Source organism: Panicum virgatum, chromosome 5N (assembly GCF_016808335.1).
Source record: "Panicum virgatum strain AP13 chromosome 5N, P.virgatum_v5, whole genome shotgun sequence".
In the NCBI taxonomy this organism is placed as follows: Eukaryota; Viridiplantae; Streptophyta; class Magnoliopsida; order Poales; family Poaceae; genus Panicum; species Panicum virgatum.
Window position 1 is genome coordinate 45,878,859 of NC_053149.1, and position 142,088 is coordinate 46,020,946.

At 47.5% G+C, this 142,088-nt stretch overlaps 8 protein-coding genes and 2 long non-coding RNA genes across 32 annotated transcripts in view; 6 read left to right on the forward strand and 4 right to left on the reverse strand.

The window, feature by feature from the left end:
* Window positions 1-7,570: 7,570 nt before the first annotated feature.
* On the reverse strand, window positions 7,571-15,737 carry LOC120673033. 20 transcript variants are annotated; one of them, XM_039953712.1, is made up of 13 exons: window positions 15,418-15,733; window positions 15,193-15,321; window positions 14,872-15,067; window positions 14,559-14,686; window positions 13,296-13,665; window positions 12,863-13,162; window positions 12,655-12,773; window positions 12,439-12,569; window positions 11,457-11,765; window positions 9,066-11,351; window positions 8,915-8,987; window positions 8,183-8,556; window positions 7,644-8,094 (listed from the first exon to the last, which is right to left on the reverse strand). In XM_039953712.1, the coding sequence occupies exon 10, from the start codon at window positions 10,188-10,190 to the stop codon at window positions 9,168-9,170; it is 1,023 nt and encodes a 340-aa protein (XP_039809646.1). In that variant the 5' UTR covers window positions 10,191-11,351; window positions 11,457-11,765; window positions 12,439-12,569; window positions 12,655-12,773; window positions 12,863-13,162; window positions 13,296-13,665; window positions 14,559-14,686; window positions 14,872-15,067; window positions 15,193-15,321; window positions 15,418-15,733; the 3' UTR covers window positions 7,644-8,094; window positions 8,183-8,556; window positions 8,915-8,987; window positions 9,066-9,167. The 20 variants fall into 20 exon arrangements, 11 of the variants coding, with proteins under 11 accessions (XP_039809647.1, XP_039809646.1, XP_039809650.1 ...); XM_039953716.1 differs by having other exon boundaries at window positions 14,872-15,064; window positions 15,193-15,735; XM_039953711.1 differs by having other exon boundaries at window positions 13,296-14,686; window positions 14,872-15,064.
* Window positions 15,738-19,529: 3,792 nt separating this feature from the next.
* LOC120673048 lies at window positions 19,530-21,234 on the forward strand. Of its 3 annotated transcripts, none has more exons than XM_039953735.1 (2): window positions 19,530-20,376; window positions 21,043-21,234. In XM_039953735.1, exons 1-2 carry the CDS (start codon window positions 19,840-19,842, stop codon window positions 21,061-21,063), a joined length of 558 nt encoding a protein of 185 aa, XP_039809669.1. In that variant the 5' UTR covers window positions 19,530-19,839; the 3' UTR covers window positions 21,064-21,234. The 3 variants fall into 3 exon arrangements, 2 of the variants coding, with proteins under 2 accessions (XP_039809669.1, XP_039809670.1); XM_039953736.1 differs by lacking the exon at window positions 21,043-21,234 and adding an exon at window positions 20,759-21,025; XR_005674477.1 differs by lacking the exon at window positions 19,530-20,376 and adding an exon at window positions 20,788-20,964.
* A 2,360-nt stretch (window positions 21,235-23,594) lies between these two features.
* Window positions 23,595-24,441, reverse strand: LOC120673063. The gene is made up of 2 exons (XR_005674492.1): window positions 24,251-24,441; window positions 23,595-23,929 (listed from the first exon to the last, which is right to left on the reverse strand). It is a non-coding gene; the product is annotated as an uncharacterized LOC120673063 (long non-coding RNA).
* Window positions 24,442-27,961: 3,520 nt separating this feature from the next.
* On the reverse strand, window positions 27,962-30,038 carry LOC120673047. 2 transcript variants are annotated; one of them, XR_005674476.1, is made up of 2 exons: window positions 28,252-28,578; window positions 27,962-28,173 (listed from the first exon to the last, which is right to left on the reverse strand). XR_005674476.1 is itself a non-coding variant. In XM_039953734.1 (2 exons), the coding sequence occupies exons 1-2, from the start codon at window positions 29,375-29,377 to the stop codon at window positions 28,153-28,155; spliced, it is 558 nt and encodes a 185-aa protein (XP_039809668.1). In that variant the 5' UTR covers window positions 29,378-30,038; the 3' UTR covers window positions 27,962-28,152. The 2 variants fall into 2 exon arrangements, 1 of the variants encoding a protein (XP_039809668.1); XM_039953734.1 differs by lacking the exon at window positions 28,252-28,578 and adding an exon at window positions 28,841-30,038.
* A 3,677-nt stretch (window positions 30,039-33,715) lies between these two features.
* LOC120673019 (ABC transporter G family member 10-like) lies at window positions 33,716-36,007 on the reverse strand. Its single transcript, XM_039953695.1, has one exon. It carries the CDS (start codon window positions 35,884-35,886, stop codon window positions 34,066-34,068), a length of 1,821 nt encoding a protein of 606 aa, XP_039809629.1. The 5' UTR covers window positions 35,887-36,007; the 3' UTR covers window positions 33,716-34,065.
* A 13,200-nt stretch (window positions 36,008-49,207) lies between these two features.
* LOC120673013 (SCY1-like protein 2) lies at window positions 49,208-58,495 on the forward strand. The gene is made up of 14 exons (XM_039953689.1): window positions 49,208-49,858; window positions 50,631-50,735; window positions 51,297-51,407; window positions 53,177-53,359; window positions 53,534-53,660; window positions 53,756-53,817; window positions 54,050-54,136; window positions 54,631-54,717; window positions 55,069-55,182; window positions 55,360-55,488; window positions 55,643-55,705; window positions 56,390-56,551; window positions 56,658-56,776; window positions 56,849-58,495. Exons 1-14 carry the CDS (start codon window positions 49,367-49,369, stop codon window positions 57,906-57,908), a joined length of 2,901 nt encoding a protein of 966 aa, XP_039809623.1. The 5' UTR covers window positions 49,208-49,366; the 3' UTR covers window positions 57,909-58,495.
* A 2,677-nt stretch (window positions 58,496-61,172) lies between these two features.
* LOC120673017 lies at window positions 61,173-64,469 on the forward strand (the record flags this gene model as incomplete). Its single annotated transcript, XM_039953693.1, has 3 exons — window positions 61,173-62,837; window positions 62,991-63,229; window positions 63,494-64,469. Coding segments are annotated over exons 1-3 (2,880 nt in total), but the record flags the coding sequence as incomplete, so codon positions are not given.
* Window positions 64,470-88,873: 24,404 nt separating this feature from the next.
* Window positions 88,874-89,878, forward strand: LOC120673062. The gene is made up of 2 exons (XR_005674491.1): window positions 88,874-89,406; window positions 89,515-89,878. It is a non-coding gene; the product is annotated as an uncharacterized LOC120673062 (long non-coding RNA).
* Window positions 89,879-117,396: 27,518 nt separating this feature from the next.
* LOC120673018 (TPR repeat-containing thioredoxin TTL1-like) lies at window positions 117,397-121,914 on the forward strand. The gene is made up of 7 exons (XM_039953694.1): window positions 117,397-118,550; window positions 119,321-119,522; window positions 119,633-119,820; window positions 119,915-120,248; window positions 120,331-120,535; window positions 120,719-120,825; window positions 120,941-121,914. The coding sequence occupies exons 1-7, from the start codon at window positions 117,700-117,702 to the stop codon at window positions 121,100-121,102; spliced, it is 2,049 nt and encodes a 682-aa protein (XP_039809628.1). The 5' UTR covers window positions 117,397-117,699; the 3' UTR covers window positions 121,103-121,914.
* A 17,529-nt stretch (window positions 121,915-139,443) lies between these two features.
* LOC120673043 (vacuolar protein sorting-associated protein 32 homolog 2-like) overlaps window positions 139,444-142,088 on the forward strand; it is a 3,976-nt gene continuing 1,331 nt past the window's right edge. Inside the window, exons 1-7 of the mRNA XM_039953728.1 lie at window positions 139,444-139,680; window positions 140,053-140,166; window positions 140,696-140,795; window positions 141,327-141,412; window positions 141,492-141,583; window positions 141,663-141,777; window positions 141,878-142,073. Coding sequence (XP_039809662.1) covers window positions 140,083-140,166; window positions 140,696-140,795; window positions 141,327-141,412; window positions 141,492-141,583; window positions 141,663-141,777; window positions 141,878-142,069 — 669 coding nt within the window. The 5' untranslated portion in view covers window positions 139,444-139,680; window positions 140,053-140,082 and the 3' untranslated portion in view covers window positions 142,070-142,073. The remainder of the gene's footprint in view (window positions 139,681-140,052; window positions 140,167-140,695; window positions 140,796-141,326; window positions 141,413-141,491; window positions 141,584-141,662; window positions 141,778-141,877; window positions 142,074-142,088) is intronic.

The following is a 142,088-nucleotide window of genomic DNA, read 5'->3' on the forward strand; positions in this document are numbered from 1 at the left end:
GCCAAGCCTCCCTCGGGGGCGCTACTACGGGGGGAACCCCCGAACGTCCCCGAAAATCGCCAATGTTTTTTCGAAAAATTTCTGTATCTTTCCGCATCTAAGTTTCTCGTATACTTAGAAAAGGTCGACGCAAGGTTTAACAACTAGGAAACGGGATCGGCCAAGCCGCGGAACCGCCTACGCCTCCGAGATATGGCATCCCCACTCACCTCCCTATGTCCAGGTCGCTTGTGAACGCAATCATCCTCGTCGAGGCCTATCTAAAGCGCATACGAGAACATGGAAACAAAGTAGAGAAACAAGGGCTCGAACGCACAAGGCCTCGATGGGCCACACTGTCGATTTACAATAACAAATTTCTCAATTCAAAAATATGATTACGATAAAGTACTAACTTATTTACATGGGCTCTGAGGCCCAGATCCTCTACAAGTCATTGTCCCCCCCTTGTGGGTCATCCACAGCGTCAAATTCGGCTATGGGGGGATGTCAGCTTCGAGCTTCCCGGCCAGGACGGTGGCGAACTCCTCGACGGCGGCGTCGGCATCGTCCATGATGGCCGACGCCACGTCCGCGCTAGCGTCGTCCGGGATGACGTACCCCTTCGACACCTTCCCGAGGTCCATGAGGTAGTGCGTCGAGGCCACTCCGAGGGCTCGCAGGACACCGAGGCGGAAGGTGCTCTTGGCGTGCTCAGCGATCCGGCCACCTAGCGCTCGCAGGCGGCTGACCACCGAGCTACCAGATTGAGCGTCGGCCTCCTCGAGCTCCTGGCACACGGTCACGGAGGTCCGCTCCAGCTCGGCGTATTCTTCTCGCGCCGCCGTGAATGTCGTATGGGTAGCCTCCTTCGTCGCGGACTCGTCCGCCACCTTCTGCCTCAGCTCTGGACAGGAGAATCAAGATAAGTTGCGATAAACTCAAATCAAACGACAATGAAATTTTCAACACTTACCCGCGATATTTTTCTGCGCCTCTTCCCGCTGGATCCGGGCGGCTTCCTCGAGCGAGGACAAGGAGTACTCCTTCTCCTTGAGGGCGGCCTCTGCGTTCCGGACGGCCACCTCCTTTTCTTCAAGGGCTCTGCCCTTTTCCTCGAGGGTCCCGGTCAGCGTAGCGACGGTTGCCTTCTCGCGTTGGAGCTCGGCCTCCTTGCCTTGGAGCTAGGCCTCCTTGCGTAGGAGTTCGGCTTCCTTCTGCTCGAGTGCTGTCCTGACGCGCTGCAGCTCGGCAGCCTGCGCCTCGGCTTCCTGAGCCTTCTGCTCCGCCACAGCCCTCTAGGTGTCGCGCTCGTCGGCGGTCCGCGCGAGCTCCTCCTCTAGCGCCCGCTGGCGCCCCCCAAGTCAGCCATCTTGGTGTTGGCATCAATGTTCCAGAGCACCAACTCGGCGTTGTGCTGCCCGAGCCAGCGCATCTAAGAGTACAGCCGGGTCAGCTCGGCGCTCTTTCTGCGCGAGATGTCCCTCAGCCGCTGCGAATAGAAGAGCATGAGTGAAACGCACAAAATCAAGACCAAATGCGAACGATTCCCAGGAGAGAGGAACCTACTTGACTGACCTGGAGGTCCGTCGTCCGGGGAAGGTCCAGGGCGCGTTCGAGGTGGCCTTGAATCTGATAGCCGACGTCGAACTGCGCCTTCTAGGCCGCCTCCTCCCCCTGCTCGCTGCGGAGAAATTCCAAGGGGACCCCGGACTAGATAATCGCCCCATGACGGGGGCCCTCGGACATCCCCACGCTGAGTACCTCCTCGGAGCCGACGCGAACTCGGCAATCTTGTCGGCGGCACTGGCCACAGCAACGGGGTTGATATTTCCCGAGTCCTCGTACTCCTTGATGCTCTGCGGCAGCTCCACAAACGGCACCACGTTTTTCGGCGCCGTTGGCGCCGTCGCCGCTGCAACAACACCCTCGTCTCCGGCCCTCGCAGGCTCCGGGACATGGGTCTTCTCCACCGCCGGCGCCCTTAGCGCCGACTCCTCCTCCGTGACACCCTCTACCCCAGCCCTCAGGGGCTCGAGGACGAGGGTCTCCGCCTCTCTTAGGCTGGCGGGGCTCTCCTGTGTGGCCCCACCAGCTCCTCCTCCTGCGACCGGCTGGGTGGCGCTATCCGCGTCGCCCCGACCGGCCGCGATTTCGACGTCCGGCCGGGCGGCGACATCCGCATTGCCCCGGCTGGCCTCCTCTTCGGCGTCAGCCCGAGCGGCCGTTACAACGCCGCTCTGGCCGGCGTCGCCTCCACCCTCCCGTTCTCAGGCTAGTTGGGCCTCCAAGGCCCCCCGAGCCATTGCTTCTCCGATCCTCATAGCCCCCGCCGCCAAGACCGGGTCCGCTCCGATCGGGGGCTGTGGCGCCGAATGCGGCATCGCATGCGCCCGATTCTTGAGGGCCTTGGACTCATACAGCGCAATCAGGGAATTAGAGAAGAGACGAGAAGTCAGCAGGATTCGAGGGTTGAATAAAACGAATGCAAGTGGTAAGGTCAGGATCACTTACCCCACCCGAGCGCTCATGTTGCGCTTGCCCGTGCTACTCCTCCGAAAACGCGGCACGATGACACCTCCTGATGACTGACCCGATGGCGCCGCCCTCGGGTCGGCCTGGCGCCTCGAGGTTGTCTGCGCGGGCGTTCCCGCGCTCACCGCGGATCCCCCACCACTCGTCGTGGGCACGGGTGTCCTCTCGCTCGTCGCCGGCGCCGGTGACCTCCGTTCCGTCCTCGTGGGGGGCGGGTTCACCAGTGACCCTGGCGTGAGCCTCGCCTCGCCCAGCGCCGCCGACGAGCCTTCGCCGACAGCCCTCATGTAGGCCGGCGGGGAGTCCGCACGTGTCGCCGCCTCGTCGTCGTCCAAGAAGTTAAGCTCCATGTCCGAGGAGTCCTCCTCCTCGGTGGATTCTGGCATGACGGGCCGCGGCCTCCCCTCCGCGAGTGCAATCCTGCACTCCCTTTCATGCTCCTCCTTCCTCTCCCTCTTCCTAGCGACGGCCTGCTTCGCCGTGTCTTTCTTCTTCTTCACCGCCTCTCCATGCAGGCGATTGGCTTCACGCTCCTCTGGGACCAGGGGCTTCGAGACGAAGCCCTTGTGGCTCACGCCCTGCGAACACGGACAAGTCAGGAGTAAGGGGTGGGGAAGAAGCAGAACAAAATCGACAACAAACTAAAATTCAAACTTACCACAGAAACATACCCCTTCTCGGGGCGCATCTTGATAACCCGGAGATCCTCTGGGTTGTTGGGGAACTCCGCCACCACGTTCTTCGCCCTCGGGGCAGTGATGTGGCGGGGGAGAAGCTCATCCAACGTCCTCGAGCCCTCGTACGGGACCTCGAGGGTGAGGTTGAAGATCGGCACCTCCCTCTCCATGAGAGGGATCACCCTCTGCCGGTGGAAGTTCGCGATGACGTCGGCCACCGTCAACCCCTTCTTCACCAAGTGCTGCAGCTCCTCGAGAAGCGGCTCGAGCTTGGTCTGCTTGTTCTGGGGCGATAGCCCCCAACGCCACTTCTCCGGCCTCTCCCGGAGCACCCTATTGGTGAACGCTGGGACCGCCCGCCGACGTTGCGCAGGTAAAACCACCCTCTGGTCCACCCGGCGTTGTTCGTGGTCATGCTACAGGGAATGTACAGGCTCGCCCTCTCCCCGCGCACATGGAGCATCAGGCCCCCGGCGCGGGCGAATCTCTTCGGCTGGCCCCGTGGGTTCTCGGTGAAGAGCTCACCGCAGAAGAGGTGGATCCACATATCCCAGTGCGCCTCAATCCCCAAATAGCCCTCGCAGACGACGACGAAGACTGCCGCCTGCGAGATCGAGTTGGGGCCGAAGTTGTGCAACTCTACTCCGTAGTAGTCGCACAACGCCCGCATGAATCTTCCGACGGGGAGGCCGAATCCCCTCTCGTGGATCCTCATGAGGCTCACGACGTAGCCGGGAGGAGGATTCGGCTCAATCTCCTCCGGCCGCGGGGGGATCCACACTGGCCGATCCTCGTTGTTGTTCAGTGGCAACAGCCTCTCGACGACCAGCTGCTGCAACGCCGACTCGGTGGCAGTGGACTTTCCCCCACGGCAACGGTTCCTGGGGCACCGACGCCATTCCGAATCGCCGGGGAATGCGAGGAGTGAGCTCGAGCGAAGGCTAAGGTACGCTCCTTCTCCTTCTTCTTCTTCTTCTTCTTCTTCTTCTCCTTCTTCTTCTCCTTCTTCTTCTCCTTCTTCTTCTCCTCCTCCTCCTCCTCCTCCTCCTCTGCTTCTCCTTCTTCTTCTTCTTCTCCTTCTCCTTCTCCTCCTTCTGCTTCTCCTCCTTCTCCTTCTCCTCCTTCTCCTCCTCCTCCTCCTCCTCTCGCTCTCGGCTCGCGGCGCTGGACGCAGGGGAGGCGGAAAAGGCACGGGAGGCGAAGAAGGCAAGGGAGGCGGAAGCGAGATGGCCAGGTGAGCCCAAACACCCCTCCATCCCTGCTTTTATCTCTCAAGATGGGCGGATTCGCCGCCGCAGCCCGAATCCACCGCATTGAATGCGGTAGATTTTGCTGTCGCTGACAGCCGGGCCCCACGACCGCAGAGCTCCCCATGCGCGCACGCCGCAATAATTACGGCGCGGTAATTGGCGGGCGCGGAGCGACTGTAGCACTGTCCCAACTGTCAGCCACCGCCCACGCCTCTCCGCCTACCCGAGGCAGCCGCCTGAAAAGGCGCGCCCGCACCGCCCGCGCGTACTGGGCCACGTCGCCCACGTCTAGCGACTCTGCTCCGTTTAACAAACTGTTACGGAATATTCCCCCCGGGGATTTCTTACCATCGAAGGAAATCAATCTCGAGGCCTTACTGATCAGGGGTTCGAAGCCTGGCCCATCGAGGGTTCGACAGGCGCCCCTGATCGCCAGAGTCAGGGACTGCATGGGCGTGCTATACAAGCGACCCTCGAATACGGAGTTCGAGACACCCTACACAGTGTTCGAGGCCAGTCGAGGGTGCCTAGCAGGGGGATCCCATCAAGGGAGAGCACCGAGCCCTCGGACCCTATCGAATGGGTCCAAGCCCCGCCTAGCGAACCTTTGCGAGCACTTTATGTGACGTGTCCACGGACCGCAAGCCGACCCTTATCGAACGGGGCACGGACGTCCACTCGAACCACCCGATAACAGCTCACCGAAGCAGCCATGGATCGCAGCCCAGGCATGGGTAGCATGGCGCGCTTCACCCCTCCTCCCTGCGAAAGGGCGACGAGGGTCGTAACAGAAAATCGAGGGTTCCCTGAACGCCTTCACGCAGGCCAGGGCTCGGGGGCTCCTCGCACGCCGCGGCTCAGGCCGCACCCTCGAATGAATCGGCTACCGTCGATTGGGAAGTTCCACGTGTTCAATAAACCTCCCGCGCTTAATTCACGGGTCACTGCGCCAGCACAAAAAACACCGAGGCCGGCTAAAAAGGAAGCTGGGCAGTCATCCCCGATCAATCAACCATGCAAGGCAGTGTTTTTAGCCCTTGGACGAGTGCAAGCGCTCCTCCAAGGCCTCGGACGCTACACCCGCGGGTGCGCTGACGCGCCCCCACGGAGGAAACTTCACACATTCGAGGAATCGAAACCCTCCACAGACCAGCTCAAATGCCCTCATCAGCATGACGGTGACGTCCCTGGTGGCAACACCATGCTGCTCGAGGCGACTATGATCTGCATAGACAACTCGGAGTGGCCTCCTCATTGTTTCTCCAATGAGAAACCCCTATCTTGGATCAATCTCCTCCAACAACGCTCTCAGGGGCACTGTCGCGCCCCCGCGGGGCAAACCAAGATCTCTACGGTTAGCACCCGAGTCGCACCCTCGAGGGGTCAAGCCTCTGCTGGGGTGATCCTCATCCCAACAATGGCTCGGGGGATACTGTCGGGTACCATGATTAGGGGCACCCTAACCATGGGACCAAATCACTCTTAAAACGCAATCACATGTTAGGCAACCAGGCCCACGAAAGCCTACAACCTCCTTCTCATTCGGAGGAAAGGAAAGGACTCAAAGAGGCCAAATACGCGGCCCACGTACACAGTGCGGCCCATCTGATTCCCCTCGAACCCGCGGGCGAACTCCGCCTCGCTCGAGGGCTCCCCGCCGAGACCCTCGAGGGCGCCCTGCATCTCCGCCTCGCTCGAGGGTAGCGAGCCTACCCTCGAGAGAGCGGATCGACTCTGCCTCGCTCGAGGCCACCCCTCGACAGAAAGGACAAACGGCTATTTGCTCGCCCGTTCGCCGTACGGAGGCATTAAATGCCAACCACTCTGCATAGTGACTGCAGCTTGGGTCTTATCCGCCAACTCCGGTCACTGCTCCGCCATTCCGGACGCTGCAGCAATACTGTGGGAACCTGCGGCGCTGTGCGTGACGTGCTCGGCACTGCACACTCCACTGTGCTGCCAACTCTTAGTACTTCCTTCGTACTTTCCCAGCCACACAACCCTCGAACGGCATGGGCACGGCCCTCGGAAGCGGCCACGACCTTGACCAGGACAAGACCCCGGCCTGCATGACCCTCGGAGCGCCGCCAAGACAAACACAGGGGACGGTACCCTCTACAGCAACCACCGCACCGCCCGCCGGGGCTGTCAGGACGCCGGCGCGATCTCCGCAAGGCCAAGGACGACGCCCAGGACGACTGCCACGCCAGACGCCATACCCCACAGTGTACTTTCTACAGTAGCTGACAACTGTACCCCCGCGATTCGGGGAGAAGACGACGACTTCCGCGATCTTTCCGTACATGTACACCGCACCTCCTTGTGTCTATAAAAGGAGGCGGCGGACTCTGTCTTATCGAGGGGCACAGAACACTACTCGCATAACTCACAGAACACACGCGCTCTTGAGCCTGATATTGTCACTCGCCTCAATCAACTCCTCCTCTAACAGAGACTTGGGAGCTTCCCTCCCTCTCGCCTTCGCTTGTACCCCCTACTACATGCACCCCCGATGCAAGATTATACAGTGCACTCGCACACCCTTGCTGGACGTACGGCCCCGCGGCCGGAAGCAGGATAACCCGTGCGTTTCTGTGTTGCCTCTTGCATCAACCATCTGGGATTAGGAACACGCAGCATCATCACTAGTTGGAGCCGGGCCGCCGGGTCTAGGCACCGACAATGGTAGCCTATTTGCTCTCTCCACTGGAGTTGCTCTAAGGAAACAAAAGCTTGGAAGTTGGAAAAGGATTCCATGAAATTGCTCAGATGAAAATGATTGCGTTCAAGAAACATAGTTTTTTCTCTCTCTCCTTTTGAGAGTTCTCTATGAAAAGGGCAGCGGACATTGGGGGGGGGGGGGGGGGGGGGGGGGGTTATACGAGGTATAGAGTAGTTCATCAATTTACCACTTCTTTTTGTTTCGTTAGTAAAACTAGCAGATGCCCATGTGCGACACGCACATGTTTTAAAAAACCAAAAAACAGAACTTTATATTATAGTTAACGTTTACATGTGGTAATGATATATTTTTAAAAAAAAACCGAATGAATATTTACTGAAGAAAGAGTCCATCTTGGGGCACTTCTATTGGAAATGTTCGGTCCGCTCAAAAAAGTTCGGTAGTAATTGCTCGCCATTAGCTTATGAACCCTTGTGCATTCCACGCCCTTAAACTGAATTCATACGAGTCTTGAATGCCTTGCCTAAAACATTTCTCTAGTGACATCAAATCAATATACCCATAAATGTTTTGCTAGCGACGATTTCCACTTTGTTATGACGTGTAAATTTGTTACGACGTGTACACGAGCAGAAACAACCTCTCGCCTCACACATCGCACCATCCTGTGCATACACTGGAGACCATGATGACCATCCTATCATCTCCGACTTGCATACACTGGAGACCATGATGACCATCCTATCATCTCCGACTATTGACAAAATCGTGCAGCTCAATGGGGAGGTCTTTCCAATCTGTCAAGCTGGTTTCAGTACCACCATTCTGAGCCAGCCTAATCTCGACGCCACCAAAAACCATAAGGTATCGAACGAATTGCTCAATTCTCTGCTCAGTGGCTTCACACTATCCATACTTTGGCCTACCAACGATAATTTGCAGAGCTAATCCTTCTCTAGGCAACCTACACCTGCAATCTTAAAAACACTATTAAGAGATCTGGTGATCTACCCAGAACTTGTCAGAGAACATTTACAAGCTACGAAGAGTGCATGTACCTGAACATTTACACTATTAAGAAGACTATTAATAGATGCTTGCACAAAATAAATATATATAATTCATATTTCATGGTTTAATAGTGAGAATCCTGGTCATTTGCTTGCACAAAGTTGAATTCATTATCCAAATCATTGACCCCATTAACCTCGTCTCCTGAACTCGAGGATTCATACATTCTTATAGCATGTCCAACACTGGGAAGGCATATTCATTGCATGCGAATTCAAAACATAGTACACCTGCAATATTTGCGGGGTGCCAACATACCACAACCATATCGATAAACTGAATATATATGCCAGGTTCTATCTGTACTGCACATCCAGTCCTTAGAGATTGGTCTGCAATATGCATGGTTCATGAAATTTAACTGCAATTAAAAGAGCCCACATGAGTCAAAGATACTGAAGACTTGTCACAAATTAGTAGGAATGGCATCTCTCGGCATGCACGTGCTCAGAAGACTACATGTAGACAAATCATTCAAACTGCAACTACATGTTGGACGCTGTTGGACTGAACAGTTTTGAGAACATATCTCCACAGTGGCGGATCCAGAAAAAATTTTAGGAGGGGCTGAAAAACACGCTACAACAACTTGCAGCTCCATTAAGACACCCCACAAAAGAGAAATATAATAGTTTGAAGCAATATGATATTGAAACATCAATGACGGATGAAAATTTAAAAATACATCATGAAAAAATAAAAATGCAGTTTATCCATACCGAAAAGCCAAAGTACGAGACTAATAGACGACGGGCGTGACGGTGACACCCATTATTCATCCGAAGAAGCAATCTACAGAAATAGATACAATTGATTAGTCAAACATATATGAACCTTCAAATTATGAATTTAGAATAGAACAGAGCGTACCATCAAATTTTTAGGCATTAACATACGACGGTTTTTCATCTCTTCAAACCTCTTTTTGATCTTTTCATTTTCAATCTTTCTAAATATCTCCTTCTCATTATATCATATCATCAAGTCATTGAACCATTCATCACCCATTTTACTACGCAAATCTGTCTTTATAAGGGACATGGCTGAAAATATCCTCTCTACTGAAGCAGTTGCCACTGGTAGTATCAAGGTTAGCTCAATGAGACGATAAACCAATTGATAAGATGTGTTCATCGTAGTCTTTACCATAATTTCAGCAACTTTTCCAAGTTCAGAACATCCAAGGAACTCTTGAGTTCTTCTAGCACGGTTGACGAAGGATTTAAGTTGATTTGGCAAAAGAGCAAGCTCACCAATATCAAAATCGTCAGCATAAATTTCAGCAAGTCTCATAAGTTTATCCACATTGAAATTAGAGAAGGAGTTTCTTGGGTTAAAACAAGCCATACATACTAATAACTCTGAACTGATTTCACTAAATCGATGGTTCAACTCAGTCAAGATGGCATCAATGGCGACAAGAAAAATCTCAACATGATAGTAATGCATGTTTGTTACCTTTTGCTTCCTACGTCTAGATGTCCCTCTGATATTTATTTCCTCATCCATATCCGGCACTTCAATCTCATTCTTCTCACAGAAAGTTTTCACTTTTTTGAGTAAGGGCTCCCATCCATTTTCTCTTATATCCTGCAAGCTATCTTTCACATCCGTTATCAAATGTATAGCTTCAACTATGTCTTGGTCTTTCCTTTGCAAAGCACGTGACAAAATATCTGTCATGCCCAACAATTCTATCATCAAATGCATGATGAACACAAAATCAAAGCTCTCCATTTTTCCAATTAAACCTAAAGCTCCTCCAGTACATGCTGGTTTAACAGAATCTTTCTTGACTATCTCAAGGACATCTATGATAGTCTCCCACATCACCAAAATGCGAAGCAAAGTTTTAAGATGTGAACCCCATCTGGTGTCTCCAGGTCTAGCTAGACCACTTTCCTGGTTTAAACATCTTCCGGTCATAATCACACCATTCTCAATCTTTTCTAGCAACACATCATGATGCTTTGCAAGCAAAACATCCTTTTTCATACAAGATGCACCCACAGTGTTGACTATTGAAGGAACATAGTTAAAGAAATATGTAATATCTGCACTAGAAGTTGAGACAGAAACAACCACTAGTTGCAATTGATGGGCAAAACAATGCACATAGAAAGCATAAGGATTCTCATCACGAATCAATTTCCATTAAATTCACCTCTCATATTAGAAGCTCCATCATACCCTTGCCCACGAAGCATAGAGATTGATAACTTACGACTTTGAAAGCATACGGACCAAAGCTTCTTTCAATGCAATAGTTGTACAACTCTCAACATGCTGAAGTCCAAGAAATCTCTCCATCACTTTCCCTTCATCATTCACAAACCTGCATGCTGTACAACTCTCAACATGCTGAAGATCTTTCTGCACATAAGGAGATAACATTTGGCAATTTTTGTAACCTTTTTCATATGTCGCCTTCACTATCTCAACCTTATCTTTGTACCAATCAACCATTTCTCTAAATGTACCCTTGTTAAGCGAAGTAGAAGACTCATCATGTCCACGGAAAGCATCCCCTTGCATTATGAGAAATCTTGCAACATCTAAAGAAGTTGTCAAACGAATCTCAGCGTTTTTCTTCCTCCTTACCCACTTGAACTAATTTTCTACCCACATTTGTCCTTTGGTTCATAAAGTCTTCACACTTTTGCCTAGCTTCTACATGAGTCTTGCAAACATTGTGCTTATTAAAAGTATCCTTAGCTTTCTTCCAATTCACATAACCTTGATGTGCAAAGACCGAACTACCAAATTTTTCAGGCTTTGACGAATTAAAGAAGAGATAGCAATACAAGCAATAAGCTGCACCTTTGTACTCACTATACTCTAGCCAATCAAATTCATCAAACCAAGTCTTCTGAAAAGATCTAAATTCACCACTCATCCATTTACGAGGAAATATGATATCACGAGGTTGAGTTGGTCCATTCAAAGCATATGCCCTCTTTCCTTGATCTGTAATTTCAAGCTGATAATCATCAATTGGTTTGCGCTTTCCAGGGTCCCCAATTAAATCTGAATGACTAAACTCCACTCTAGATTTCTTAGATTTCTTTGGTTCAGATGTGCTCTCATTAGTGTGTGGAGTTGAAGCACTTGAACTTGAAAAGTATGATTGTATAGTTCTTTTTGACATTCTGAAATCTGTCATACCAATCAAATATTGAATCATTGAAAATAGAAATTGAATCACAAATTCACGGACAATGAGACAAAAAACTAAACAAGGATTTAACTGAAGTTGTTCACCTAGTTTCAGCAGTGCCTAATTTCTTGCCTCTGCCTCTCCAAACTCCAGCTCTCCTGCTATGCAAGCGCACTGCTCGGTGCCTCGGTGCAGCTGTAGGCCCTGCAGCACCGCTGCCGTGCCGCGCGCCGCGCCTGACCGCGGGGTGCGGGCCGCGGGCCGCCTGCCGCTCGCCGAGGCCTGCCGCTCGCCGCGCCTGGCCACGGGGCGCGGGGCGCTCGCCGCGCCTAGCCCTGGCCAGCTGACCGCCTGCCCCTGTCGTCGCCCGCAGTGCGCCGCCCCTGCCTGGCCGCCGCCTCCGCTCGATGGCCCTGGCCGGATGGATGCAGTTGGATGGATAAGGTTTGCTTGCTCTAACCCATGCCTTGTGTTTGTGTGTTTGGGCCTTGGGCCTTGGGCAGTTCAGCAACTAGGCACTCCACACTTGGGCTTAAGTGGCTGGAATTTTTAGTGGGCCGGGGCTAACTCGTGAGCTGTGAGCACTAAGCAGCCCGACGCCCCGCCTAGTCGTCTTCTACCTCCAGACAGACCTCCAGCCTCCCCTACTGCTTGCACCTTGGACTAAAAATCCATGGAGGGGCTCCAGGGGGGCTCCATGGCTCCGGTGGCCGTAGGGGGGGGGGCTTGAGCCCCCCCTGACCCACCGCTGGATCCGCCCCTGTATCTCCATATATACATCATGGCTTAAAATATCTCAAAAAAAGAGATGAAGACAAGGTGAATCTATTGCCTATTCAGAAAATTAGATACTTCCACGGAACATAACTCTTAGAACATATAGACTTTCCTAAAACATTCAAAACTCACTTGAGATTGCTAATTGCCAATGCAACTCTTGGCTCTGTGTTTACAATATAGTGGGGTGGAAACCAGAGTCCAGTAGTCCTAAGTTTTGAAGTCAATGGCAGTGAGGTAAGACTTAATGCTACCTTATTCTAATGTGTTGGGGAAATCTATTATATATCTCATGATGAAAAGATTTACCTTTCCGAGAAGTGCTTCTTGACGTTCAGGAAGTCGATCATGAGAACCATATCTACTGATTACTGGTTCCATGATGATTTTTAAAAAAAAATCTTATTCATAGCTGACTCAGGAGGTTTCCAGTAAACTCTCTGCATCAAAATTTACAAAAGTTGAAAATAGAAATTAATTTCTAGGACATACCCTATGGTGAGCTCATGCTGAAGGCACACTTACAGATTACAAACACTCGGCCAAGGAAAAATGAATTCCATACTCATCAATTCATCCCTCGTACAATGTAGATGGAGATGGAGATGCAATACAAAAGTGACAGCCTCCATGGTGTTCTTGCACTGATAAATAACAAGGTATATAATATGATGGGCGGTACAGTTGCATCTCTTCTGTAAAATAAATAAAAGAACTGTACGTGGAGCCTTACCATGGAGGCTAGAGCAGCTGAGATTAAAATCTGGATGGCCAAGCCATTGACACAGGCATATATGACTGGGCGACCACATCTACCGTGCAGGAAGCTGCAGAAGCACCAGGCAACTTGATTAGCAGCACAACATTTCCTTTTGTTCATGGATTATCAGTCTGGTTCTGTAATTCCTGCAATTTCTCGAAATGCCATGTATGCAGTAGATTTAATTCAAAGATTTATGGTGGAGCCATTGATCAGGTGCAGCCCCTTGCAACCAAAAAATTAAATCCTCCACTTCGTCTTGTCTAAGGTGTGCTGCAAAGCACGTTCAAAGAAACAAGAAACAGGGGTGTATATTTCAGTTTATTTCATACAAGCATCCATGGAAGCAGAGATGACAGACTTAGTAGCTCCAAAAGCCAAATGAAAGACAATGAAAATTACCCACATGAAGGAATGTTGTCCAAGCAGCTCCGCGCTTCTCAAATGTACATGTAGTTTCTTCCTTGAAAGGGTCAAAGAAAGAAGTACACCAGCACTCTCATCAGGTGCTATATAGGTCTCACAAGGTATACAAAATGACTGCCAATGGAAACCTGACACAGTTTAGTATATGGAAAGGAAATACAGAAAGATCATAGGAAGGAAAAGAACAGCCCTGCTTCTGTAATCTGATCAAGCTGATGACATGGCAGACTATTAGAGGTCATCACAATTAGCAAATGATCATCACAATTAGGAGGAAACAAAAATAATATCTGGTACTCCCAACTTTTTAGCTTGCTCCCTCTACTTATCACTCGATTCCTCAAAAGAACCTGAAGAAAACAAATGCACAGAAGGGCATTGTTAAATATGGATAGTCCAGGCTCATACAACAAAGAAGAGTCTACCAAGAAAAATAGTTAGAATGTCCTTTATAGTCAGTGTGAGATCATGTGAACAGCTGATTTAGAATGTAATGTTCAATTAAAATTATCATGATTCAAGACTGAGTATGGATACAAAGACTAACACAATAGCGATGCACACCAGAAACAATAATCTTTAGAACTGATGGTCAATCGTTCAGTTCCAAATAGAGGTCACATGACTGATGATGCTTAATCCTCATATCACTCGGCTCTTAACAACATTACTTTAATGGTTGTGTCTGTACCTTGCTAGCCATAATTCTTTTGACCACCTTAGAGAGAAGGTTATTAGCAGCAAAAAATGTTTCATAGAAAGAAAATTGCAAAACCTTACTGCAGGCTTACTGTCCTTAAAGGAGAGGTTTTGTCAGAAAAAAAAGGAAAGACAACAGCCTTGTATATAGGAGCAGGAAATGAGCCACTACAAATATTAGGATTTTGCAATTTATATCAAGTAGTAGACTTCATAAAAATGGTCATGTGATCCTGATTGGTTTAGGAGGATACATGTACCAGAAATCTCATGACGATTGACATGTCATTTTTACATATGAATTGTTTGCTTTCAGTACATGTCATTCTTGCCCAACCAATTAGTGCTTCATCAGGATTTATTATTTCCTTGTTGCATGTGGTTTCTCCCTCTATAAGTGACAAGATAAATACATTCAAACGGATACACATGAGGCCAACTCACTTAATTTGATTCCGTTAAAAAATATGAACACCTGATTGATTCAGTTAATAGATTTCAGGGACAAGATAGCAAGCTGAGTGAGAATAAGTTGGATGCATACCTCTTCCTCAGGGACAAGATAGTAAGAGGCAAACATTATTACCATGCCTTGAGATTCATCAGTGAGCAGAAAGCACCCTCTTCCTCAGCCTCAGGGCCTTTTAATAGAGTGGAATGCAGTTTGGCCACCTGGATGAAGGTAATGTACATTAGCAGCTGCTCAGTTCCAAATGTGTGAACCATTATGCATGCATATGAATATGTGATGCAATATATCTGCATTTTTACAACTACAATCAGTATATAGATGAATTATGAGTACAATTTAGATCTCTCTCGCTAGCATGACCATGGGCAGGCGGCCGGCCGTGTACCTTGATTTCGCTCGCCGTACATGTATATCGCTAGCAAGACCCTTCCTCCTGTCCACGGAGCGATTTGATCCCAACTATCTCCTCTGTGCCTCCACAGTCCCATACAGACTCGGCTCCGGCACAGAGGGCTGTTATTCTTGGCCATTGCCATGGTACGGCTCCAGCTCCAGCAAATGAATCTGTTTAGTGCATCCTGCTAATATACATATTGATATTCTTTCAGGAAGGGCCACACGATTTTTGGGCAACTGAAGAGAGGGGATCTCCATAGACTTTGGGAAACAAATCAAACAAAATTGGAGGAGATCAAGAGAAAGGTACCAGTTGGTTTGCGGACGTCACCCACCGCCGACCACCACAACGCCGCTCTCCTCCAGCGACGCCCAGAAAAATGAAATCACAATGGAATCACAAGCTACTCCTCCCCGTGTAGCAGATGTGCCAATGCATCTTCTCCGCGCATTATTTTGTCAGACGTCACAACAATTGGATACGGGAGGATTAGGTACCAAGGGTAGTCGATTGGAAGGGGGGGAGAAGAAGAACCTGTTCGGATCTGGGGCCGTTTCCTCCGCTTGAAGAACGCGCTCTGACGAGCTCTTCTCCTCCCCTCGCCTTGCCTTCTCACGAGCTCTCTCCATCTGCCCTCACCCTTTGCTGCCGACGCATGGGGGATGCAGGAGTCGCGCGCGGGCCGTCGGGAACGACGGTAGTCACGGCGGCGCGGCCAAAGTCGTGCGCGCCGTGCGTGGGGGATCCACGGCGGGGAGGACGGCCGCCGCGGCGTCGGGCATCGCGCCCGTGGGGAATCCGTGACGGGGACGGCGTCACGGTGGCACTGCCTGCGGGCGGCGGCGTGGTCCACGGCCAAGCGGACGGCATGGCGTCGCGGCGGACGGCACGGCGGCGGGCGACGGCGGACAACGGCGTGATCCGGTGCGGCAGGCTGGCGGTGTGCGGCGGACGGAGACCGTCCCGATCCTAGAGTCCACTGCGTGCGGCGTGCCGGCGTCGCGAGGGAGAAGGGGGTGTCGGGGGGAGGCAGCATCGTGGGGAGGCGGCGTCGCGAGGGAGGAGACAGCGTCGGGGGAGGCGGCGTCGCGAGGGAGGAGGCGCGTCGCGAGGGGGAGGCGGCGTTGACGGCGGCAACGAGCTGGGCCATCTCGTCCCGGTCCAGCCCGCCGTCACCGCGCGGCGGCGCGTGGGTGTAGTGCGATTTTTTCCACCGTGATTTGCGAGGGCGGATTAATTAGGCCTGCGGTATGCGTAAATTTGGGGGTGGGTACATCGGGCGGGTAGATTACCCATGGTGTAAAAAAACAAGGCAAAACATGGGAAACATTTTAGAAAGGGTAGTTTTTTCCCTCACTACGAGATTTTCATTGTCCACCTTCCTGACACGTGGGGTCACCGTGAATGGTGGGTGTGAATTTTCTAGATACATACTAATTTCAATTGTTTTGGTTCCTTATAGTATAGATAAAATAATTTGATTTATCAACACCTCATCTCTAACAAGATAATAATTATTATAAAATTAAGGGCTTCAGTGAGTTCACAGAAAAACACGGATAGCCTATAGACTCGTCAAACCAGATACCCCGTATTTTTCCGGCAAGATGCATCTATACTATTCAAAGTCTAAGAGCATTTTTAAGGGAATAACTATTTTTGGCTCTCAATTGGACTCTCTAAAAAAAATTTCTCCATAATGCATTGGTTACTCCAACAGACTCTCTATTCTCCCTCTCCAAATCACCAACAACTCCTTCAACTTTCCCATCCACACACCCTGACATGTGGGTTCCACACATCATCCCCTACCTTTTACCTCCATTATCCTTCCCGACCTCTATCGCAACTATGGGTGAGGTGTGGTGGAACGGCGGGCTGAGGCGCGGCACCGAGCAAGGCGAGGCGAGGCGCGGCTGCGGGACAACAGGCTGCGGGATCTGCGTGCAGGAGGTGAGGATAGGAGATGGAGAGCGGGATGGGTCGGCTATTTTTCCTAGCTAGGAAAGATAGCAAGCCGAGCAAGATAGCTCGTCTATTGGATCCGTATTTTAGTGACGTTTCTCTTTTTTAGCTAACTCGTTAGGAATACAGTCTGTTGGAGTTGCTATAATGAAGAAGTTATGCTTGGGACCGTCGTAACAGGAAACAAAATCACTATTAAATTTAATAGACTTCGGGGATATTTATGAAAAATCCAAGCATATCAAAATCTAAATTAAACTCGAGCAGAAAATGGCGGCTAATGGCTTATTTCAGTTGGATGTAGGCTCATTGTGGGCCTGAATATAGCCGTGTAGGTCACCCTTCCCACAGAGAGAGAGTGAAAGCTGAAAGCAGTCTAGGAACAGTCTAGGAACAACAATGTCATTTTCTTTTGTAGAGCAAGATGACCCATTTAAGCTATCATGGAAAACCAGACAGCTTATTTGGGTACTAGAACACCCATTGAACCAAACCTGTATACCATAAGACTGCTATAGGTAGAACTACTCTGTTGGCCTTTTGGTTCTTGCTTGGACTGAGCGAGTTCAAATAATGTTCTATGTACTAATACTGTGTGATTTGATTATCTCTGTTTGACTTTGCTTCTGTAAAATCAGATATGGGGAATGTGGCTATCTTACCTTTGATAATTTGTTGTCCATTGTTGTATGCTAAATCTTTTCTTTATAGAGACCATCTACCTTTTCTTCATAAATTAGATTGTGTTCATATGATTTAGAAGAAAACTAATGTACGTGTATTTGCATGTGCTGCAAGTCTGCAACTGAACGCTTGTGTGAATGATCGTCTAATTTAGAATGTTATGGCAAAGGTATATGTTATTTATCCAAGTCTGCAACTGAACGCTAGTGTGAATGATCGTCTGATTTAGAATGTTATGGCAAAGGTATATGTTATTTATCTGGCTGCTGCCTTGGTGCTAGACAGAGAGTCTCTGTTGTCTTCGTGATCTGCTTTGGCAAGTGAACGGACAAGGCAAAGGTGCCAACGTGCAGGGCTGCAAGCCGGTGCATGCAGGGGCGGATCCAGTGGTGGGTCGGGGGGGGGGGGGGGGGGGGCTCAAGCCCCCCTACGGCCACCGGAGCCATGGAGCCCCTGGAGCCCCTCCATGGATTTTTAGTCCAAGGTGCAAGCAGTAGGGGAGGCTGGAGGTCTGTCTGGAGGTAGAAGACGACTAGGCGGGGCGTCGGGCTGCTTAGTGCTCACAGCTCACGAGTTAGCCCCGGCCCACTAAAAATTCCAGCCACTTAAGCCCAAGTGTGGAGTGCCTAGTTGCTGAACTGCCCAAGGCCCAAGGCCCAAACGCACAAACACAAGGCATGGGTTAGAGCAAGCAAACCTTATCCATCCAACTGCATCCATCCGGCCAAGGCCATCGAGCGGAGGCGGCGGGCGGCGGCCAGGCAGGGGCGGCGCACTGCGGGCGACGGCAGGGGCAGGCGGTCAGCCGGCCAGGGCCAGGCGCGGCGAGCGGCCCGCGCCCCGCGGCCAGGCGCGGCGAGCGGCAGGCCTCGGCGAGCGGCAGGCGGCCCGCACCCCGCGGCCAGGCGCGGCGCGGCGCGCGGCACGGCAGCGGTGCTGCAGGGCCTACAGCTGCACCGAGGCACCGAGCAGTGCGCTAGCATAGCAGGAGAGCTGGAGTTTGGAGAGGCAGAGGCAAGAAATTAGGCACTGCTGAAACTAGGTGAACAACTTCAGTTAAATCCTTGTTTAGTTTTTTTTGTCTCATTGTCCGTGAATTTGTGATTCGATTTCTATTTTCAATGATTCAATATTTGATTGGTATGACAGATTTCAGAATGTCAAAAAGAACTATACAATCATACTTTTCAAATTCAAGTGCTTCAACTCCACACACTAATGAGAGCACATATGAACCAAAGAAATCTAGAGTGGAGTTTAGTCATTCAGATTTAATTGGGGACCCTGGAAAGCGCAAACCAATTGATGATTATCAGCCTGAAATTAGAGATCAAATAAAGAGAGCATATGCTTTGAATGGACCAACTCAACCTCGTGATATCATATTTCCTCGTAAATGGATGAGTGGTGAATTTAGATCTTTTCAGAAGACTTGGTTTGATGAATTTGATTGGCTAGAGTATAGTGAGTACAAAGGTGCAGCTTATTGCTTGTATTGCTATCTCTTCTTTAATTCGTCCATGCCTAAAAAATTTGGTAGTTCGGTCTTTGCACATCAAGGTTATGTGAATTGGAAGAAAGCTAAGGATACTTTTAATAAGCACAATGTTTGCAAGACTCATGTAGAAGCTAGGCAAAAGTGTGAAGACTTTATGAACCAAAGGACAAATGTGGGTAGAAAATTAGTTCAAGTGGGTAAGGAGGAAGAAAACACTGAGATTCGTTTGACAACTTCTTTAGATGTTGCAAGATTTCTCATAATGCAAGGGGATGCTTTCCGTGGACATGATGAGTCTTCTACTTCGCTTAACAAGGGTACATTTAGAGAAATGGTTGATTGGTACAAAGATAAGGTTGAGATAGTGAAGGCGACATATGAAAAAGGTTACAAAAATTGCCAAATGTTATCTCCTTATGTGCAGAAAGATCTTCAACATGTTGAGAGTTGTACAGCATGCAGGTTTGTGAATGATGAAGGGAAAGTGATCGAGAGATTTCTTAGACTTCAGCATGTTGAGAGTTGTACAGCTATTGTATTGAAAGAAGCTTTGGTCCGTATGCTTTCAAAGTCGTAAGTTATCAATCTCTATGCTTCGTGGGCAAGGGTATGATGGAGCTTCTAATATGAGAGGTGAATTTAATGGGGTGTAGAAATTAATTCGTGATGAGAATCCTTATGCTTTCTATGTGTATTGTTTTGCCCATCAATTGCAACTAGTGGTTGTTTCTGTCTCAACTTCTAGTGCAGATATTGCAGATTTCTTTAACTATGTTCCTTTAATAGTCAACACTGTGGGTGCATCTTGTATGAGAAAGGATGTTTTGCTTGCAAAGCATCATGATGTGTTGCTAGAAAAGATTGAGAATGGTGAAATTATGACCGGAAGAGGTTTAAACCAGGAAAGTGGTCTAGCTAGACCTGGAGACACCAGATGGGGTTCACATCTTAAAACTTTGCTTCGCATTTTGGTGATGTGGGAGGCTATCATAGATGTCCTTGAGATAGTCAAGAAAGATTCTGTTAAACCAGCATGTACTGGAGGAGCTTTAGGTTTAATTGGAAAAATGGAGAGCTTTGATTTTGTGTTCATCATGCATTTGATGATAGAATTGTTGGGCATGACAGATATTTTGTCACGTGCTTTGCAAAGGAAAGACCAAGACATAGTGGAAGCTATGCATTTGATAACGGATGTGAAAGATAGCTTGCAGGATATAAGAGAAAATGGATGGGAGCCCTTACTCAAAAAAGTGAAAACTTTCTGTGAGAAGAATGAGATTGAAGTGCCGGATATGGATGAGGAAATAAATATCAGAGGGACATCTAGACGTAGGAAGCAAAAGGTAACAAACATGCATTACTATCATGTTGAGATTTTTCTTGTCGCCATTGATGCCATCTTGTCTGAGTTGAACATTCGATTTAGTGAAATCAGTTCAGAGTTATTAGTATGTATGGCTTGTTTTAACCCAAGAAACTCCTTCTCTAATTTCAATGTGGATAAACTTATGAGACTTGCTGAAATTTATGCTGAGGATTTTGATATTGGTGAGCTTGCTCTTTTGCCAAATCAACTTAAATCCTTCGTCAACCGTGCTAGAAGAACTCAAGAGTTCCTTGGATGTTCTGAACTTGGAAAAGTTGCTGAAATTATGGTAAAGACTACGATGAACACATCTTATCAATTGGTTTATCGTCTCATTGAGCTAACCTTGATACTACCAGTGGCAACTGCTTCAGTAGAGAGGATATTTTCAGCCATGTCCCTTATAAAGACAGATTTACGTAGTAAAATGGGTGATGAATGGTTCAATGACTTGATGATATGCTATAATGAGAAGGAGATATTTAGAAAGATTGAAAATGAAAAGATCAAAAAGAGGTTTGAAGAGATGAAAAACCGTCGTATGTTAATGCCTAAAAATTTGATGGTACGCTCTGTTCTATTCTAAATTCATAATTTGAAGGTTCATATATGTTTGACTAATCAATTGTATCTATTTCTGTAGATTGCTTCTTCGGATGAATAATGGGTGTCACCGTCACGCCCGTCATCTATTAGTCTCGTACTTTGGCTTTTCGGTATGGATAAACTGCATTTTTATTTTTTCATGATGTATTTTTAAATTTTCATCCGTCATTGATGTTTCAATATCATATTGCTTCAAACTATTATATTTCTCTTTTGTGGGGTGTCTTAATGGAGCTACAAGTTGTTGTAACGTGTTTTTCAGCCCCTCCTAAAATTTTTTCTGGATCCGCCACTGGGTGCATGATAGGTGTGGTTTGGAGACATGGAGGTGACTTTGCAACCAAGTGATGACTTCACCGCGCGACGGAACATATAGAGTGTTACGCTTGCTTTGTACTTTTTGTAAGGTAGACATATTGGCCACAATGGAACACACTCAGATGCAAGCTTTGCAATAGGGATATTGGCCCCGGCATGTGGCGTGCGCAGGCTCAGCTTATGTTTTTTTCTTTTCACAATATAAACCCACTCCTCCAACTCTCTTCCTCCACCCCCCGTTCCCTCCTCGCCACCACCGCCTGCTGTCTCGCCGGGTCGCCCTCCCCCGTGCGCCGGAACCCGCCATTGCCCAGTCGATCGAACGTACCAGCAGCAACAGAAACCCCAGCCAGCAACATGACGAATTTCCCTGGGAATCCCGTCGCGGACATTGCGGCTCTGGCTGTTCTTGGTACTGCCGCGGTGGCCACCACAGTGATGGGGGCACATCGCCTGTACCTCAAACCAGTGGCGGATCCAGGATTTGCTCTTTGGGGGGCTCATCTCCCTTCTTCTTCCTCCAGCCCCCCCTTTCTTCTTCCTCCCTCCTTTCTTTCCCCTTCTTCTCCCTCCTTCTTGCCTCTACTTTCCATGGAGTTTCTGGGGGTAGGGGGGCTTGAGCCCCCCCTGCCCCACGCTAGATCCGCCCCTGCCTCAAACGCCGAATCGCCGCTGGAGTGTTGTTATCACATAGCACTCACTATTCAAACTTCAGAACAAATGCTATCTCAAGTGGTGTTCCAGATGTGTATCTAATTTTAAGGTGAAACAAATAGAAACACAACAACCTTGGGCTAAATCTAGATACAAGAAGAACAGGAACGTCTACCAGTCCATCCACATGATACAGGCTATTTAGTTGGGGGTTGTGGCTCCCAGGAAAGGCAAAAAGCACCCACAAAAACAGAAGGCAACAACTTTTAGCTACTCAGGTCGAGCTTCTATAAAGATCTTCCCTTTTATCACGCACAACAGTTAAAGTAACCTCGGCCACCCAACTCGTTCAAAAACAAAGCTTGCATATTTACATTGAATAGTGCACAGAAATATCAAACACACACGTGCACGCCACCCATTTAGCAGATTTAACAAATTTATTCAAAGTGGTAAGACCAGAAAGCTCACATAGTCAACTAGATTGATTGATCCATCATGAGGCAGTGTACATCATAACACTCTTTAAAGCAACCTACTAGTAATCAAAATAAAACATCAACAAATGCCAAGTTACAAACAACCACCTATTTATTAGTGCTTAAAAGAAAACAAAAACACAATCCTAACAAAATAAAGAATGGAATTGGTAATTATACTAACCACTGGTCGCACATGCTGAGTTATAATACTGTAAGACAATGCTTCTTATGGCTAAAAGGTCATAAATTAGCCAGCACAATTGAACTAGTAAATGACATCACATGCATGAAGGCAGGATTGGAACTAGTGATATTGTAAACAGGAATAATAAGAAGAGTCTACCTAGCAAGCAGGAAGCCAAAAAAAAAGAGATACTTTAATGGTGGCAAATGATTAAGCAAATGGCTACAAGTAAACATGGACCAGACAAACATCTCACACTAGCTACAAGTGAACCATGACAAATAAATAGATATATTTATTTAGTATCCCCCTTAAAAGCACATAAGTTATCTAAAAAATATAAATGGCTACAAGGAGACATACATTAAGAGAAGAAAAAGAGACGAAACAAAGACGTGAGACGCCAACAAATACACTAGAGACGATTCGGAACCCACCTAACTCAATTCAATGGCTCACGAATTTAACTGATGAACACAGTTGATTTTTAAAGATTATCAGAACACATCAGCTGTATTGAACAAGTCCTACACAATTTCGCTTCTAAAAAATCACCCATTTTAATTATTCAAGGTCAACATCATTGACAAAATTTAAGATACAACAGGTCACTTAAGATACAACAGGTCACAACCAAAGAGAAATAAAACTAAAAGTATTGCTAGATAATCTTTTTCTAGGCACATTTTACTGACAAATCGAGTAACTGAATTCAACCAGCACATTCAAAAAATATATAGGTCAAGTTGTGCTAGATTCAGCATAGACTCAACAAATACCTAGGGCCTCATTTAGTTGAACAGCACACCATATCCAATTATCCATATAGTTGAACACTAATTACTATTTTTAACTATAGTATGCTACCATGGGTAATATCCTCTCATTCATGAACATCTCATGCTGGAAATTAAGAATCCCTAAAGTAAGTTGCTAAACATAAGCTAAGACTAAACCTGAAGAGTTACAAGTATTTAATATTGGATCGAAGATTGAATCCATTTATATCCAAAATATCAGTAAAAATAAAACAATTTTCATCACCGATCTTACTGAAATAAGAAGGCATAATTCATATATCAAACAAGATCCGCTATGATGGCTATTAGTCACATAAGTGTCCAACTCAAACAAAATTTAACTCAATGCATTCGCATGTTTCCCAGTTGTTGCATCACTCACTTACATATGGGATCTTGGAGGCCTTGTGGTTCAAGGCGTCGGCCACACCGAGAGTAGGAAAGAACCTGAGTCCTCCGCACAGCCACGCCAATGCCTTTTAATATCTTGCAGATTTCAACAAGCCAAGTTCAGAAACAAAAATTAGCATCCATGATACTTAACCTAGCTAACTCTAGAACTGATTCTGACTACTGGTTCAGATATTCAGTTATGATGAGCAACAAATTTACCGAAAAAATGATGATTAACTGAAAACACCATTAGCAATACTGAAATAAATATTATAATTGCTGAAATGGCATATCCATTGTTCCTGAACCTAACGAATTATTCAAATCAATTCATAAATGTTCAGCTATCAATGTATGATGTTTTGGACACGAACAACAAATTAACTCAAGGGAATCAATGCTAACTGAACGCACCACTGATGATTGATTGGCCGCTGCTGCACTTGCGTGCTAGCATGTGGCGGGAGCTCGATGTAGTCAGACTTGAGGCAAGCCTCGACGGCCACTCCGGCAACTCGAGGGAGCAGTGGCTATTCAGTGTTCAGAGTGTGCAGCTACTGCATGTATGTGTCATAGAAGCATACAGTGGACTGAACTATCTGATTTCATGAGAAAACAAATGGACAGAGATTAGCACACTGCTCAACAGCAGGTGATATGTCAACTTTGCATCATAAACATGCCTAGAGATTCTAGAAGTTAGGACGTGTTCTACTGATTTGCCAGCACGCCTTAAATTCCAATCTGGGTTGGCCTTCAGGCTAGGAAAAGAAAAAAAAACGAACATGGTTCATTTAGTGATATTGCTACCTAAACTGGAAAAGGGCTGAGTGCTTTTAGTTTCACTTATTTCCAACCTGCGACTAGTCCATCATCTGTTCCACGTTGCTGGAGGGTAACCCAAACAAGCCCATATCCACTTGCTGCATTAACAAGTACCTTGGATTATTTACAAGCTTTTCCATAAAGTAAACAAATCAAAGGAAGCATATTAAATAAATTTGGGGAAACAGAGGCATGAAAATGAAAACCTGTGAATGAAAATAGTAACTAGCAAAAGAAAGGTAACATGCTTTCATCTATACATTCCAGCACGTATATTAACAATGAGCATAAGACTAGTCGAAGTAACAAGACAAAGAAAAAATTCAAAAGGGAGCAAGGGGCAAAGGTGAATGGCCTCTCATCCATAGGAACACAAGCAACCAGAGTCGACATGCTTCTGCAAAACAGCCATAATAACATATCCTTATCATGCAGTGAGAAATAAGGCTGAAATTAAAGCATTAGCTTGGAACAGAGAGGAGACCTGCACAAAATTCATGTAATCCATCATGTAGAGGTGATCACCAGACAAAATTTGTATGTTTTCTATACATTTCAGCCTTGCCTCCTGCAGAAAGTATGAAGCAACAGCAACAGTTAACACTGAAAAAGTGGAAGCATCCTAAGAAAAGAAGAGCAATATAATACTAGATGGCCCAAGAAGAACCTCAAAAAGCCAGAGGAACTGCCTGACAGCGTCAGCTGTTCACTGGAACCATTTCTTTCCGGATTCCCCAGCTATCTGGGTAGCTGCCAGCACCTATCCTAACCAATGTTCCAATAAGGCCGTGTTTAGTTCCATGAAGGTGTAAATGCAAAAAAAATTTGTGACGGAATCTTGCTAATTTGAAGTACTAAATGAAATTTATTTATAAAACTTTTTGCACAGATGTGTTGTAAATCGCGAGACGAATCTAATGATGCTAATTAATCTATAATTAATCAATAATTAGTGGATGGTTACTGTAGCATCACTGTTGCAAATCATGGATTAAATAGGCTCATTAGATTCGTCTCGTGATTTACAGCCCATCTATGCAAAAAGTTTTGTAAATAGACTTCATTTAGTACTTCAAATTAGCAAGATTCCTTCGCAAAATTTTGCGTTTTTGCGTTTACGGGGTGGGAACTAAACAGGGCCTAAGTAAACCAGAACATCAGAAGAACACGGTCAATCAGATCCCAAGAAGAAATTGAACCCTAGCTCAAGCTTCAACCTCTCCCTCTCTCCATGGTAACGTCAATGGTTTAAATTGTGGCGAACGAGCGCTAGCTCGGCTGGTGGGAGTGCGGCGGCGAAAACCACCAGGTCGGGGGTTCGATCCCCGGCTCGCACAGGGGAAAAAACATGGTAGGAGTCCTAATATTGCAATTTTTTCGTTAGGAGCTGATGGACGGGGACAGGGAGGGACTGGCTTGGGGAGGACGGCGACAACAGGAGCGGCACTGAGGGGGCATATGTGTTGTGGTAGCACGGCTCCGCTCCGGGCGCCACGCGCATTGCGCGGCAGCGGCCCGACTAAGCGGCGCCCGGCACAGCCGCGGCCTGGATCGCCACCACGACGTGGATGCCTGACGGGAGGTGAGTGCCCGCCGGCGCGAGGCTCATGAGCCCGCCGGTAGCCAGGACCAGCAGGCCCCCCGGAGGCTGACGCGAGGAGGAAGGACAAGGGGTCGCCATGAGAGAGAGATGTGATGAGGGAGCGTTGACCTGCTGTCTCCCGTGAAATGAAACTCGACCTGATAACAACACAAGCATCCGTTACAGCCAAACGGGTACGACAACCATCACACAAGCGAGCCCGCTCACACCAATCAAACGTATCGGCCCCGTACGCGGTACGTCCATGGCCAATCCAACACACCAGAACATCGACTTACACATGTACCAGATTTAAGTCACCTTAAAACAAGTAAATCTGAATAAAAAAAGTGTTAGACACTCGAAATTGTCAAGGTGATTTTTAGCACACGTTGGAAATGTAACCTTAGCCGAACCTCTGTCCTTGAACCTTAGCCAAACCTCTGCCCTTTAACCTTGGTCAGACCTCTGTTTTTGGAACCTTTGGCTAGACCTCTGTGTTTGGACTTCCGCCAAAAACATGGTAATGTTACACGGCAAATAGTTGCGGATGAGCGGGAGATAAGGTTGGTGAGGAAGGCAACAAATGAGTAGGTTTAAGAGTCAACAATGCATTGTGATACGGTGACCAAGTATTGACATGACATTTTGTTCACAAAAGGGAGCAAAGATTTAGGTCTCTGTTCAATTTCAGATTAGATGACATCGTTTCATGTGACAGTTTTACTTTTACCCATGGCTTCGTTTTTTCTGTTTGTTCATGACATGCTTAACAAAAGTAGCCCAAGGGGAGACGCATTTAATTTCTCGCTTAACAAAAGTAGCAGCGGAGATGCATTAAGTCTTGTTCTGACCTGGTAAGGCCACATTTTTTTTATTGAAGGTGACATGAGTTTTTTTCCGCAAGTTACATAAGTCCAGCACGCCTAATGTGGAACGACGATGCGGATGTTTTTTTTTAGATTTCATTTTAGATCAAATAAATAATAATTGATCTGGTCTCTGCATTCGGTGAGTGCAGCCAAATGGTTAAAATTTTATAGTTCAAAGTTTAGTTGGCTAAAATTTAAAAATAAACTGTAGACAACTTTAACTCATTTATGTGGTCTAATAAATCAATGTTTTAACGAGTTTAGTTAAACTTTAAACAACAGTGACACTTTTGACTACCTATATAGAGTCTTAGAGCAGCTCCAGTGTTGTTTAAAAGCCAATTCTTGGGCTTCTTCAATCGAACCATGCACACTTGAGGGTTCTAACCCGCTGTTGTCAGAAAAAAAAAACGAACTCTGCATAAGCGCTGAACCGAGACCATAAAAGAATAAATCTCATATATCTGTTGGGTCCCACAAGATTAAGTAGGTTGCTAATCCGCCAAAGGTGCGGCTAGAACCGTAGCACATATACTCCTTCCGTCTTAAATAGTCATTTTGCCTTTTTAGCTTACTGTTCTTATTATACATCTACATAAATATTATGTTTAGGTGTATAGCAAAACTTTTGTATCTAGAAAATCAAAACAACTAATAATTTTATTCCACTCTATCTTTGTTTGGTGCTTTCAAAGGCTAGTGACCAGCGCTGATCACTAACAGGCCGAAAAGCGCAGCTAATCTGACCTGCTCCATCTTCTGCATGTGCACTGTGGGAAAATGCATGGTTTGATTGATCTCAGTGGCGGATCCATAAAAAATTTTAGGAGGGGCTGAAAAACACGCTACAACAACTTGCAGCTCCATTAAGACACCCCACAAAAGAGAAATATAATAGTTTGAAGCAATATGATATTGAAACATCAATGACGGATGAAAATTTAAAAATACATCATGAAAAAATAAAAATGCAGTTTATCCATACCGAAAAGCCAAAGTACGAGACTAATAGACGACGGGCGTGACGGTGACACCCATTATTCATCCGAAGAAGCAATCTATAGAAATAGATACAATTGATTAGTCAAACATATATGAACCTTCAAATTATGAATTTAGAATAGAACAGAGCGTACCATCAAATTTTTAGGCATTAACATACGACGGTTTTTCATCTCTTCAAACCTCTTTTTGATCTTTTCATTTTCAATCTTTCTAAATATCTCCTTCTCATTATATCATATCATCAAGTCATTGAACCATTCATCACCCATTTTACTACGCAAATCTGTCTTTATAAGGGACATGGCTGAAAATATCCTCTCTACTGAAGCAGTTGCCACTGGTAGTATCAAGGTTAGCTCAATGAGACGATAAACCAATTGATAAGATGTGTTCATCGTAGTCTTGACCATAATTTCAGCAACTTTTCCAAGTTCAGAACATCCAAGGAACTCTTGAGTTTTTTCTAGCACGGTTGACGAAGGATTTAAGTTGATTTGGCAAAAGAGCAAGCTCACCAATATCAAAATCCTCAGCATAAATTTCAGCAAGTCTCATAAGTTTATCCACATTGAAATTAGAGAAGGAGTTTCTTGGGTTAAAACAAGCCATACATACTAATAACTCTGAACTGATTTCACTAAATCGATGGTTCAACTCAGTCAAGATGGCATCAATGGCGACAAGAAAAATCTCAACATGATAGTAATGCATGTTTGTTACCTTTTGCTTCCTACGTCTAGATGTCCCTCTGATATTTATTTCCTCATCCATATCCGGCACTTCAATCTCATTCTTCTCATAGAAAGTTTTCACTTTTTTGAGTAAGGGCTCCCATCCATTTTCTCTTATATCCTGCAAGCTATCTTTCACATCCGTTATCAAATGCATAGCTTCAACTATGTCTTGGTCTTTCCTTTGCAAAGCACGTGACAAAATATCTGTCATGCCCAACAATTCTATCATCAAATGCATGATGAACACAAAATCAAAGCTCTCCATTTTTCCAATTAAACCTAAAGCTCCTCCAGTACATGCTGGTTTAACAGAATCTTTCTTGACTATCTCAAGGACATCTATGATAGCCTCCCACATCACCAAAATGCGAAGCAAAGTTTTAAGATGTGAATCCCATCTGGTGTCTTCAGGTCTAGCTAGACCACTTTCCTGGTTTAAACCTCTTCCGGTCATAATCACACCATTCTCAATCTTTTCTAACAACACATCATGATGCTTTGCAAGCAAAACATCCTTTCTCATACAAGATGCACCCACAGTGTTGACTATTGAAGGAACATAGTTAAAGAAATATGTAATATCTGCACTAGAAGTTGAGACAGAAACAACCACTAGTTGCAATTGATGGGCAAAACAATGCACATAGAAAGCATAAGGATTCTCATCACGAATCAATTTCCATTAAATTCACCTCTCATATTAGAAGCTCCATCATACCCTTGCCCACGAAGCATAGAGATTGATAACTTACGACTTTGAAAGCATACGGACCAAAGCTTCTTTCAATGCAATAGCTGTACAACTCTCAACATGCTGAAGTCCAAGAAATCTCTCCATCACTTTCCCTTCATCATTCACAAAACCTGCATGCTGTACAACTCTCAACATGCTGAAGATCTTTCTGCACATAAGGAGATAACATTTGGCAATTTTTGTAACCTTTTTCATATGTCGCCTTCACTATCTCAACCTTATCTTTGTACCAATCAACCATTTCTCTAAATGTACCCTTGTTAAGCGAAGTAGAAGACTCATCATGTCCACGGAAAGCATCCCCTTGCATTATGAGAAATCTTGCAACATCTAAAGAAGTTGTCAAACGAATCTCAGCGTTTTTCTTCCTCCTTACCCACTTGAACTAATTTTCTACCCACATTTGTCCTTTGGTTCATAAAGTCTTCACACTTTTACCTAGCTTCTACATGAGTCTTGCAAACATTGTGCTTATTAAAAGTATCCTTAGCTTTCTTCCAATTCACATAACCTTGATGTGCAAAGACCGAACTACCAAATTTTTCAGGCTTTGACGAATTAAAGAAGAGATAGCAATACAAGCAATAAGCTGCACCTTTGTACTCACTATACTCTAGCCAATCAAATTCATCAAACCAAGTCTTCTGAAAAGATCTAAATTCACCACTCATCCATTTACGAGGAAATATGATATCACGAGGTTGAGTTGGTCCATTCAAAGCATATGCCCTCTTTCCTTGATCTGTAATTTCAGGCTGATAATCATCAATTGGTTTGCGCTTTCCAGGGTCCCCAATTAAATCCGAATGACTAAACTCCACTCTAGATTTCTTAGATTTCTTTGGTTCAGATGTGCTCTCATTAGTGTGTGGAGTTGAAGCACTTGAACTTGAAAAGTATGATTGTATAGTTCTTTTTGACATTCTGAAATCTGTCATACCAATCAAATATTGAATCATTGAAAATAGAAATTGAATCACAAATTCACGGACAATGAGACAAAAAACTAAACAAGGATTTAACTGAAGTTGTTCACCTAGTTTCAGCAGTGCCTAATTTCTTGCCTCTGCCTCTCCAAACTTCAGCTCTCCTGCTATGCAAGCGCACTGCTCGGTGCCTCGGTGCAGCTGTAGGCCCTGCAGCACCGCTGCCGTGCCGCGCGCCGCGCCTGACCGCGGGGTGCGGGCCGCGGGCCGCCTGCCGCTCGCCGAGGCCTGCCGCTCGCCGCGCCTGGCCATGGGGCGCGGGGCGCTCGCCGCGCCTAGCCCTGGCCAGCTGACTGCCTGCCCCTGTCGTCGCCCGCAGTGCGCCGCCCCTGCCTGGCCGCCGCCTCCGCTCGATGGCCCTGGCCGGATGGATGCAGTTGGATGGATAAGGTTTGCTTGCTCTAACCCATGCCTTGTGTTTGTGTGTTTGGGCCTTGGGCCTTGGGCAGTTCAGCAACTAGGCACTCCACACTTGGGCTTAAGTGGCTGGAATTTTTAGTGGGCCGGGGCTAACTCGTGAGCTGTGAGCACTAAGCAGCCCGACGCCCCGCCTAGTCGTCTTCTACCTCCAGACAGACCTCCAGCCTCCCCTACTGCTTGCACCTTGGACTAAAAATCCATGGAGGGGCTCCAGGGGGGCTCCATGGCTCCGGTGGCCGTAGGGGGGGCTTGAGCCCCCCCTGACCCACCGCTGGATCCGCCCCTGATTGATCTTGTACTTAATTTGGTTCCTCTGCATTTGAGTTACTCTGGATCTACTTGTTCTACATGTTAGTGACCGGGACCAAAGTGAAGAGAAAACTCGGGCCAAATTTAGGGAAGACTCGTCGGCACTGGATAGTAGTGACTCTCTGGCCGGGCTTTTTGACCTCCTTGACGCATGCACCCATCGCACTCTGCTGATCAAAGCCTCGGAGGCACTCACGTGACGGGACGGGATTGGACGTCGTGATCGGAGGAAGGGTATGCAGGCAGGCAGACGGCCAATCAAATTAGATGGACGGATGATGTCGCGATCATGCCAAAGAAGGGCCAATCGGATTAACCCTGGCGGCTGCGCTTTACCACTTCCCGTCCCAATTAGCACCATCCCAATCCATCGTTCGCTCACCATCCCGATCGAGCCGGCAAAAGAGAGGAGAGAGATTCGCGCCGCCGCAGCGCACCGGGGCAGCCGCTAAAGGAAATCGGCCAATCAGCTAGCTCGACAGCAGGGCGTATGCATCGCTCGCTCAGCTCCTCCATCAATCCGTCGCGTACGGTCCACTCCGGCCGATCCCCTGCCGCGCGCACTGCACGCCGGCCGCGCATGCATGGTGGTGCTGGTGGTCACCGAACCGACCTGGCCACGCCTTGGCAGGCGCAGGCGCAGCGGCTAGTGGCGGACACGGCCGGAGCGGGAACCGCCGCAAAGCCAAAGCGCTCCGCTTCCCTTTTATCCCCTTTTCTCCCCCTATCCGGATCGCCGCCGGCGCACGAAATATCTCCCGACGCGAGGTCGCCCGTCGTCCTGCGGAGCCCGTCTGGTTTCATTTCAGTCGGCTGCTGGACTGGAGTCGCCGACCCGGTGGGGGTGGAGCGGAGCGGAGCGCGACGTACGGCTGCCGCGCGCGCGCTTGCGACCAAGCACGCCGCGGCACGGCGAGCCGTCGGGTCCCTGGCCGCGGGCGAAGGGACCGGGGCTTTGGGCCCCTCCGGACCATGCTGCCGACTTGGGTTGACAGGTTTCCTTTGCGTCGAAAGCGACGGGCACGCGCGGGACGGTGCCTGTGCTGATCCAAGCAAGCTTTCCCGTCGGATGGCCATGGATGCTAGAGTGCTGGTGTCTGAGGTTCGGCAGCCAGGAGCAGGCTCGTGGGATACGATCATGCTAGACATGATGCATGAGCCGTGCATGACATTGGCTTGAAAACAGTTTGACCAAGTCTTTTTCCCCCTTTTTTTCTCGCTGCTCTCCATACTCTAATGGGCAGGTTTACTTTACCAAAAAAGATGTAATCTCCTTTTGCTGATATACGCACCGATTACTTTATTTTAGGTGTGTTTAGATCATGTAAAAACTTGGATGAAATTCACTGTAGCAGTTTTTCAATCAAATATTAAAAGGACTAAACATGATCTAATTATAAAACTAATTACATGAATGGACGGAAAATCGCGAGATGAATCAATTAAGTCTAATTAAGCCGTCAATAGAGATTGTTACTGTAGCATGGTATTGTCTAATTATGGTCCAATTAGAATTAAAAGATTCGTCTCGCAATTACACGTTATGGAATGAGTTTTGTCAATTATCCACATTTAATACTTCTAACTCATAGTCAAGCGTTCGAAGTTACTGTAGCTCTGAATTTTTTTTTTGAGATCTGAACACACCCAACACAGATACAAATCGGCTAGCGGCGTTTCCTCGCGGGCATCTACAGAGGATGTCTGTTACTCTGTTTTTTTTTATTCTTTTCTTTTTCAAGAATGACAACCATGGGTAGAAGATCATACGCACATATAACATCTCTTTTCGACAATTGAATATGCTTTCTGATGGCAGAGGAAGTGCCCCTGTTGAAAATTGAACAGCAAGGGAGTTTTCCCAGCTGAACGAACTGTACACAGTGCATAAATGTAGTGTCGAATCAAATGCTGGAAAAAATAAAATGTGAGTTTTTCCGCCTCAACTATCCCAATTCACCACATCCGGATACAGATTTCAGAAACGGTTTGTCAAATGGTGGACTGGCGGCTCCGCCTTCTTTTCCATTGCTTCGAGATTATTCCGAGCAAAGGCTTGCGATTTCTCATTTCTGCAGAGGTCTTGACCATAGTCATCTCTTGCTCAACTAAGTGGTCCTGTGACTGAATAAATAAAATGAAGATTCTTTGTATTAAAAAAAAAGGTCTGGTCAAGTTGAAGTTTTATTTTGTGGGGGCAAATTAAGCTTTGTTTTCTCGCCTAAACTGGTGCAAATCAGGCAAGTTTCCGAGCTGCTGCCCGTACTTTTATTGCTTTTGTCTCACCTCAGATGATTGGTAACTTGATCATGCCTTTCTCAACTACCTCTTTCCGACAAGGGCAGAGGACCACCAAAGAGCAAATCCAGCAAGAATACGACACATATCCCCGGAACTGGCAAAGGAGCAGAAACCCCCTGATCATCAATCTTTTTATTCTCCATTAGCATCAGCGTCCATCAACCCCACTGTTGATACAACAGGAACATCACCATCCACTGACCGCTACAACTCAATCCATCCCAAACATATACATAGTATATTCGTATCCACCCTAATCGAAACCATCAATGTCTCGTGAGAAAAATCACAGCAAAAAAAAAAGATGAAGAAGAGAGAAAGAAAATAGAAGAAGGGGATGAGATGATGAAATTTAAACGAGCGATCAATATTTGCAATTGCTGGCATGCCAACGGGGCCAGGCCAAATGGCATCGCTTCCCGCCTTTCCCCGCCGTCCTGATCACCTCCTCAAGCGGCGGCACCTGAACCAGAGGAAGACGAAGCAGAGCACCCTGTAGCCGACCACGAAGCCCAGCACGACGCCCACGTTGGTCCACCGCATGCCCTCCCGCATGCCCTGCTGCCGCAGCAGCCCCGCGCCGTCGAGCACGCAGAGGCCCCCCGCGCCGCCGGCCGTGGCGAGGCACTCCCGGGCGCCGCGCGCGCCGCCGTACTCGTTCACCACCAGCGCCTCGAACGGGTACTTGAACAGGCTGGCGTAGTGCATGAACATCCAGTAGCGCGGGATGTTCTTGCTCGCTACGAAGTAGCCGGAGAAGAGGAAGAAGCAGCCGATGAGCCCCGCCACGACGGAGTTGCCCACGATGTAGTTGGGCGCCAGCGCGCTGAGGCACGCCACGAAGGAGTTGGCGGTGAGCATGGCGAGCCACACGACGAGCGCGAAGTAGGCGAAGGCGGCGGGCTCGCGCGCCAGGCCCACGAGCCAGTACACGGGCGCCGCGTACAGGGCCGCGGCGGCGAGGAGGAACGGGACGAAGACGGCGGCGTTGGAGGCGACGTAGGAGGACACGCGGTACGCGCCGCGGGAGGTCTCGCGCTCCAGGATGCGGCGCTCGTGGAGGAACACGGGCAGGGCCTCGGTGGTGGAGGAGAGCAGGTAGGTGAGGTTGAAGGCGAAGAAGCCCAGCCGGGACTGCAGGTCGGTGGTGCCCAGGAAGATGCTGCCGAGGAACGCGCCGGCCAGCACCGACTGCGCCATCCGCGCCGCGAACAGCTGCGGCGACCGCAGCACCGTCTTCATGAACCGCCCCGCCAGGATGCGCACCTCGGCCGCCGGCGAGTTGGCGTACCCCACGCGCCGCGCGGACGCGGGCACCCGGCCCACTGGCGCGACGGCGTCGTGTTCTCGGTCCGCCGGCGCGGTGGTGGCGGCGGCCACGGCGACGTCGGGCTTGAGGGAGTCGATGGCCTCCATGGCGTACTCGAGGACGTTGACGTGGGCGGGGATGGCGTGGCCGGTGGCGGCGAGGCGCGCCTGGAGGAAGTCGAGGGAGCCGTGGTGGCGCACGGCGCCGTCGGCGAGGAGCACGACGCGGTCGATGAGCTCGAGTATGCGGAACCCGGGCTGGTGGATGGTGAGCACGACGGTCTTGCCGTGCGCGGCGGCCATGTCCCGGAGCATCTTGACAATGTGGAGCGCGGAGCCGGAGTCGAGCCCCGACGTGGGCTCGTCCAGCAGCAGCACGGCCGGGTCGTGCACGAGGTCCACCCCGATGGACACCCGCCTCCGCTCGCCGCCGGAGACGTCGGCGACCCTGGACGCGGCGACGTGTTGCAGGCCGAGCTCCGCCATCAGCTCCAGCGCCCGCTCCGCGCCGGCCGCCCCGCCGGCCCCGGCCGCCGCGCGCAGGCGCAGGCGCGCGCTGTACACGAGCGACTCCTCCACGGTGAGCGCCGGGAACAGCGCGTCGTCCTGCGGCACGTACCCGGACGCCCAGCGGAAGCGTGCGGCGTCCATGGGGGCGCCGTTCACCAGCACCTCCCCGGCCGCGACCCGCGCCGGGTCCGCGGACCCGGCCAGCACCGACAGCAGCGTGGTCTTGCCCGCCCCGCTCGGCCCCACGATCGCCACCAGCTCCCCCGGCGGCGCCTCGCACGTGACGCCCCGCAGCAGCAGCCGCGGCTCCTCCGCCTTGCCGCCGCCCCACGGCCAGGCCCCGCGCGGCGGGAGCACGTACGACAGCGCCCTGGTCTCGATGCGGTACCGCGGCCTCCGGCGCCCGCCGCCATTGCCGCCCTTGGACATCACCGTCGCCTCCATCGGGGACGCCACGGGGGTGGAGGGTATAAGGCGGCCTCTAACGGCGGCCCTGGTCGGGGAGAGGAGAAGAGAAGAGACGAGACGAGGCTGGCGAGACGGGAGGGCGCCGAGCCGCGGGGAGGTGAGGAGGGTTGAGCTACCCGCACCAACCTCACCGATGCTTATGTACTCGGAGTGTGTGACTCTGTGCGCGCGCGCTCTTAACACTGGGCGGGCGGGGCGGGGCGGGGCGACGCTGTCGGCCGGGCCACCGCGCGGGAGTTGTTTAGGAGGGGTCAGGGGTGTGGTTGCTTGCGCCCCGCGCGGACGTGCCGGTCTGGGGCCTCGGGCGAACGACCATGCTTGCGAGATTGGTGTATCGGGACTGTTCAACTCGCGTGCATTTTTCTCGTTCTCCATGTATCTGCTAGTATGTCTGTGGTTTTCGCGAAATGCGAAGAGAACGGCTCACGAAACCGGGCTGGACTGCGGATCTTTGCTCGATCGGTGTCGTGGGGGAAAGTTAGCTGGGGTTGACACTCGTGGCGTCATCGTGACCTCCCTTGCTCCATCGGTCTGGTACTACTACTCTCCAAAAAAAAAAGAGGTCATGGAAACCAGCTTCTAATTCTCTCTCAGCGTGAACCAAAGATTTTTCCCCTACCCAGCATATCAACGGTGACGATCAGATCACCACGCAGCCGATGTTTCGGAGTTGTTCGAACTACGCCAGCCTGAAATCTACACGGTCGAAAAACTTGCGGAACCCGGGTCTGATCGACCGCGGTCGTCCAACCAAGCCGCGGCCACCTGGCGCGCCCGTCGTCGGACCGGGACCCGGCGGCGGATCCACGGGTCGGGTCACCTAACGCAGCAGTAAGTAACGGCCCGCGGGGTGCTTCTATTCCTCGTAGCTAGAGGGCGGTCGCTGGCGCGCTCCGCGTCCCTGGCTCGTGGCTTGAGAGGACGGCAAAACAACATCATCGCAGTCGTCGCAGCCTGGTGCTGCTGCTGGGTGTGGGTGGTAACCGCCGCAGCAAAAGCAAGCAAGCAAGCAGCGTGCTAGGGACTAGGCAGGGCAGGGGGGAGGGGAAGCGTGAGCCCAGCACAGGTGAAGCGCGCCAAGGCGTTTCGGATGACCTGCACCATTGACCGGGCGCCGCCTCGTCACCTCGCGCACCATGGTTGGTTGGGGTTTTGGCCTCGCTACCTGTGGCGGCATGATGCAGCCAGCCGTACATACTGTGACCAAATTAAGGACACGAGCAGAGGATTCATGCACGCTTTCTAGTTCCCCTACCACTTCATTTCTACCTTTGCACATTGCCTTGTATCTTGTTGGAGAACAGATTTGTGAGTTGCAACCGCTTGACGCAGTTTCTTGACCTATCCAAATGTGGAGAATGTCTGAGCTAAGTGCAATTCATTTTTTTTTTTTTGAAATGAGCCGGCAGGAGACCTGTCCGTTGAGGAGTAAACCCCAGTTTGATCAGTTGGCGCGGAGCAACCAGCAAATCCAGCCATTGCTTGTAGCATGACCCATCCTGTTTTGAACCACCGCATTCGCAAACGAATCAGCTAGTAGCGTCATTGCTCGTCGTTGGTTCAGTATCATGCTAAGAGGCATCTTCACCTTGTAGTACGTCCTTGGTTCTGGATCGGGCGATCCGCGATCGGCGTGTACAGGTCGGTCTCCATCTGATCCGAGGAAGGGCGCTGCACCCCGCAGCCATATGCAGCATCGTCAACTCATCATGCATGTGAGCATTTCGTTCAAAAAAGAGAACAGAGACCGGAGGAGATGTACAAGTACATGCACGGCCCCTGCAAATCGAATTGGCTTCTCTTGTCTGCTGCTGCTTGCTTTGTTTCCTAAAACGTACACCTGGTCAAGCGCCGCACCGACCGCCCCCGCGGGCGGCAGAGATCCTGAGCTCCTGACCGACGTACAGCCTGAAGAATCTCTGATACTCCAACTCCAGTGACAGTGAGATAGGTCAGAGATTTTTCTTCAAGAGAGATATCAGAGATCGATCGGATAGTCATCACAGCAGACGCATTGCGTGCATTTCGTTTGATGTTCTATCTCACCAGGTACCGCAAGAAATCAGATGCTTGCCTTTTCAGCTTTGAACAAACTGTTACCAGTAGTGCATTGTTCAGCTGGAGCCTGGAGTGGATTTGGCCGTGTTTAGTTCCGTTGCAAAAAAAATTTGCAAAGAAATCTTACTAATTTGAAGTACTAAATGAAGTCTATTTATAAAACTTTTTGCACAGATGGGTTGTAAATCGCGAGACGAATCTAATGATGCTAATTAATCCATGATTAATCAATAATTAGCGGATGATTACTGTAGCATCACTGTTGTAAATCATGGATTAAGTAGGCTCATTAGATTCGTCTCGCGATTTACAGCCCATCCATGCAAAAAGTTTTGTAAATAGACTTCATTTAATACTCCATGTATGTGTCGAAATAATGTTTTTTTTTTGCATTTACGGGGTTTACGGAGTCGGATCTAAACATGGCCTTTCTCAGAGGCGTGTGTTGCCAGGAGACCATAACATTTGGTACATGCAAGACGACCGGTCGAGCAAGAACGGTGCAGTGCACGGCGCCGCAAGCAACAACCGCGCCTTGTTGAAACGCACGGTGGCTTGCCGACTGCCCCGCCAGCTACTGCGCCCAGCATTTTTCGCCTGCTCTGCTGCGGGCCGTGCCATGAAAATGCATGGCAGGTGCGCGTTTGCTCGATGCTCGGATGATGCATCCGGCTAGGCCCCTTTTTGTTTTGTGTGCTGCCGCGCATGCTCAGACTTGCAGGCAACCTCTCGCGCGGGCGCAGCTAGCTGGAGCCTGGAGGCCTGGATGATCTCGGCGGCAGAGGGGTATAATGCGAGCGGGTGACTGGCGTGCACCGGGCCGGGTTCCATCCACCAAGGGATCTCATTTCGTCCAAGAAAAGAAACTGCTCGGTTTCTTGGGCCGGTTGGAGGGACGATGCCGAGGGTGGTTTTATCGAGCTTTTTATCGCCTGCGGTTGCATTCACAGTTGCGGGGAGCAAGCAAGCGAGATCCATCTCAGGTCGTCCTGAACTGCGTCTGGATGATCCAGATGATATGTTAAGATGGGTGCGCGGGTAAGACGGCTCAACATGTTGGTTTAAGCATGCGTGATTGGATTTGGACCGTATATACGCGGCTTACTGATCAAACTGTTGACCTTCGCAGCCCCACGTTTGCAGCGTGTGATTCGTAGTCTTGATCAGCATAAAGCCAATGCACACACCCTCCTTTTTCAAAATATCAAAAGTGATTTGACCCACAATGGGCAGCACTTTAACCGTTAAGTGGTTAATGGCTATACAATGAAAATCAACAACATATTACCTCGATCCTCGAATAAATGACGATCGACTCATATTTGAAGATGGAGAGAGTATAATGTTAGCAAATAATGCGAAAACAAGATCGAACACGAGACACGATTTTTACGTGGAAAAACCCTTGCGGGAAAAAAAAACCACGGAAGACAATCACTATTGAGGAGAATTTACAAGCAGGGATGATATATGGCTCATCTACGATGTCTTTCCCTGCCGTCTACATAGGGCTTATATATATATATATATATATATATATATATATATATATATATATATATATATATATATATATATATATATATATATATATGAGAGTCACATGGTCTCCTCAACTTCCACTAGCAATGTGAGATTAAAAGTTTGCACCACATGAGCCTTTGAGATTTATTTGGAATAACTGAATACTCAATGGACCAAACCCAAATTCCAACAATCTCCCTCCAGAATTTGGATCACAATATAACAATCTCCACCTTGAGCCAAATTCCCTTGTGTAGACGAATAATAAATCTCCATTATCAAAATCTTGAATGCCAATGTCCATCGGCCTAATCAATGAGTAAGATCACTTAAGTATTCTCCTAACACTTCATATGAAGCAAAATTGAGCAAATATCCAATAGGTCCAAACGCACAGCTATCAACAAAGCAGACGAACAATCTGGGTCTTCAACAAGTTCATAACCCCAGCAAAAGTCTGAGTCTGTGCAGCTGACCTCAAATGCAAGTGATAATAATGCTCAATCCTCAAACGACATAAAGTCGCAACATCAACTGTGGTATTGAACAAATATCCAGTGAAGAACTCATCTCATTGAATAGTATATGCTCCATCGGGAACACAAGACTCAGCAAAACGCTCTTGCATGAGCAAGTTTCACGTGTGTATCACGTACAATAAAATGCCGAGTGAATAAGAAACTAAATTCCATGACATGGTCAATAACTGCTCCATTCAAACACAGTTGAGATGTAGGCATAAATGTGCAATTAACGGAGTATAAACCTCTACAATAGACCCCTGCAATAGTGCAGTCATGAGCGGGCGTCTCCGCCTTGAACAACAAACGTACTGAAATCCAGTACAAAAACATTGTAGTTATCTATGCAGCAACTTTGTACTAGACCCCTCTGGACAAGCAAAGACAGCAATAAAAGTACTGCTCCCGCAATACATAACACTGTAGTATCTAGTCAAACAAACCTCCTCTTTTGCACTTGAAATCCTCCACCTCGAACTTAATTCAGAGCAAAATCTTCACTTTCAATTAACCAACTCCATATAGGAGTAAAAGAAACCACTAGGCTGACAAGATCGATGTTGTCAAAACATCAACAAAGGATTAACTCAAAGTGATCCAATAACATATCCCAATATCTCCTCAAGAATTCAATATGTCTCAGCAGCGGAAATCATATATCAAAAATAATACTCTCCCAAAAATGTGATCTCTCCAAAATGACATAATGGCATCATAACGGTCTACTAAATAGCACCAATAATACTTGCACCAAGGAACAATGATAAAACATACCATCAATCGAAGAAGGCATAAATCTGCATGCTTGGCATAATCCATAGATCAGAATAAGATGGATATGAATGAATCAACCGGCATGAAAAGAAACTCAATTGTGTGTTACTCGGTTGCTTGAAATAAACTCCCTCGGTATATTCTTGTGGTGCACAAACAGATCCAATAGAAAAATCCATGTATCAAAATTTCTAAACGGAGAGCACAATCAACGGGAAACCTTCGGAATAAAACTTGTTGCAGCACACCTCAATCTAGCAGCCATTGAGAAGAAATAACTAGGAAAATAATCTGTAGTAAATAATCTAGGTATTTAACTATAACTCCAGAAATAACCTGCAGCCTGTGTACACCTCTGTGTACGTTCAGCAGAAATCTGAAGAAATCCTGGTAGCCTTCTCCGTGTGCACGCAACAAAGATCCTCAAATTGTGAAAAAAGAAACGCACCGCGGGGGGCGCTCCTTTGATCCGCGTGCAACAGCAGCAATAATTTCTTCTCCTGGGCCCTGTTTAGTTGCAAAAATCAAAAATCAAATTTTTTTCCGGCACCTATATGGAGACTTAAATTTAGACGAAATAAAAAACACATTGCGACTGCTGCATGTAAATCGCGAGACGAATCTAATGAACTTAATTAGGCCTTAATCAGACGCTAAATTGCTACAATAACACTAATCCCACGCTCGTAAATAAAAGATGACACATTCTTATATGATCTAAATACCTATTTAGACTTTCACTTGATCTGATGGACAATCTGGTTCAGGTCTGTGTTGGGGCCTTTCAATTAAACATGCCCTACAAAATTAGGGGGTGGAGCTATGTAGAAACTAGGGGTGCCTATGCACCTACGAATTTTTGTAAAAAAAAATCACCATATATGCACTCTCCACAGGAAGCTCAACTCCATACATCCACAAGGCTAGTGCACCTCCTTCAATTTTCTCTAGCTTCACCACTGTGTAAGACATGATTTAGGCCATTTTTCAAGTAAACAGAGTTTTCTAAAGCCTGGTTTAAGATCTCACCATCTGCAGTAGGGCTATGTCGCCCCATTGTGTCATGTTTTGGTGTTGTTTATGTCCTCCTCACGTCTCTCTCAACTCCTTCGCGAGGAGCTAACTTAATTCAGTGCACAAACAATTATTTGTTAATTGTATAATTAAAGCAATATTAGCAAATTGTTTTTAAAAATACTAGTCATGCCTCATCGCTATCTCCTTAATTTTCTCTTTACAGATCTATCTACTTGACAGTCTCTTTATTCGTTTTTTGACGTCTGTTGAGGTTGGAAAATGGGTACGATCAACTGTCGGCAAATCTAGAGTAGATATGTATAGAGTCTAGCTCACGATCTCCATAAACAATAACTACTAAGGTGCAGAGATGCATCTGATCTTGTAAGAATTTTAGCTCAGCATATTTCATGGAATTTCTTGCTACATTTTCACCATCGTCAAATCTGAGACTAGGCGACTAGCAATGGCCTCTCAAGTCTCATCCCTACAATGATAAATTGGCATAAGGATCAGAGCAATGCCATTACTTTAGAATCAAAATGGAGAACATGGTTGCAGTTTAGCATTTCACATCTCATGTCATGTAAGCCCATCCTTATCCTTCGCTGCAGGAGTTCTGTACCTGAGAGTTAAAAGTCATGCTGTAATGAATCAATTAATAATCACTTAAATTGACCAAGCTCCCGACCGGACTAAGGACACCGTCACCTCACCTACCTCGACATCATCATCCATACGCCGCATCACAGCCGTCCATCCGGCCGAACCAACGACCGAGATCGAACCAACGATCCCCATCCCATCCCTTCGCGACGAAGCATCCTCCTCTCGCGTCTCGCATGGCAGATGGCACGAGTCCCAGGGTTTACAAAACCGGTGGGAACCGGTCCGGTTTGACCGGTTACCGGTCCGGACCAGTTCCGGTTTGGTCCGGTATCAAATCGGCCCAAATTCAAAATTGAATTCAAAAAAATGAAAAATTCTCAAAATAATTCTAAAAATACTTCAAGATGCGACGAATCTAATGGTGTCAATTTTTTTCAAAAAATCGTTCATTTAGTATAGTTGGCAGAATTTAGAAGTTAAATAAAAAAAGTGTCGGTACCCTGCAACTGGGGTACCCACTCCTACTGTGCCAAGACTCGCGTAGTTATCCGTAACTACGCCCTAAGGAGCTGAGCAGCCGGACCCCTGGGGTCCGACTCCATCTCACCGGACCAACGGTCCAAGACCCGCTTCCCGCTCGAGGACAGGTCCGGTGTCACCACGTGTCCCAGAGGTGAAAATGCTCAGCACTTGTGGCCGCGGACCCGGACCCCCGCAGGTGGGTCCGGGACCTCCACGTGCCATCCGGACTCCCGCAGATGGGTCCAGGACCTCCACATGCCTATCCGGACCCCCGTGAGCTCTTGGCTCAGCTATCTGCTCGAGAGGGGTCCGGAGCCGCCACATGTCACGCAGACGCGGGTGCGGGCGCAAGCCTTCCGCTGGAAGCTCCCTCACCCAACCGCATTAAGTGCGAGTGGTTGAGGCGTGCTCTGCTGCCGCTGGGCACGGGGCAGCTTTTGTCAGTCCACACTGTGGATCGCCAGTTACCGAGGCGGCTCGTCTGTTACCAAGGCACGCAGCAGTGTCTCAGCGCCGCGCGCGTGGGCGACGAGTCATGATGATCAGCTACTAACTGGAGCAACAGTGCACGCTGCTACAGCGAACTGAGTCAGTAGTTCAACGCTTCATCATGACCTCGACGCTCGGCCCCAGAGGCTAGACTCTACTCCGACAGGACAGCTCGAGACCATCCCTGGTCAGAAGCTACGCACGGAAGCCGACGACAAGATCTCCGGATCTGAGGCATTGAAGGCCAAAGTGTAATTTATAATACATCGTCGGGCCCACCTGTCGGGGTCCCGTTCAGTGTACTGCTCCCCTTGGGCTTATAAAAGGGAGAGCACGCACGGTAGAAAGGGGGGTTCACACAGACACGAGGTTCCACAAGTTTTCACACATGCAGAGACTGGCATAGCTCCTCCCCCAGCTTGCACACAAGCTCAGACAATACATCACACAGTGGACGTAGGGTATTACGCTCCGGCGGCCCGAACCACTCTAAATCCTTGTGTGCTTCTGTATTCTTACGCCTCTAGATCGAGCATTCCTTGACTGCCCTTAAGCACATCCTACACTTAGGATTAGGCGGGTGCATTCCGCCACCCGACTGTGATTTTTCCACGCCACGACATTTTGGCGCGCCAGGTAGGGGCTGCTTGGCTTTCGCTTGATCATCGGCTCCGCATCACCATGTTTCAGGCGGCGAGCGCCCGGGGGGCTAGAACTTGCGTGGCAAGCGCCCGCGTCAACAGGATGGCGACAGCGGGTCATGCTCTCCCAGCTCGTCATCAAGCAGGTGGCGAGCGCCCGGGGGCCAGAACTCGCGCGGCAAGCGCCCGCGTCAGCAGGATGGCGACAGCGGGTCATGCTCTCCCAACTCGTCATCAAGCAGATCTAGGGGGAGCACAGCTTCAACAAATCCCAGCTCGTAGCATACCTCACTCATGTGAGGAAGCCCGCTCCGGCGGAAAGCCGACTCCGGTCGCACCAAGCCCGCTCCGGCGGAAAGCCGACTCCGGTCGCACCAAGCCCGCTCCGGCGGAAAGCCGATTCCGGTCGCACCAAGCCCGCTCCGGCGGAAAGCCGACTCTGGTCGCACCAACCCCGCTCCGGTGGAACGTCGACTCCGGTCGCACTAAGCCGACTCTAGTGGCTCTCTCCGACGTTAAGCCGACTCCGGTCGCACCCCCGACTCTACATCTCTGTAAGTCCTAACCTTAGAGGCCCAGCAGAGAATAAAACATTTTCCTTTGTAACTAGGTAGTACTTCCGTGTGGTCCGGTCCGGTGAGCCTCCCCCGTGGAGGGGTCCAGACCTCTGCGAACCAGGTTCAGGGAAGCGTACTCACCCTCCGGGGAGGTCCGGAGCCGTGTAGCCGCTTAGCCTGGTTCCGTACCCTAAGCCTGCATGCTCTACCTCCCTAGGGCAAGTACCGTAGTAACTAAGACTGGGGGCCCGGAGGTCCGGACAGCTCCGGCCTCATAAACCCGTGTTCTGGCTTACATCGCACATCTCATCTACATCTAGTTATAAAGGAAAAGTTTATTCTCAGTTCGCCTCTAAGAATGTTATATTCCAATTTCAATCTACGCATTCTGTTTGTGCTAACCCCCACATGACTTCTTACTCTTGTACGGTGATTGTGGTCCGAATTGAGCTGGCTAGCTAGTGACTTAGCTCGAGACCCCTCATGGAAGAGAGGGGTTCGAACCCCTGGGAACCTGCATGTTCAGGAAAGCGCACTCATTCTCCGGGGAGGTCTGGAGCCGTGTAGCCGCTTAGCCTGGTTCCGTACCCTAAACCTGCACGCACCACCTCCTGTGAATGAGTGCCGTAGTACCTAGGACTGGGAACCTGGAGGTCCGGACTTTCTTTTAACCTATAGACCGGCCTCTTGAGCTTCGTTCACTGAGCCTAGCTGTTTATCTCAAAGGATCACAGCCAATAGGATTTGGGACCCGTGGGCACGCTACTAAGCATCTACCTTGAGTCATGTGCAGGTCCAAACATGATGATGCAGTAGGTGACCCAAAGGATGGATGACGCAGGACAAGACAGCTATGTTTTTGTTGTCCATGTATGTAGATAGACAATAGCAGGCAGAGATGTTGTATGGGAACACGGTGAAAATCTTTATCCCGGATGGCGATGCAACTATTGTCGTACGCAGAAAGGAGGAGGTGGTGCGACTAGATTGAAACAACATTTGGCTGGGCGCGGGGCAGAGGTGGTCCATTGCAGAAATGTGCCACCTGATGTGCGGGACTTCTTTCAGCGTTAGATTGATAGGGCAAAGAAGGCAACTGCTGACCGGGCGGAGGGAAACTATCCCGGTGATGAAGAAGATGAGGAGGCTCAGGTGCAGCGTACCATGGATCTATCAAGAGCGGAAGCAGAGTTCCGACGGGGGGTGGAACAGAGAGGAGGTGCATATGAGCGTGGAGGGGGTAGTGGTTCGACGGGGGAGAATGTTATGCAGATGATGTTTTGAAGGTCCACTTCGCAGAGGGAGAGTCCTGTGGTGGAGGACTATAATTTGGCAGCTGGTGGGAGAAGAGGAATGACGCAACCAAGAATTGATACAGACTCTTGGACGCAGAAGGGTAAGAATACAAAGGAAGCTATTGGTAAAGCTTGGTCAAAGTTTTCCATATTGCAGGAGTACCGAAAAGACAGGCTGACAGTCCATACTTTGTCAGCGCGGTCAGGGAGACACAGAAGTGGGGTAAGTTTCTTTTCATTGGAATAACACCTATGAGCTTATATTCTTGTATCTGATGATTTTCATATGGTTGCAGGTGAAGGTATCGCATCACCCACTGGACAGGATATTGATGGCAAGTATCTTGATCAGAACGAGCAAGACTTGAAAACGAGGTACGTAAAGTTTCAGAAAGACTGGTCTTTATTTGGCGTCACGTTGATGTGTGATTCATGGACTGGCCCGACGAGGATGAGTGTCATCAACTTTTTGATATATTACAATGGGTCATGTGGTTCCATAAGTCTATTGTTGTGAGTGGAAGAACTCAAGATGCTGCATATTTGTTCAAGGTAGTCTCTATACATGTTCCATTCACATTGACTATGTTTTGATATGTCACTAAACAATATGTTTTTATTTGCAGGAGATTCGAAAGGTGGTAGAAGAGATTGGACCGGAGAATGTCGTGCACGTAGTCACCGACAACGTCTCGAACTACAAGAAAGCATGCAAGCAACTACTAAGTGAGATGTATGAACACATAGCTTGGACAACTTGTCTAGCACACACCGTCAATTTGATGTTGAAGGATATAGCTCGAAGGCCTGAACATGGTGTTATGATCAAGTAGTGTAAGCGAATTTCAAATTGATTACACAGTCATGGTCAGTTGAATACAATGATGAGGGACGCAATCGGTGGTGAGTTGGTCAAGTGGAATGCCACTCGATTTGCAACCAACTACATGTTCTTAGAAAGCATCTATCGGAAACGTGATCGTTTCATGCAATGGATGGCATCTACTGAGTTCCAACACAGCAAATGGGCGAATACTGAAGATGATAGATTTACTCATGCAAGTTTTGCAAGTATGGAGTGGTGGGATGCATTAAAATATATCATCGACACGGTTCAACCAATATACAAGTTTCTCCGCTTCGCTGATCAGGACAAGAAGCCGAATATTTGCGAAGTCGTGATGGCCTACCAGACTATGAAACAGGAGTTGCGGTCTTTTTTTTGGAACAAATGTTTCCACACTGAAGGAGTATATTCAGGTGGTGGACGAGAGGTTAGGTGATGTGTTCATAGGCACGTATGTGGGTCCAGGTAAGCACACATGAGTCATCTATTTTTAAGCTTTATTGGTCTGATGCTTATTTCAAGTGATTTATATTTTGCAGCTGCTGTCCTAAATCCGAGGTATGCATATACGATGAATCCAACTCAACAAATATTTCGTAGACTCAAGGATACATTTCAGCGCATGACGGATCTCTAGAGCGCCGTGCAGGCATTGCAGGAGTTTGACGTATTTCGGCGGAAGGTTGGCGAGTATGACAGTGAAATAGCAATACGGATGGCGATTGACCCAAAGACATCCCCATGTAAGAGTTACTCCGTACGACATTGTTGTTTTCTCTATTCAAATATATTGCTTACATATTCGGTTTCACATGCAGCGTCTTGGTAGATGATGTTCGGATCAAGCACTCCAAAACTGCAGTACCTTGCCATGAGGTTTGTTTCACAATGTTGTTCGTCCAGTGGATGCGAGCGGAACTGGAGTACTTTTGCCTTGCTGTATACAAAGGTTTGCAATCGGTTGTCGCACAAAAAACTTAACAAGCTTGTCTATGTCAACTACAACCTTCGTCTCCGACTTGAGGAGGTCTCCGGCCCACCGATGCGTGAAGGTGATTTTATTGACCAGCTGGCCCATCTTTCTTTCTATGATGAGAATAATCCGGTGCAGGAATGGATGTAATATGGTAGATCTAACCGGGCACCAGTTCTGGACGAGGATGACGATGACGGCGACATCCCTCTCTTGTCCCATATTGTCAGAGATCAAATAAACGTGTCAGATCTACGTGAGGCTACGGGGATGATTCCATCAGCGATTGGGCACGTAAAAATGTGGGTGACACTCACCTAGAGAAGAGGAAGTTGCAGAATGGACCTACGAAGGGTCACCCGAAGCGTCGAAAAGGCAAAGGAACGGCAAAACCAGTGAGCAGCGACACCGAGACTGATGATGGCGAAGGTGAGCGTAGTCCTCCGTATCAGGAGTCCAAGGATAGCAGCTCGGCCGATGATGATGATGATAGTGACGGTGCTGATGCTGGTGGTGGTGCTGGTGCTGGTGCTGGTGGTAGTGGTACTGGTGCTGGTGGTGCTGCTGGTGGTAGTGGTGGTGCTCGTGGTGTTCGTTTCACAGGTATACATTGCACATATAAATGCACACATATTTCTGACTATGAGTATGAACTACTAATTATGATATATGGTTGATTGCAGGGGAGACTCAGTTCACACATGCTACTCAGGACACCGACCATGGAGCACCGCAATCGCAGAGGAAAACAGGTGGACCGACGGACAACGACACTCCACAGTACTCTTCTTCCTCCTATAGCGATTCCAGTCACTCTTTTCACTACCCCATTCCTGACATCAGCATGCAGCCACCGACGAGGTGGGTGTACGAATGAGAAGACTCCCATTTTTACACTATGTTATTTCAGGAATGGCAGACAACATCAACGTGGACGGGCCAAACTTAGCAACACTAAAAGGCTGAGCTGCTTAGAGTGCGAGGTATCACTTTGATGTCCACCGCCGAATACCAATCCGTGTCCCAAATGGGGGTCTTCCCATTCATACGTTGAACTTTTATTTCATGTGTATAAGTATATGACTCCGTATTTATATATGCACGTTTATTACTATTGTATTTGTATGCATGATTATAAATTGTTACTTTGATGTGGTCATTTATATTAATATTTGTATAGCTCATGCCGAAATTTCCTTTTATTTCACACCGGAATCTATTTTTTAACCGTCGGAAAATTTCTTTAAATCACTGATATACCGGCCAAACCGGTCGGTAAACCGGTCTAACCGGCCGGTATACCGGTACGAACCAGTTGAACTGAGATTTTTGAATTCAAATTTGACTTCGACCGGTTTCTGGCCAAACCGGACCGGTATACCGGTACCGGACCCCGGCGGTTTGGCCCGTCCGGTCGATAAATTAAACCCTGGGCACGACTCCCTTCCCCTAAAAAAGACGATTAAAGAAATTCGCAGAAAAAAAGAGGCAAAAACTACCGTAAATTACCAAACACGCGCAGCCACCGACCGATCAGGCGAGCCCCCCTCCTCCCCGAGGAAATCCACCACCGCGGCCGGGGCCTCCAGATCTCGCCGGAGGCAGCGGCAGCGGCGGCGGCGGGGGGCGATGGCGCTCAACATGAAGACCCTGACGCAGGCGCTGGCCAAGGCGTCGGCGGTGATCGAGAAGACGGTGTCGACGACGGTGCAGGAGGTGACGGGCCCGCGCCCGCTGCAGGACTACGAGCTGCTGGACCAGGCCGGGTCCGGCGGCCCCGGGCTCGCGTGGCGGATCTACACGGCGCGGCCGCGGGACGGCGCCCCCTCGGCGCCCTACCCGGTCGTCTCCGTCTGGGTGCTCGACAAGCGCGCGCTCGCCGAGGCGCGGGCGCGGGCGGGGCTGTCCAAGGCCGCCGAGGACGCCTTCCTCGACCTAGTCCGCGCCGACGCGGCGCGGCTCGTGCGCCTGCGCCACCCGGGCGTGCTCCACGTCGTGCAGGCGCTCGACGAGACCAAGGCCGCCATGGCCATGGCCACCGAGCCCGTCTTCGCCTCCGTATCCAACGCGCTCGGGTGCCTTGACAATGTCGGCAAGGTTCCCAAGGACCTCAAGGGAATGGTACGATTTTGACCTATCGTGTTTCTATTCGATTTTGCTTGTCTGTATATGTACGATGTAGCATCGATCTTAGGCAATTAATTTGCTGATATGAAGGCTACATACTGAAGTGTAGTAGCTTGCTCATGGTTTCTTAGTAAACCCTTACTGCTGCACTTGATACTGCCTAGGAAGTTAAGGTGATTAGTGTTGGTATGTGATTGTAAAACCAGTGATGGCAACTAATTTGAGCTGTTCATCCCATTATTGATTAGCTAATATCATAGAATTAGAAAGGTGCGAATTAAGGAAATACCATTTACGATCCTAATGCAGCATTTAGCAGTGTTGCATCCAGAAAATCCGCCAAATGGGTGTAATGTAAAATTTTGCAACGAACCTTCCTAGAAAAATAGCATACTTGTTGGGTCAGTGTATCAAGTTTTACAATGCTTTCGGGGAATTGCATAGTTTTGCTACTTCCTAACTTATAGTTCAATGATCTTAAAAATCTTCCGAGTTTATTTGGTATAGGACTTCAGAGAATAATAAGAATCTTTTCAAATGAGAGGTTGACTGTGAGATTCTTGCGGTTTCGACTGTAAAACTTGTATCTTACTATCTGGTATCTCTCTGGATTGGAACTTGTCAGGTTATACAAGTGGCTATTGGTACTTCTAGATTTTGTATTCCTTGTATTTCAGTGTAGAATGTTTCACTAGTCATGACAATTGTTTGGATATCCAAAGCGCAATCATGGACTGCTGTTTGCTAATTTCTTCTTATGTTTTAGGAAATGGGGCTACTTGAGATTAAACATGGACTGCTGCAGGTTGCAGAGACGTTAGATTTTCTTCACAACAATGCCCATCTTGCCCACCGAGCTATATCGCCCGAGGTCATCACCATCCTTGAGCTTATAGTTTTCTGCTTGTTCCTTTTCTGTTATTGATAATTGATTTTCTCTGTCGTATGCCCATTGCAATCCTGTAGTTTTGGTGCTCTCTTGTCATTTTAATGTAGTTATTCTGCTTTACCGCCAAGTCCCCCTTGATGTTTCTAAGGGCATTCTGTGATTTAGGCTTGCTGTATAATATGATGCATTTTTTTACTTGCACTTAGTTGCTGAAAAAACTCAAACTCTTTGTTCTATCAAATTGCAAATTGGTTTGTTCACATTGTTCTCCTTTATACGGAACCAATTAATGTATGTTACTTTTGGAACTGATGGTGTAATACCACATGGAATCCAATATACTCGCACTGCTTTTAAATATATGACATTTAGGACAAGCTAGTTTGTTTCAACTAATTGGTTTGTCCTACGTATTTCAAAATGGAGGGATGGATTGAGATAGTACCTAATTAGTTTGATATTATGTGCTGCTTTTCATTATGGCAACTTTATCTCTTTTAAGTTGTATGCGAGTGCACTGTAATAATCTTGATTCTTTTACAGACAGTTTTTATAACTTCTAGCGGATCTTGGAAGCTTGGTGGGTTTGGTTTTGCTCTTTCGATTGACCAAGCTACAGGAGGTTTGACTTCATCACCACAATTCCATTATTCGGTTAGTAAGTAATCTACATTCAGCTTGTCATTTTGGTGACTTTCAATTCAATATTTATTTTATTTCATTTGTACTAAATAATCTGTATCCTCCCTTTAGAGCTTTAAGCCTGCAACAGAAATATTCCACTAAAGATCAGCTTGTCATTTTGGTGACTTTTAATTCAATATTTATTTTACCATATTTCATTTGTACTAAATAATCGGTATCCTCCCTTTAGAGCTTTAAGCCTGCAACAGAAATATTCCACTAAAGATTATAATGATTTCTCTTGACTAATTAACTTCTAAATTGCTCCATAGTTCTGTGCGATACATATTTTCAGGCATGGAGTTTCTTCCAGACCATAGTCACAAAGTTCTCGGGTCGAACGGGTCGAGGAACAGGGTCGAGACTTTGTAAAATTGTGGTACGAGGGGGGTATACCCCTTTGGAACGAGAACCCGAATTTTGGTATGTGAATCCGTGGCTAATGGGTCGATGACCCTGGGACGGTCCTAAGAGTCGAGGGTCGTGACCCTAATTAATTTGGATCGATGACCCCGGAACGATAGATATAGTGTAGGGTCGTGATCCAATGTATTTTGGATCGATAGGAATTCAATTATATAATATAAAAGATAAATCACATCACACAATCCAATTAAGAAAAATTCGAAACCAACAAATAGTCTGATACTCTCTTCACAATCTCTGTTTTTTTTAACGTATTAGGGAATGAATCATGGAAGGAATAAATGGTAATTGGGGAGATATGGAGGGAAATCTCCGGCCACGGTAGCAAAATTTTTCCAAAAAAATAATAGGTACATACAGATACAGACTACAGAGACCAGCATGATAAGTCCGCCTCCTTCATACGAGAGAAAAGAGAGTAATTAAAAAAAAATCAAAGCTCCGCAGTCAAAGCAGAGGAGCCGTCCGCCGTCCACGAGATCCCTGGCGGGGACTCTGCGCTTCGCAGCAATACGGCCGGCGGCTCGTCACCAGGGGTCACGAGATGTCGCGGAGGGCGCCATGTCCGCTGCAGCGGCCGCGCCGCGTCGCGGCGCCGGCAGGGAATGGACGGCCCGCCACCGTCGTTGTTCCTGTCGGGGAACCGATGCAGGCGAGGGCGGCCGCCGCGGTGGTGGTGGCGGAGGACGGGAGGACTACGACTCCAGCTTTTCCGTAAGCCTTCCATCTTCATTTGCATCTCATCCCGTTTGAGAATTGAGATTGAGACCCTGCGAAAACAATGAAGCGAGATCCATTTTAGTTGGGACGGGATCCATCAAATTGGGGCGGCGACCCATGTAGTTTTGGGACTCGCCCCACCTGAACCTGTGCGGCGACGGGGCGGCGACCCACCACGAATCGGAACGTCGACCCATGTCGTCCCCGACCCGCGAATTGGGGCGACAAACCCGGGTCACGGAACGCGGGATCGACCCCGAATTCTGTGACTATGTTCCAGACATGAGATGATATTTTCTGTATTACTTTTCAAACATATATCGCTAGTGTTATATGTGGTAATTGTGTGTAGCTTGTTATTACTGGGCTATGTAACGACATATATGATGTGGATCGGAAGTTCGGAACTTGTGTTAATTGTTATAAAAAATACTCCTCACTTCAAGTGTTTTTTCATTTAATTATATCCATTGGTCACTTTTTTTTTCTGGCACTCTCCGATGAGTGACTTATCAAACCTGTTTTTCTGAACTGAAGTTTTAGCATGCTGATGTTCTGAACTGTTACCAATTTATCTTCTCGTTTCTTTCTAGGACTATGACGTTGAGGATACAGCTTTACCTCTTCAACCATCGTTGAATTACACTGCACCGGAATTGGTCCGAAGTGGAGATTCTAAAGTTGGCTCTGCTTGTGACATGTTTAGCTTTGGATGTCTGGCTTACCACCTGATTGCTCGAAGACCACTTCTGGACTGCCATAGCAATGTTAAAATGGTATGTGTTCAAATCCAGATGAATGACATTATGCCAATATAAACTTTATTCTTTTAGCATCAATGGTGTAAACAGCTGGAGTTATGCTTCCCTTCGATTTTGCATGTTACCATCGGTTCAGGTTGCATCTGCATTCTGCACGACTTATGCTGATGTCTCCTCCTATTCTTGCAGTACATGAATGCCTTGACGTATTTAACAAGCGAAGCCTTTTCTAATATCCCTTCTGATTTGGTGTCGGATTTGCAAAGGATGCTATCAATGGATGTGGTATCACGCCCTAGTGCTATGGCCTTTACCGGTGTGTTTCGCCTTCCTCTTCCTCATTTACGGGCGTACTGATGGAGTTTTCTTCATAGTTTCATGAAATGCTCTTGAATACTACCTTTTTTATAGGCTCTTCTTTCTTCCGGAATGATACGAGGCTGCGCGCGCTTCGCTTCCTCGACCATTTGCTTGTATGTATTTGTTATTCCTTTGGTTTATTTTCCTAGAATAATGCATAGGCTATGTTTCATTGTGAGAATACTTGCTTCTTTGCTTGAGAATACTTTGACTAGATTTCTTTAGTTCTACCTGCCAAGATAGCAGCAAGAGCACTGCCTGCTAGACTGCTATTTGTTTAATGAGACGACAAAACAATTTGGTGCCTCGAGATGGTTCTTATTTTTAAGGCAACATTCCTTTCAGGAGAGAGATAATATGCAGAAGACAGAGTTTTTGAAGGCATTATCAGATATGTGGAAGGATTTTGATTCCCGAGTTCTTCGATATAAAGTATGTTCCATACTTCAATTCATTCTCTCTATCTTCTTCCAACCAATACTACTTACTCACTTAATGTGTACTATGTCCTAAATGTGAGCATTATTGCTTATACAATGTTATGCTTCACAGAATCTAGTGGAACCTGCACATGTTCAAATAAATTGGATAACTTATCCTGTTCTATTTTGTGTCCTTGTACAATTTTCAAGTTTCCTTCCTTTGGAGCTTAAAGTTTCTCTCTGTTATGCTTAACAAATGTTTGGAACTTGCAGTGCTGGTTACTTCCCTTATTGCAATAATGAAAAAGAATCCACAAACCTCAATTACTTCTTAACTACATTCATTACAAAACTAATCACTTCTTTAGTTGACCCTTGCCCAATTTGAATGTCGTACTTCTGTTTTTTCTTGTGCCTTCGAAACTTTTTGTCCAGAAAAAGAAAATGACCTTGCTAATAGTTGATCAATTTGTTATTTCAAATCTGACTCACACTTTACAACAGGTCCTTCCCCCACTTTGTGCTGAGCTACGCAACATGGTTATGCAGCCAATGATTTTGCCCATGGTTCTGACAATAGCAGAATCTCAGGTTATTTCTGCTATTTCTCATTTATACCCTTTGTTAATACGCAAATAGAATCTTTTACTTCAAAAAATAGTATGAACTCCCATCTTAGTAGCTGCTTATCTTTCTATTACTTGTCATGAAAATATGCATGTCACTTTAGTAGAGTTATAACTACACGTGAAAATATCATTCTTGCTTCAAGATCAACAGAACTCACTGTAACTGAATTATTTTAGGTGCACTTTACCATCATCTCCTTTCTTTACATAGGGTTTCAGAAAGCAAAATGCATTATGTTATATGTTATGTGGTGATCTTTTCTTAGATGCATCTGAACATTCTGAAAATCCGTTAATTTCTTCTCTTTTACAGGACAAAGGTGATTTTGAGCTTTCAACACTGCCTGCACTTGTTCCAGTGTTTACTTCAGCATCAGGCGAAACACTTCTTTTGCTTGTGAAGCATGCGGATCTCATTATTAACAAGGTAAGCAGGGTTACTTTATGAAATATCTAGTGATTCTATTATTCCGTTGGGCTATCTATATGACTGAACAGAATGGTGATCTAAAGCCAAAAAAAAAAAGATATTTACTAACATGTAGTTTAGTCATTGGATTTTTTTTATTGTGTTTTATGACCAGATTATTTTTGACTTCTGCAGGCCACCCAGGAACATTTGATATCACATGTTCTTCCAATGCTGGTCCGAGCTTTTGATGACAATGATCCCCGGCTACAAGAAGAAGTTCTGCGTCGAACAGTGCCACTGTCTCGTCAACTTGACATCAAGGTTACCCTCAAATAATTTGCTAAAACAAAGATTAATCATTCAATTTTGTTTTTCTTTCCATCATGAGCAGAAGATGGTTTCTGACTTGCTGCATGGATTGCAGCATGTTAGCATGCATATTATGCATTCATTTAATGATTACTTTTTCTTGCAGCTAGTAAAACAGGCTGTCCTTCCACGTGTACATGGATTAGCTCTAAAGACTACAGTAGCTGCGGTATGTGTGTATACAATTTAGTCTACTAAATTTAGCAGTGTACTTATTATCTTCAATCATGTGAGCATTAGAATATGGGAATAAGTACAGTAGCTGCGGTATGTGTGTATACAATTTAGTCTACTAAATTTAGCAGTGTACTTATTATCTTCAATCATGTGAGCATTAGAATATGGCAATAACACTATTACAAATTGGAAAAACTGCAGCCTCATTTATGTTCTAGCAGTCTCACACAAGAAAGGAGAAGAATAGAACCCTGAACATTGAATACATGGTTTTCGTATGTAATTATGAGCTTCTTCATGCAGCTTAGACTGGATATGTTATTGATGGCCAGTGCCCTAACTTTAGTAATGCTGCATAATAGGTGTTGTAATAAATTTGTTGTTCTTGACATTTTGGTTTTCTGAAGTAATATTAGCAACATATAGTATTTCCTATGTATGCTAATGTTCAGTTGACCGTAGTTCTAATTCATTTTTGCTTATCAAGATTGACATTTAGAGTTCTATCATTTTGTTGGTCTCTTTTTCTTATCTACCCATCGTTTTGCAAATATTTGCTGCTTTCTTGGGTAATCCTGCCTCATCACTTTCAGGAAATACTACATCATTCTGTACTTCGTACTGTCTCATATTCTTTTTATTTTGCTTATGTTCTTATCTGCTCCTGCAAATATAGGTGCGTGTAAATGCCTTACGCTGTTTAGGAGATCTTGTGCCATCCTTGGACAAAGAAGGTATACTGGGAATCTTGGAGACTGTTCGGCGTTGCACAGCTGTTGACCATTCTGCGCCGACTCTAATGTGCACACTTGGTGTTGCAAACGCAATCTATAAACAAGTTAGTTCTTTACACACAATGTTACTGTAGCTTATTTGTAGGCCTTTTTCCAAGCCAATTTTACGTTGCAGTAATACTCAATTTAACTTCTTTGTCATTTATCCAGAGTGGTGTTGAGTTTGCTGCCGAATATGTGATTCCTCTCATCTTCCCATTGCTCACAGCACATCAACTGAATGTACAACAATTTGCCAAGTACATGCTATTTGTAAAGGATATCACAAGGTATTATTTAATTATATCCTACATCACTTCCTCCCATATGCATGTCAACTAAAACACTACATACTTTTACAGCAAGATTGAAGAGAAGCGAGGTGTGACCATCACAGATAATGGGCACGCAGAGGTAAAAGCATCACCTTCATTGGCAAATGGGATTCACTCTGACCCTATGTCAGGAGGGGTGGGTCAACCTGCACAAATACCAGCTGCAAAGAGCACCCCTGCATGGGATGAAGACTGGGGTCCTAGTAAGAAAACCAGTGCTCCATCTCTCTCTGTTGATTCTAGTGCGCAAACAAAGCAACCGTCAGCGGACCCTTTTGACTTCAGTACTCAAACAAAGCAACCCACAGCACTCCCTTTTGATTTCAGCACTCAAACAAAGCAGCCATCATTAGTTTCACAGGTTACAGCAGCTACAATCCCACCTACACAACCACTTCCATCACTGCAATCTCTTGCACCCAGTTCAGGACCTCAAACTTCTGGCTCATGTGTTCCTGTTGACATTGAGTGGCCTCCTCGTAGCAGCTCATCATCTGACTTCAATGCACCCTTGTCTGTTAACAAGGAGAATGATTCCGGAAGGCTGTCTAGTGATGGGCTTGATGATATTGATCCTTTTGCTGATTGGCCACCAAAACCTAGCAGTGCTACCAGCATTTCAGCAAATGGGCATCGGCCAAACACAAATCAAAATGCTTCTGGATTTAGCTCAGGAAACATAGGGTTTAGTGGCAGTGGAAATTCTCTAGGGCAAATGAAAAGCAACCAGATGAGCTGGTCCAACACGTCCAATCTAATGGGCATGAACTCAACTGGCAGCTATTTGAACCAGGGCAACACAGGTCTAGGGTTCGGAAATCCAATTGGAGGACTGAGCACAGGTCTCTCAAATCCAAGTAGTTCCAGTGCAGGCCAGAGCATGATGCAGCCAAAATCTGATTTTGGATCACTGTCCATGACTACCAACAATGCTGCTCATGGCCCACCCAGGCTTGCCCCTCCTCCATCTGCTGCTGTTGGAAGAGGCCGTGGTAGAAATCAAGGACAGTCAGCACTCTCGCGAGCATCACGGCCCCCTCATTCCAACTCTTCATCAGGACAACAACCTATACTTGATTTACTTTAGTAAGAGAGGATCACCTTTGTCCTTCCTTTCCCAAATGTCAATGTGTACATCTTCAAACCTTTTGGATGCTGAGCATGATACAGTTCTTGGTCATGCATGTGGTGAAAGTGTATTCTCTTGCCAGTTCGAAGCTGGGTGGACGGCCTTGGTTTATGGTCCGAAGAAAGCTGCTTCGGGATCTTGCAGAGTTTACATTTTCTCTTGCATGGGGTTTTTATTTCAGCCTGGAAGCCATCTCCATATTGGTGAGACAAGAAATGTTGTTGTGTATATCTCTGTCCAAAACTCGGCTGTAGCTTGTAGAGTTGGTGAATATAGTCAGACATGTTTATCTGGGATATGAAGTTTTGAATGCTTAGTGTACCACCATGTTTAATGGGCCTTATAGATGAACCCTGCTCATGTGTACTCCACACTGCCCAGCTTGATATAATTCATTTGTTGTGTAAAGGGGCCCATGCTGTGTAGTGCTCAAACTAAGGCTGTTAGCAATTCTGGTCCGATGTTGTTTGGATTCACTGTCGTTGATAAAACCACATTTGTTATTGTACCCCACAATTGTGTAAAGTCGATCTTCATGTTTGTCCCTTTCTCCTTACCATTCCTAGCTGATTAACCAGAATTGGCCCCTGTTGCCTTTTTTTTTTTCGAGTCTGATATCTTTGGTATTGCAGACAAAAAGCTATCCCTGGTTGGATTCTTGTGCCCGCCCCCATTCTTTGATGCTGACCTTGTACGGAACTGGATCCAGCTCTTGTAAGTTGTGACCCATCCATGCACCGCCGATCGAGCATTTCGAATTTGCTGCAGTAGAGGCCGCAGGCCTGTGTGCCACTACCGCGCAGAGCGCAAGCATGATGAATGTATTTCTCGTCGGACGGCAGGAATGTTTCAGTTCGATGGGCACTAGGGGATCAATGGCTCAGGGATTGAATGCATGGCGAGCTGGCCTTCACTCACTATACTGCAGTACGAATCGGAGGTCAGAAGCCTACAGGGACACTGGTACAGTCTCCCTCTCTCATCGATCATGGCCGCCATGGGATGGCCATGTTCTTGGAGCTATCTAGCTATATCCTCGCTCCGCTGCTCATGATGTGTCTCGTGTCTCTTGCAAGTCTTCGCCTGGCAGGGGCCCGGCAAGTGGGATGCGTTGCTTGATGCGGCCATTTATTGATCATATCCGGAAACCAACGCCGCGCGGGCGTGCACGCAGCAGCCGTGGCTCCAGATCAGGAATAATGCCGCGCTGCTGCAAAGGCGACGTACGGAGGAATGGACGTAATCACTACTACAAAACAGACCTTTGTTCTTGGCCATTTGTCCCGGCAGCCTTTGGGCTCGGGACAATAGATGGCTTTTGTCCCGGGTCCAACGGCTAGCCGGGCCAGCGGGGGACGGGGGCCTTTTGTCCCGGTTGGAGACACCAACCGGGACAAAATGGGAGCCTTTTGTCCCGGTTGGGGGTTCCAACCGGGACAAAAGGCCCGCGTAGCCTTTTGTCCCGGTTGGAACCACCAACCGGGACAAAAGGCTCCCATTTTGTCCCGGTTGGTGTCTCCAACCGGGACAAAAGGCCTTGCGCCCCTTATCCCCTTCCCTCTCCCCCCGCTCGAGCCATTCAGCTCACTTGTTTTCTTGCTGTTCTTGGCTCGGGATAGAGGAGTTCTTGCTCATTTCTTCACCACATTTGTGAAGATCTTTGATTCCCCGTCCATCCATCTGCTCTAAAGGTTTGGGGCTTGTTTTTCTCTTCTTCCTTGGCTTGTATAGCTCATTTCATACTTTAGAAATAGAGAAAATGTGTAGCTAGCTCATTTCTTGGACATTTAGCTAGCTAGATTGCATATGTAGGTGTAATTTTCTTTTAGATTTAGATGAGTATATGGATAGTAGAAATTTTTAGAATGAGTGTAGATACTTCATGTGATGTACTTGTATATATGACCATATTATGGATAGTTGATTTTTTTATTCGTGAATGAATTAATGAAATGAGTATATTATAGAATTTTTTGTATTATGAATGGATTATTTTGACACTCTAGTGATGTATTTAATCAGGCTCACATTGAAACCATCTAGAAGCTAAAAAAATCTTTATTTCGAAACAAGTATACGTCGTTAATCTCCATCCAACGGTGATGGCACTACCTTTCAGGGATACACGATGTGCTATAAGGACGTCGCAAATCGGTTGGTCGCATCACCAGCACTTCCGATTGATAAGAAGACAGCATTTGACGCAGTCAGCATGCCCGTTGTTGTACTGAGAGCATATCAACGAGCATGCTGCCTGTGCCAAGTGCTGTGCCTATTAATCGTAAATGTTGGTGCTGCGACTAGCCGATTGGTGACATCCTTGTACCGCACCGTGTCCCCCCGAAAGGCAGTGTCATCACCGCAGGGTTGAGGTTACTGACATATACATTTTCAGAAATAAAGGTTTATTTTTCTTCTAGAGGGTTTCTGGATATTGAAAAGAGTGTACTCCTGGAACTGAAGGGTGTCAAAGTAATTAGAAGTTATAGAGATTTCTTTCAATTAATTAGAGATTTCTTGAGGATTAATGATACATTTCGTCTTTTTTTATATAATTTCATTGTTATTTGCAAGAGTTATTAATCTGATCATTGTAATTGTAATAGTAAATAATTTTTGCTTTGTAATGGTAAGAATTTATAATTTTGTGGAAAATAAAGGTATTTTTCAGTAAAATATGGCTTCAGCAGCTGGAGGGAGTGGCGCCGGTGGGGTGATCGTTGTCCTTCTGGAGAGAAGGGCACAACTCGAGTAGGTCGTCGGTCCAAAAAGCCTAGTGCTTTTCATAGGGCAGCGCTCCGTTATTTGGAAAAAGAATATAGAGAATGCATGGCAAGGGGCGAGGAACCTCCGTTTGATCTTGAGGATTTATTGCGGCGTTACGGTTCGTCACCACCAAACTCGGAGGTTTCAGCTCCGCCATCTTATTCTGCGCCAGCAAGAAATCCGTTAGAACATTCTGCGTTCCAACGCAAGGACGGTTGAAAACATATGTGTTGTTGACCGAATTTTTAAATTTCATGTATAGTACTCCTTTGTTAAGTTCTGTAATGGATTAAGTACCCCTTTTAATTAATCAAGATGTATGATGGATATTGCATATCTTTTAATTATTCATGTTATGTTACATTTAGTTTAATTTAGGTTTGATATATTTTATTTATTCGATACGTGTAAAGAATTCAAATTGATTTATTTAAAATGCAGATGGACCGGCAATGGATGTACAATGCTGACCGACGTTCGAAAGAATTCATTGATGGCCTGCATTATTTTTTGTCTGTGGCTGAGGCAAACAAGCAGAATGGTTTTATGTGCTGCCCGTGTGTTCATTGCAACAATAACAAGGATTACTCATCTTCAAGAATCCTACACAGCCACATTTTCGCAAATGGTTTCATGAAAAAGTATGTTTGTTGGACGAAGCACGGAGAACAGGGGGTTACCATGGAAGACAATGAAGAAGAAGATTTTGACGACCACTTTCCCGGGAATGCTGGAATCGGTGCATTCGATGACGATATTCCCATGGAAGAGCCCGAAGTAGATGTAGCAGAAAATGATCCCAGCAACGATCTGGGGCAAGCATTGCACAATGTGCAGGCAGACTGTGAGAGTGAAACGGAGAGGTTGAAGTTCCAGAAGTTGTTAGAGGACCACCATAAGTTGTTGTACCCAGATTGTCAAAATGGATTTAAGAAACTTGGCATCACCTTGGAGTTGCTGCAATGGAAGGCGACAAATGGTGTATCCGACAAGGGATTTGGTGAATTACTCAAACTTGTTAAAAAAATGCTTCATAAGGACAATGAATTGCCTGCCACAACATATGAAGCCAAACAACTTGTTTGTCCTTTGGGACTGGAAGTGCAAAAGATACATGCATGCCCCAACGACTGCATCCTCTACCGAGGCGAGTACGAGAATTTGGATGCATGTCCCGTATGCAGTGCATTGCGTTACAAGATTAGAAAAGATGATCCTGGAGATGTCGAGGGGGAGCCTCCCCGGAAGAGAGTTCCTGCGAAGGTCATGTGGTATTTGCCTATAATACCACGTTTGAAGCGTCTGTTTAGAAATAAAGATAATGCTAAGTTGATGCGATGGCACAAAGAGGAACGCAAGAAAGACTCGATGTTGAGACACCCCGCTGATGGGTCGCAGTGGAGAAAAATAGATAGAACGTACCCTAAATTTGATTTGGATGCGAGAAACATAAGGTTCGGTTTGAGTACGGATGGCATGAATCCTTTTGGTGAGATGAGCAGTGGTCATAGCACTTGGCCTGTGACTCTTTGTCTGTACAATCTTCCACCATGGCTCTGCATGAAACGAAAGTTCATCATGATGCCAGTGCTTATCCCGGGTCCAAAGCAGCCCGGAAATGACATTGATGTGTACCTAAGACCATTGGTCGAAGAACTCTTATTGCTCTGGGGCGATGAAGGTGTATGGATGTGGGATGAATACAAACAGGAAAACTTCAACCTACGAGCATTGCTGTTCGTAACGATCAATGATTGGCCTGCTCTTAGTAACTTGTCAGGACATTCGAACAAGGGATACAAAGCATGCACACACTGTTTAGATGATACCGATAATATATGGTTGACTCACTGCAAGAAGGTTGTATACATGGGTCATCGTCGGTTTCTTCCCATCAGGCATGCGGTACGAAAGAAGGGCAAGCATTTCAAAGGCCAAGCGGACCACCGAACAAAACCGATGCACCGTAGTGGTAAAGACGTCTTCAACATGGTAAAAGATCTAGAAGTTGTTTTTGGAAAGGGATCTGGTAGCCAACCTGTTCCGAACGAAAACGGAATGGCGCCCATGTGGAAGAAGAAATCTATATTTTGGGAGCTACCATATTGGGATGTCTTAGATGTTCGTCATGCAATTGATGTGATGCACCTCATGAAGAATTTTTGCGTCAACCTGATAGCATTCTTGGGAGTGTACGGAAAGACAAAAGATACAGTAGAAGCACGTCAAGAATTGCAACGTATGGAAGAACGAGATGCATTACATTCACAACAGCGAGATAATGGACGACAATACTTAAGTCCTGCCAGCTATACTCTTAGCAAGGAAGAGAAAGAAACCATGTTTGACTGCTTGAGCAGTATAAAGGTTCCATCTGGATACTCATCCAATATAAAAGGAATCTTAAATTTGGCAGAGAAGAAATTTACAAATCTCAAGTCCCATGACTGCCATGTGCTTATGACCGAACTTCTTCCGGTTGTGCTGCGGGGGATTCTGCCTGATAACGTCCGGTTAACCATCATGAAGATATGTGCCTTCCTCAACGCAGTTTCTCAGAAGATAATTGACCCGGAGAATTTGATAAAGCTGCAAAACGATGTGGTGCAATGTCTTGTTGGCTTTGAGCTGATATTTCCACCATCTTTCTTCAACATCATGACACATCTTCTAGTGCACCTTGTCAAAGAGATTGATATTCTCGGACCAGTATTTCTACACAACATGTTCCCATTCGAAAGGTTCATGGGGGTACTCAAGAAATGTGTTCGTAATAGAGCTCGTCCAGAAGGAAGCATCGCCAGTGCCTACGGAACTGAGGAGATCATTGACTTTTGTGTTGACTTTATTGATGACCTTAAACCAATTGGAGTCCCTGAATCGCAATATGAGGGGAGACTAACTGGAAAGGGTACATTAGGAAAGAAATCTTATGTCTGCACAGATGATTTCTCATTCAAGAAAGCGCATTATACGGTTCTTCAACAATCATCCTTGGTTGACCCATATATCGAGGAACACAAGAAAATTCTGCTCTCCAATTTCCCGGAAAAGTCTGAGGCATGGGTTACACGTGAGCACATGAACACTTTCTACAGCTGGTTGCGGAAGCATCTAATGCATAACATGGATATAAGTGAACAACTGTTCTTATTGGCTAGGGGACCATCTTGGAATATCTTAACATACCAAGGGTACGAGATAAATGGAAACACATTTTATACGATAGCCCAAGATAAAAAGAGTACCAACCAAAACAGCGGTGTTCGTATGGATGCCACGGACAATAATGGAAAAAAAGACACATATTACGGCTACATTGAAGAGATATGGGAGCTGGATTACGGTCCCAATTTCAAGGTGCCTCTATTTCGTTGCCAATGGGTTAAGCTATCTGGAGGAGGGGTAACAAAAGATGAGTATGGGATGACAATAGTTGATCTCAACAATCTTGGGTATAGAGACGAGCCATTTGTCCTAGCCCAGGATGTCGCTCAGGTTTTCTACATTAAGGACATGTCCAGCAAGCCAAAGAAGGGGATCAACAAGCAAAAGGATGAGCCTAAGCGGCACATAGTTCTATCAGGAAAGAGAAACATCGTTGGAGTGGAGGACAAGACAGACTTTTCAGAAGAATATAATAATTTTGTTGCCATTCCACCTTTCGAAGTAAATGCTGATCCATGCATCCTGCTAGCCAATGATGATGCTCCATACTTGCGCCGTGATCATAATCAAGGGACATTTGTGAAGAGAAAGTCTGTTACCGCTAATCCTTCATGTACTTGAATCATTTTATATTATTGTATAAAAACATAATCGCAATTCGAATACTTTTATTATATATGTACTGTACAATTATACTTTATGTGTTATTTATATTATTTTATATATTTTTCACTTAATTACTAGACTCAATTATAATTTTCATTCAATAATGGATTACTCAACTAATTTATTTATTTCATGAAATTACATTCACATTAACACACTATACTCTCTCACTAACACACACTATCTCTCAAACTCACACACTACTCATTAATATCATGAAATTGCTTAATTTTATCTAAAATTCACTTTTTAAATGTTAATATCGTGATAGAATCCACTTTCTATCGAAAAGCAACAGTTTGAAAAAAAATTTCACCTAATATATTTTTGCATGGTCAAAATAACAAATATGATTTCAAAAAAGTTAGATATTTCATTGACCCAATCACTTGAATGAAAATTAATTATTTTTATTGCGTGTATCAAGTTTATATAGAGATAAGAAATTTTGTTCCATAATTTTTGGAATCATAATTTTATTAACTGAATTAACAAATGAAAGCCAATTTTAAAAGAGAAGTAAAAAAGAAACAAAAACAAACATAACATTAGGCGGGAACGAGGGAAAACAGGCCCCTTTTGTCCCGGGTGGTAGATCCACCCGGGACTAAAGGTGGGCCGCGGGCTGGGAATTTTCCCGGCCCGCCCAAAAACCCCTTTTGTCCCGGGTGAAGCCACGACCCGGGACAAAAGGTCCTTTTGTCCCGGGTGAAGCAAAGAAGTAGTAAAACTTTTGCATCGTTAAGGGAGTTAGAGGTTCAATTTCGGCACCTCATATTTTTGTACAACAATATTCTTATGCAAAAAATTTATTGTGATTTGAGCAAGATATTAAATTCGTGACGATTTCTACTTTCATTTTGTGACGTTTTCAGATGTTTGCCACAGAAACTGGGCCCAAACTAGAGTCCATATGGATTATTTGCAAATATATAATGAAAATTTATAAATTGTCATAGATCCTGTCTATTTATGGCAGTTTTCGTAAATTTCACCAAAAATCTATCATACATTTAAGGATTTCTTGTAGCAGTAGAAATGAGTTATTTTTTGATTCGCTCCTTAAAAAAAAAGGGTGTTCCTACAAATTATTTTTGTAGTAGTGATAAAAGGGTACACTAATAAGTCTTTAGATAGATGAAGTTTGAACAGGGTGAAAAGACATATACTTAGGGTTCCACAAATTACTACAGAATATCAACAACGGTATTATGTAAAAAAATGAATAAATTAAAAGAGAGAAACAGTAAAGATATCAGCAGAAGCAGTGATTTGACGACTAAAATACTAATTAACCCAGTAACGGAGACTAAAGAAATACAATTATTTTGTTGCAATTGGGTTCTCCAACGGAGAGTTAAAGAAGATGATTCCTTGTGTCGATTCACAAAGCAAATAGCCTTCTCTCAATCTTGAGGGGAATTTCAAAATAGCATCCGTACGAGATCAATACAAACACAGGTACATCATAAACTGGCCCAGCTCAGCTGGCACATGCATGACTCTTCAACAAACGCGCACACAGGCAAACAATTCTTGTTTAGGCCCAGAGATTTGCTACGGCCCAATTACGGCACAGAGTCAAATTAAAACACACTGTAATACATTTGTTATACCTAAAAGGTAAAAGTAATGCAGCAGCCTGGTACATAAAAGATCGTCCTACTACGAGAGTCCCCTCAACACCTTCTCCATTCCATTGAACCCCAGAACCTCTCGCTACGTTGGGAAGCTCCTGCCTCTGTATAGTTCCCCAATGTTCTTTAATTTTTAGTTTTCAGAGTGTGTCGAGTGTTTGCAGCACTGAGATCGACATCGTCGACCAATTATGGCTCATTTTCAGTAGCTAGGAAGCTACACTCATGTAACTTTGGGACATGCTCATAATTTGAAATCATAATTTAGAGTTCATGTTATTTAGAGTGAAATCGTAATTTGTTGTTAAGAGTGAAATCATAATTTGTTGTGTAAATAAAGGTATATTTACAACTTTTTAAATGTATGAATGTATGTATGTATGTATGTGTAAAGTGAGTTTAAATTTCTTTTAAATATTTCATGTATATTTCTTGAATTACTTAGTGAAATATTTCTCGACCTCATCCATCGATCGGTACTTAGTGAAATTATCGATAGAATATTTCAAGTTCATTTCTTGAATTACTTAGAGAATATTACTCGACCTCGTCCATCGATCGGTACTTAGTCAAGTTTTATTTGTATTCATATTTTAGTTACGATGGACCCGCGACACACAGACGCGGAAGACGAACAGTTCTTGTTGAATATGATTGGCGAAGGTCAAGGAGATGTCGCTGAACAAGCTGATGACGGCAGCAATACCGACATATATTTGAATATGTCCGGTGATGGAATTGAGGCACCATCTATTCAGGATGACGCTGCTGCTAAACAAAGTGCTAATGTACATATCACAACTATAATTATTTGTAGTGACAATCATATTTTCATCTGAATTTATATGAATACTATGAATGTTTTTTATAGCCGTCTGGATCATCGTCGCAGCAGAAAAAGACGAAGCGAGGCCCAACAAAAAAACTGGAAGGGCGGTTCATTATAACGGAAGTTGGTCCAGATGGCGAACCGATCGCTCCAGAAGCTGCTGCCAAAAAATTCATAAGACAATCCGGATGTATTGTCAGGGACCACATCCCGATCAGCTTTAGGCTCTAGAAAGCTTCCAATCCAAGCGAGGAACGGGATGCGGTACCCGAAAGAGAAAAAGAATGGTGCTGGCGGGAGCTTAAGAAAAACTTCACGGTTCCAGCTGAATCCGAAGAGATATGCAAGCGCTGGACCCTGAGTAAGATGGCCGAACAACTGCGATCATTCAAGAAAATTTTGACGAAGAAATATATCAAGACCGGGACCACACCCGTATTTACCGGCGAGCTCGAAAAGCTCAGGGGTCACTGGGATGCATTTGTGGAATACAAGTCTTCAGAGCTTGGGCTTCAGAAGGTGCAGAAGGCCAAAGACAACGCCTCGAAGAAAGTGTACCATCACACTCTAGGCCAAGGAGGCTACAAGCTTGCAGTACCCAAATGGGAGAAGATGGAGCAGGATCTGCTTGACAGAGGCATCCGACCTGCGACCATGAACTGGCCTGAAAGGTCAAGGACCTGGTTTTATGGTCACGGGGGAAGCTTGGACCCATTGACTGGTGACTGCATCTATGGGCCAAACATCCAGCGAGCAGCCCAGAGACTACAGGAGGCCATACAAGCAGCGGCCGAGGGAACATTCCAGCCGGATAGAGAGAGGGACGAGCTGACTTACGCCCTTGGGAATCCAGAGCATCCGGGCCGCACAAGAGGCAAAGGCGTGGTTCCGTGGAAGTATGGGTTCAGGGATTACATCGATTCATATAGAAGCCGGCAAAGAAGAAAGAATGATGAGCGGGAGCACCTGCGAAGGCTAGAGGAACGGCTCATGTCACACGATCAAAGACTGGAGGAAGAGGTTCAACGCCAAGTGGCCGTAGCAATGAGCCAGCAACAGCAAGCGCAAACGTTGCCTCCAGAGCCTAGTGTCGCAGCCGATCACCTGTCTCAGCGGAAAAGCAGCTGCGCTTCCACAGACGTCGCTGCCGCCGAGCCCACGGGGATCCAGGCCGCAGTTGAAGCGTCGGCCCCGCAGCGATTTCCAGTGGATGAGATCACCCACCGGACACCTTGTGACCTGCAGACTGCCGTTAAGAACTTAATGTTCACTGTTGCGTACGGTACCGCCATGCCAACCGAACCAGGCGACGTGTACCACGGGCAGCAAATTCCGCCTAGATACACAAGAGTTGGTGTGGAGCAGGTGTGCCAGGGTTGGGAGACGCTCGAGCTTGATATTCCTGGAGGCGAAGGGGAGAGGACACTAGCAGAAGCCATTCATGGCTACATCCTATGGGATAAGCGCTACATTGTCCTAAAGTCGGATGATCAAACACCAAGACCGGCATCTCCGCAAAACTCCCCAAGGGCAGCACTATCTCGGCAAGGTTCACCGGCACATTCTCCATCACCATTATCTCATGCGCCGATGAACACTCAAGCGTCACCGTCGCCTCCATGGTCACCCCCTCCGCCGCCGGCAAAGAAGCAGAAACGACCGCCGGCAAAGAAGGTAGCTGCACCGGCTAGGGAGCCTCCAAAGAAGAAGGAAAAGAAGAAGAAAACCAAGGAGGCTCCTATTAAACCCTGGGACATGAGCCTTGAAGAATGCGATCGGATAACTCAAGAAAGAGTTAAAGAGCACTTCAAGCCGAAGCCGAAGCCGGAGCCCGAGAAAGTCATAAATCCGATAGATTTGAAATTTTTTAAGGGAATGTGCGAAGCAAATAAGAGAAAATTCATTCCGAGAGACCCCCCTTCAGACTACGAACGCACAATTATCAAAACTACTGAGAAAAAGAAGAGACAATCAAAGTCATCGTCGTCCGACGTTCCACAGCTCGGAGCCCAAAAGAAACAATCAATAGAGCCTCTCGTAGTGGGACAGACGACGCAAGAACAAGACTTTGTTACATTTCTGAAAGAATCAAACCTGACGGCCGCTCAGATTGCAGGGGGAGAAGATATTCCAAAGGCCGATGTGGTCGTCAAATGGACGTTTGAGATCGGCAAAACTCTTGTACCCCCCGAAGTAGTGTCTGTGCTTCCAACACAAATGTATAAGCTGCACCAGCACTACATGCGTGCGATGGCCGATTGCATCTTCATGCAGGGCGCAAAGATTAAAGATGACGATTTCTTACGGGGGGAGGCCATTATATGGATAAACTGGGAAGAAATTTACCAACTATTCCATCAGGAGGCCCTCGACATCTCTATGGTCGGCTTGTGGGTTCTGTAAGTATTTTACTCTCCTTACGTATTGTTTTGCATGATCTCAACATACTGATCTCTTGATTTATTCGGTATCATGTAGAATGGAGATACATACTTGCAGAAGAAAGGGATACTCTCACCTCGGCTTCATCGACCCAATTACTTGTAATTGGAGGCTTCTACGGGACAATCCCGATGACATATTCCAAAACTTGTTCAAGTACATAAGCGTTCATCACAACAAGCAAATGATATTGTTTCCTTACAACTTTGCGTGAGTGATTCCTTCCGTCTAACTCTTTCTATTCTATAATCGAATTGTTTAAACCTTAACTACCAAGAACTGCCTCCGTATAATCTTGCAGTGAACACTTTGTCCTAATTGTCATAATTCCCGAGAAGAGCCTACTCGTGGTTATGGACTCATTGAGGAGACCTCCAGAACAATACGAAAATCTTCTTAACATGATGAAAAAGTAATTCTACCACTACTCCGTCCATGACCGATAATTTGAATCACTTTGTTACTTGACTATAATTGTTCTAATCATGCACAGGGTTTGGAAAGAATTCGCTAAAAATCATCCAGGCAAATTTGACAAGGAATTGAAGATCAAGACAGATTTTCCGGTACGCGCTTGGATGATTCGTTGCACGATTCATTAGTTTTATTATATATTCATGTAAATACCAGATAATTTCTTCTCTCTTAAAGTGTATGAGGCAGAAACCAGGCACTGTATTGTGCGCATACTATGTATGCGAGAACATCCATGGTCTGGTAAGTCCTCCAAAGGGCTGGACAGATTGGGAGGAGGAAGTAAGTAAAAAAACTTGTTAATATTTGAACTCGTATTTTAATTAGTCGAAATTAATTATCCCCTTTTTCCATAGGTCGGGGAGATGCGCGATAAACTCATACCGGAGGAAAAGATTATGGCGATTCAAGAACAATTCTCCGGATTTATTGTTGAGCAAGTCCTCGATCCAAAAGGCGAATTCTACTATGATGGAATATCTAATATTGACAATCACAGTAAATATGACAATATATGCGTATATATGTAATTAAGAACGAATATAACTATGTAAATATATATGTGTGTCTATGTATTAAATTTCTATTTATGAGTATGTATGTATGTATTAAATTTCCAAAAGGCGAATTCTACTATGTAATTAAGAACGAATATACCTATGCAAATATGATGGAGTATGTATGTATTATATATATAAGCACTCCAATAATATATATGTGTATATATATTTATATAATATTGGTCCTAGACATTTTCATATGTAAAGGAATTCACATGTATAGATATGTGTATACATATATATAAGTGAATTAATTTATATATGAAAACTATCTAGGACAAATATTATATAAGTAACTATATATATATGTATATATTAGTGGAGATCATACACACTGAATTCCAATACATAAGTTTAATTGAAATGCAAAAGTATAATTGAAATAGAAAAAGAATTGAGAAAAGAAAAACATGAAAAAAAAGAGACCTTTTGTCCCGGTTGGTAACACCAACGGGGACAAAAGGGTGCGCTAGCCACGTGGGCGCTGGCTGCACCTTTTGTCCCGGTTGGTGTTACCAACCGGGACAAAAGATCCTCTTTTGTCCCGGTTGCCACACCCGGGACAAAAGGGCACCCCCTTTTGTCCCGGACAGGCGTTCCCGGTTGGAAAACCGGGACAACAGCGGTTTCCCAACCGGGACAAATCAACGTTTTTGTAGTAGTGAATGGCCTGTGGGATAAATGGTACGGTGGCGCCACCATGTGATCACATTCACGGTGGCAGAAGGCATCTAGAGTGAATGTGTACATGTATCTGATGGAAACATGGACTGGATGATGGATGAGAGGGAGATCGAGGCATGCATGTACCTTTCTTGTACCGGCCGGATGCCATGTTAACCGGCACTCTCGCAGCTGCCATCCGCATCTACACCTAGAGGTGGTAATGGCATAATTGGCCATTGCCCTAACGCTCTTTTCACAATCCAACTTATTAGTCTTTAATATTTTTAGCTCAAAACTAAATAAATTTAGAGCCCGGCTCTTAAATTATCTAGACTAAAGTTAAGACCATTTACCACCCCTATCTACACCACACACAAGCAAGCACTCGTCAAATTTCACAGCACGTGCGCTGTGCAGGCGGCGTCGCCTACTAGAGTAGCATGCTGCATGCACAGCAGCACAGGGAACCAAACGTGCTACTTTGACCTGACTGACTTGTTAGGGTCTTTCCTTTAAAATCGGGTGGAATGGGGTGGAAAAGGAAGTTTCCTCATTCCACTCCACTCTGCCTTGGTATTGAATAAAACCGAACAGAACAGGGTGTTATAACAGGGTGTTATTGGGAGATCCCGATCGATATCCCATCATGGAACGCGGGCCGTCGCCGTCTCATGTCATGGAGGCCATGTACTATGCACACATTACCCGCTCCGGAGGGTCCTTTCTTCCTTTTTCTGATGTATGTAGTACAAGCATATAACGGTACGAGTGCTGCGCCCTATCACGAATTCACTACCATCCATCACCATATGCATGCATGTGTGCGTGAGAGAGACACACATACAGAGGGAGGGAGGGAGGGAGAGGCTGATTTTATTTTTTGAAAAGTAGAGAGGCTGAAATTTCATCTCAGATAGAGAGAGAAGGCGGATAAGAAATGGATAGCTTCAGTCCAGCAGGGCTCCCCCTAGGGAATCCAATGCGAGCAAAGCAAAGGGCCCCCCATATGGCCATATCCAAATCCAAATCCAAATCCAAATCCATGTGTTACAGGAGTATAGTACTAACCAAACAGCCGATGACCATCGCATCAGCTGCGGAGGCTGCGTGGACAAGGCAAAAGCTCACGTCACCATGCGGCGCCCCCACTCACGTGCCGACCCGCCGAGCCGAGCCGAGCCGGCGGGGACCCCGCCAACGCGTCGCGCAGGCGGCGGCCACGCCGGCACGCCGCGCTGCTGCAGTGCTGCTGCGATGCGCGCGCCCCGCGACCCCGGGGCGCCGGCTTTTCTAGCGCGCCGGGGGCGTAGGTGGTGACGTCACCGCGCGCTCAAGCAACCTCGGCCCGCGTGCTCCGCCCATCATGCTTATTGCCTAATGGCCTTTGATTAATGGGGGCTGCATATGCTGTGCTGGAGCATCTTCGCTTTGCGGCCGAATCGTCTGATCGAGATGCTAGATGGCACTTTCAAGGGTGTAAAATTTGTCATCGAGTACTAAAAAGAAGGATGCCGTCTTTTTCTTCTTTTTTTTTTGAAAGATAGAAGGGGACGCCATCCATCTTCATATGAAGTTGAAGTGGTTACGACATACTACTAGCTAGTTATCCAGGCATTGTGGCATATGATCTGCTTGCAAAGAAGAATAAATCCATGGGGCCAGAGGTTTCTCCTACTGCATAATGCATGCTACGCTGCTCATCTCTAGAGAGAGAGAGAGAGAGAGAGAGAGGGGACTATGTAGAGAGAGAAAGGGAGAGGGTTTAGTATTATTATATGTTTCTTCGTTCTCATCGCATTCCATTGCATGTTCCTAGGCTAACTAACCTGGGATTCCCTGGTGCGCGCAGTTAAAATAACTAAAAGAAAGAAAGCGAGAAACTCCAATCGCAAAGTAGCCATCCATGCAGCAGTTTTTATTACCTTTGCAGGAAGAGGAAGGTATTCTTCGCCTGGAACTGTGCTCTATGCAGGTGCAGGCGTTAGCAAGCAGCCAACTAGTTTTCAGGAAAAAAAAGGAAATTATAATATAGCAGTAGTAGGGCATATAATAATAGCCAATACAATTGGTGAAGGGCATAATGGGAATGGACAGCAAAATGTATTATAAGTACGTCCATTTCCATGCCCCACAAGGTGGGCTTCAGTCTTGGGGCCCATGCACTGAGGCGATGTGGGCCTCGTTTGGGCTTTGCTCCCTCAGTCAACCGAAACACCTCCCAAATTATTGGCCACACCCACACACATCGCTTGCTAGTTTGCTACCCCAGCCGTCATGTGCAAATTGTACTCTTGAGCTCCATTGCTCTTGCTCACAACATGTAAAAACCTTTACAGTTATGCAGCTCGCTTAGCGCTAGGTGCTGCAACTAGCCCTACCATGGCAGAGAGAACGAACCTATATCCTGATCAAGGAAAAAGAGACCAACCGATGAGTGAGAATATGACATGTCAGGCACAGGTCCTGTTCTTGTGCCGTGAGGTCACCTTCAGATCAGATCTACCGGAGGCACCAGCTTTCTCACGAGCCCCGGCCATCACACGCTACATGCGTGGCTCGTCACATATGCCAAGCAGAAGGGACCAAGGCCGTAGTTGCCACGACCACGAGCGAGCAAAGGCCTTCAGCTTTGGTGGTTGGATGGAGCTCGAGCACATGTGCAAACCGAAGAAAGAATCTATTGCTGCGCAAACAGAAAGGAAAGCCATGTTTTCCCATGATGGATCCTTCCCTGAGATGCTCTCTCTTTCTCTCTCTAGCTGTATGACGCCATGACCTACCTGAAAAGTTGCAATAAGGGTGTGTGCTTAGCCTTTTCATAAAAGGCTGCAGCCTTTTAAGCCAGATGGAGCACATCATGGTACAGCTGCTCAGCCATTAGTGGCAGCATTAAGACCAAATAGTTAGATTGGGGCAGGGAAATAATGTGCCTGTCTGCCTGATGCAACTTGCAACTGTGCTTTTCAGTCTTCAGATCAGCAGGAGGAGGGAGCCAATTAAGAGTGCCATGAATTAGGATCCTGGTATAAGTAGAATTTGTACCACCATAGGTTCACATAAAGCTCCTGTCATGTTATATATGTTCTAATGCTTTTGTTGCTCTGTAATGTTTTCTATGGTCGTGAGCAAAGTTTTAAATCTCCCACTATAGCTTCCGCTATAGCTATTTATGCATGCTGTGAAAAAAAATATGGCTACACTACTCCAGAATCTACTAAACTATCTGTTAGTAACTTGTAAGTGTAGCTTCACTGCTTTAATATTGTGTGGCGAAATATAAGTTTCTTCTGATAGAGGTAGCTCTCCCTTCAATGTCTGACAACATTATGTTTCTTCTGATTGAGCATAGCGATAGATCCCTTCAGCGTTTTTATAATACTAACTTCATTTATAATTGAGTTGTTGCTTGCATTCGACTACAAACCATGCACATCTCAAGGCAAATTAAGACCCTGATCAAGAGCAAACAAAGATAAACAAACCACCATTACTACTAGTACTACCATGGCAAAGACAGCCCGGTCCATGCCGCATTATCTTAAAAAAATCCCCTCTCAATAATTAACTCAACCCCGATCCAACATAGACCAATCACACTTCCTCAACCGGTCGTCCCACTTTTTAACCAAGATCTGCATGCCCATCTTCCCTTCTCCAAATCTCCATGGTTTCATATTTTTTTTTAAAAAAATCTGCATGGTTTTCATTACCGTATAGTATTAAGTAACTGCAGTACGGTCAAACAATTTTAACTGCACATGCCATTGTTTCGTTTGCGATCTGCTAGTATTTACTGTTCCCTTGGATGGCTCGGTCCACGTTGGACCTCATCAGGTTAGTTACTCGTCGCCATAATGGATAAGCTATATATAACAACTCTTGTTTTGGGATCTTGAGGCATTGCCCCATTTGACCCATCTTGATCTTGAAGCAACCACACGTACAGCTTTGAAGAGACAGAGCTAGCAAAGAGCAGTTGTTTAGAAAAATTGCCAGGGAAGTTCAGTCAAGTTTAATTCATGGCACCTTTAGGAATTGTCAATTTGATGTCAGTGAGGAATGGTTTGGACAGGTTAACTCTTAAAGGAGCCCATTAGTATAGTAAGTCTCAAAAATAAACTTGTTTACAGATCCTTTTCAGGGTGACATACCTAGTCAGAACATGGATACCATTGCAAAAGGAGGAGGATAGGAATACTATGGCCTCGTTTAGTTCCCAAAATTTTTTCTGCGCTAGAGTAACTTTAAACGTTTGACCACTAATTAGGAGTGTTAAATGTGGACAACTGACAAAACCCATTTCATAACCCCCGGGTGAAATCGCTAGACGAATCTAATGAACCTAATTATGCAATGATTAGACAATGTCGTGCTACAGTAAACAATCTCTAATGATGGATTAATTAGACTTAATAGATTCACCTTGCGATTTCCTGTCTAATTAGTTTTATAATTAGCCTATGTTTAATACTCCTAATTAGTGTTGTAAAAGTATCCAAAATTTTTTGCCCAAAAAATTTCGGTAACTAAACAGCCCCTATATCAACTGATTGCCAGGCTATGAAATCAAGTGCAATGGAAATCTTCGCAAATAATGGGTGGTAGTTTAGTAGTAGATTGTGCGCAAATAATGGGTGGTAGTTTAGTAGTAGATTGTGCATGTAACCTGTTTCCTATTTACTTGTGAAAATGGCCGGATATATCGTTTGGATATAGAGACTGGGATATTCATATTCCTTTATCTAAAAAATGTGTAAATGACTCTTAAACTGTTAAAACGTGTGTGAGTGAATGCGATACACATCCTGCATGCAGTTTGAAAAAGAGTTTACCTGATGGTAATTTTCTGTTTGCTTTTGTTTAGTTTCAATTTGAGGTCACCAATGGCCAAAGTTAAGGTGGTTGTTGGAGAGCGAACATCAAGGTTCACAAAGATACGATCCAGTCCTTGGGTTGGAAGGGCAGACCACATAAATCAAAACACATGATGTACTACTATAACTTATCCATTGTGTGCATTCAATAACTTTTTCCCCTCCCTCACAAAGGCACCATTCATTAGCTTATGACTCCAACAAAGATGTGACTTGTGACTGGACCAAGCATCTGACCATGCATCATCCATCAGGGGAGAAGGAAAAGGAAAAGGTAAAACAAGAACAAGTGTGCCATCACATTAACAGGTGGAGGGTGTGATCTGCATTAACTTGGACAGATGTGTACCCATCTACCTTTCTCCACTCTTTAGTTCCATGGTTCACAGGAGGTGTTGCCTTGGCTCCCTCTTCTCACTCTCAACATTTATGCCTTGGCCACACCGGCTCACATGCTTGGCTGCTTGTTTGCTCATGCCTTGCAACAACCACCACCACCATGGCATAAACACTCTTGCATTGCACTGCACTGCATTCCATATGACACCTTTTATTGTCATGCATGGATGGGTGCATGTGTGCAAGTGTTTGTTATGCCCTGATGGGTGGAAGAAATTGAACAGGTTTGTTTCACCATGCCTGGATCTGGGTCAGGCAGACCTGCCTCCTTCCAGAATGCTTGCTGTTGCCATGCTCCAACTGATTCACCATTTGTGCCACCTTGCCCAAAACCCAGTGGCTGCTGAGTTCCCCACTGCAGGGCCAGAAACCGCAATAGATTCAAGCTTCACACACTGCCTGCCAGAGCTCCCCCTTTTATAATAACGGGAAGCAATGATTAACAAGGTGAGGGAAAGCTTTATCTTTCCATCCATGTAGTGCAGGACACAGTGAACTATAAGTATGCTCTGCTCTGGCCAATGGGGCACAAAAGGAGAGCTTCTTCAGCTGCATACACTGAACCTTCACATGAAAAGGCCTGAAATCTTTTTCCATGACAAGCACAGATCTTGTCCCTCCTCTCAAACCACACTTATCCAACTAAACCCACTTTGTATATATAATCACATGTTTTTCACATAGTTTATCACTTCAATTCAGCCAATGGTTGCAAAGAGACAGCTCTGTTTCTTTGCCAAGACAATGATGTCTTTGTTGTTAATCAAACTCCTTTATTTTTTTCCCCTTGGCATAGTGCAATGGAATCTATGGAGCTCTCAGTTCTGGTAAGTGCACAGAATGAGGGTGCAGAGTGCAGACCAGTTATCCTCCCCTCACTCTGGGCCTGTCAGCTGACAGCCTGCACATGGCCTCATGGGATCAAATCTCATTGTTAAAGGCTTGCAAATCTTGCAAACATGGCTTGGCACACACTACTATATTGTTTTCCCTTATTCCATGCCCAGCTGTTCCTCGAACTAATCTGGGTTAACTGCTTGGAGGGCTTTTCAAATGCTTACAGATCAGGGAAAGGTTATAGCTATGAGGACGCATGCATTACTGCTTGTTTCTTCTATTTGATCTGCAAAATATTCAGAATGTCAAATCTAAGATGGAAGCCCTTGTACACTTGCTCTGCTGCAATTTCCTCTTCAAATTTGTAGAAATAACTTCTTGCATATGAGCATGCAGTGGACATGATGAACCTGATCTCACATACAAATTTAAATCCAGGCCTTCTGGCCTTGGGACCATGCATGGAATTTTGTGAAGTCGATCAGTATCCTTACCCTCTCTATCAGGGAGGGCGATTAACAAAAAACAGCATGAGTTCCTTGCAGGCAACTATTCATTGCTTGAATTGAGAACCCATGGTGAGTGACAAGCCCAGGGTAAGTAGCAGCCACATCGTTTCCTCAAAAAAAAAAAAAGTAGCAGCCACATCAGCATGCATCACGAACAGCATGCAGCACCCCCACCTCCTGCGCCCAGATTTGGTAGTATATTACCACTAGGGCTAAATGCTAATCCACTGAATAAGCTGCAGACAAACTGATGAAGTAAGCACACTGCACACCCATCTATACATGATTCCCCTGTGCACACTGCAGCTCCACCCATTGGCCCTTGACCTCTTGCCGGCCTGATCTTGCCACCAACTGCAGCTCCAAGGTCCTGGCTGACCCACCGCCCGCACGAATCTCGATGCACGATGGACGGTGACGGATCGTCCAACGCGGCTGATTAGCAAGCATGGCCTTCTAACCTGATCAACTGACTAAACCAATCTACACATGCATGCATGCACCTTGTGATGAAGGATTAAAAATAAAAAACCGCGGGTGCTGGACGGCACATGAGTTGCTGATGCTGCCTGTAATATTCCATCCAGATCGAGCACGCCCAGCTTTGAGCTCGGAGGCAGCAGATTTGCATTGTCTTGGTGGGAGAGAATTGGGGAGGGAGCAGGAGCAGGGCGCCGAGGCCAGTTTTGCGTTGCTAAAACCAGAGGGGTCAGGGCGCTAAGTATATTGTAACAACCGACCAAGCCGAAAGGGGGTAGTAGGCCTAGGGCTTCGGAAATAATCTGTCTCCCCTACGCAAAACACATGCCGTGTCCGTGTGTGTGTGTGTGCTGCCAGTGAGCTTGCTTGTGCCTGGATCTGGATTAATTAGTACTGATGCTAGTATAATTTTCTTGTCCAGCAGCGGCGCACCGTAGTTAATTCGTTCTAGGATCCATACAGTCAAACTACTTATTACTACATGTTTGTACATTTGCTGGGCTAGTTTTGTTGTATACTCTATTTAGCATAGTTCATTGATGCATACTTGTGCAAGTTGAATGTTATAGTTTTGTTTTGTGTGTGTGTGTGTGTGTGTGTGTGTGTGTGTGTGTGTGTGTGAAGGGTCAATGCAACTACTTAATTTTGATGCCATGTCAAAGTCTAAAACGATCCACACTGGTTATATTAGCTTCTGTTGCCTGAATTATATACACATATTCTACTGGCACCTCGCTTTGCCAAATGTCGAGTGTCTGCAAAACAAAAGCATCCTTGTACTACCAGAAACTTTTTTTTTGGGCGCCACTTTCAGTTTAAGACCTGTTGTAAAGCCGCAGCTCATAGCAGCCCACAGAATCACAGGTAGACAATAAGGCCGGAAAACCGGCAACTAACGCGAGATGAGATGATTAATTATGACGCTTAATTAGTTTAGTGGCTCCGTTCGTACAAAACACGCGTGTGGTGTGCTGCAGGTGCAGTGCGTAGCAAGAGAAGGTAGCCTTTCAATTAGTGCCCTTTTTCAGATGGGAGAGAGTACTTAGCACTGATAAGACCGAGACGTGTCGCGGTCTGAGTGACCGCCCGGCCTTCTTTTTGAAAAGATTTTAGAGAAGCGCGTAGCAGGACGGGCGCCGCAGCATCACGCTGAAAATCACCTTTTTATACTTGGTCGATCGAGCTAGTCCACAAGATTTGATGCAAAAAAAATGAAAGATAAAAAAAATGCAGCTTGGATCCCCAGTCCCATTTCTGTTGGTTATTTCCAGAGTGAAAAAACATGCAGCAAGGAAGATCAGAGCCATGTGTGACGGAAAGGAGACCTGGAATTAACCTTGGATCGGCTGGACTAGGTCTTGATGATGATGATCCACTGCTGTGAAGCAGATCAAATGCCCATACACGCCACATGCGCCTCGTCAGACGACGGACACGCACCGTACAGGGGGAGCTTTATCCCCATCGCGGCGTTGCCTAGCGCAAGACGGCACGCACGCGGCCGGCAAGTGCCATGCCATTGCCATCTCTCCGTCCCCGATCGCCCGACGGCGACCGGCCCAATCCGCGCGCAGGATCCGACCGGTCACGTCGCTCGCCGGCTCGGTCTAGTCATAGTCTAGTCCCGTTCCCCCTGAGGCGGGCGTCGCATGGCGAGTAGTAGCCCCCGGTCTGCTGCCGTGCCCTGCGAGCGCTCGTTCGGCTGGCGGCGCGACAGGGCTCCTTCGCCGGCATGGCGGCGGTGCGCGCCGCGGGTAGAGCAGAGCAGCGTGCGAGTCGCGACGCCGGGATGTTCGCCGTTTTGGGGGCGCCGGCGCGCCCAGACCCCTGAGGCATGGGGATGACTGGGGTGCGCACGCGCGGCGGGGAGCATTGATGCCCGGCGTGGCCGCTGGCCGGGTGAGTGACGACGGCCGCCGCGCGCGCGCGAGGGGCTGACGGGGTCAGATCAGATGTGTGCACCCACTCACCTCAGGATCTCGCCGGTCGGCCGCTGCGTATAGGCATGCCGCCCTCGTTGGGCATGGACGGTCTCCTGGTGCGAGGGCTCGTGCCATGTCTCCCTCCGTTACAGTGATCACTACCGTGCTTGGTGACCAACGTGCAAGGGCCATGCCGCCAGCTGTTTCGGCCACGTCAGCGCCTCGATCGGAAAAACAAGAAACCTCGATGGCCCAGGCCTTATTTAGTTGCAGCGCGTAAAATTTTTGAAAGAGAATCTTCTATTACATTATTAAAAGAGTGTTACAAGAAACCACCACGTTCGCCGAGAGGATCTAGAAATTCTCACATTAATATAAAAAAGAGAAGAATTTGCACCATAGGATTTTATGAAAATCTAACGGTCTAAACTAACTCGACAGTCTGTATCAGATACGATTGATAAATAGCTAATTTCGGAATTAAGAAGAAAAAATTAGGATATGACTAAAGAGTCCATGCCGAACACAATTTGTAAATAAATAGATAATTTCGGAATTAAAAAATAATGAAAATTAGAATATGACTAAATAGTCGATAACGAATACGAAGCAATTGATTGGATAAGCACATGACACATGCCGGAGCAGCATGTTCACGGTGCGTTAATGCATGCAGCTTGATCAAATCCATCGCGTTCACGAAAACCCGGCATGTGCCTTATTTGAATATCGAGGATCAGTCATGGTTACCGGCTTGCTGCACAGGTGGAAGGGGCGTGTGCTCTACGGATCATCCACATAGTTTGCACTTGCAGACGATGTGATGCTGCCTCCTCCAGATAGGTTTTAGTTTAGCTCCTCTTCTCCCGTCTGCCTGAAAGGACATGGCAGCATGGGTTCAGGTTTTAGTTTAGCTCCTCTTCTCCCGTCTGCCTGAAAGGACATGGCAGCATGGGTTCGTGTTTTTTCTTTCAGTTTTGTTGTTCAGGTATGCGAGCACACTGTACAGTGAAATTATATTTGAGACATTATATTCAGACCTGCTCAATGGTGCATCATTAATTCTTCATGGAGTTAGCGCTGATGATGGTTTCTGAAAATGCTATACGCTGTGATCTGCATCTTCAAGAAATTTTTTTGTGCTTGCATATGCTGTCATACGTGAAAAGGTATAGAATTTGAATATTTGCAGCATAGGTGCCGATGATGCAACTGCTTGAGCTTTAATTTTGGTGGAGCTGGTTTGCATTTTTATTTGCGGTTGACGTGCATTGTTATGATGAAAGTTTTGTGCATCACACATTTAATCTGTGAGCTTACAAAGTGACAGTGTTGTATACTGTCTTTAAGCTTGCTGAACATGCATAAATGTGGCTGGAGAAACTATCTTACTGGAGACTCTTTTTGAAGCATCCACATGAAGACATTTAAGATCCTAGGTGAACATAAAAAAATGGAGGGAATGACAAAACATAGTAATAAATGATTGATGTCTATCAATAAATCTGCTTAAGCTCCAAACCATAGAGTACTATATTAGTAAGGGTGTGTTAAATGAAACTACCACATTCACCAAAACATCAAGAAATTCCCATGAGTATTACATTAGTAAGGGTGTGTTAAAGCGAACTACCACATTTACCAAAACATCTAAAAAAGAGAAGGATTTACGACATTGGATTTTATAGGGATATAATGATCTAAACAAACTCAAGAGTCCATATTATTAAATATAATTAATAAGTAGTTTTAGAATTGATAAATTAAGAAAAAATTAAGACATGACCAAAGAATTCATGCCGAATACGATTAAGTAAATAGATAAATTAGAAATTAGAAAAAAATGAAAATTAGGAATTAATCAAATAGTCCATGTCAATAACAATTAGTAAATAGCTAAATTATTCATTATAAAATAATGAAATTAGCACTAAAAAGTTACTATTAGTAAATAGTTAAATACGAAATTCAAAACATAAAGAAATTAGCAGTTGACCAAAGATTCCATATCTAATAAAAGTAATAAATCGATAAACTTAAACATTATAAAACATAAAAATAGTAACTGATCTGTATAGAACTAAGAAGCAAATTAGGAAGACAAATAGTAATAAATAGTATAGATCAAATATAAATGACAAATAGCCAAATTTAAGTTCAAACTTTTCATATCAAATATGGTTAATAAATTGGTAAATATATAATCAAAATTACGAAAAGTGATAGTTAATCGCATATGAATTTTGAATAAAAAGTAGCTAAATAAATATATATGTCAGATATAATTAATAATGTAATATTTTGAGAAAATAATAAAAATAGATATTTTTATTTCTATTGAGTTGGGAAACAAATTACATATGTGAATAGCCCATTTAAATTTGTTTAAGCTACATTTAAAAGTGTAGTTGAAGTCGCAATGCTAATAGAAAAATATACACCACATTGGTGTTTATTATAAAATAATATTTTAGGTTAAGCTAAAGACTTCATTGAATATGATTAGTATATACTTTAATATGAAATTAAAACAATAAACTTTTTACTATTCTACATGAATTTGGGAGAAAATAAATATAAGTACATGTATATAATAAATAAATAAATTATAAAACAATAATTTAGGAAGCGTGTTGACAACCTAAAAGAATATTGGAATAACCGTGGAGAAGCACAATCTAATAGCATTAGCTTAAAGGGAACAACTATGAGTAAAGGGGAGAAAAAAGTCAAAATGCGTCAGATTTCAAGAGAGTGATGGCGGCAACAGATAATGGTGAGTATAGAGGAGAAGACTGTATCTTGCTAGCTGTAATAGAAAATTGTAAATTCTGTATGTGATACGTGATGGGAAAATAAATGCAGTAGCTGTAAGATAATATGGGTTCATATATATGCAAGAAATTTAATAAAATTAGATGAGAGAATGAAGAAAAAAACTAGCTAACCGCGCTATTTGCGCAGGTCACCTTGCTAGTTACTCTAAATGTTGTGCGGAGCATCAAAATTTGTCTTGGTTGCTGTCCGGTGAGGAACTGAGGATAACTAGTAGAAAGGCCCGACTGCTTTAAATACATGCATCATTATTTTATCCCACTATCATGCCATTTCTAGAGGTTGTGACGACGGGTTCAGTATTGAGTATTTCTTTAGTTATCACTAAACGTTGTGTGGGTTCTCTTAGATATATACAAAAGAAGTACATTGCAGCTCGATGTGATATCCAATACTGACGTGCAATAGGCATATGCTATGGTACATGTCTATACTAGACCTAAGCGTCAAAATTCTTATTCTCTCGGCCATCTTAGTTTTATCCCAACACTGTGCTCTGTGTGTATCGTAGTTCATAATACGTTATGACACTGCTAAAAGATCAAAATGCAAGCCCCTTAGAGGTTCTAACCACGCAGAGCACAAAGGCCCCGAAAACGCATATCATTATCTTACTACTAATAAGATGCAAGAGTTGAAATGGAAAACCATCCTAAAGTTTTTCTTCAACTTCCAAAAAAGCCATCATGTGACGTTGCATGACTCTATCTAGAATTTGGCATTACTAACCGTTGTCCAACGCGTCACAAATTGTACAGGTTATTCTTCGGCGAGGATAACTAGTGCGAAGGTATCCATCTCTTATTTTGCGACTACTCCAGATACACACATACATCATTGCTTTATCCCGCTATCATATCGGTCTAGAGGTTGTGACGAGAGGTTTGGCACTCTTTTAGTTGGCATTTAAACACTGTGAGGCTCCTCCTGGATACCAAAGACTACCTGATATCCAATGTTTGAGTGCAATAAATATCGGCCTAGATACATCTGTACCGCGCTTAGCTCCACCGCTTCCGTTACAGTCCCTTACTTTTCTCTGCCAGGCTAGCTTTCCCGCGGCACTCTGCGGATCGTAGTTTATAATGCGTTATGGCACAGCTAAAAAGAAGTACATTGCAACCCGATGTGATATCCAATATTGACGGGCAATAGACATGTGCTACGGTACGTGTCTATACCAACCTAAGCGTCAAAATTTGTATTTTCTCTGCCATCTTAGTTTTATCCCAGCACTGTGCTATGTGTGTATCTTAGTTCATAATATGTTATGACACTGCTAAAAGATCAAAATGCGAGCCCCGTGGAGGTTCTAACCACATGGAGCACGAAGGCTCCGAAAGCGCATATCATCCTCCATTATCTTACTACTAATAAGATGCAAGAGTTGAAATGGAAAAACATCCTAAAGTTTTTCTTCATTGAAGTACTAAACATAGACTAATCACAAAATTAATTACAAAACTCATTTGTAAATCGCGAGACGAATCTAATGAGCCTAATAAATCTAGCATTAGAGGTTATTTACTATAGCATTACTGTAGCAATTTAGCGTCTAATTACGGCATAATTAGGTTCATTAGATTCGTCTAGCGATTTACAGGCAAACTGTGCAATGCGTTTTTTATTTCGTCTAGATTTAAGTCTCTATGCAGGTGCCGGAAAAAATTTGGAATTTTGAATTATGCAACTAAACAAGGGCCCAGTTGAAAATAGAGCGCACGCATCAAAGAGGAACAAAAATAGAAATATGCCCTTAGGCTATCTGCACTCATTTTCCTCTATATCGTCCCTCTAAAAGGAATATTCTATCTTAGTCAGCAAGATTCTCTCCTCTACCACCAGTTTCTCCGCACTCATTCATCCTCTACATCTCCCTCTATATCAACTACAAACCGCAGACCCCACCAGTCAGATTTTTTATCTCTTTCTTTTTACCCCGCACCTTCCCTTCCATACCATTCTCTCTCCTCTCTCCGTCGTCTCTGCTCCTCTTCCTCGGGAGCTCGCCGCCCGCCGCCCGCCACCCTGCCTCTTTCCTCGCGACCGGCGAGCTCAGCTCCAGCGCGCGGCCGCCGGTGGCGCGGCGCCCCTCCTCCCTCCTCATCCCTCGCGGCCAGCGAGCGCCGCATCCCCTTCTCCCCTCCTTGCACGGCCCCTGGCGTGCCCCTGCCAAGTTTTTTTCCCGACCGGTTAAGCCAAACCGCCGGCCACCGGTTCCGGTTTACCGGACCGGTTGGACCGGTAACCGGTGGAAACCGGTTGAATTCAAATCCAAATTATTATAAATTCAAAAGCTCCCGTGCAACCGGTTCCGACCGGTTTACCGGCCGTTTTGACCGGTTTACCGGTCAGTTTGACCGGTTTGAATTCAAATCCAAATTCAAAAGCTCCCGTGCAATCGGTTTACCGGCCGGTTTGACCGGTGGGCCTTAATGGGCCGGCCTATTTTTTTATTTTTCTTTTTTGATTTAACTTTAAATCCCCGCAAACTATACTAAATGAACGAATTTTTCAGAAAATTTGATACCATTAGATTCATCGCAACTTGAAGTATTTTTAGAAATTTTTCATTTTTTGAATTTGAATTTAAATTTTGAATTTTGGCCGTTTGGGTACCGGCCGAAACCGGAACCGGTCCGGACAAACCGGACCGGTTCCCACCGGTTTGGTGAGCCCTGGCCCCTGCTCCCTCCTCCTCCCTCGCGCGAGGCGGCCGGAGACGAAGACGACGACGACGACCGCACCACGGGGATGAGGTAACCGTGGCCGTGCGCCCGTGCCTGCTGTGGCGGCCGCGGTGGAGCTCCACCTCCTGCTCCGCAACGCCCCCTCCTTGAGCGCCGCCCCTAATCAAGCTCCACCACCCCCTCCTCTCGCGCTGCCCCTAATCGAGCTCTGCCGCCCCTGTGTGGCGGTCCCTGTCGCCGCGGCCGAACTGGGCTCGCGCGGTGGCCACGGCCGAACTGGGCTCGCGCGGTCGCCGCGGCCGAACTGGGCCTGCGCGGGGGCGGGGCAAACTGCGTGGCCACGGCGAGCCCCGGCGAGCACGACGGCCGGCCACGGGCACGGTGGCGGAGGCCCGCGCAGCGCGGCGTTGGAGGTGGAGGCGCGGCCGCGGGCACGGCGTTCGGCGGCGGCGGCGGGCCGGCGCGAGGCTGTAGCTGCGGCGTTCGGCGGCGGTGGCGGCGCGCGGCAGCACTTGCGGCGCTCGGCGGCCGGGCCGGCGCGAGGAGGGAGCCGACCGTGCCACGACACGGGCTCGCCGCCCCTCCTTCCCACCTCGAGCTCGGGCTTCCTGCCCGTCCTCCCCGGCCACTGCCCCCCGACCGGAACGCCGCAGCCATCGCCGCCGGCGACCAGAGCGAGCTCGGCCGTCGCTCTTGGCGCGCGGCGGAGGCCATGGCCGAGCTCAGCCTCAGATCTGCGCGCCGCCGGCCGAGCTCGGTGGCCTCCCTCCCCGGTTCTCCTCTCACCGGCGGCCTCCCTCCACTGCAGGGCGAGCTCTGCGCTGGTGCCCCCTCCCTCTTCTTCCCCGACGGCCGCCGTGGCGCCAAATCCGGCGCTAGCAGGGGCTCCTCCGGTGCGGCTTCGGCGTCCGTGGCAGCCAAGGAGGTGCCACGGCGAGCGCGGCGTCCACGGCGGGGCAGAGGCGCGGCGCGGTGTCCACGGCGAGCTTCCCCGGCCTCCCTCTTCCGTCCTCCTCCCTCCTCCGGCCACGCGCCGCCGCCGGCTCTCCTCGCTGCGCCGCGCCCCCTCCTTGCTCTCCCTCCGCCGGCGACCCTCTGTCCACACGCTCGCCTGCATCCGCCGCCCTCCTCCTGCTCCTCCCTCGCGGCCCTGCACCGGGCAGTTGGGGGATGCACGCGGATGCGTGGGCCCCGCGCCACAGAGGCGCGTAGCGGGCGTCCGCTGCCCTGCCAGATTTGGCGTGCGTCCGGGCATCCGCAACGGTTGCGTAAACTATATACTCCCTCCATCCACTTTTGATAGCTATATTTCAAAATTTCAAATGTTCAAAAATGATAGCTATATTTGCTATTGGCATGAGTTGTGGCAATAAATAGCACTAGAAACGAGGAGTTCCCAGTTAAAACATTGGAGGACCAACAAAAAGTCTATGTTGCATTTATGAGATTGATAAGCACACTTGGTGCCCTTGGTCATTGTGCCACGTGCAAATATACTCCCTCCGTATCCTAATTAGATGACGTTTAGGACATGAGTACGATTACCAAGGGGTGATTAATTAGGGGTTAGTTTTCCTGTCTTGCCCTTATTAAATAGATATCGGGTGCACTATAGCCATCGAAACGTGTGTACCTCGGTTGGTCTGTGTCACTTGTCCCGGTGCTGGAGGGCGCTGGTTCGATCCCTGGTTGGGTGTTTTTTTTGGCCGTTGAGCAGGTGTATTTGCATGGCACTGCGCGCTGCGTGGCATGCCGCTGTGCTGCTCGCGTTTTTGGCGCTGGCGCTCACTGCTCGCTCGCGTTTTCGTGTGTTTTTGGCGCTGGCGCTCACGGATCGCTGCTTTGCTGTACGTTCGCGCGTTCGCTTTTGTATTTTGGCGCTCATCTCGGCCGACGCTTCGATTACTCATGCCACATCTTCCGAGCAGTTTAAATGCACTCGTTCACTAGCTTGCTTCTTCTGTGCTCCACGCCACTTTTACTCCACTCCTTCACTTGCTTGCTTGTTCCTCTCTTGTTCATCCATGGCCGATTCAGTTGCTGGGTTTGATCTCAACGTTCGTCTCGAGGAGCCTGAAGATGACGATAGCGTGGATGAAGTTCATCTCGACGAGCCTCCATTGGAGAATGAAAGCGGTAAGGCATCTGTTATTAGTTTCCTTTTGCAAACAGACTTGCATTTGACGACGACGTAGTACTTTCTATAAAGCATTCGTTTTGTTTTACATAGGCTTTGATCTGAACCTGCCACAAGTAGAACATGCTGTTGAGGCTCCCGTTGAAGGTGACAACGACAACGACGTCCACGTCGATGACGAGCCACAAGATAACCATGGCGGTAATGCATCACTTAGCGACCAAGGTCCACGTTATTTGCAGTTTTTTTGTTCAGTTCTCATCACTTACGGCCGGCACCGTATCATTGTTTTTTTACAGTCGATTTGAACATACCGCTTGATGAATTTGGTGCCGTGGATTTCTCTTATATAGGGAACGATGCTGGTAAGGTTTTTAGTGATGATGTTTATCTTTGAAAAGAACTTGCTGTTGCTAGCTAAGAATAGAACTTGCTGTTGCTATGAACACTAAGCATTATTTTTTTTAACAGAACCTGTTGAACAGCCCCATCGAAGGAAAGAGATGATAGAACACCTCCGCAAACAAGTTTACCAATCTTTGTTGGCTAGAAGCAACAATGGTAAACTAGGCAAGAAGGACACTACCATTGTCGCCGAGCAATTTGGGCTTCATATTCGGGCAGTTCAGAGGTTATGGAAAAGAGGTACAACACAACTAGCAAACTCCATTCCGGTTGTTGTTTCAGGTCTAAAGAAGGGTAGAGTAGGCCGCAAGCAAATCCCTGTTGACTTAGATGCATTGAGAAACATTCCTTTAAAGCAAAGAATGACAATAGATGATGTGTGCAAGGCACTAAATTTGAGCAAATGGCAGATTCAAAGGTATTTGAAAAAAGGTTACCTTAGGCGCCACTCTAGTAGCATCAAACCCTATCTCACTGAAGCAAACAAGAGGGCTAGGTTACAGTGGTGTGTTGACATGGTTAACAGGGAGTTGCTTGATGATCCAAAGTTTAAGGAGTTGTATGACTTTGTTTTTATTGATGAGAAATGGTTTTACCTACATCAAAAAACTGAAAGATATTATTTGCTACCCGAAGAAGATTTACCCCATCGGACTTGTAAGAATAAAAACTACATCCCTAGGCTCATGTTCTTGTGTGTTTGCGCTCGACCAAGGTTTAGGGATGAGGTTTGCACTTTTGATGGTAGGATTGGATGTTTCCCACTTGTTCATTATGAACCGGCTATGAGAGGTAATGAGAGGACCGGCCGTGTTCGTGGAGACATGGTTATGAAACCCATTACATCGATCACTAGAGATGTGATTAGGGATTTCATGATCAACCAAGTGTTGCCGGCCATTAGATCCAAATGGCCAAGAGAAGATGTGGGTAGACCAATCTTCATCCAACAAGACAATGCACCCTCTCATTTGAAAGTGGATGATCCGGAATTTTGTGCGGCCGCTAAGCTAGGAGGATTTGATATCCGCCTAATTTGTCAACCACCAAACTCTCCGGATTTCAACATTCTTGACTTGGGTTTCTTTCGAGCAATACAAGCAATTCAATATAAGAAGGATGCAAAATCTGTAGAGGCTCTAGTTCCAACCGTCAAAGAGGTAATTTGCAATTCATGGAAGCAATTCAAATTGGTCACACATGTTTCAATGTTTTTTTTGAACAACAAATTTTCTCATTCATTCATTTGTTGCACAATTGTTTTGTAGGCTTTTATGGAGTACTCGGCACACCTAGCAAACCGGATGTTTCTAACACTACAAGGTGTCTTCATGGAAGCAATGAAAGTGAAAGGTTGCAACAAGTTTCAGATTCCTCACATGAAAAAAGAAACTCTAGAAAGAGAAGATCGGCTTCCATCTTGTATCCCTTGTGATCCATCAGTGCTTCATGAAGCCGAGGCTAGTCTTGCCGAGGAGTACTCATTCTTGCTGCATGAAACAATTTGATTGATGCTTGTTAGCTTTTGTAGTAGAGACGTCATCCTTTCTTGTTGCCGATTGTTGCATGGACTGAATTTGTAATGATGCATGAATTAAATTATCTTACCGATGCTTCCTCTGTCGGTAGCCAGCCAGGATAGTGCTCGTTGAAACGTTCACACAGTACTCCATCTTGATGCGGCCGAGCATGACGCCGATGGTCCAACGCGGCGACGAGCAGTACTCCATCTTCACACAGTAGCGGGTCGACGACGTCCTCCGCGGCGAGCGTCTCCGACTCCGGCCCAACGCCGTCCACGACGAGCGCCTCCGACTCCGGCCCGATGTCCTCCGCGGCGAGCGCCTCCGACTTCGGCCCGACGCCGTTCCGCGGCGACCAGCACCCTGAGCGCCGCCGGTCTCCATAGCGACGAAACGAAGAAGGCGAGCGCGTGAGGGAGATGCATGAGTCGTGCGCGTGCGCGATGATTTCTTCAGTCGAGGAGTCCGCGATTAATGACGAGGAGAGACTATGCGAACGGGCGAGTTGCGAACGGGCGGCGCGATTAATGACGAGTAGTGCTTAGGGGCAATCGCGTCCAATTTAACCCTCGGCCTCCAGAACGTCGTCTTTAATCGCAAACGCCCCCGGCGCCAAAACGTCCTCTATTCACGATACGGAGGGAGTATCTATCATACTTGGATGGAGGGAGTAGTTTACTGCTGCAGCTCTTTTTTACCTGACCGCGTACTGAAGGGAACTTTACAGTTCCCCGGTGCGGATGGCCTTAACCGAAACGGGCCCGTCCTTACTCAAAAAAAAAGAAACTGGCCCGTCCGAGGGGTGGCCCACGTCCCCAGCTGGCGAATATTTTCCCCCCTCCGGCGGCCATCCCCAACGGTAAGGATGGATTCGGATGTCTATTCGAATCTCAGATTTTTGGTCATTTTTCTTCGATTATGGACAAATAAGATATATAATTTACTATGTAAATTCATAGCCTTGTATTTAACATTGATCTTGTAAAGATTCATAAAAACTAAACCTCAAATTTATCATATATATTCTCAAATAATAGATATAAAAATTCGAATACGGATCGGATACGGATACGAATCTTTTTTCACCTTTTTAATTGTAGGGAGCAAATAATACATAAAAAAATTTATACAAAATTTTATTCTTATGTGTAATAATATGCTTGATAATATAAAAAAAAGATTAGCATAAAATTTTAAGCATATCTATTTTAAAATATCAAATTTGTTCTAAGAATTCGAATGTTTAGATCCATCCCTACCCAACGGGGGAGGGGGGTGCACACCGCGCGATCCGGGAACGGCCCCCGGGCCCCACCGCGCGACGTCAGCCGTCCGTGGCCGAACGAACGGTCCTGATCTCACCCACCCGCCCGCGGCCCGGCCGTCGCTGTCCTTCCGGGCTCGCTCGCGCGGTCGCACACGCCCGTTGGGGAGGAATAGTAGGCTGCCCGGTGTGGATGATGGAAAGCAAGCAAGCGCGCCACCCGTCATCATTGGATGAGGGAATTTTCCCGGCGGGGGCCAAGCGCTCTGTCAGCGTCGTAAAAGGTGGGGTGGCGCCGGTACGGAATTCCGGTCTCGTTTGGGCCAGCTGGCCCATCCAGCCTATTCTCTTTACCTCAAATCCTATCGTCCTGCATGGTTTGTCTGCGTTTGACTTGTTCTGACTTATTCTCTCAGAATGCTAGTGAATCTCACATAATATATTAGCGGCTTAGTCTTCGAAAATGCTCATAGAGTAGAGTTTGTGTACGTGTACTCATAGAGGTGTGAGTATGCGTGTGTTGTGAATATCTGAGTTGTACTGTGTAATATAAAAAAACACAATATATTTTCCAAAAGATGAAAAGGTCATCCATCTTTCAATGTTGGATATTTGTGCAAACTACTTCTATCCTTCCGACGTCTGTCGTGCCGCCCCCAGTTTCCTCCTCCACATGCCGCCATCGACGGAGAAAAAGCTGCATCCATTTTTTAGAAAATATTGATTTAGATTTTGATAAATGTTGAATCTATTATATTAAGATATTGAGGTAGACGGTTAAAAAATGTTGAATGTAGTATTTTTTCAAAAATTATTGCACTATGTTTCTAGAAAAATATTGAATCTATTTCTTTTAAATGTTGAACTATTTTTCAAAAAAATGTTAAATCTAATTAGATCTCTAATGTGTATCTAGCGGGCTTTAAAGTTATATTGCTTAAACATCTTCCAAGTTATATAGGAGCCCCAAAGTCTCTTCTTCCTTTTTTTTGCGACTTTCTTCTTCCTTTTTTTTAATTCCAAAATTTGGGAGGTTCCAGATGCCGCTTTGGAGCTTACCCCAGGTGTCTCGCTAGTTTGTGGGGTTCGAATGCACGGCGTCCTCATTGCAAAAAAATGGCATGTTTCGAAACCGTTGCCGTAGCCCGTTCTATGCTTTTTTTTTCTCCTTTCTACCCTATATCCTGCCATCGCAACGAGTAACAAGCATGCAATTCCTTACACATAAACCATGGTAAATGTTTAGCTATGAACATGAGCCTATGTAGCATGTGGAACCTATGACTGAAAGAGCATGCATGGGATGCCAGTGATGCAATGGTTATGGTACTTGTTGGGTTCACACCTCACCATGGAAGGTTGCCTCCGTGCGGGTCTTGACGTGTTTGCATTGAGTGTCGTCTGCTCACAACTATACCCACTGGTTTGTTAGTGGCTTAACACCAGTCGGAAATTCGGTATCCAACGTCCCTGAAAATTTTAATTTGTTAACGCCACGACTAGAATGGTTATTTTTTCTTCGAAGATTCATAGCAACACATGCGACTAGTAAACCAAACATATAGCGAATCACATGACCCAACCCCACAAGCACCGCGGGAGAAGAAAACTAGCTGGGAACCTATAACTTAACAATAGGAATTCCTCCCATTTCATCATCATCATCTCGGGGGAAAAAAAGAGACGACAACTCCTCTCAGCCGCCCGCGCGTCATCGGAAGGTGGAGAATGCGGAGGCTCGGTTAACGGGACCACGCTCTCGCCCTCACGGCATCTGGTCCCACGGCGCGCGTCGCGGTGTACCGCCCTGTACCTTGCGGGAAATGAACATGAAACCGTGGCGGAACAGCCCGCCGTGGAAGTACACCCGGAGGAGACGGCGGACGCACGCGACGGGACATGATGATCCGATCCCTCACGGATGCCGTCGCGATACCCTGAACCAAACCGGTCGGAGCGAAGAAGTTGGCCGGCAGGCCGGGAGGATGATGCAGCTGAGCCGCCGTGGTAATGGCGGCCGGCAGGGCAACAGCGGCGAGCTCGCAGCGACAAAGGGGGCTTGGTGTTGTGCGCAGCCAGGCTGCCCAGGCACCCGTGTCCGGGTGAGATGGTGGCTGGATCGGAGGAGATGGAGGGGAATCCCCACGGCCTCCGGTGTGAACTGCTTGAATTCCCATTCCCTTTCGTCCCTGTCTTGCCGTTTTTAGGCTCCTCTGCAACCTGCTCTCTGGGGGAAAAACACATGCATTTTCCAAGATTCCAATCAAATTTTCTTTTGCAGTCAACTAATAAACAAATTGCGTCGGATTTTCTTTTTCCCTTTTCGTGTACCAGGTACAGGTGCGGAGCAGAAAGGACGGGCAAGGGAGAGGGTGACGGGTGACGACTATATCACTTTGTTTGTCTAGCTCATGAGGTTTCTTCGGCTCTACACACCCATTGACTATTAATTCTTACGGGAAAAAGCCTCTGCACCTTAGAGTAAACCGATCTGTAATTCTGCCCCGTTTGGTTTGTAGCGTGCTAGTAAATAGTGATATTTTGACTGCTAATTACGGTGTCAAACAAAGACGGTTTATAAAACCAACTTCAGAACCCCTACGCTAGTGACCCTGAAGAATCTAACGAGGCATTTGACCGCACGATTAGAGGATGGTTACTGTAGCATCGCTGTAGCAAATCATCAATTAATTACCGTCATTAGATTCGTCGCAAAAAATTATACACATCTCTGAAAAGGTTTTGTAAATATATTTCATTTAGCACACCATACATGCGAGATTCCCTTTGTAGCGCTAGATAGCGCTGGGGAACCAAACAAGGTGTGTGCGGTTGGAAATTTCAGCTTTTTTACGCTTGGTAAAACGATTCACCCCCCCCCCCCCCCACCCCCCGACACCAAAAGGCAAAGTTTTGACTGTGGTAGTACGACGATATAGATAATGTAATGACATGAAACTAAACATGTTAACTAAGAACTTCATCATGTTGAAATTTTGCTCTGTCACGGGTATATCAAGAAGTTACTAGTAGAGATAGAGATAGAATTAGAAGAATGCACATAATAAGAAGGCGTGCAACTATGACATCTTATCACTAACTTGTTAAAATGTGTATGACTGAATATTTACAGCGTACGTTCAGTGCAGAGGAACCTTCTTTTTCACCAACGAGAAAAGGTAAAAAAAACATTGTGGTACAATAATGCAATGCATTATCATGGAACTAAAAAAAGTTTACCAAAAACTTTGTCATATGATGAAACTTTCACTCACGCATGCCGTTGATGCAACCAAAAGGGGGATGCACTTAATAAAGATGCGTGTAGCCGGCTAGAACGAAGGGTCGTCTCTCTCTTCTAATAAGAACTATAAGAAGATGCTTACTCTCGAAGATGTCGTGACATTTAGGGGGTAGATGTTTTGTGTAATAAAGAGTTGCGTATACATCCGGAAGGAAATTGTTCTATCTTCGGATGCAAAGTATCAAAAGCTTGATCCAAAATATATATTTCAAAGCATTGGAGATGTATATATGTTGTGAGCCTATATAAGCATGCAGAACCAATGACTAAAAATGAATTAGGCCAGTTTCAGTAGGAATTGTCATCGCACAGTTACTAAGACTGCGAACTAGATAACCGAGTCAGAGATTGGCCCTTCTTTCTCTTTTGTCATATATGCAAAATTAATGTTCATGACACTTCTATTGAGATTGGTCTTAGGCACATTTGTGGTAGTATCTGAGTAGAACCTGTGTGCTACAAGAGGCGGCAAGGAATGTTCAACTTCTTCGTGTAAACAAACAAAAATATCAATACACTGAATGACACATTATTTGAAAAATTGCCCATAAAGAATTGCACTCCAATTGAAAACTTCAAATTAAACGGCGGCTCACGTGGAATGCTGATAATTTTAAATTAAATAATTCACCGCAACATAACCTTCTTAGAAACCAGTTGAGCTTTTCTTCATGATCTGTGGTTAAGCTCACAATCTTCTCTTTGTAGCATGCGCTTTGGTTCAGCTCCACACGCCACCATCTTTGGGCAAAAGTGCAAAAGCTATCTCGATGCGCATCGGTCTGTATCATACTACTTGTGCGATTTTGTCTACCTAAGTGGCTAAGTCAAAGAGTGCCCGGCTAAAAAAGCCTTTGGCTTGATTTGGAGTTAGCTTGTCCTCTTTCTACTCTTATTGTCTGGATTACTAAAACCCAGAGCATAAAACCACTGTTTCGTGTCTGATACTTGCCCCAACTTCAGTACTTTTCTCTGCTCTTACATACATGCTGCGTTTTAGACAAGCTACTGAATGTGAGCTCGCCAATCAGCACATGGCTCGGATTAAAAATAGAACCGCGTAGTGTTATGGATGCATTTAGTATGCAAAGTAGGCCTGCTCATTCTTATTTAGGGTTTAAGCTGGTCACAGCTCTCAATCAGCACGGCACGGTACCGCAGCATAAACATCTATCTCTCAGATGTGATGTGCGTGTGAGATTCTTCAGCTACTACACACCACCTCGTCAGCTGCACGCCCTAATCGCACTTGTTTTGGCCATGTCTCGGTCACTGTCAACCCCTACTGGCTCTGACGGATCACTTGGCACACCCTGCCGCTGCGTGCTGCCACTACTATATCCTCGCATGGCCTTTGGGAGGCTTTTTAATTAGGATCCAGCGGTTGTTGGTCAGTGCCAGCCTAAGCAAGAGCGTCCGGCCATGGCGGAGGCTGGGCTGGATCGGCAGTAGGGTGGTCCGGCCGTGTCCTTGTTGGAGGGATCAAAGCCATGGAAGAGAAGACAAGTGCTTGAGGCTTTTGCTTGTTTCTGGGTTGCAGTGGATTCCTTCAAAGGAAAGAAAGTGGGATCGAAGCAAGGGTAGGAGCTACCGCTAATAAAATCCACATCCTAGGGAGAATATTGTTGTGTTGCTGCAAACATTTTCTTCTATTGAGAAAGATGGGGATCGATATATCTTTATTTATATTAATATTAGTAAGTATGTGCTGGGATTTTTTATCCATCTATCTTAGTGTACAGGAATCGATACCATTGGACCAACAGCATATTACTTTTTTTTAAAGGACACCGATAGCAAATTATGGCTGCTGTCCATTTTGTGTCTAGCTTGATTTGAACAATTTATGTCTAACGACACTGAAACAGGCCAATGTGTATCCCTAGAACCACAATCACCTCGTATAGATGAAAGTGTGCCTTGCAAGTGGAAGATAATTAGTCATAAGAGACTAAACGTGAATAGCACTATGTATAAAAACTATTTTTAAACGTGAATAGCACTATGTATAAAAGCTATTTTTTGAACCAACCATACATGATAGTGCGAGTTTCTATTAATATAGCAGGAAAAAAATACAAGACTACACCTCTGGAAGACTACAGGCAGGAAAAGGAAAAAAAAAGATTTGCCCGATTGGATTGAGGCATTGATGCGCGTAAGCCCTCAACTCCAGTTAGAACCAGCTGGTTGGATTGAGACATCAATGAGGCTGCAACACACCACATAAACAGTAGCAGAACCGCGCTGCAACACACGGCTCGTAGCGGCGCCAAGCCAAAATCCACGACACGTCTCCACCGCCTCTCACTCATGTAGTTGTTGTAGCCTCCACGCATGGCTCCGTATCGACAGGGAACCAAGAGAAAAAGATGTCATCGCACCGAGAAGTCCACCGCCATAGGGAACCTAACGCCGTAGTACCGCTGCAATACCGAGTGATAACACCAGATCCGAACGTCTCGAAGACTGCCCTGCAGTCAACACTAGGACAACACAACGCGCGGGGTCTTGCCACATCCGCCGTTGGACTCCATCTCGCTCTCGTCGCCTCTATGAAACACCACAAGCGGGATTCTTCCCGCGTCTGCCTCAGCACTCCATGTCGTGGATCTTTTCTTTTGGTCGCCATAAAAAAGGTGACCAATGCCGCCCCGCTTCCAAGGTCCCCATCTGTCGGCATAATGGGAACAGAGGTCCCCATAACCCCGGACTTATGCGCTGATTAAGGAAGAGGGGACTCACCAGCCGCGTCAGCCGGTGATGTCAGCCGGGCACGGTTGTGGGCCCCCACGAGGGACGACCGCCCATGGAGGTGGGCACCCACCAGGAATGGGCTGGGCCTGACCCGGCCCGTGAAGCCCAGGAATGATGTTTCCTTCCCCTCGAAGACACTCGCCCGTAAAAATATCTTTACCAAGCAGTTACGGTGTCCAGCCACCGGGGTCGGTGCAGAGCCCGAGGGGATGCGCGACTTCCCCGTAAGAACATCATGATTACGGGGATGCCGTGCTCTCGAAAGATAAGACGATAGGCGGCGCATAGCTTATCCCTGAGCTACCTGTCCCATCGGCTTGAAGATGGACGGTGGCCGGGACCCTTACCGCGCCCCCATCGCCGCTTACCGTGCCCCCATCGCCGTAAAAACCAGAAGCCACCCCGGGCGATGCCCTGGGGTTGACCGGGGTCACCCCGGACCAGGAGGGCCCGCAGGGCAACCCCAGAAGTCACCATGTGGCCGCCTCGCCCTACCCCAGACGTCCCCTGGGACACCCCGGGAGCACGAGGGCCGGCCAGACTACCCCGGATCACCTCGGGACGCAAAGGCCCACCGGACAGTGTCTACGGCCACCCCGGGACACCCCGAGGTCGTCCCGGGACGCCTCTGACACTGGCGGGTCCCAGAAGCCTGCTACAGCGGGCCCGACAAGACGCCTACCCGCCTGACAGAGGCAGGGTAGCCTGGAAGATGGCGCCCACCATGCAAATGGTGTGTTCACACCAGTTAGAGAGCAATAGAGAAGGCAGATACAGTCTATAAATAGGAAGGTCCCAGGACATGTAAGGGGACCGCTCTTTCGGTACCTAACTGATACATTCCGGGCTTGGGCTCACCAACTCGGGATCATCAAAGAACCAATCACAACACACACATGACGTAGGGTATTACGCCTTCGGGTGGCCAAAACCTATCTAAAAACCACTGTCTCGACTCGCATCCTTAGGGGAGATCCTTGCGCGGTTTATACCCCTGGCCGAATCTCTAAACAGGGGTTCCCACGAATCCCTGCTCACAGTACTCACCCACTGTCACTATCGAACCGCCTAAGCTATAATAACAAAACATCGTGAAACCATTTATTTTTTAAGAAAAGTTGGACTCATTACTAGTTTTATCTTTCTTAATAAGCTATACCTTTACTATTTTCAAATAGAATCTCTGCCATTCAGATATCCACATCAAACTGCCTTACCAAATACCTCGATAGCCTTAAAAAACACCTCAATGAACTAAGAACTATATGTAGAGGGTTCAAGGTCCATAGTGGCCTATGCATGACTGATTGCATTGAGTACGCCCACCACATTGGAAAATTGAGATTCTTAATAGTAGGAATCAAGTTGTGATCAAGTCTTTTCCATAAATTTCCACTAAATAAGCAGAAATTGATTGAAATAAACATTTTTTTTGTCTTGAGTTGCACCTATTTATTTTACTTAAAAGTTTGGTCTTTTGAATTGTGATTTGTGAAGTTAATCTTTTCTAGTGGAACTCTTATTATATTTTTTTGTTGAGACCTTGATTTGTAACCCTTCAATATTAGTTACTAAATGACAATAGGGATCTACTCCCTCCATCCCAAAAAACAAGTCATCCTAGAAAATTTAGGATAAACTAATAAGAAGGTAAAATGACCAAATTTGCCCCAATTTATTACCCATATTTGGCACTAATTGATTCTTGCATGAACATGACCTTTCTAAATAGGGTAAGATGACTTATTTTTTGGGACAAATTCTGAACTCTAGAATAACTTGTTTTTTAGGATGGAGGGAGTGGGTGATTTGTTGCCCTTCGTTGTTAACTACCAAATGACAAGAGATAGATAAGTATTAGCATGAAACCAGAAGACAACTATAGATAGCCGCACCCAATTGTCAATATCCAATAGTTTCAAACATGTCACTCACTTATAAATTGAATTTAACATCAACCATTTAGAGTATGGACGCTCAAAAAGTAACACGTATGTGTTCCAAAACATGTCACTGAAATGAGGTAATAAAATTCACCGAGAGATGGCCCTAACTAAATGTATGTGCAATAGTACATGCTTAGGGACAAAATAGCAACATGGATTGTATTAGTTATATCCGTGCGAATGAAGCTCTCCCAAACAAATGTATGTGCAGGTGCCAAATTTTCAAATCTTGCAAGGTTGTACTATGCCTATCATCAAGTCAACCATTAAACCCTGGTGAAACTACCTTATCTTTAATGATCCAAGTAGAGAATCAGATCCTGTTAGAACGAGGCTAATTAAGCTTCAATAACGGTCACACATGTTTTCTCAATAATGAGTCAAGTTTCGAAGAAAATTCACCAAAAAAAAGTTTGGAGAGATTCATCGATCACATTATAAGATACATTTTGGACTACATCTAAATCCAAATTACTGGGCAAGCCTTGTTTAGATTTGATTTGAAAATCCGTGATTTTGTAGGAGAGGTATCTAATGTAAACAGATCTAGATTTCATCCATATCGCTCTTTGTTGAATTAACATTGGGAATTTGGTTTAGCATGTTGGTAAGAGATAGTGACCGATCATATTTCAAGTGTAAAATGTGAGTAGTGCACTTCATAATAGTAACTCTTTCTGTTGAGTTTATGTTAAGTTGCAAAGAAAGGATCATCTCAACTATCTTATTCAAATGTAAATACAAAGTTGATAACCAAAGCGATACATACGGACATACGATTTAATATTTGATCAAAATATTGAATATATAATATATTGTCGTTATCTGGGTTCTAAATTAAATATCTCTATTGAGTGTTGATAAATTTTGATGAAATTAGATTATTGCACTGCTTTGTCCAGATTAACAACTGAAAAGAAAAATATCAAAACATTTGAAAAGTATATAACCATAACATAAGCAAATAAACACCACTAAAGGCATTTTAATATGGTTGAAAATATTCTGTGAAGATCTTCGTGGTAGTCATATAGGAATTGGAGTTAGTGGCCATGTTGCCTCATGATACCTAACTGGCTGCATGAGATGGGCATTTAGGCTTTTCTGAATGAGGCCAACTGGCATGGCTACAAAACACATGTCCAGTTAACATGTCATGTAAGAAGACTAAATTGATGGTTAAGCTCTCGTTCCATCCTAGATGCAGTTTAATCTTAGAGATGATTGCCTTTTTTTACTTTTTATGTAAGTATTTTTGTGGTCGATTGTCTAGATCCTAGTGGTTGGTGATGCAAGAACTGTAGGAGATTTTGTACGTTAATGTTCTGCATACCTTGATGGCTACATGATGTAATGCATCTTGTCGGGTACCACGATTAGGGACACCCTAATCGGGGTGCTAAGATTACTCTAAAAACGCAAGCACATGTTAATGCAACCGGGCCACGAAGGCCCATGGCCTCCTTCCAATCTGGAAGAAAGGAAAGGACTCAAGGAAGCCCATCGTGCGGCCCATTCACGTCCCCCCTCGGGCCCGCGGAACGAACTCCGCCTCGCTCAAGGGCTCCCACCGAGACCCTCGACTGCGCCACACATCTCCGCCTCACTCGAGGGTAGCGAATCTACCCTCGAGCGGGCAAAACATCTCCGCCTCGCTCGAGGGTAGCGCACGAACCCTTGAGCAGGCAAAACATCTCCGCCTCGCTCGAGGGTACCCCTCGGCATAAAGGACAAATGGCCCTGCCGCTCACCCGTCTGTCGTACGAAGGCATTAAGTGCCAACCACTCCTCCACAGTGCCCAGGACAGACGGCATCAGGCCGCCATTCCCCACAGTGGCTGTGACCGGAGTCCCATCCGCCAACTCCGGTCACTACTCTGCCATCCCGGACGCTGTGGCGGCACTGTGGACCTGCGACATGGGACGAAGTGCGCTCGGCAATGTTCCCATCACTATTCTGCCAACTCCGGCCGTCCGGACTCCACATCATCACACGTATGGCCCCGGACCCGCCTCCTGCTTAGGAAGGGGTCCGGCGACGCCACATGCCCTTCCAGGGGGATGCTTAGCACACGCGGCCAAAGTCCCGGACCTCCCTCCTCGAGGGGTCCGGGACCTCCACGCTACCCTCAGACCTCCTTAGTGCGCGCATCGGCACTTTATCCAGGGAGGACCGGGACCGGCACGTGCCCCTTCACCGCTGGAGCACGCAGGACACTGACCTGCAGGGCTCACAAAACTCCATCACGCCACATCTGGAGGACAGTACACCCTACAGCGACGACCACGCCGCCTGCTGGGGTTGGCAACACGCCGGCGCGATCTCCGCAAGACCACGGACGACATCCAGGACGACTGCCACGCCCGACGCCATGCCCCGCAGTGTACTTTCTCACCTTAACCGACTTCTCTTCTAGCGGAGACTTGGGAGCCTCCCTCCCTCTCTCGCCTCGCTTGTACCCCCTACTACAAGCACTTCGGGTGCAAGATAATACAGTGCCCTTGCACACCCTTTTGCTGGACATACGGCCCCGTGGCCGGAACCAGGATAAACCCGTGCGTTACTGTGTTGCCTCTTGCATCAACATCTCGGACGAGGAAACACGTATCATTTACTAGTTGGGATCCGGACCCCCGGGTCGGGACACCGACAGTTGGCGTGCCAGGTAGGGGTCCGCTGCGTGACATTTTCTCTCTGGTTCCCATTTGATCTCCAGGGATGGCGAGCAGATCCAACCCGTACCCCATGGACGTTTCGGATCCGCTCCCAGCTGGATACGTGATCTGGTTCGGGAGTCTCGAGTTCAGAGCAACCGGCAACGGTTACCTCATGGAGCTCCTCTCGCCTAAACGCAACCCCATCGCTCCGACACCACCAGCCCAGCGCAATAGGCGCTCGGACCACCGTTCGCGACAAGCACGCGCGGAGCAGCGCTGTGTGGCACGCCACAACTCCCCCACGTGGGTTGAGGCTGGCATGTCGCAACTCAGCATTGCGGCCAACAGGGCCACCGCTTCGTCATCACGTGCCTCGGCGTCGTCTGCGCCGGCACCATCATCTGCTGCAGTGCCAGTGCCTCCCAGGGAGAGCTCGACCTCGTCGTTACCCTTCCCCTTCGGGATGCGCAACGCTGCCACCTATGCCTCTTCAATCAGCAGTAACTTCACCGAGTATGGGGATCTGCCGGGTCAACATCTCCTGTCGATCCGCAGCCTCATCGCGTCGTCTCCCGACGAATCCTACCCCGAAACGGCGAGCTCCATCGCCGACAACATCAACTTCTTCATGAACAACTTCACGGCCAAGGAGGCCGAGGACTACTCCGGGGTCCGCGACCCCGGCGCTCTCCGCTCGTTCCAGCTGGCGACGGCTTATTGCCTCACCTGCTCCAAAGACTCCAGCGAGGGGGATTACGATCCTGCCCGGGAATGCTTCATGGCCGATCTTGCGGACGAGCAAGACGACAACGGCCTGGGCGACGACGGGGACGGCGGGGCGGACGCGCAGGCGAACCAACCGGCAGTGCCGCCTGCGGCCCCTTCTTCTTCGTCAAGCTCGGCGGCGCGGCAAGCACAGCTAGCACAGCTCAAGGAGCTTCAAGCCAAGCTCGATGAGCAGCGTCGGCAGACATAGGAGATGCGCACCGCGCTCGAGCAGCAGCGCACTACGCGTGGTGCACATCCCCAGGCGGCGGGACGCGTTGCCCGAGAGCGGATCCTGGCCGACGACAATGTCGACAAACCTCTGGAACTGAAGACGGCCGGCGAAAAACACGTCGCTGCGGCCTACCTACTCCAAGCCATGCCCGAGCCATCGACGCCTTCGGGCCGCAACTTGCGCCGTGAGGCATAGGTGCTCATCGAGCAGGCTGCCGTGTAGCAGGCTGAGAGCTCTGCGTCTCGGATGCGCTAGAAAGCCCCAGAGCAGCCCGGTGGGACTGCACGCCAGGACCGCGAGGCCTCGGTGCACACTCCACTGGCAGAGAAGGGCAAGGTAACCGTAGCGCCTAGTGCGAAGGCACCCTCGATGCACGACCGCATCGGAAGGCCTCCCACGAGGGAGCGACTCCACGACACGCGCGGGCACGCCGGCGACGGCGACGCCCGCTATATCATCGACGGCAGGAAGTACACCCCTCGACGGGGTGGACGCTTCGATCCCGAGCACGACAGGGGTGAGTCGCCAGAGCCTCCGGGCACCCATGTGTTCAGCCGGGAGATTCGAACCGCTTCTTTCCCCCCGTGCTTTCGACAACCCACCACCCTCGTCAAGTACTCGGGCGAGACAGATCCTGCAGTCTGGCTCATCGACTACCGCTTAGCGTGCCAGCTAGGCGGTGCGACGGAAGACGCGGTCATCATCCGCAACCTTCCTCTTCACCTTGCTGATGCCACACGAATGTGGCTCGAGCACTTGCCCGCGGACCAGATCCACAAATGGGCCGACTTAGTCAAGATCTTCGTGGGTAACTTCTAGGGCACATACGTGCGCCCTGGGAACTCCTGGGACCTCAAAGGGTGTCGCCAGAAGCCCAACAAGTCCCTACGCGACTACGTGCGGCTCTTCTCCAAGCAATGCACCGAGTTCCCTAGCGTCACCCATGTCGAGGTCATCAACGCCTTCCTCGAGGGTACGACGTGTAGGAACTTGGTGCACGAGCTTGCGAGAAGCTGACCCGCCAACACCAACGAGTTGTTCGATGCTGCCACCAACTATGCCGCCGGCGAGGAGGCAGTTGGTGCAATTTTCGACGATAGGCCGAGCAAGCGCAAGGAGGATGCGCCCGCGGAGGGCAGCAACCCCAAGTTCAACACCCCCACCAAGAAACAAAAGCGGCGGAGGAAAGGGAAGAAGCTGGACCCACCAATCCAGCGTGGATCGGGGCGGGCAGAGGACTCCGAGGAGGCCTTCGCTGCCGCCCCGGACCGCAAAGGACCTCGAGGTCCCTCTTGAGGCGGTGGTGGCCCATTCGACGACATGCTGAGGAAACCGTGCCCTTATCACAAGGGCTCGATCAACCACACCCTCGAGCAGTGCGAAATGCTCAAGAAGTACTACAACCGCGTCGCACATTGCGATGAGGACAAGAAGATGGATGCTGGCAACAAAGGTGGAGATGACGAGTTCCCCCCGGTGGAGAACGTCTTCTTCATCTTCGGAGGACCAACGACGAACATGACCTCTCGGCAGCGCAAGCGTGAGCGCCGGGAAGTTTTCTCCGTCACCAAGTCCACGCCATCCTACCTCGATTGGTCGAAGGATACCATTTCCTTTGGCCGTGAGGACCACCCCGAATACGTCCCGCACCCGGGGCGGTATCCGCTCGTTGTCGACCCCATCATCGGCAACACCCGCTTCTCCAAGGTGCTCATGGATGGAGGCAGCAGCCTCAACATCATGTACGCCCACACCTTGGAGCTCATGGGGATTGGACTGAACAAGCTTCCTCCCAGCAATTCGCCATTTCATGGCGTTGCGCCGGGAAAGCGCGTCCAACCCCTTCGGCCAGATCGACCTGCCTGTCTGCTTTGGCACAGCAGTCAACTTCCGCAAGGAAATACTCACCTTTGAGGTGGTAGGGTTTCGAGGATTTTATCACGCCATTCTTGGTCGTCCCTGCTACGCCAAGTTCATGGCCGTCCCCAACTATACCTACCTCAAGCTGAAGATGTCGGGTCCGAAGGGCATCATCACCATCGGCTCTTCGTTCGAGCACGCCTATGAGTGCGACGTCGAGTGCATTGAGCACGCGGAGGGTCAGGCGGAGGACGAGGCCCTCGCAGCCAACCTCGACAAAATGGCAAGCGAGGCCTTGGACTCCACGCATCGACACGCCGGGAGTTTCGAACCTGCCGAGGGTATCAAGAAAGTACCCCTTGACTTGAGCCACCCCGACGACAAGGCGTTGCAGATCAGCGCCACCCTCGACAGCAAATAGGAAGTGGTGCTCATCGACTTTCTCCGCGCCAACGCAGACATCTTCGCGTGGAGCCCCTCGGATATGCCTGGCATACCGAGGAAGGTTGCCGAGCACTCCCTTGATGCCCGACCCAACTCCAAGCCGGTGAAGCAACGCCTGCGACGCTTCGACGAGCTCAAGCACCGGGCAATCGGCGAGGAGTTGCAGAAACTTCTGGCGGCCGGATTCATCAAGGAGGTATTCCATCCTGAGTGGTTAGCTAATCCTGTATTAGTGAAGAAAAAGAATGGAAACTGGAGGATGTGTGTAGATTACACTAGTTTAAATAAGACATGTCCGAAGGTTCCCTTTCCTTTGCCACGAATTTATCAGATTGTAGATTCTACTGCGGGGTGTGAACTTTTATCCTTTCTTGATGCTTACTCCGGTTACCACCAAATCAAGATGAAAGAGTCCGACCAGCTCGCGACTTCTTTTATCACACCTTTCGGCATGTACTGCTACGTTACGATGCCCTTTGGCCTCAGAAATGCTGGAGCCACATATCAGCAGTGTATGCTCCATGTTTTCTGGGACCATCTCGGGCGCAACGTAGAGGCATATGTTGACGATATCGTTGTAAAATCTAGGAAGGCGGACGACCTGGTTGCCGATCTCAGGATCGCATTCGATTGCCTACGGGCCAAAGGGGTAAAACTCAACCCCGAGAAGTGCGTGTTCGGGGTGCCTCGAGGAATGCTCTTGGGATTCATTGTCTCCCAGCGGGGCATCGAACCCAACCCTGACAAAGTCTCGGCCATCTCTCGGATGGGACCGATCCGAGACCTAAAGGGGGTACATAGGGTCATGGGATGCCTAGCGTCCCTCAGCCAGTTCATCTCACGTCTCGGCGAGAAAGGCTTACCCCTGTATCGACTCCTGAGAAAAATCGAGCGCTTCACGTGGACCCCCGAAGCTCAAGAAGCCCTCGAAAGGCTGAAGGCATCGCTCACTCACGCCCCCATTCTCACACCGCCCACGAACGGCGAGCCCTTCTTTCTGTACGTAGCTGCGACGACCCAAGTGGTCAGCGCGGTGGTCATTGTCGAAAGGCAAGAGGAGGGCCATGCTCTGCTCGTCCAACGGCCGGTGTACTACATCAGCGAGGTGTTGTCTGAAACTAAGACACGCTACCCGTAGATTCAGAAGCTGCTCTATGCAGTGGTCTTGGCCCGGCGCAAACTGCGCCACTACTTCGAGGCCCACCCCGTCACCGTGGTCTCGTCTTTCCCTTTGGGAGAGATAGTCCGCAACCGGGAAGCCGAGGGTAGGATTGCCAAATGGTCTGTGGAGCTGATGGGAGAAACTCTCACTTACGCCCCCCCCCCCCCCCCCCCCGCAAAGCAATCAAGTCCCAAATCCTGGCTGACTTCGTGGCTGAGTGGACGGACACTCAGCTACCCCCACCACAAATCCAGGCCGAATGCTGGACCATGTTCTTCGATGGGTCGGTGATGAAAACCGGCACCGGTGCCGGCCTCCTTTTCATCTCGTGCCGGCCTCCTTTTCATCTCACCCCTCAGAGACTACATGCGGTACGTGATACGATTGCACTTCCTTGCGTCTAACAACATGGCGGAGTATGAGGCCCTCCTTAGCGGCCTCCGCATCGCCATCGAGCTCGGCGTCAAATGCCTCGACGTACGCGGTGACTCTCAACTCGTCGTCGATCAAGTGATGAAGGAGTCCAGCTACCATGACCCGAAGATGGAGGCATACTGCAATCCAGTGCGCCACCTCGAAGACAAATTCGACGGCCTAGAACTCAACCATGTCCCGCACAAGTACAACGAGGACGCCGATGAACTAGCCAAGATTGCGTCAGGGCGGACCACAGTCCCCCCGAACGTCTTCGCTCGTGACATCGCCAAGCCCTCCGTCGAATTCAAGAATCCGGCGGAGCCGGGCACCTCGACCGCCGGGCCCCCCGACGGGAACTCCCCGGCGGACGAGACCGAGCCCATGGACATTGACTTCGGGACCACATCAGCAGATGAGGCCGAAGCAATGGAAGTCGACGAGGCCCCCACTTCGCAAGATTGGCGCACCCTGTACCTCGACTGGATGATTCGAGGGGTCCTACCCTCGAACCGCGCTCAGGCGCGGCGCCTCGCGAGGCGGGCCAAGTCTTTCGTCCTAATCGACAACAAGCTATACAAGCGCAGCCCCTCGGGTGTCTTGCGGCGATGCATCCCCACCCCCGAGGGCAAGGAGCTGATCCGTGACATCCATGCTGGCACCTGCGGTCATCACACCGCACCGCGAACCCTCGTAGGTAATGTGTTTCGGCAGGGCTTTTACTGGCCCACCGCGGTCGCAGACACCACCGAAAAACACATCTCCCGGCCCACGCTCTGCAGACCATCCCCATTACATGGCCTTTCGCTATGTGGGGACTGGACCTCGTCGGTCCGCTGTAGAAGGCGCCCGGGGGCTTCACCCACTTGCTGGTCGACGTCGACAAATTCTCCAAATGGATCGAGGCTTGACCCATCGGCAAGATCAAACCCGAGCAAGCCGTTTTGTTCTTCACCGACATCGTCTTCAGGTTCGGAGTCCCGAACTCGATCATCACCGACAACGGCACCCAGTTCACGAGCAAGAAGTTCTTATCATTCTGTGACAGTTTCCACATACGTGTGGACTGGTCGGCTGTGGCGCACTCACAGACGAACGGGCAAGTGGAACGTGCCAATGGCATGATCCTCCAAGGACTGAAGCCGAGAATCTTCAACAAGTTGAACAAGTTTGGCCCGAGGTGGCTCACGGAGCTACCCTCGGTCATCTGGAGCCTGAGGACGACCCCAAGCAGAGCCACGGGCTTTACCCCATTCTTCCTCGTCTATGGCACCGAGGCCATACTCCCTACGGACTTGGAGTACGGGTCGACGAGGCTCAAGGCATACAAAGAGCAGCAAAACCAGCGAGCCCACGAGGACTCACTGGATCAAGTAGACGAGGCTCGAGACGTGATGCTCCTACACTCTGCGCGCTACCAGCAGTCTTTACGAAGGTATCAGGCGCAGAGAGTCCGGCGCCGAGACCTCAACAAAGGGGACTTGGTACTGAGGCTTCGACAAGACAACAAGGGTCGCCACAAGCTCTCACCACCGTGGGAAGGCCCATACATCGTCGCCGAGGTGCTCAAGCCTGGCACGTACAAGCTGGCAAACGAGGACGGCGAAGTCCACACCAACGCTTGGAACATACAACAGCTATGTCGCTTCTATCCTTAGAATTCCGAGTTATTTGTACATCATTTGTACTCACACTTTTGATTTCCCGAAATAATAAAAAAGTAGCTTTACTTGTTTATTTTTGGGAACCTTCCGAACCCTCGAAGGCTCGGATGCGCACGAACACTGAGGTACGCCTGGCTTTACCCTCGGTAAAGCCAAGCCTCCCTCGGGGGCTACTATGGGGGGAACCCCCGAACGTCCCCAAAAATTGCCAACATTTTTTCGAAATATTTCCGTCTCGCCCCTAAGCTTCTCGTATCCTTGGAAAAAACGAACGCGAGGCGTAAGCAACTACGGTACGGGGCCGGCCGAGTCGTGGGGCCGCCTACGCCTCCGGGATACGGCACCCCCATCACCACCCCACGCCTACATTGCTTATGAACGCGAAATTCCTCGCAGAAGTTTATCTAAGTCGCATACGAGAACACGGAAATAAAGTAAAGAAAACGAAGGCTCGAATGCACAAGGCCTCGATGGGCCACACAGTCGATTCAACGAAATCGAATTTCTTATATTTATAAGCACGATTGCAAAGTATGATTACAACAAACGCTAATCTATTACAAGGGCTTCGAGGCCCAGATTTCCTACAGGCTACCATCCGCCCATGCGGGTCTTCAGTGGCGTCGAATTCGGCGATGGGAGGGATGTCTGCTTTGAGTTTCCTAGCGAGGACTGTGGCGAACTCCTCCGTGGCTGCGTCAGCGTCGTCCATAATGGCCGACGCGGCATCCGCATCAGCGTCATCGGGAACGACGTACCCCGACGACACCCTCTGGAGATCCATGAGGTAGTGTGTCGAGGCCACGACGAGGGCCCGCAGGACACCGAGGCGGAAGGTGCTCTTGGCGTGTTCGGCAATCCGACCGCCTAGCGCTCGTAGGCGGATGATAACCGAATTGCCCGAGATGGCACCCTCTCCCTCGAGCTCTTGGCACACGCTCACGGTGGTTTGCTCCAGCTTGGCTAACTCCGCCTGCGCCGCCGTGAGTGCGGTGTGGACTGCTTCCTTCGTTGCGGACTCATCCGCCACCTTCTGCCTCAGCTCTGAGCAAAGGAAATCAACGTAAGCTACGAAAAGAAACAAACCAACAAAAACTCGAAGGTACTTACCTGTGATACTCTTCTGCGCCTCTTCGCTCTGGACTCGGGCGGCCTCTTCGAGCGAGGACAAGGAGTCTTCCTTCTCCTTAAGGGCGGTCCCCATGTTCTAGAGGGCCATCTCCTTCTCCTCGAGGGCCTCACCCTTTTCTCGGAGGGTCCCGGTGAGCGTGACAACGGTCACCTCCTTGTGGAGGAGCTCGGTCTCCTGCTGCTCGAGCAATGCTCTAAGGCACCGCAGCTCGGCGTTCTGCGCCTTGGCTTCCTGAGCCTTCTCCTCGAGCGCCGTCCGGAGGCATTGCAGCTCAGCAGCCTGCGTCTCGGCCTCCCAAGCCTTCTACTCTGCTGCGGCCCTCTGGACGTCCCGCTCACCGGCTACCCGCACCAAGTCCCCCTCAAGTGCCTGCTGACGGGCTCCCAGATCCGCCATTTTAGTGTTGGCTTCGATATTCTTGAGCACTAGCTCGGCGTTGTGTTGCCCAAGCTGGCTCATCTGGGAGTACATCCGGGTCATCTCGGCGCTCTTTTCGCGCGAGATTTCCCTCAGCCGCTGCAAGTGGGAGGGCGTGGGTAAAAGCACGTTAAAGCCAAATCGAATCCGAGCAATTTTCACTGACCTGGTAATCCGACCCCTGGTGGAGCTGGAAGGCGCGGTCAAGGGCTTGTAGGATTTCGCAGCCGACGTCGAGCTACGCGTTCCAGGCCTCCTCCTCCTCTTGCTCTTTGCGGAGGAACTCCGAGGGGAGCCCGGACGGGATGATCGCCCCGTGATGAGGCCCCTTGGGCTTCCCCGCCTCGAGCACACCTGCGCTGGCCGATGCGAACTCGGCGATGTGCGCGGCGGCGCTTGCCGCAGCGGCAGGGTCGATGTCCATCGAATCCCCGTATTCCTCGCTGCTGTCCGGCAGCTGCACCACCGGCACCATGCTTCCTTGCGCCGTTTGCACCGGCATCACCGTGACGATACCCTCGTCCCGGGCCTCGGTAGGCTCCGAGACGGGGGCTCCTTCCACCCCCGGCGCCCCTAGCACCGTCTCCTCGTCTGCGACGCTCTCGACCTCAGCCCTCGGGGGCTCGAGGACGAGGGTCTCCACCTCCACATGGTCGGTGGGGCGCTCCTGCGCGCCCCCACCGGTTTCTCCTTCTATAACCGGCCGGGTGGCACTATCCGCACCGCCCCGGCCGGTCTCCTCAACTTCGATGTTCGGTCGGGCGGCGCCGTCCGCACCACCCCGGCCGGTCTCCTCGACGTCGTCAGCCTGAGTGGCTGCTTCGACACCGCTTTGGCCGATGTCGCCCCCTTCCTCCTGCGCTCGAGCTTGCTGGGCCGCCTGGGCCCCTCGAGCCATCGCCTCCCGTAGCTTCGCGGCCTCCGCCACGAGGTCCACGACGGGCAGGGCTGCGGCGCCGTGTGCGGCATGCTGCGTGCCCCGGTCTTGAGGGCCTTAGTTGGGGCGAGCTGGACCGCGTCCTTGGCAACGGCCCTGGGGCTGGAAATCGAGGAACAAAAGCTGAGGACAACGGGATCGAGAAATCGATTAAATAGACGACAGAAATAAAGTTCAAGTCCACTTACCCGGATCGAGCGCTCATGCTCCGCTTTCTCGTACCGCTTCTTTTTGCCCACGGCACGGCGCCGCCCCTCGAAGACTGTCTCGAGGGCGCCGCCCTCGGGTCAGCCTGGTGCGAACCTGAGGCTGTCAGCACGGGCGCCGCCGCAGACTCGTCGCCACGAAGCCGCACCTGGGGCTCGGGCGTCTCCTCACTCGCCGCCGGAGGGGACGACTCCCGCTCCGCCCCCTCGAGTTACGGATCCGCCGACGACTCCGCCGCGGTTCTTGTTTCTTCTGGCGCTGCCGCCGCCCCCTCATCAACATCCCACTGATAGGTCGGCGGGGAACTCGCATCCGAGGCGTCCTCCTCCTCCTCGTCCGTGGACTCGGGCGTGGCAGACCGCGGATTATCCTCCGAGCGTGCAATCTTGCATGCCTTGTCGTGCCTCGCTTTTGTCTTCCTTTTCCTCTCGGCCTTCGCCTCCGCCGCGTCCTTCCGCCTATTCAATTTCTCTGTGTGCAGGCGGTTGATCTGGCGTTCTTCTGGGACTGGAGGCCTCGTGGGGTGGCACTTTAACCCCTGCAAAATACGACCGAGAGAGAGTCAGGGGCGAGGAAAGGGGCCATACAAGACATAATGAATTCGGAATCGAAACTCACCAGTGAAATGTACCCCGGCTCGGGGCGCATCTTGATCCTCCAAAGATCCTCGGGGTCGGGGGGGACTCCGCCACCGCGTACCTCGCCCTCCGGGCGGCGGTGGTGCGGGAAAGCAGTTCGACTGCCGTCCTCGAGCCCAAAGCCTGGGTCCCGGGAGTGAGCTTGAATATCGGCAGGGCCGTCTCCATGAGAAGGATCACCCTCTGCCGATGAAAGTTTGCGATGACGGCCGCCGCCGTCAACCCCTTCTTCCCCAGATGCGCCAGCGCGTCGGTGAGGACTCCGAGCTTGGCTTGTTGCGCTGGGGGCGACACCCCCCAGTCCCACTTCGGTGGTCGCTCCCGGAGTACCCTGTTGGTGAACGCCGGGAGCGTGCCGCTGAAGTTCCGAAGGTAGAACCACCCTCGACTCCACCCGTCGTTATTCGTCGTCATCTTGCTTGGGATGTATAAGTTCTTCTGGTACGGGCGGACGTGGAGCGTCAGGCCACCGGCGCGCGCGAACCGCTTCGGTTGGCCCCGCGCGTTCTCGACGAAGAGTTCACCGCGAAACAGATGGATCCAAAGATCCCAATGGGCCTCGATGCTGAGGTACCCCTCGCAAACGGTGACGAAGACCGCCGCCTGCGAGATGGAGTTGGGGCTGAAGTTATGCAGCTCCGCTCCGTAGTACTCGCATAATGCCCGCATAAACTTGCAGACGGGGACGCCGAAGCCTCGCTCATGAAGACGCACAAAGCTCACAACGTAGCCCTGGGGAGGCTTCGGCTCGGTCTCCTCTGGCAGCGGGGAGATCCACGCCAGCGCCCCTGTTGGCGCTCCTTAAGTATTCATTTTATCCCCTGTTTAACTTTGATAATGGCATGAATTTAATATCAAAATCACTAACCATCCTAACCTCGGCCCAATTATTGGTCGTTTTAACGTTTGCACATATATTTTGGAGGTACTTCGTTTTTGCAGGTTTTTGACCAATTTTGGAGCATGAAATGGTGAGGCCCACGATCACGCGATGACACGAAGAAAGACGAAGGCCAAAGCCCGAACAAAGGATCGAAGGCCATGATGATTAGAGACCCGTTCATGCACATCCACCCTCCAATGAAGCCCAAAAGACAAAGCCCACAAGATAAGATCAAGATACTTCGGGGCTAAGTAAAGCAAAGAGATATTTAAGGAAGGATTTTCCATCCTATCCTTCTCCTCGAAGAAATCTCGAAGATAACGACGTCTAAAGGCGTGCAATAGTGAAAGACATAAACTCTAGAAGATTCCAGGAGACTTGGGGAGAAAGTTGAGCGCAAGCCGGCGAAGGAAAGTTCTAGGCCGGCCGGCCCAGCCCTTTTTTAGGTCGGTTCGACCTCCCCTTTGACCGAGGGTTCCCTGAGGCTATTTAAAGACCCCTCCCCAAGGTTCATGCAGAGATCAATTCGGGAGACGACGCCAAGGAGCAGAGAAGATAGAGGGACACCTCTCGGAGAGCCGAGGGTCGTGCTAGTTGTCTAGGGTTTGCCCTAGCCGACGTGGGAACCTTGCAAGGAAGACCACGTCGGAGTTCTGGAGCTAGGATCATCAAGATCAAGGTAGGGCCCCGGTTGTGATCTTGTGATGTACTATCATTCATGGTGAAGTTATTTGTGTTTCCGAATGTTTAGCGACCATGTTCTCCTTTTTCGAATTCGTTCTTTTCTTTGGGTTTGCTTCATCTTAGATCTATTATCGAGATAGATCACTTAGCATGATCTTGTAGTCATGGTGGCTAGAGGTTCATGGCGGAACTACCAAAGGGGGTTCAACTTGCTTCAAGGTATCTTGTTGAAAGGGGTGGCGTCGTGACAGGCCGTTGCCACTTAGTAGGTGGGGTATCGAGGGATCGGATTGGAGATTTTGGGTTTAAAGAGGCTTTTCATTGAGATTCACATCTATCTTACTTCACTTTATCTAGCTGGAACAACAACATATGCATGATCTAGGTGATCTAGATTGGTTATCTCTAACTTTCTTTTGCTACCTTCGGTGTTTGTCGTGTTTTTAATAGATTAGATTCGTTTTCACCATCTCACACAAAGGAATTTCTATGCTAGTAGATTGTTTCTTGTCTCTTTGGTTCCGTGGATTGATAAACCTTGAAGGAATACTCTAAGGGAAAAGCTACACGAAACCGTGCGCTTGCGGTATATAAATCGGGGGCGCTAAGGAGCGTCAACAGCCCCCGAACTGGTGTTCACCGGCAACAGCTGGTCGGCGACCAACTGCTCCAGAACCGCCACGGTGGCGGAGGATTTCCCCCACGGCAAGGGCTCCTGGACATCTGACATCTCTTCGAGTCGAGGGGGGATGTGGGAATGAAGGCTCCGGGATGGCTAAGGTGCGCTCTCACTCTCCTTCCTCTTCCTCCTTTCCCTCTTGGCTGTGCGCTCAGGACGCAGGGGAGGCGGAGAAGGCAAAGCGAGACGAAGGCAAATGGCTAGGTGAGCCCAAACAACCCCTTTCTCTTCGTTTTTATTCACCACGACGGGCGGGTCCGCAGCCATCGTCGCCCTGGCCCCCTCAGCGCATGGACACGTCTCGTCCCCAGGACAAACCAAAAAAGGCACGCGCCTCGAAGCTCTCCCCCCACGGGCGCACTACCCCGACCGACGAATTGTCACATCCGCCGGGCTGGCGCTCAGGCGCGCCTGGTGGGTGCACGGCATTGTCCGATCACGTCAAGGGGGAAATCGCCGAATCACCCTTTGGCCGAATCACCCTTTGGCCGAATCCCTTGACTCGACCAAAGTCTCGGGGGCTACTATCGGGTACCACGATTAAGGACACCCTAATCGGGGTGCTAAGATTACTCTAAAAACGCAAACACATGTTAACGCAACCGGGCCCACGAAGGCCCATGGCCTCCTTCCAATCTGGAAGAAAGGAAAGGACTCAAGGAAGCCCATCGTGCGGCCCATTCACGTCCCCCCTCGGGCCCGCGGAATGAACTCCGCCTCGCTCGAGGGCTCCCATCAAGACCTCCCTCCTTGAGGGGTCCGGGACCTCCACGCTACCCTCGGACCTCCTTAGTGCGCGCACCGGCACTTTATCCAGGGAGGACCGGGACCGCCGCGTGCCCCTTCACCACTGGAGCACGCAGGACAGTGACCTGCAGGGCTCACAAAACTCCATCACGCCACATCTGGAGGACAGTACACCCTACAGCGACGACCACGCCGCCTGCTGGGGTTGGCAGGACGCTGGCGCGATCTCCGCAAGACCACGGATAACATCCAGGACGACTGCCACGCCCGACGCCATGCCCCGCAGTGTACTTTCTACAGTGTTCGACCACTGCACCCCCGCGATCCGGGGGAAGACGACGACTTCCACGTTCCCCTGCTCATGTATCCCATCCCTCCTTGTGACTATAAAAGGAGAAGGCGGGCTTCCTTTAAGGGGGACGTGCTGGACGTTAGCAAACATCACCCACACTCGCGATCATCGTTACATTCTCAGCACCACTGAGCACTCACCTTAACCGACTTCTCTTCTAGCAGAGACTTGGGAGCCTCCCTCCCTCTCTCGCCTCGCTTGTACCCCCTACTACAAGCACTTCGGATGCAAGATAATACAGTGCCCTCGCACACCCTTTTGCTGGACGTACGGCCCCGTGGCCGGAACTAGGATAAACCCGTGCGTTACTGTGTTGCCTCTTGCATCAACATTTGGGACGAGAAAACACGCAATATTTACTAGTTGGGATCCGGACCCCCGGGTCGGGACGCCGACACATCTGAAACATATAATTGTACATGCACACTGATATGGTGTCTAAAACACATCCATATATATATATATATATATATATATATATATATATATATATATATATACACACACACACATCACACTATTGAAGCTAATACTATATCGCCAAACAAAACGGTAAAAGTAAGTGAATAATGGTGCAACAGGGATCAACTTAGGATAGTCATATTGTGTTTCTTTCTCTATATACATGTGGTGAAGCCATTTCACAAATTTAAGTGGTTTAGTTTTGTAAAATCAAATTGGTATTGTTACGTTATATGGCTTTTGTCTATCTCTTAGTTCTATGTTGTGCATTGATTTATCCATAAAAGCTACCCATACTCTAGAAGTTTCAAAACAAATTGTGTTAACCGAGGTTACGATACCTTAACAACATATCCGGTATGTGATGTGAGTATGCATAATTTATCTAAAGATCATACGCTATTAGTTGTTGGGTGCGTATTGCAATCCGTGTGTACAGTCCCTCATGGATCATGACATTTGCTGGAAACAGGTGCTGCCGCCAATTTCTCTCTCTATCTTGTGTGACAACATGAGAGAGGTTAGGAAATTTTGGAATCTCACTCCAGCCCTGTTAGAAACTTTGCTACCTCAAAGAATGCAATAACATCCAATAGAAGTTGTGACAATAACATGAAGCATGGAAGAAAAATGGACCAACTTATTTTGATTTATCAAAAAATGGCTAACATCTGCATTCCATTTAGCATCACACACATCTTTTCTTGAAGAACTATATATGGTGAAATGTAAATATAGATTTTTAACTTACGTATAGTACATGTAATATATCACCGCTGAATAATACGTCATCGATTTTTTCGCTTACCTTGCTAAGATATCAAGATTTTATTACCTATGGTAGAGACAGAGATATGGAGATATGAAGGATACACATAATAGAGTAGCATCTTAATCGACACAAAACAATAAGAATTTTCTTTACGTAATTGGATCTTTGGTTCACGTACCAGGATATCATGAAGTTAGTTTTGGAGATAGGGATAACAAGGCTGCGCTATCTCTTGATTGAAATAATAAGATCACAACTATTAAGCCTTACTCCTTGAAGATGTCGTGGCTCTTTAGGATAGACAACGTGTGTAAAAAAGGTTGCGTATATATCTACATAGACATCAGTATCTCTTTAGATATAAAAGTTTTTAAAAGTTCAGCGGCACGTTTCTGCTGACTATAGGAGATGTCTATCACAAGCTACGTGTACGTGTGAGTGCTTATCTATATATCATTTGATATAAAATTTTAAAAGTTCGGTGTGACCTCTTTTTCTGGCTCATGGAGACGCCGTGACGTCAATTAGAGAGTCTCCAACAAAGGATACATATATTAAAGCATACTCACCAAAAAGATTATAGCTATCTTATGTAATAGAAAACTCAAAATCTTTGTAATAAGCTAGCAATGTAACTTAAAGAAGTAACTAACTCTTTTAGATATTATACGTGTCTATGGTCTATCTATAATCAATACATTGTATGTATTGTCGAGCCAACACGTTACATGCATTGGCGAGGTGTCTATGGTCTATCTATAATCAATACATTGTATGTATTGGCGAGCCAACACGTTACATGCATTGGCGAGACACGTGCACCTACATGGCGTCAACGATGACGACAAATTAAGTATGATTACATAGAGATGAAATATTTAAAGATAGGACACAAACTATACCCTAATTAGAAAAATAAAAATATAGAAGTACAAAATATTTATCTAATATAAATAATCCTAGTTTTCTTAAAAAAATATTGAAGAATCAATATTGATGTGCCATAACACCAAAACTTTGAAACAATGGTGAAATACGGAGAGAGAAAGGAGAAATCCTACCCCAAAAAACCTAACAAGGCATAGGAAAAACAGAAAAACCCTACTCTAGGACACAAGAAACAAAATCCTACAAAAACCCATCCTGCAACCCAAAATAACCTCACAGAGAAAAGAGGGTCCTATTTTTCATTTTGAACCCGGAACATCCGCAGCCTTCCAAGGCCGCCCCTCCCACCCACTATTTCTTCCCCTCGCTCCCACTCCTCCCCTTTCTTCTTCCTTCCTTCTCTCCTCCGCCCCCTGAGGGCTGAGGATATCCTCCCTCCAACCCATCCACCTCACGAGGAATCCGCACTTGCTTTTGCTCGGCAATTTATTGCTCAGGGTTCTTGCTGGGTGGTGGGAGCAGTAGTTCACAAGAGCGAAGCTGTTCTTGTGTGCGTGGTTCTATGCCTGCTTGCTTGGCGTGGGGAGGAGGAGGCGGAGCAGTGGGAGTTGAGGGGTGCAGGTTCCGGCATTGCTGAGGCGGCGCGAGAAGATCAGGCTATGTCGGAGGCCGACCGGGTACGCCTCCGCGCGGCGGCGCTGGCGCTGCAAGACGATGGGGTAAGGGACAAGCCGGACGCCAAGGCTAACGTCTTCGCGGATCTTGGCTCGCCGGTGTCGCCGCTGCGGCCGCGGGCGAGCGTGGCGACGTCGTCGTCCTCGTCGTCCGGGTCGGCCAAGTCCCCGGTGCCGTCGAATGCTGGGATGGCGGGCGGGAGGAGGCACTCCGGCGAGCTAGTGGCGGAGTGCAACCCGCCGCGGATGACGGGGCACCGGCGGTGCGGATCTGGGCCGTTGATATTCTCCGGCGGCAGCAGCGGGGGGAGCGGCGGCGGCGGCGGGGACCGTGGGAGCACGGCGAGCTCGCCGATGCTGAATGCGCTCCCCACCGGGAACATCTGCCCGTCCGGGCGCATCCCGGCGGCGGCGGCCGCGCCGCCTCCGCCGCGCTCCCGCCCGGACGTGCTCGGATCCGGCACCGGCCACTACGGCCATGGGAGCATCATGCGCGGCGCGGGCATAGCCCCCGCCAGGAGCAGCATTGACTCCCCGTCGTCCCTCGGACACTCGTCGAGGTCGCCGTGGAGCTCCCCAGCAAGCGGCGGGAGCCTTCAGGAGGTGACCCGTTTGGGGAACGAGTGGTACAAGAAGGGCAAGTACGCGGAGGCGCTCCGCCACTACGAGCGCGCCGTGTCGCTTTGCCCCGAGAGCGCCGCGTGCCGCGGCAACCGAGCCGCAGCGCTCATAGCACTTGGCCGGCTCGCCGACGCGCTCCACGAATGCGAGGAGGCCGTTCGGATCGACCCTGCCAGCGGCCGCGCCCACAGCCGCCTTGCCGGCGTCTGCCTCCGGTAAGCCTCCTGCAGTTTTCCGGCCTCCACCATTGCGCTACAATCTGTACTAGATTCTGGAAGCTTATATATGCGTCATAGATCCCTGTTTCTTGCTTCGATTTTGTTCTCCCGAGTTCATGGTTGCACCTGCATGTTGCTGTTGCTTTCTTGGATGGCTTTCCCTGTGAGCGAGACCAAGGGGAAAGCAACATGAGTGTTGCGCCTTTCACTTTTCCTTTCCATTGAGGCCGTCAGATTTAGTTCTGCAATTGCTACTATGCTTGGTCTTCACACCCAAAATTCGTTTTATTCACCTCGCTGGATGAAAAAATTGTTTTGTTCCCTCATTTTTTGCAACTCAAAGAGCTCAGTTATTTGTTGATTGACCTGAATATGTGAGGAAAGCTACAATATTGTCTTGCTTTGATTGTGGGTGAAATTGGCGTTAAAGGTTCCCATCACACAATGCTGATGGAAGGGTGTCTGCTTAGCTGTACTTTGTAAGGTTGCTTGGTGGCCATTTTGTCAGGTTCATTGGATTTAGACCACACAATGCTGAAGCATACTGAATTTTTGTTCCTAATTTTGTTTAAACTATACATTGTCCTTACTCTCCCCTGGAAGAAGACCACACAATGCTGGTGCATCATGAATTTCTGTTCCTAATTATATTTAAGCTGTACATTGTCCTTACTCTCTCCTGGAAATAGGGATTAAATTCGGACAGATGATATGCTGCAATTCTGTGCACGGTTGCTGAAATTCTGTGACGGCTTGCATTGTTGCAGGTTGGGGATGATTGATAAGGCCCGGAGGAACTTCACCCAGGCGGGTCATCTTCAGCAGTCTGATCCTCTTGAGTGGCAGAAGCTGCAGGAGGTGGAGATGCATCTGGGCAGAAGCACTGATGCACGGAAAATTGGGGATTGGAAGAGTGCATTGAGGGAAGCTGATGCTGCCATTGCTGCTGGCGCTGACTCCTCTCAGTTGGTAATGACTTTGACTTGCCCATGGTTTATGTTTTTTATGCAGTGCTCAAAATGTTGCTATATTGTTATTTTGGTTGTGGAATTCATATTGACATTGTGCTTTTCGTGTAGCTTCTTGCCTTGAGATCAGAAGCACTCCTCCGACTTCACAAGCTGGAGGAGGCTGAGTCGACTCTTGCAAGCTTGCTGAAATTGGATGGTGCATTGACCTCATCATTAACAGCAGTGAAACTCTCAGGCATGCTCGCTGAGTCATATGTACATATTGTCCGAGCCCAAGTTGACATGGCTTTGGGGAGGTGTGATTATCTAAACTTTATATAATACTTGATTTCCCACGATGCTGTGTCAAAGCAGGTTAGCATTTTTAAACATAATGATTGGTTTATGCAGATTTGAGGCTGCTGTTGCTGCAGCTGAGAAGGCTAGAGATCTTGATCCTGGGAATGCAGAAGTGGGGATGATTCTGAATAATGTGAGGCTAGTTGCTAAAGCCCGAGCCCAAGGAAACGATCTATTTAAAGCTGCCAAGTTTGCTGATGCATCTATAGCATATGGTGAAGGGCTCAAGTATGATCCCTCAAATTCAGTGCTCCACTGCAATCGAGCTGCTTGCTGGTCAAAGCTAGAAAAGTGGGAGAAAGCTGTCAACGATTGCAACGAGGCACTAAAAATACAACCAAATTATACAAAGGCTCTCTTAAGGAGGGCTGCGTCCTACGCTAAGGTAAGCAATGGGCATGAAAAGGGATGTTTTTTGTTCTTGAATGTACTGTTCCATTGACCTTGTATTGTATAATTTTGTTCAGCTTGAGCATTGGGCTGATTGCGTGCGGGATTATGAGGTGCTTCGGAAAGAGCTTCCCAGTGATAAGGAGGTTGCAGAAGCACTATTCCATGCCCAAATTGCCTTGAAGGCGACTTGTGGTGAGGATGTGTCAAATATGAAATTTGGAGGAGAGGTAGAGATAGTAACCAATGTAGAGCAACTCCGTGCTGCCATAGGTTCTCCGGGTGAGTTATTCACTGCTACATATTTCTGTTGTAGTTGCTCGTTCTCACATCAGTTGATAATTCGACACAGATTATAATAAGTTTGACATGGTTTGGAGTATGTCAGAATTGCTTATATTGCCTTGTTTACAATGTTATTGTATATCATATTCCTCCTGTAATTTGTCGCTTATTTTTATTTAGGGGTATCTGTTGTCTACTTCATGTCGGCAATGAACCAGCAATGCACACAAATCACACCTTTGGTGAACACTCTCTGCACTGAATGCCCCTCGGTGAATTTTCTGAAGGTAAGCTACTGATTATGTGTCTCTAGAAGAACTCTGGTAGTAAGATATAGTTAGCAAGCATTTCTAAACAATGAGTTGATGACTAACACTTATTCTCATGTGTGTAACCCTACAGGTAAACGTGGACAGCAGCCCTCTGGTGGCAAAGGCAGAGAATGTTCGGATATTCCCAACATTCAAGATATATAAAGATGGGGTGAAAGTGAAGGAGATGATCTGCCCGACTTTACATGTTCTGCGTTACACCGTGCGTCACTATTCTGTGTCCAGTTCTTGAGAAGCTTTAGGTACTGGTACCCCAATTTCCCATTTTCCTTGATGCATAGAGCTCCCCTTTTCTCCGTCAAACTTGCAGCATTACCAACCTTGGCATTCTCACCACCTGCGTAACTATTCCCATTGAGCATGAGCATAATGAGCTAAGATTGTCGAGTGGAAGAGCCCCCCCCCACCCCTGCTTTTGTTTTTGCCTTTTTTATCGTTCATCCGTTCATATGCCAACCCCATTCAATTCAATACTTTCTTTTTTTCATGTTTCGGGCTCCTTTCACCTCATGTATTTTGATACCCATTTTGATTTACCTCTATCATAGACTCATAGTCCATAGTCCAGCCAGCACCCTGCTTCTCAAGAATGGGAAATGTTTATAATGTTGTCTAGATTTAGCATACATCTTTTAGGGAGGGGGGAGGGAGGCTGCGGGTTTGCGATTTTCGTTACATGTAAATACCTTATAGGAAAAACATGAGAGAAATCCATTGGAAGATTGGTTTCCCTGGAGAGGGGAAAAAAAGAGAGAAATTGTGGCATCAGATTGAGATGAGATTTTGGTGGTTGGGGTCAGGTACAGGGCTAGTATCTATTTTGAGTTTCCATTAGTCTTTGCCTGTCTATCTATCTATGTTTAGAGAGAGAGAGGTTAACTGATGATGGAGAGAGCCAGAGGTTGAGAGGGATGGTTATTGTCCATTGAATATGATGATGACATGTCGTTTTGCTGCTTCTGCTGGCTTTGTGGCACCGATACCATATATATGCTACCATTTCCATGAATAAAAACATCGCAACATTCGTTGGTTTTTTGGTTCTTTCTGCAATCTGCCGTTAGTTCGTCTCCCTGCGCTTTTTTATTTGCTGCTGTTGCTGGCGATGATGGTGTTTCCCATATGTGCAAATGGTAAGCTAATTAGTTAGCATCTGGTCTAGCATCTTTTTTTTATGAAATACCATCTTTTTTCTTTTCTCTGCAGCCAGAATTTGGAAGCGCAATAGCTGCTGTGCTCATCAGGTCCGTGGCCTGATTACTGTGTGAGGTGAGTTGTTCTTGGGAGGTGGCATCAGCGTCAGCAGGCGCTGGTCCCCTGGCCAGGCTGTGTGCTTGCGTGGCAGGCAGCTGGCAGGGGTGCCTCCAAGAGAGAGAAACAGATCGCGTGGCGCGTCCCCCGACGTGCTTAGGAGTGAGAGAAAAAGAAAGAGACTTTTTCTCTCTCTTGGCCAGGCTCCAGGTCTATAGCCTCTAGGGTCTACTGCTGCTACAAGAGTACAGGGAGGGAGAGGCCCCCGCCCCACTGCGCTGGGGGCCACACGTCAGTGGTAAAGGTAGGCTCGTCCGGCATGACCACGCTCCACGGCTATCCTAGAGCTGAAATCCACGTCCTCTTTCTTTCAAAAAGAAAAAGAAAAGAAAACCACGTCCTCCGTTACCTTTCGCGGTGGCGCTGAGGGGAGGGGAGGAGGCGACCAGGTTTTTGGATAGCATAAATTTTGATTAATAATTAGGAGTATTAAATAAAAATAGCTTATAAAATTAATTTTATAATTTTTGTGCTATTTTGCGAGACGAATCTAATGAGGTCTTTGACCGCACGATTAGAGATTAGTTACTATAGCATTACTGTAGTCAATCATCAATTAATTATTGTTATTAGATTCGTCGCGAAAAATTACATCTATTCATAAATTTATTTTGCAAATAAATTTTATTTAATACTTCTTACATGTAAGATTGTTTTGGTGGCACGAGTAGCACGGAGAAAATCAAACAGGGCTCAGATCTGGGATCGGCTGCTGGGCTGGTAATGGCCGGGGCCCCACCCGGTGTGCCAAGCAAGGTTAACCTAACCGGTGGGAACTGGTCCGGTTTGACCGGTTACCGGTCAAACCGGGCCGGTCCGGTTCCGGTTTCGGCCGGTACCCAACCGGCCAAAATTCAAATTTTAAATTTGAATTCAAAAAATGAAAAATTTCCAAAAAATTCCTAAAAATACTTCAAGATGTGATGAATCTAATGGTGTCAAATTTTCTCAAAAATTCATTCATTTAGTATAGTTTGTGGGAATTTAAAGTTAAATCAAAAAAGAAAAAGAAAAAAATGGGCCGGCCCATGAAGGCCCACCGATCAAACCGGTCAAACCGGCCGGTAAACCGGTTGCACGGGAGCTTTTGAATTTCAAACTGATCAAACCGACCGGTAAACCGGTCAAACCGGCCGGTAAACCGGTCGGAACCGGTTGCATGGGAGTTTTTGAATTTATTTGAATTTGGATTTGAATTCAACCGGTTTCCACCGGTTACCGACCTAACCGGTCCGGTAAACCGGTACCGGAGGGCGGCGGTTAGGCCGGTCCGGTCGGTTTTTAAAACCCTGGTGCCAAGTCGTCCTCCCTCCGCCCATTCCTCCTCCCTCCTAGCCTGCCTGGCTGGCAGAGCGAGAGCTGGCCTGGACCCTTTTCAATGGGGGTGGGTTTTAAATGCTCTTCACCCGATCCAAATTCCACAATCCACCCCGTTGCTTTCCAAGGGTGTGTTTAGTTCGCGAAAAAGTTACTGTATCACGTTTCGATTTTATTTGGTAATTATTGTCCAACTATAGAGTAATTAGTCTCAAAAGATTCATCTCGTCATTTACAATCAAACTGTGCAATTAGTTATATTTTTAACTACATTTAATACTTCATGCATGTATCGTAAGATTTGATGTGATGTGCGTCAGTGAAAAATTTTGGAAACTTTTCGCGGAACTAAACACAGCCTTGGGCAGTTTACAAGGGAAGAAGCTCGACCGCCTACTGCAAGTCCTGCCTATCTCGTCTCATCTTAGCTCTTAGCGTGCTAGTAAATAGAATAGTAGGGAGATTGGTGTTCTTGCCCCTGCTAGCAACTCCAATTGCATTTTTACCCCCACTTTTAAAACTTTGTGAATTTGCCCCTGTGTTTTCAAAATGAAGGCTCCGTTTGCCCCTGGTTGTAGCTCCGTCACATGCAGTCAAAATAAACAGCTAAAAATAAATAAGAAAACCTTGCAAAATAGGGGGAAAAGACTAGATTGCCCCTTATCCTTTCATCCGACCCGGCAGCACCTCCCTCGTGTCTCTCTTATCTCTTCCCACCCTCGTCTCTCTCATCTCTTTCTGCCAGGCGGCGCGGCCGCGCGGGTCAAGGCGGTCGGGCTCCGGAGTCGGCGCGACCGGCGGCGCAGGTCGAGGCCGCGGTCTGGCCCCGGCGTCGGCGCGCGTCGAGGCGGCGGTCCGGCCCCGGCGCGGGTCGAGGCGACAGACCGGCCTCGGCCCCAGCCCGAGCGTCGGCGTGGCTCGGCCTCGTGCGCGAGCGCGGCCCGGTTCCGGCGTAGTCGCGGCGCACCCCCGGCCAGCGGCAGACCGGTTTCCCCTCCCGTGCGACCGGATCCGCCTCCGCCCGCTCGAGTGGAAGGAAGGGCCGGCGGCCAGCGCCGCCTCGACACGTGCGCTGGCGCCGCCTCCGCCCACGCGCTTGCGCCGCCTCCGCCCGCTGGCTTCCCCAACCGTGCGGCCGGATCCGCTTCCACCCGCCCCGTCCCGGCTTGCATCCTCACTGCCTCCGCCGGCCCCCGTCCCAGCTCGCGCCGGCGTCATCCTCACCGTACGCGGCAGCAGCGGAAGTGCTATTTTTGGCGGAAGTGGCGCGCGCGAGCGGGACAGGCGCTGCAGCAATGGCCGGCGTACGCGAGAGGGACGGCCGCGGCAGCAGCGACTGGAGGACGCGGCGCGTGCCAGTGGGACGGGCGATGCATGTGCGGCCGAGGTACGCGGCGAGCGCGAGAGGGACGGCCACGGCAGCAGCGGTCGGGGGACGCGGCGTGCGCGAGCCGGACGGGGGCGGGCGAGGGCGCGGCAGCAGCAGCCGGCGGACGCAGCACGCGCGAGCCGGATGGGGGTGGGCGTAGCAGCAGTGGCCGGCGGACGCGGCGCGGGCAAGCGGGACGGGCGTCGCACTAGCGGCCGGCGAACGCGGCGAGACGGGCGCGGCAGAAGCGGGCGGCGGACGCCGCGCGACCGGGACGGGCGCGGCAGCAGTGGCCGGCGTCTGCGGCGCGCGCGACCATGGGTGCGGCAGCAGCGGCGAACGCAGTACATGCATGGCGCCCTGCATGCAGCTAGAGACTCAACCAAGACAAGCCGTGTGTTGTTTAGCAGTTATGTCCCACAACAAAAAATAGAGGTAAAATCATTTGGGCAGATGGACATGATGGTCTTTTTGAATGAAAGTTGACACCGTTAGGAGAGGTACACGGAATAGGGGTAAATCTTTGCTTCATTTTGAAATCGTAAGGACAAATTCACAAAGTTAAAAAATAGGGGTAAAATCACCATTAGACATCAAAATGAGGGCATAAACGCCAAAGCCCCTAAATAGTAACACTTTGATCGCCAATTACGGTGTCAAACAAAGATAGTTTACAAAACCAACTTTAGAAGCTCCGCACTAGTGATCCTGAAAAATCTAATGAGGCCTTTGACCGCGCGATTAGAGGATAATTATTGTAGCATTAATGTAGTAAATCATCAATTAATTACCGTCATTAGATTCATCGCGAAAAGTTACACTCATCCCTAAAACGATTTTGCAAATAGACTTCATTTAGTCTTTCATATGGAGATTAGAAGAGGCGTGCTAGCAGTGGCGGAGCTGGGATTCAAATTGAGGGGTTCATTTTCCTTTCTTCTTTCTCTCTCCTTTCTTTTTTTTCTTCCTCCTCCTTTCTTCTTCTTCACTCATGCTTGAAAAATATTGGGGGGCTCTATGGGTTTCATGGGAGTAGGGGGGCTGGAGCACCCCGCACCCCCTAGCTCCGCCACTGCGTGCTAGAATTATAGCGCGCGAACCAAACGAGGCCCATTCCGACGCAACACGGGGGTATTCACGGGGTTTTCAAACCTTTTTCTTCTTCTTCCAAACGGCTCCCTTCATGGATCCCAGACACGGCAGTACGTCGCTCCAGGTGCCATTCCCGCTTCGCTTGGCCCCTGTCGCTGCGGTCGCCGAGATCCGGCTACCGGCGGCGAAGTGTCAAAGCTAGCGCATCGGGGGCAAGCGGGGGTCCGTGCGCGTCGTACGGAGGGGGGCGGTCGGGTCGCCGTTGCTGCGGCGGAGCGGTGGTACGGGTACACGTCGGATGGTACAGTACCGGTCGGGTGTCTCGTCGGTCCGCCCCCGGTCCCTCCTCCCTCCCCCTTGCCGTGCCGGCCGCCCGATGGTTTGGGGCTGTGTGGGCGATCGGTCGCCTCGAGCCGGGAGTCCACTTCCCTTGCTGATCCACCGATCGATGGCCTCGTTTGGTTTTTTTAGAGATCCTAGAATGGCTCTTCTGGCCTCGGCATGAAGGATCAAATAAAGTGTATTTGTAAAAAAATTTCAGAGATGTGTGTAATTTTTCGCGACGAATTTAATGACGGTAATTAATCGACGATTAGTTATAGTGATGTTACATTAACCATCCTCAAATCACGCGGTCAAAAGTCTCATTAGAATTTCCAGGGTTCCTAACATAGAGGTTCTGAAGTTGGTTTTGTAAACTGACTTTATTTGACACCGTAATTAGCAGTTAAAGTGTTGCTATTTTTTAGAATAGCATAAACCAAACAAGACTGATGGAGAAGCCAACGGCTTGGCACGTGCCCATGCCTGCATCACGGACTACGTGTTCCTGCCGCCGCTCCCCTGCCTCGGCGGCCTGATGAAGGAGGGCGAAAGGCGAGGTGCCGCAGGGGACGGACACCTCAGCGGCCGACCGAGCACGCGAGCTGACATGTCCGGCTCGCCTGGGCCGGCCCGTCGCTCCATGTGGCTAGGCTAACGGCTAACGGCTCTTGCATCGATCCGGCCTCGATGCTGGCTGCTCCCAACCAGCACAGTTTCGGCTTCCCGAGTCCGTGTTGGCCATGTGTCGCCCCCTGCGCTTTTCGTCTCGCCTTTTGCCTCGCCTTGTTATTGTTCGATCATCCCCCATCTTCTTCGTCCATGGGGCCGGGACGGTCGTCACGCTTTGCTTTGCTCACCTTTTGCGTCGTCACTGCTCACCACTGTCAGGGACAGGCTCGGGGCTCCGGCCGACGGATGGCTGGTGAAAGGAAACGAGTAGAAAAACTGCACGAACCTGCCCGGGCCGAGCTTCTTGTTTTTTTTCTTTTTTGAAACTAAGGTCTTGTTTAGTTATGCACGTAAACTTTTTAAAATAGAATTTTTGCACATTTGAAGTATTAAACATAAACTAATTATAAAATTAATTACAGAATCTGTCTGTAAATTACGAGACGAATCTAATGAGTCTAATTAATCTATCATTAGAGCATGTGTATTGTAGCAATTACTGTATCAATTTAGTGTATAATCATAGTCTAATTAGACTCAATAGATTCGTCTCGCAATTTACAAGCAAACTATGTAATTTGTTTTTTATTTTATCTATATTTAATATTTTATGTATGTAAAATTCTCTTTCGATGTGATAGGTTTGGAATTTTAAATTTTGCAACTAAACAAGCCCTAAGCCCGCTGTGTCCGTCGACCAGCGGAGCCGTACGTGTCTCCGGCGCGCTGCTGATCGACCAGAGAGCTGCCCGGCCGTGCATGCGCCGACCATTACCGTGTCCACGAGTTGACCGGCGACGATCGTCAAAGGCTGAAGCTGACGGCCGTCCGTTGATGCATGACACGTCATCATATCTGCAGGCCTCCGCTCGATTCTTGCACTTGCGTTTGGCTCCGCCGGTTCGTGTGTCCTGTCGTGCTCGAACTTGCTAGGCCTGTAGGATCTACGGATCAGTGGATCACTAGCTGCTGCTACGATAGCATCTGTAGAGCGTAGAGTAGGGCGTATGCGGTGAAACAAAGGGCGGGGGCCCAGGGATCGCGCTTTCTCCTTCCCGACCGAGCCCCCAAGATCATCTCCTCTTCCTCACTGTCGTACTCCGGCTACTCGCTCGCAGGGTTCGTGATCCGATGCAGGGGCAAAGCCAGATAAAAATGTTGTTGGGGTCTTTCCTATTTCCTGCCGGAGTCTTTACTTTTAAGAAGCTTTTAAGAAGTAGTACATAACAGTGATTATCACTGATTTTGTAGAAATCCATCAGGGTCGGCCGACCCCAACGCAACCACGCAGCTCCGCCCCTGATCCGATGCCGATGCCACACGTGCGCCTCAGCTTGACCGATCCGCCGCCGCGTGTAGGCCGTCGGGCAAGCAAGCGCGGCGCTGGGATGACACTTGTCACTTGCGACTCTGATGAGTGATGAGCAGGTATCTACTCCGTCCACCAGAGACCACCACCACCATGAGGCTGAGCGTGCATGCCTCTCTCTCTCCGCCTCTCCGGGTCTTCAGCCAGCGGCCCGCCCCGCACAGGGTGGCCGCTGTTGGAGTAATGGGCTTGGCCCAAATCTAAAGCATTAAAAGAATTTAAAGCCCACTATTAATGCTAGGGAATCAATGTTTAATTCCGTACCGGGAATTGAGGAGGATCTCAACCGACTTAAAAGGTGGACTTCTTGTACACCACTTGTGAAGCCGGTAAGAGGAGGACGGTGAACCACACGCGCGCGCGCGCTCGCTCGCCTCGCCGGGCCGGGCCGGGCCGTGGCCGTGGCCGTGGCGAGGCGCGGCGCGGCGCGATGGCTATTTTGCCGTTGACAGCAATTAATCGTGCGATTAAACGTGCAATTAAATCTGTAATTAATGGCCATAACCGCATCACCTAAATGACTCTGATGGTGTCCAGGTTCAACGATCCTGAGCACCTGAGTCACTATATAAGGAGTGCCATTCCCCTCATCCATCCTGCACCAGAGCACGATCCTGAGCACCTGAGTCACTATAATCCTGCACCAGAGCACGATCCTGAGCACCTGAGTCACTATATAAGGAGTGCCATTCCCCTCATCCATCCTGCACCAGAGCACTGAGGCAACTCGGCTCCTCTCTTCTCCCTCTCCAGTTGCAACAACTGAGTTCCCCAACGCTAATTTCTGCGCGCACAGAATTAGCGTGAGCAGGCCTCCGAAACCTTGCTCGCCTTGAGATCCTGCACGGGATAGGCGGGCAATCAGGTTTTTGGGTAACGCTTTAGCGTGACTGCTCAAAAATACTAAGGCTCTGCCCGATTGTACGACTACTTCCTGGTGGACGAGCCGAACGACTACGTCGACTACATTCTGGTGGCCGAACGACTACGTCGACTACATCTTGGTGACCGTTCGTGGGACTGCACTGCGAACTTCTTCCTGCACCGATTTAGTTCGACTACTTCGACTGAGGCCAACCGAGTAGATGTCTACTCCAGTTGGTAACAGCGCAGCCAATGCCTCCGGCAACGGCCCCGCTTTAGGGTACTCCCTGAAACTTTGGTTATTTATATTGTTTATGCTTATATGTGTGATAAGTATAAACATGTTCACATGTTTTATTTTACTCCTTAAAGTCATAGAAATATTGCTAGTTTATACATTTAATTTTGGAATTAAAATATACCGAAAATTGCCTAGATTTCTAACAATCCAAAAACCTGATTGCCTTAATAGGCTTTCGGTATCTAGCTTTGCTGCATCAATCAAACCATCACCTTTTGATGGTTCAAATTACAAACGTTGGCAAGAGCGGCTTATACTGTGGTTAACACTATCGAGAGTGATCCATGTGAAAGAGGGTAAGCCTGAACAATTCTCTCCAGAGGAAGGGAGTGCGTTCGATGAGGCTGATATCCTCTTTCGAGGCTTGATCATTAGTGTTCTCGGTGATAACCTGGTGGATTCTTATATCCGGCTGCCAACTGGCAAAGCTTTGTGGGATGCTCTTGAGGCTCAATATGGAGTATCTGACGCCGGGAGTGAGTTGTATATCATGGAGCAGTTCCTTGAGTACAGGATGGTCGAAGACCGTTCTGTAGTGGAACAGGCTCATGAAATACATACTCTGGCAAAAGATCTCAAAAATTGCAGCAAAGAGTCCCTATGTGTGTTACCCAATAAGTTTGTGGCTGGAGGTATAATATCTAAGCTGCCACCTTCTTGGAGGGACTTTGCTACTTCTCTAAAACATAAGAGACAGGAGTTCACAATAGATGGACTCATAGGGACTCTTGATGTTGAGGAGAAGGCGAGAGCAAAGGACATACGTGGGAAAGGAGTTGTTGGTGCTTCAAGTGCCAATCTTGTTCAGAAGAACAACTCCCATAAGAACAAGAAAAAGCCACCGCAGAACCAACCAAAGACTAAGAAGACAACCACTTTTAAGAAGAAGAAGAAGAAGACGGGAGCTTGCTATGTGTGTGCTAGTACGGATCACTTTGCTGCAAAGTGTCCGAACCGCAAAGGCAACGACTCCGCCAACATGGTTATTAGCGAGCCTGGAGGAACTTCGGGGTACGGTAATTTATTACCTACTGTTCTTTCAGTCTTTGGTTCACCCGAGTGGTGGGTTGACACTGGTGCTAATATTCATGTTTGTGCTGATGCTTCTTTGTTCTCTTCTTACCAGACCGGCGGGACTTCCTCCTTGCTGATGGGGAACAGATCACATGCGCGTGTTCTTGGTGTTGGTACGGTAAATCTGAAGTTTACTTCGGGTAAGACCGTGCAGCTGAAGAACGTGCAGCATGTCCCCACCATCAAGAAGAATTTAGTCAGCGGCTCTCTACTGTGTAGAGATGGTTTCAAATTAGTCTTTGAGTCCAATAAATGTATTTTGTCTAAGTTTGGTACTTTTGTTGGAAAAGGTTATGAAAGCGGAGGTTTGTTCCGTCTTTCTTTGTCAGATGTTTGTAATAAAATTGCATACAATGTTATTAACGTTGATGAAACAAATGTTTGGCATTCGAGGCTTTGTCACGTTAATTTTGGTTGTATGATGCGCTTAGCTAATTTGAGCTTAATTCCAAAGTTCACTTTTGTCAAAAATTCTAAGTGTCATGTATGTGTTGAATCAAAACAAACTCGTAAGCCTCATAAGACCGCGGAGGCAAGGAGCTTGGCACCCTTAGAATTAATTCATTCCGATTTGTGCGAAATGAATGGAGTGTTGACAAAAGGTGGTAAAAAATATTTCATGACTTTGATTGATGATAGTACTAGATTTTGTTACATCTATTTGTTGAAGTCAAAAGATGAAGTTTTACACTACTTTAAAATCTATAAAGCTGAAGTAGAAAACCAACTTGAGAGAAAGATCAAAAGAGTTAGGTCAGATCGTAGTGGCGAGTATTTCTCAAATTTATTTACTTTATTCTGCGAGGAACATGGTATTATTCATGAGAGGACGCCTCCCTATTCACCTCAGTCAAATGGGGTTGCCGAAAGAAAGAACCGCACTCTAACGGATTTGGTTAACGCCATGTTAGATACAGCGGGACTTTCCAAGGAATGGTGGGGTGAGGCTATATTGACTGCATGTCATGTCCTAAACCGTGTTCCTACAAAGAATAAAGAGATAACTCCTTTCGAGGAATGGGAGAAGAAAAGGCCAACACTGTCATACTTACGTACATGGGGTTGTTTGGCAAAAGTGAGTGTGCCAATAACCAAGAAACGTAAGCTTGGACCTAAAACTGTGGATTGTATCTTTCTAGGTTATGCTATTCACAGCGTTGGATATAGATTTTTAATAGTGAAATCTGGAGTACCTGACATGCATGTTGGTACTATAATGGAGTCCAGAGATGCTACATTTTTTGAAAACATTTTTCTCATGAGAGATGAAACAAGTTCATCTAGGCAAGAGTTCATCAAGGATGATGGCTCTGCTGAGCCGATAGAACACAATGAACATACACTTGTAGAAAATCCTGAGGAGGATAACAATGATGCTCCGAGAAAGAGCAAGAGACAAAGGACTGTAAAGTCTTTTGGTGATGATTTCATTGTATACCTCATAGATGATACACCCAGAACCATTGAAGAGGCATATTCATCTCCTGATGCTGACTATTGGAAGGAAGCAGTAAGGAGTGAGATGGATTCTATTATGTCTAATGGAACCTGGGAGGTCGTTGAACGTCCTTATGGATGTAAACCGGTTGGATGCAAGTGGGTATTCAAGAAAAAGTTTTTGCCAGATGGTACTATTGAAAAGTACAAGGCTAGGCTTGTGGCCAAGGGTTATACACAAAAAGAAGGAGAAGATTTCTTTGACACTTATTCACCAGTTGCCCGATTGACCACAATTCGAGTGTTACTTTCTTCGGCAGCCTCTTATGGTCTTCTCGTTCATCAGATGGACGTTAAGACGGCTTTCCTCAATGGAGAGTTAGAAGAGGAGATCTATATGGATCAGCCGGATGGGTTTGTATCAAAGGGTCAAGAAGGAATGGTTTATAAGTTGTTAAAATCTTTATATGGTCTCAAGCAAGCGCCTAAGCAGTGGCATGAAAAGTTTGATAGAACTTTGACCTCTGCCGGCTTTGTTGTGAACGAAGCTGACAGATGTGTGTACTATCGCTATGGTGGGGCTGAAGGAGTGATTTTGTGCTTGTATGTGGATGACATACTGATCTTTGGCACTTGCCTTAATGTGATTAAGGAAGTCAAAGAGTTTTTATCTCAAAATTTTGAGATGAAGGATCTGGGAGAAGCTGATGTTATCCTTAATATAAAGCTGGTAAAAAAGATCAATGGTGGGGTGATTCTTACACAGTCTCACTATGTGGAGAAGGTGTTAAGTCGCTTTGGTTATAGTGACTATAAACCTGTCTCAACACCATATGATGCCAGTTTAATTCTTAGAAAGAACAAAAGGATAATGCGAGATCAGCTGAGATATTCTCAGATCATTGGTTCATTAATGTATTTAGCGAGCGCTACAAGACCTGACATCTCGTTTGCTGTAAGCAAACTGAGCCGGTTTGTTTCAAACCCGGGAGATGATCATTGGAAGGGTCTTGAAAGAGTAATGCGCTATCTGAAGGGGACAATGAACTATGGAATTCACTACACCGGGTACCCAAGGGTACTAGAAGGGTATAGTGATTCAAATTGGATTTCTGATGCTGATGAGATAAAAGCCACAAGTGGATATGTGTTTACACTTGGTGGTGGAGCTGTTTCCTGGAAGTCTTGCAAGCAGACCATCATAACGAGGTCAACTATGGAAGCAGAACTCACAGCATTAGATACCGCCACTGTTGAGGCTGAGTGGCTTCGTGAGCTCCTTATGGACTTGCCGATAGTTGAAAAACCGTTACCGGCAATCCTAATGAACTGTGACAATCAAACGGTAATTGTCAAGGTGAATAGTTCAAAGGATAACATGAAGTCATCTAGACATGTGAAAAGGCGGTTGAAATCTGTCAGAAAATTGAGAAACTCCGGAGTTATAGCCCTGGACTATGTTCAGACGGCTAAAAATCTGGCAGATCAGTTTACAAAGGGTCTTTCACGAAATGTGATAGACAATGCATCTATGGAATTGGGCTTGAGACCCACGTGAGTCATTCTATAGTGGAAACCTGTCCTATGTGATCGGAGATCCCGTGAATTAGGATGGTGAAACAAACTAAAGTCTGACTGTGAGAAGAGAACCTTTGTGAAAAGGGCTCATTCCGTGTATAAGGTGCATTTCTCTTCTAATCTGTATGGCAGGTTGGTCTATACCTTAATGTGTGCCAGGTGGTTTCTTTTAAACAAATGAGTTGTTTTCTTGAAACAAAGATGTTGTCCTACAGAACATCTGAAAGGAACACACCTATATGAGTTTGACCACTGGTCATGGTCTATGAGAATTGGGTATTCTCTAGAAACTCATGAAGGGCCTGGAGTATGACTTATAAGCTCCAAACCGCGGGGATGCTTTTGCAGCCTAGTACCAGTGTAGGGCTCTGGTCAAACTTGTTTGCACAAAACTGGCAATTCAAGGCATAGTCCATTGCACAGTTGTGAATAAGTGTAGCCTTTGTCCTATATGGAAGTTCAACTTAACAGTCTCTGTCGAATACTGGTATATCAATGAGAGAATGAGGGTATTTCTAGTGTGGCTTGAATTTCTTGGTGGGGATTGTTGGAGTAATGGGCTTGGCCCATTTATTCTAAAGCATTAAAAGAATTTAAAGCCCACTATTAATGCTAGGGAATCAATGTTTAATTCCGTACCGGGAATTGAGGAGGATCTCAACCGACTTAAAAGGTGGACTTCTTGTACACCACTTGTGAAGCCGGTAAGAGGAGGACGGTGAACCACACGCGCGCGCGCTCGCTCGCCTCGCCGGGCCGGGCCGGGCCGGGCCGGGCCGGGCCGGGCCGTGGCCGAGGCCGAGGCCGAGGCCGAGGCGCGACGCGGCGCGGCCGGACGGGCGGTGCGGTGCGGTGCGGTGCGGTGCGGCGTGGCGCGGTGCGATGTGATGTGATGGCTATTTTGCCGTTGACAGCAATTAATCGTGCGATTAAACGTGCAATTAAATCTGTAATTAATGGCCATAACCGCATCACCTAAATGACTCTGATGGTGTCCAGGTTCAACGATCCTGAGCACCTGAGTCACTATATAAGGAGTGTCATTCCCCTCATTCATCCTGCACCAGAGCACTGAGGCAACTCGGCTCCTCTCTTCTCCCTCTCCAGTTGCAACAACTGAGTTCCCCAACGCTAATTTCTGCGCGCACAGAATTAGCGTGAGCAGGCCTCCGAAACCTTGCTCGCCTTGAGATCCTGCACGGGATAGGCGGGCAATCAGGTTTTTGGGTAACGCTTTAGCGTGACTGCTCAAAAATACTAAGGCTTTGCCCGATTGTACGACTACTTCCTGGTGGACGAGCCGAACGACTACGTCGACTACATTCTGGTGGCCGAACGACTACGTCGACTACATCTTGGTGACCGTTCGTGGGACTGCACTGCGAACTTCTTCCTGCACCGATTTAGTTCGACTACTTCGACTGAGGCCAACCGAGTAGATGTCTACTCCAGTTGGTAACAGCGCAGCCAATGCCTCCGGCAACGGCCCCGCTTTAGGGTACTCCCTGAAACTTTGGTTATTTATATTGTTTATGCTTATATGTGTGATAAGTATAAACATGTTCACATGTTTTATTTTACTCCTTAAAGTCATAGAAATATTGCTAGTTTATATATTTAATTTTGGAATTAAAATATACCGAAAATTGCCTAGATTTCTAACAGCCGCCACCTGCAGCGAGCGAGAACCGCGGCCGCGCGCCCGGCGGCCCTGCCTGCGCGCCGCGCGTCAGCCGCCGGTCGCCGGCGGTGCATGCTGCCTCGGCGCCCGACGATGCCTGTGCACGCGCAAACCGTGTGTGTTGCCAACCGAGGTACACACCTATGCCTGCCACTCTCTCTGGGCACGAGGACTCGGGTGTGTTTAGTTGGTGAAAAAGTTTGAGTTTTAATACTGCAGTATATTTCATTATTATTTCACAAATAATATTTAATTATAGACTAAATAGATTTAAAAAATTCAACTCGTGCTAATTAGTTAGACTGTGTAATTAGTTATTTTTTCAACTGTATTTAATGCTCCATGTATGTGTTTAAAAACTCAATGTGATAAGTATTATATAACATTTTTTTTTTGAACTAAACAGGGCCTCCATCGATATTTGGCAGGATGGCAGCAGCCTCCACTGGCGGCTCGAGGACCACGCGTTCTCCGGTCTCCATCGCTGTCTGTCAGGCGGGAAAGGGTGACGGAGCACGCACGCAGAGCTGGAGAACGCGGCAGCTAGCGCAAGCCGACAATGATAGGACCTCGTTTGATTTGCAGCGTATTAGTAAATAGTGACAGTTTGACTATTAATTACGGTGTCAAATAAATTTAATTTATAAAATCAACTTCAGAACCCCATTGCTAATGACGCTGAAGAATCTAATGAGGCATTTGATCGCGCGATTAGAAAATGGTTACTGTAGCATCACTGTAGAAAATCATCGATTAATTACCGTTATTAGATTCGTCGCGAAAAATTACACTCATTTCTGAAAAAAATTTATAAATAGACTTCATTTGATTTTTCATGTAAAACTAAAAGACAAGGCCTAGATGGAGGAAGCCGCCCGGGGTTGCTGCCGGGGCCGCGCGCTCGTGCTCAGCCGATTTGACCGCCGCGCATGCGTCGAGCTTCCTCCGGGCTCCTGCCGCGCCCATTACGGCGTCACGCTACGGGCAGCCACAGCGTGCATCGGACAACAGATGCTCCAAACTTCTCGTCCCAACCGATGCTTGATTTCTCATTTCAACATGCAAGCTTTTGATACACTGTTGAAGCTTTTTACGCAAGAAGCTGTTGATGAAGGCCGTAACAATTTCCATTGTGGTGATGGAGCCACAAAACGTGGTTCCAACCAGCTCCTGCTCTTCAATCCATTTGTGAAAAAAAAGCAGTCTTGCTAACACAGGCTCTATCTCTCGACTGTTCCGTGTAGCACCCTATCTGGAGGTACGCCAACCCTGTCACCCTACAGGCCTATACATGTACAGGACGCACGGCGCGGCGTAGTGCGGTAGTGGATAGCTTTTCTTAATTTGAACGACTCAATTCTCCATTTAAGCGACATGATCAATTTATTCAAAAAAAAAGGAAGACATAAGATCGAGGGCCGTTGAGATGTAAATCCCTCTAACGTTTGTAAATGTAATTTTGGCGGGGTGATCAAATTACATTACACTAGTCTATCAACCCGTGCTCCCGCACGGACGAATTAGAATTAATATAAGAATGAGGTCAGTAACTATATTATAATTATCTATATCACACCTTTTTCATATATTAAATATTCTAACACATACTCCAAAATATATATTTTTCATTATATAGTTACAATATATTTTATTTTATATCACACCTCCATATGTATTCAATATATGTTTAGTTTATTTGTTTGTAAATTGGTACTTTTATCTCTTCCATCATACATGAATATATTTTTTTTTGCGAAACATCATACATGAATATATGATAACATATATCGTGGGTAGTATTTTTATATAAACAATAATATAAATAATATATTAATAATGATAGAAATATTAATATAGAATTTTACGTTTGCGCACTTTAATATATCATTATAATTATATAATTTAGATTCAGATTTAGGAGTAATTTAACTTGTAATAATAATGATATAATTGAATAATTTATATGCAAATTTAGGCTGTTATTTGTATTGTTTTTATAATAGCATGGGTGGGTAATTTTCACAAAGATTAGGGAGTTACTTTAGATTTTTTATAATGGCAGGGGTGTGTAATTTAGATACATGTTTAGGGAGTTACTCTAGTCTATTTTTATAATGGCAGAGCTAAGTAATTTAATAGGAAAAATAGTAGATCTGATGGTTATTATAATTAAAGTTGTTGGGTTGATGGCTGGATGTTTCTGATTTTTGTGAGAATTTATAGGATTTCTCTATATTTTCAGAGTGTCCACCTAGGATCCTAGGTGGCTTCATGTAGAGACTCCTTTAGTTGTTGGATTGATGGCTGGATGTTTTTTATTTTTGTGAGAATTTATAGAATTTCTCTATTTTTTCAGAGTTTCCACCTAGGATCCTAGGTGGCTTCATGTAGAGGCTCTAAAGGAGCCTCCAATTAGTAATAATAAGATGCCACTTCAGAAGCATAACTTCAGAGCAAAGGAGCACGAAATGGTGGGAAACTTCAGCCGGCAGCTGGGGCTTTGGGATCATAGATGAATCAGGGTATGTGATCATCAGGACAGGCTGCTCTCATCTAATGGATGCGCTGCATGCTGAATTGCTAGCCTGTTTGGCCAGAGTCCGGGCAGCAGGGGAGATGGGGATGAGCAATGTCATAATTGAGACTGACTCAATGCTGGCACATTTGCGTTTACATCGGCAACGTTTGCCCTTGCACCAGTAGGAGGGATTGTATATGAGATTAAGTGCTTAATGAATTTGTTCTTTACTTCAGTAATTGCGGCATATTGTTCTAGAAAATGTAATAGGGTTGCGCACTCTGTGGCGGCACTTGGATGTAAGTGTCCTCCCAGCACCGTCCTATCATGGGAAAATGTGCCTTCGGGCATCGAGGATCTTGTGACCAGTGATAGTCTCTGGTTTAATGGAATGAAAATTCTTTCAAAAAAATAGCCAAGCTAAATAAGGACATTAACTTCAGTTGGGAAACATTGTTAACCAACTAAAAGACTCATATTTGAGAATATCCCCATAGGCAGAACCGCATAAGGGGATTCTATGCTATGGTCAAACGATATACCAATATCTATCGGTCATTTACTTTCTCAGGTCAGAAATGCTTGCTTGCTTTTCTACCCTTGCCCCAACCAGGCCCATCCCCAACCTAGCCATCGTAGCTGGCACAGTGGCACTGCACTTCCTCACTGGTACTGGGCAGCGGCAAACAGCAGTACGTGTGTTTCTTAGTTTTTTTAATATTTTTCTTTGTTGTCCTTTGCAAAAACAACTCCAATTGCTGCGCACAGTAGAGTTTGGCCATTAGAAATTGATCAAGCAGTTGACCGCTGCGTAGTACTAGCTGTCAAGGAGAGGCTTGTATTTGTAGTCATCTTTTCTCCCAAAAGCAAATGTTTCCGTCGTTTTTCTTTTCTTGTCACGCAAAAACTTGACGTGGTTTCATATTTCAATCAGCCTTATTAGCTAGACAATTCCGGAAAGTAGTTCTAACTGTAAACGATGGATACTAGGTGCAAATTCTGTTCCGTTTAGCCTTTGGGACACCACTACTTGCATAGGAAAAAGGCTACTAAAGTCCAACCAACGTGATTTTTTTGCAACGGTATAAGAAAAATTCAGACTCCAGATTTTTTTTTTGAGTTTCTTCGGGGGTCTGTGCATTTTTTTTGTTGGAAAAAGGGAGCTGTGCATTTGAAGCAACACGGACCCGTTCATCTCTAAGGGGCCGTTTAGTTCCCAAATTTTTTTGCCTCTTTTTTTGGACATATGAATGGAGTATTAAATGTAGGTAAACGACAAAACTAATTGCACAGTTTGTATGTATACGATGAGAGGAATCTTTTGAGCCTAATTAGTGCATGATTAGCCATAAGTGCTACAGTAATCCGCATGTGCTAATGGTGCGGTCAAATGCCTCAAAAGATTGGTCTCGCGGTTTCCAAGCGGGTTCTGAAATTAGTTTTTAAATTAGTGTAAAAAAATCCTTCCGACATCTGATCAAACAATCGATTTGACAACAAAAACTTTTATTTTGGGAACTAAACGGTGCCTAATTTGCCATGAAATCTACGTACAAGCCTATTTACAGCCCAACACGGGCCCGCCCAATCCAATAATCTACTGAGAGTATGGATTATGAAAAAAAAGGGGACAGGGAAAATAAAAATCCCAACGGCAACCGTGTTTCCGTTTGCTTCGCCTGGTCACCTTCCGCGGTGCGTGCGTACGCGGTCGTCTCCATCCATCCCTAGCCCCCCAACTCCAACTCGTCTCCCCCAATCATCAAAAACCTAAACCAAATCCTCCCCCATCGATCCCAACTCCCACCCCGAGCCGCCTGCTAACCAGATTCCTCGCGCCCCCCTCTCGAGTCGAGGCCGCCCAATCCCAGAGCCCGCCGCCGCGCTTCCGCCGGCGACGAACCCGGTAAGCCTCCTCGCCCCGCTCCCTCCCCCCCTGCTCCGGCTAGATCCGCCGCGCCCAGATCGGTGCTGCCCCGCGATTAGACTATTAGAGAGGAGGGGGTGGATTGGCGATCTGCGCGCGGGCCCCGTCTTGCGGCCGCCCAGTTCGTCGCGATCGATTGGTCCGCGGTCTCTGCTCGGATCGCGCCCGCTTCCACGCTAAGGGTTTTCGTCGCGTCTGGGTAGCATAGGTCGGGGCAGCGGGCCGCCGCCGGGTGCGCGCTTTCTTATTTATTGTCTGCTTTAGTTGGCGCGGTGGTCGGGGTTGCTACTTATGAGTTTCTCGAATTTGCCCGTGAGTGATGCTGGTTTCTGCTGCTGCTTCGCGTTGCAGGTATTTTGAGTTTCGGTCGCGAGCGCAGCTATGTCCATGTTCAACAGGATCTTCGGGAAGCCCAAGGAGCAGGCTAACTCCAATGCGTTGGCCACTCTGGACAAGTTAAATGAGGTGACCCTTTTTGCCCTCTATTTCATGACATCTGATTTCTTTGATTAATATGTTTTCCCATGCATTGATTTCCTTTCCTTATTTGGATAGCCTAATTATGACTGTAACCTTGGAGTATCCTTCATTTTGTATTGAATGTTAAGGTTCACTATGAACATGCATAGCTAGTTGCTTGTTGGTTCATACCATGGAGCTCTGGAATCAGAGTTCACACCTGTATATTTTAGTGTTTTGTAACTCTCACATTTTCTCAACATCATCTCAACTTATGGGATGCATGAGTTGTTCCCATGGCATTTGCAAGCTCCTCCATCAAGCCTTTTGCGATTGACACCATGATAGGTTGATCATTCTTTGTGTCAGTGTATTTGGGCCTCAAGATCTAATGTTTTACCTCTTAGGGAAGGACCAGGTTCTTTAGCTCTCTATATGTTTAGCCCACTAGCGCACTAACTGACGATAAGGAAGATCGTAATACCTATAACATGTCGAATTAGAGGTTCTAAAAGGTTACATTATTTATATTCAGACTCTTGATATGCTGGAGAAGAAAGAAAAGGTGCTGGAGAAAAAAGCGGCTGCTGAGCTTGACAGGGCGAAGGAGTTCTCAAGAGCAAAAAATAAAAGAGGTATGTTCAATTCACCATTTTGCCATTTGTAAGATATACTGTGTTTTGGTGCAGAGATGCTATGCTTTTGTTAGTGCACATAAAGTTTTCTGTGTACGCATGTTGCACTGTAAACTTAAAAAGTATCCATATTTGCCTATTTTTATGTAATTATTTCTTTTGGTACATGGTACACTGGATTATCAAATATGTCGGTATTCCTTTTGACACAGTTATTGTGCACATCATTGTTAGTACCATCATGACGACTTTGTATTTTATTAAATCAAAATTTAGGTTTGTATGTACCTGCATTGTACTTGAGGCGCACAGTATGCACATTGCATAAAACATTATTTCTGAATAAATCTTCACCATCTTTAACTCGCTGGCGGATACAATGTAGTCACTTTTTTTCTGGCTTCTTGTTTTACTTTCATTTAAACCAATGTTGGTTATCTTTAAAGTGCCACCAACCTTCTTTGCTGTCCGATGAAACCTAGATTTATAGGAGATTGTGCTAATGCAAATAATAATTCTTTATCTTAACAGCGGCTATTCAGTCCTTGAAGAGGAAAAAACTTTATGAACAACAAATCGAGCAGCTTGGAAATTTCCAGTTGAGAATCCATGATCAGGTTAATATTCCAACTCAAGCTTTTGGAGTTTTTTGTTTATATGTTATGCGTGTTAATTGTATATCCTTTCATTATACAGATGATCATGTTAGAAGCAGCTAAAGCGACAACAGAGACTGTTGATGCATTGAGGACTGGAGCTGCAGCTATGAAAGCAATGCAAAAAGCAACGTTAGTCATTTTGAGCCCATTTTAGGGTTTTCCCACAATATGGGAGGTATCAAATTGATTATTTACCATGTCCCTGCAGAAATATTGATGATGTCGACAAGACTATGGATGAAATTAACGAACAGACTGAAAACATGAAACAAATTCAAGATGCTTTATCAGCTCCTCTTGGAGCTTCTGCTGATTTCGATGAGGTATTCCTTGTAGCCATTTAACTTTTAGATCTTGCATTACATTGTTTCCTCTGATGTTTCCCTGATTTACTTATCACCTATTGCACTGAAAAACTCTCAGGATGAACTGGAAGCGGAACTTGAAGAACTGGAGGGAGCAGAGTTGGAATCTCAGCTTCTGGAGCCTGTTGCAGCTCCTCCAGTGCATCCAGTGCATGTCCCAGCCAACAAGCAACCAACTCGCCCTGCTCCACAGAAAGCTACAGCTGAAGATGATGAGCTTGCTGCACTGCAAGCTGAAATGGCATTGTGATCAGGTTAATGTTTGATCT

Bases quoted from the DNA above. Each gene is read 5' to 3' on its own strand.
- LOC120673033 (XM_039953713.1), bottom strand. From the start codon at position 10,190: ATGAAAAAGGATGTTTTGCTTGCAAAGCATCATGATGTGTTGCTAGAA.
- LOC120673048 (XM_039953735.1), top strand. From the start codon at position 19,840: ATGAGAAAGGATGTTTTGCTTGCAAAGCATCATGATGTGTTGCTAGAA. The intron at 20,377-21,042 runs GTAACAAACATG...CTATTTCTGTAG, and splicing joins CTAGACGTAGGAAGCAAAAG to ATTGCTTCTTCGGATGAATA.
- LOC120673047 (XM_039953734.1), bottom strand. From the start codon at position 29,377: ATGAGAAAGGATGTTTTGCTTGCAAAGCATCATGATGTGTTGTTAGAA. The intron at 28,174-28,840 runs GTAACAAACATG...CTATTTCTATAG, and splicing joins CTAGACGTAGGAAGCAAAAG to ATTGCTTCTTCGGATGAATA.
- LOC120673019 (XM_039953695.1), bottom strand. From the start codon at position 35,886: ATGGAGGCGACGGTGATGTCCAAGGGCGGCAATGGCGGCGGGCGCCGG.
- LOC120673013 (XM_039953689.1), top strand. From the start codon at position 49,367: ATGGCGCTCAACATGAAGACCCTGACGCAGGCGCTGGCCAAGGCGTCG. The intron at 54,137-54,630 runs GTATGTTCCATA...ACTTTACAACAG, and splicing joins CCCGAGTTCTTCGATATAAA to GTCCTTCCCCCACTTTGTGC. The intron at 55,183-55,359 runs GTAAGCAGGGTT...TGACTTCTGCAG, and splicing joins CGGATCTCATTATTAACAAG to GCCACCCAGGAACATTTGAT.
- LOC120673018 (XM_039953694.1), top strand. From the start codon at position 117,700: ATGTCGGAGGCCGACCGGGTACGCCTCCGCGCGGCGGCGCTGGCGCTG. The intron at 119,523-119,632 runs GTAATGACTTTG...CTTTTCGTGTAG, and splicing joins GCGCTGACTCCTCTCAGTTG to CTTCTTGCCTTGAGATCAGA. The intron at 120,826-120,940 runs GTAAGCTACTGA...GTAACCCTACAG, and splicing joins CCTCGGTGAATTTTCTGAAG to GTAAACGTGGACAGCAGCCC.